Source organism: Lepidothrix coronata, unplaced genomic scaffold (assembly GCF_001604755.1).
Source record: "Lepidothrix coronata isolate B3197 unplaced genomic scaffold, Lepidothrix_coronata-1.0 Scaffold53, whole genome shotgun sequence".
NCBI classification, from domain to species: domain Eukaryota; kingdom Metazoa; phylum Chordata; class Aves; order Passeriformes; family Pipridae; genus Lepidothrix; species Lepidothrix coronata.
In genome coordinates, this window is record NW_016690233.1 from 464,935 (window position 1) to 577,156 (window position 112,222).

Sequence of the window (112,222 nt, forward strand, 5' to 3'; positions counted from 1 at the left end):
TCAATGTGCAGCCCACAAATTTCCTTTGTCACTGGGTCCATATTTCTGCAAATTTCAAAATTTGGATTACGTTAGCTTTTCTGCCTTGCCTTCTGTATGGTTAATAGGGTGTACTGTCTTGGCCCCTTATGTCTCTCCTTTGCAGTTGTGAGAAATATCTCTAATTAAAATTTAGAAGACAGCCAAATACAGTGAAACAAAGAACTTTATTAACAGCACGCTGGGTGCACGAACTCGTGACCTGGTTCGAGAGCACCCCTGGATGGGAGGGACGAGCCCCTTTAAGACCCTTCACTTAGCATAACCACTCCCTCGTTCCTCCCATGCCAGGCCTGGCTCTTTTCTTCCTTAAAAGACGATCTTTGCTTTCTGATGCAGTCCCTTGGTTGTCCTCATCCACCTATCAGGTTGTTTCCCTGCCCCCGGCCGCATGGTTCCCTGGCAGTCTCACCACCTTACCGTCTTCGCACTCTAATAGTAAGCAAAGAGAACAGTAAGTAACAATAAGTAGCAGTAAGCAGGCAGAACTATAAGCAGAGCAATAGGCAACCCCAAGCAGAACTGTATGTAGCAGCAAGTAAGCAGCAGCAATAAGCAACTCCAAGTAGAACCACAAGCAGTCCACTAGTCCTTGACCACAAATTAGTTCTCCAATCCTTTAAATAAAATGGCTCCCAAGTGCACCAGCACGAGGCAGCCACGGAAACCCCAGCTTGTAATAAAACCGTCCTATTTATTTCCTGCACAGTGGTGCCTAGAAGATACTGGAGCAGTGTGCTACTAATAGCCTGTCCCACAGCTGTGTGATCCTTGCTCCTCTTGTCTGTATCCCTATCTCTTTCTACCTTATTTTGTACATTCTCTGAGGCGTGTGCTGTTTCCGTTTGCACAGTGCGAGTGCAGCTGGCTGCTCCTCTTCCGCTGTATTTCATGTAGGGTTTGGTTCCATAGGCTTGTTCCTCACCAGCAAAGGCAGATTGACACTTGTCTTAAACTGCAGATCCTGTCTCTTGGCTATGCTGAAAATTCTGTTTGAGATGGCTTCAAGGAAAAAAATTACATTAGACACAATTTGTAGGAGGAAAGAGGCCTGAGACAGGTAAGATCTCCCCAGCTCAGGGTTATTCCATGGACACATGGGGATATGTACTGAGGGTCCAGGTGGCAGGAGATGGTATTTGAGCCCCTCCTAAGCTTTTGCTTTGCCTAATCTCTCCTAATTTTTGCTGAGTATATTGAAATGTTTATATTAAGCTTTTTTAAGAAGCGACAGCTGAATTATAAACCATCAAGACAGAGAATTCACAGATTGCTGTGCTAGCAAACAGCATTCCAGTTTCTTTCTTCTGGAAAAGCTATTGCATGGTAGGAAATGTTGAAGCAGGATGAAGACTTAGAACAATATGCTGTTCAGAAGAATCTGCCAGGTATTCAGCCTTGAATCCTGCAGTCCATCAACTTATTCGTAGCAGACAAAACAGCTAATCTGAAAAAAAAGATGCAAATATTTAGGTCAAGATCTTTTCTACCAATTTATGTACTCAGAGTAGTTTGAGAGGTACAGGAACAAATCATCTGGAGCTGAGGATAATTCACCCTTGTCTCAGGTACACTGCAGACTTCTTCAAAGGGTCAATGTTTAAGTGAGGATTTGAAGAACACAAGGGTAGTCCGATGGACCTGCAGTAGAAGTACCAGTCTGAATCAGGCCTGGCTGCTGATACGGTGTGCTTCTCTTTAGCCTAAACAGAGCCAGGTCGCTCACCTGTTCATGCTATGACCGAGTCATACTTTGATGCAGAAAAGCTCAAGACAATCCCTGAGCTTCAAGGAGGCTGAATATACCAGCTTTGGTGTTGGGTTATTGTCTTTAGCAGGACAGTCATGCCCTCAGCTCTCTGCATCTCAGGCAAATCATAGAAAGTCAGATTCTCCTAAAATTCTTCTGTGCCAAACGTGTAGGTCACTGAGCTCAAGAGCTGAATTTACAATCCTACATGTCCTTCTCTGCACCCTCACACTCAGAGGCATGATTTCAACACAAGGGGCAGAGCACACTTTTAGATGAAGATGAGTCTTTGAGGCCAAAAGCTTTGAGAAGCTCTTGACATAGAAGTGTGGTCTCCTGTCTCCTCGTATATATTTCTACAGCATCACATTTGGTGAAAACAAAAGTGGACCACACTTCACAGGAGGAGCTTAGTTCTGTGGAGCTGTGTAAGGGGGGTACTTTCGAATTAGATGATCAATGGAGCATAGAGGCATGAGAACGGAATCATATTAGGATGTGAAACCAGCTAGAGTATGGTACAATGTAACTTCATGGCACAAGCTAATTGTAAGGTCCATTGTGCTTTTTAGCAAGTCAGCTTGATATCCCCTATTATCAGAGCTGAGTTCTTCCTTGGTTTTGCTACATATTGCAAGATAGATACATCTACCCTTGAAACACAATGGTAGAGGTCATACATGGGGGTGAGAAAGATGATGATGGGAGGAAGATTATGTGGGCAGGGGTCACTCGCCCCTTGCCCTACAAGTAGGGCATGCGCAGACTGTTGCCATGAGGTAATGATTAGGTGGTGTTTGGCTGCCACTCAGGCATCACCTTATACTACGTACTGGCCCCATGTAGTGTAATGTGGAACTGATAGAAATGGCGTGTCAGGACTGCTGAGGTGAGCGATACTCATCCTGCCACTGAGCCTGTGCTGCTTCACAGGGACACCCGCTAAAGCATGGGTACTGACCAGCTGCTGCAGATCCTGACAGCCCTGGCCTGTCTGTGTGGGTAAGCACAGTTTATTGATAGGAAGCAACAGAGAAAGAAAATATTTAATATCTTTAGTGTTCCTTTAATACCCTTTTATTAGTATCCATAATATTGTCCCTTTAATTTTTCCCTTTTACTAACCAATATCGTTTTAAGAGTTATCCATAATATCATGTTAAGATCCTTTTTTGGTAACCCTTTAACTCCCTTTTTACTAAGCTTATTATACTGTATTGAATGCTGTTCTTAGTATTTGTTTTAATGCCACCCGATAAGGTAGTTATTTTGTATCCTTCTTTAGTTTTTGATTCTCTTTGCTAATTTTATTATTATTATTCTCACCGTAATAAAAGATATTTTGTGTGTTTGAATGTTTGTGGCACTTGTCTTTATTCCGGGCATGTATCCTGACGAACTGTTACAAGCTGTGTTGAGAATGCCTTGAGAAAGGGCTGCCCCCTGAGGCTTGGACACAGCTTTGAAATTTGGATAGGAGGTAGATGAAGAGCTGCTCAGTAATAGCAATACACAAAGCAGGACTGCAAGTACCTTGTGCAGACATTCAGGCCTACAAGGCTATTGCTCATTGCAGTTTTAGGTGTGCTCTATTTTTGGATTTCCATCTTCCCTATTTCCACGGTGCTAGGAATCAAGGTGTATCATGTACTTGCTAACAGGACAGCCTGTCCCTTTCAGGATCAAGTGCCCTTCCCTAGGACCAGCTTTTGTTTTATTTCAGAGTCAGTAGTGGTCAAATACAAGGCCCCAGGCTCTGGAGGAGCTGGGAAGTAAAGGTTTGAGAAGAAAGAGCACATCATATTCAAAATTATCATCAGGGAAGGGCATGGGTATGAGGGCTCTGTGGAGTTGCTTTGCTTTGATGTTTTCTGTTTAAGCAGTGACGAGAAGGAGGACCCACAGGAATGTGCATGGAGAGCTGAACTCTTCTGAGCTCACCAGGGAGCTGCCTGTTCTGCATGGTGCCATGAGGAAAATCCCTTTGCCAGTGCATGCACAGACGGAGATACAGACACATAGCTGTTATTCTTGCAGTGCTTCTGTTTCTGTTTGGAATTGTGTGGTTGAGAGAGACGTTTGCTCTCTCAGCTGTGCAGGGTTGCAATATGACAGTGTGGTGGTTTGACTCTGGCTGGATGCCCAGTGCACTCCAAAGCTGTTCCATCATGCCCCTCCTCAACTGGACAGGGGAGAGAAAATAGAAAGGCTTATGGGTTAAGATAACATCAGGGAGAAGTCACTCACCAATTCCATCATGGGAAAACAGAATAGGAAAATGAAAAGTAAAACTAAATGTTAAAAACACCTTCCCACCACCCCTCCCTTCTTTCTGGGTTTAACTTTATTCTTGATCCTCTGCCTCCTCTCCCCAGTGGCACAGGGGTGCAGGGAATGAAGGTGACAGTCAGTTTATCACATGTTGTTTCTGCTGCTTCTTCCTCCTTAGGGGAGGACTCCTCAGAGTCTTTCCATGTTCCAACATGGGGTCCCTCCCACAAGAGACAGTCCTCCACAGACTTCTCTCACTGTGAGTCCTTCCCACAGGCTAGAGTTCTTCACAAACTGGTCCAGTGTGGGTCCCCTGCAGAGTCACAAGAAAACCTGCCAGAAAACCTGCTCCAGTGTGTGCTCCTCACTCCATGGAGCCACAGGTCCTGCCAGGAGCCTGCTCCAGCATGAACTTCCCCTGGGGGTAACATTTGGACATTACCTACTCCAGCATGGGATCCTCCAGAGACTGCAGGTGGGTCTCTGCTCCCCTGTGGACCTCTGTGGGCTGCAGGGGCAGAGCTGCCTCACCATAGGCTGCACATGGGCTGCAGGGGAACCTCAGCTCTGGTGCCTGGAGCACCTCCTCCTCCTTCACTGACTTCAGTGTCTGCAGGGCTGTTTCTCACACATATTCTCACCCCTCTCTTCTCTACCTGCAATTTGCTTCTGTGCAATAGTTTTTTTTTCCTTCTTGCCTGTGTTACTCCAGAGGCCCTGCTACAGTTGCTGAGGGTCCTTCTTGGAGCCAGCTGGCATTGGTTCTGTTGGACATGGGCAGAGCTTCTGACATCTTCTCACAGAAGTCGCCCCTGTAGCCCCCTGCTACCAAAACCTTGCCATGCAAAAGCAATACAGACAGAAGGGGCAGGACTTGCAGAATTCCTTGTAAATGAAACAGCTTGTAGACAGGGGCTCCATATACAGTCTGTTAGCTCAGTGGTCTGAGAGAGAGACTCAGAGTCAGAAGGACTTGCTCGCAGAATTCTCTCTTTGATTTTCCTAGAATATTCTCTGCTCCCATGGCAGGAAATGTTTGCAAGATTTTCTGCTCTATAGAGACATGTATGTTACTGTGCAGACAGAACCAGCCTGCTCTGCTGGACAAACACTTCCCTCTAATCACTTAAGATTTGGACACAAACACACTATAAAAGCCTGCTTTTACCACAGTCTGCAAACTAGTCTATATTACACAAGGTAAATGCTGAGTTCTTTGTTGTCTTCTCATTTATTCTGGTAATAGCAGGGAGGGTCTGGGGAACACAACACCATAGGGATTCTAATCTCTTTACAAACTGGTTGCATTGTCCTGGCAGCACTACTCTTTATGCAAACGAAACCACTGTCTCTGTTTAAGGGAGGCATTAACTGATGGCCATCGGCTGGCACACAGACCTAGACCCAGGCAAATGGGATAAAACAGAGGGCAAGCAATTTTATTTCAGCTTTCTAGCAGTGGGACAGGAATACCAGAGTTGCCTTGGGAGTAAAATCCAGTCGTAATGGGAGAAACTAATCATAGAAAGATTTGTGTTGGAAGGACCTTCAAAGACCATCTAGTCCAACCCCCTGTCATTGGCAGGGACATCTTTCACTAGATCAGGTTGCTCAAAGCCCCATCCCACCTGATGTTGAGCGACAACTCAGTCTCAGATCAGGAACCACATTTGGTGTACTTTCCCAAACTCAAACCTGAAAGATTTATGTACTCTTAACTTAGAAATATTTACCTCACCCACATAGCTATGGACCACTGGAGTACTCAGTTTTCCTTTTGAGGAAAGAACCACAAAGAACAGTGCTAACTTTTATGGCCCAAATCTTATTTAGGACTTGCTTTGATCTTCACTGAAATAATCTCTTTATTAATCTTTAATAGTCTTTAATTTCTTTAATAATCTTTATAAAAGTGCACCTTTATTTGGTGCACTTTTACCTTTTTGATTTTCCTGACTTTTAATATTTGTTCCTCCTTATAATCCTTGTGGGTCCCTTCCAACTCAGAATACTCTGTGATTCTGTAAAACGTATTCATGCTCGGGGAAACAGTAATGTCCTGCTCTTATGCCAGGATTAGGCATCTTCTGCCCCTCAGAAGCATTATGAATAAGTAACTTCTAGTCCATATAAATACAAATACAGATGTGCTTCATATGCACTGGTCAGATTAAAGTGTGCATCTTGCTGCTACTGGCTTTCGATTGAGAGACTGGATTTCCATCACACTCATGTTGATACTGGATGTAGGGTAACTGAATCATATTTCAGTCTCTTAAGAGTTGTAAGGCAGTGTAGGAAGTCAGGGAGTTGCTTTAATGTATTAAGAGATGGAAAATCAGGGAGATTATAAGAGGTTATAGGGAAGAGCATGGTGAATAGAAACTACAGCTTAATATCAATAGAGCACGACAGCAGAGAGTGGAGACTAATAGTGATCAGTTAAATGCTATGATCCTATTGGAATAATTAAATGTCTATCAGATATTAAATACAGGCTAGAAAAACAGCAATCAGTCTGAGTGATAGTGAGCTGCTGGTGTGCATACAGGATGAAGAGAACTTCTGAAAATTACATGGCAAGTCAGCTGTGTAGGTAAGTCCCTCCTGAGCAGAGCTGAGACATTCTCCATATAAAGTGAATGGCAGGGAGCATGTTTGGGGAACCATGTGCCAGGAATAAATGTCACACAGCTGTCACTGCATACAGCAAATGTTCTGAATTTTACAAACTATTCCCCAACAGTACTGGGTGGATGGAGAGCCATCCCAAACACTTAGATTATGAGAGATTTAGAGTGATAACATTTTCCATACATTACAAAATCGTCAGGTTTACCAGAATATAAAAAATTTTAGTTTCAGAACTCCAGTTCTGTTATGCCTGTAAATATCACAGAAACAGTTTCTGTTTGCAAAGTGAAAGTTATAAAGATCTGTTTAGGAATACTAAAGAAGATTAATAGCTACTGTCTCCAGTTGGCTTTGTTTTGTGTATTCTTCTCACTGCTACAATTACGGATTTCTTGTCATTATCACTTTCTGTGTGTCACTATGGTTTTCTATAATTTATTGGGAAGAAAAGAGGTAAAGACATTTCATTCATCATTGCAAATCTCTTTTATGTTAATGTACTTTATATGAAGTGATTACACTGCCAACATCAGTATTTGGACCCTTATTTCTTATGCAAATAACTTGCTCTGCCTTAACTAATATGTGTCCTCTTGAGGCAGAATCAGAATTGCACTGCTTTGTCCAAATTCTCTGAAAGGCCATACTTGACATCTCAAGTGGCCACAAATGAATCATTTTCCTTCTCTTGCCTGCCTCCTCACCAGATATTTGCTACAGAGATGCTTTTTGAATACAGACAGCTTGTTCCTGTGCCTGATGGTGCTCTTGTTCACAAGCTAGATACAAATTTCTAGGCTGAGCCACTTCAACTAATTGTAAAAATATCTATGTTGACGCCTATATCTCAGGTCAACAGCAAAACTCTGGATACCTTTTATCCATCTGACTTCATTTTGCATAATATCCCTTCTGCATTTGCAGCAAGCCACCACTGGTATGCAAATACTGTAATATTCTTAGAAACTTTTCAATTATTTTAAGCTATTTTAAAGGTGGCCTTGTTTAAATTAGTCTGACCTGTGACTTTGCCATAATATCAAACATACGATACTGTGGATTTGAAGGATAACACAAGAGGATTGCCAGAGACAATCCAGTGGGATTCCTTGTCCTGTCTGTTTCTTTTCCCCTTCATTTCTGGTAAATAAGGTAGTCTAAGCATTTTATTTTAGGACTTTACTGGGAACTGATGGACAGTAGCCCCTCTGCCTTCTGTGAGCTCTGGATCAGGCTCTGAGGTAGGTGGCTTAGCCAGCAGGCTGGATACACCAGGCCTGATGTAGCATGAGAGAGCAGTGGAGGTGCTTGTAGGTCTGCGAGCATGAGGACCTCCCTGTAGGCAGCCCCTCCATATAGGCAGCTTTATGGAGGTCCATCTGGGTACTGACTGGATCAGGGAGCAAGTGCTCTGATGTGAAAATTGTATCTCCACTTAAGCAGGCTATGCCTGTGCTTACCATTACAAAACAGCAACCTCAATGAGAGCAGTACTTTTCCCTTTGATTTTATGAAAGCAAAGGCAGGAAATATCCAATTCACAAGTGAATAAGGTGGAGAGATGTGTCATTGCAGTATCAGTAATTGATTTTCTCCTTTCAATTTAAAAATGCTCTGTATTATCACTTCAACACGATGACAAACTTACTGTTGTTATGAAACTAATGCCCTTTATCTAAAAAAGAAAATCAATCTTCTATCACAATAATCAACTATATAGATGTACTTTTTCTTAGCTGTGTCTTTATCTTCTATTCCTACTGAAATTTAAATTAAAAGGAAAATTATAGAACCAAAGTAGAATAAATTAATGTGAAATATGTATTTTTGTAAATGATTTTGTGCTTCCTTCATGTGATGTTTTATTCAGACTCTAGATCAAAACTGAAACGGTGATTCCAAGGCCTAGAGAGAATTTAGAAATTATTACAATGAAAATAGTTCATAGTCTGTTGCTGAGCCATCCTATCTCCTCAGATAGTTCGTCTTTGATGCTTTGTGCAGAGTAGAAGATGAAGCAACACATTTCTCATCACATTTGACTGCTAAAACACTCATCAGTCCCTAATGTTAGGCTTCTCATACACTTGGATGAGTTCAAGTATAAATTTGTGACCAAAGAACTGCTAAAGCATCCATCTCAGGGAGGCCGAGTCCTTTACAATTTGCTGCAGCTCTCTTTTGGCAATCATTCGAGTTACAATCTGGCAATATCTAAAGCTCTGTTAGAACAATGACAGAGAATCCCGCACTCCTGCTATTGGAAAGCAAATCTCACCTTCAGTTCTAATTTCAAAGCTCCCCAGCCTTTCACACTGCCTTATTCTTCTAGTTAAAGATGGCAAGGATAAGAAACAGAGAAGAAGTTCTTCATTCTTTTTTTCCAATTGCCTCTTGCTTAATTTCCAAAAGCGATTTGCACAGTATAATCTTGATGCATTCTTCTGTTCTCCAAATCTAGCAACACAAATCTGCTGATTTTTTGCCCTTCTTCTTCCTTACCAAATCAATGTTCTGTGCACAACATCCCTTTCTGAGGACTTGTTTTCGTGCACCATCCAGCCTTTCACCTTTATTTATATACATACTCCCTCTCTCTGGTCTCATGACTTCTAAATTCTCACCCACATCAGATGTCCTAATATACCAATACAGAAAAAAATCCCTTGACTGACAAGTAAGTCCATGCTTGAGTTCCTTGAAAATCCTAACACCTTATACTTCCCATTCAAAAAATTTTGTCAGATTATTTGCCTCTGGACCTCTAGAGGCATCTCAAGATGGGAAATTTTGACATAAAGCTCTTTAGTAAACAGCCCGTCTGGTAACTAGACTGATGCTGGTTTTAATTTATCATAAGAACCAGTTTCTAGTAGTTTCTGGCATGACCCTTTTATTGAGGGGTTATGCCCTTCAAGAGAGAACAGTTTCTTTGAGGAATGCTTCCTATCTTATTTTTTTATTATTATTTTTTTATTGCCACTGTAATGATTTCTGCTGCATCTGATTTCTCACTTCACATCTCACTTTCCTCACTTTTCATCCCATATTCTGAGGAAGGTTCAGAGTATGTTTTATTTAGAATTCATCATTGCCTCTCATCAGGCTACCAGAATGAGAGGATATATTTCATTTGGCCCAACAGTTGAGTTCCCCATCTTCCTTCAGATTGCTTCCTCTCAAATTATCTTGCAGTTAAATTACTGCAAAGACACTGGAAACTGGCATCCACATTTAGAGCATAAGAAATAATTTCGAGTCCTCCAGATAGTTCAGGATCTTTTTTAATCAATGAGAAATAAATTGGGCTCTCTTCCAGTATTAGCACTCTCTACTCTGGCCTTTGTGAACTGGGATTTGCAGAGAGGGCCTCAGACAGAACTTTTAATAGAGGTATCTGTTTCTGGGAGGTAGTTTGGTTTAAGGCCTTCTGTGACACTAGCAAGAGAGGCCTATCACTTGTGGCTGGTAACACTCTGTGTGGCCCTAAAGACAAGTGTCTATTGCAAGCCTCCATGGTGGAGGCTAAAGGAAGGCTGGTCACCCCATGAGGTTCCTGTCTGTCTAAACAAGCACTTCTGAGGGTACCTAAGATGACAGAGGCATGCAGGAGTACTGCCTTTGGACTTGGCTTGGTTTCACAATTGTGCAGACCAGAGGTACACTGTTACAGTACTTTCCCCCCTGCTTCCTCACAAAGTAACATAGTCTCCTTATCAAGATTAATTTAAGCCTCAGACAAAGAAACAGTTTCATTTTATTGCATCTGTATTCCCTTAAAAGAAAAGAAACTGAAATGCCTACTAAGAGATCACCTTATTCAACATTGCAACATATTCAGTGAAAGCAGTGATTTACCACGCTGTTCATTAAAGCTGAACCTTTCCTTACCTGAATAGTTTCTAGATCAGTGTATCAGAAGCACATTTTTGAACGTGGGCTCGAGTTTTTTTGATTGTTTTTTATCAGAAATTATCTCTAACCCCTCTTTCTAAGGCATTGGTACTAAAAATACATTAACCCTCCCCCCCATATTTATTTATCATGCACTTTTCTTGGGTCTCTGGCTGTATGTGGCAAAGACGTAAATTAAAAGGTATTCTTCAGTCAAAAACATTTGCATCAATTCCTTTTAATGAAGCAATGCTGCTTACAGAAATAGCTTCTCTGTATGGTTTGAGTTAGAGGAATTACTGAGATTGATCTGACTCTTTTTGTTGATATTGTGCAGATTAAATAAACATAATTCTGCAATCTTCGGCCGTGTTTCTGTTCTTTCTAATTTCTGAAAGACATGGAGCCAGCTTGCAGGCCACAGTTAGATTTATCTCTCCAAGACCCCTAGTAGGAGATTTGTTAGGATGGCCAGAGCTCTTGCCTCAGCTTTGCTCTTCCCAAATAATCCTTTCAGCTGAGTCAATCCACTTGTTCAGGCTGACATGCCAAGTAGTCTCCTCGGAGAACAGACAGGAGAAAATATAGGGTCACAAATCACTTGTTACACATCTGCCCTATCTAAAAAGTGCTAGGCTTCATAAGGAGTAAAGACTTTATAATAAGACCTTATTCCTGTGTGACCAATTGTTTTCTGAATCCACCATCTTTGCAGGACACCCTGCAGGATGAGTATATATCTTGCCTGTGTCAGCAGCACCCTAAGATGCTTCTGACAGGCAAGGTGAGGGCTTGAAACCACATACACTAAGTGGATCTTGACTAAGAAATATACTATGCTTGATCTCTCCCTTTCCGAAATGACTCAGACAGAAGATCCCAAAGAACACACTAGAAGAAATCCAATGCCCTCCCACTGTATGGACTGTTTTCTGACTTGGTGGTATCTATCATGGTGACATAAGCTTGAAGATAAGCTTGCTTGGTGTTGCCTGTGTGTTAGCAACAACAAGGGCTCAGAGGGTCATTTATGCTTCAAAATGAGGTGAGCAGCAAGACAAGCTGGTAGTGCCACACTCCTGAGAGGATTTGCTGTCAAGAACAGTGACAAAGATGGTGACTTGGGATGTCAGGCATATTACTCAGTATTTACAGCTATTTCTGGGTCAAGGGCTGAAACAAGAATTGGATATGAAATTATCCTTCCCTCTTAACACAGTAGTATAATATAAAGAAAAATGAAAAGCAATTTCAGGAATTGTGGGGTGAAAATTGGAGAGGAGTAAATTGTTCAAGTTGCTGCCAAAAGAGACAATTATGGACACTCTCAGTGGTAGTCAAATTCTCTGTACAGTTATCGTTACAGTGCTGTTGTGCCTTGGAGCCCTTTCCATGAAGCAAGACCTCATTCGTCTCAACAATTTTTTTCTGTGAGTGTTCACCATTTCATTAGAGAAAGACATACTGCCCCACTCAGTTGTGTTTGTTTTTTGTTTTGTTTTGTTTTTGTTTTTGTTTTATTCTCTATTGCAGTGAAAGGAGGAGACTCTCCTACAATACATATGGAGACATGTAGTGTCCAGCTGGGAGTGTTACTGCAGCTCCCTTTAGTTAGCTGGGTGCTGCTCCTGTGTGTGTGCATTGGACTGAGCTATGTCACTGCAGGGAAAAAGGGCAAAGGCAGCCCCAAGGTCTTTGGAGCCAAAGGCTGTGGTTACTCTGCACAGTGTCTGCAATATCAGCTTAAGATATTTCTGCTCTTGCAATGAATAGGCTGATACAACTGTCTGTGGGACTACTCTACAAACTGGCTTCTGGAGCTAACCTACCTTTAAAAGGCAAAATTATGTTTTAATCTCACTTAAGCCCAAACCCAATGTCTTTGCACTGCATTGAAATTCTGTCTAAGAATATTTTAGTTACTATTGCACTGGTCTGATGCACAGAGACTGATAAACTAAAGCCCCAGAGTTTTAATTCCTGCCCCAACTGGGTGATCTGAGTCAGTATTTATGTCTCTTTTTCAAAGCAGCTATCTGAAGCTCCCTAACGTGCAGCTCTGGACATCTCCAAGATGAGCAGGCACCACAAAAAGACTTAGCCATTTTTCTCTAAAGGTGTGTTCCCAGACTCAGCAAATCCCTGCTTTGAGCTTCCTGTCTGAGAAAAATATTTTCAATTTCTTGAAGGAAAAAAACCCCAACCCCAAACACATAAAAGCCCCACAAGAAATTAACTGAACGAGTTATCATTTCATATGTACAATAGCTTCCTCACAAAACATTTATTAGTAGAATAATGGAAACATTTAGGGTGGAAAAGACCTCTAAAATCATCAAGTCCAACCACTAACCCAGAACTGCCAAGTTGTCACTAGAGAATTTCTCAGATGAAGGATTCACTTTGTTACAGTCATGAAACTGGGGTGGGGAGAGGGTAAATGGATGTTTCTAAACCCCATTCTCCTGGTCTGCTGAACTACAGCTGAAGTTATCGTCTGTTTTCAAAGAAATTAACAAAATAACTATTGCTCAGGGGCAGACAATATGCAATTTGCTATTGAATATGGAACAATGGGTGAATCATTCTTCGATCCACCACAGCCTCCTCGTTTGTTTTCATTGCAAGCTGAGCTCTTCTTTCCAAGGCAGGCTGTCAGGATTCTCAGCATCACCGGGGCTCTTTTGTTTCTGCCAGGAGCACTTCTTTTGATGGACAGTAGAAAATTGTCTGGTTTTTCAATTCAGGTGCTCACTGCACAATTCAGGCAAGAGCAACTAATAACCCAGGCATTGCTGCTGCATTGATTTTTGGGCAAGGTGTTCTATCATTTTATGGCACTGAATTTAGACAAAGTTGCTTTAATTTTCTCCCAAGGAAATATAATGAAATTTCTATGAAAGAAATACACTTTTCCCCATAATTGCATCATTCTCTGTTGTTCTTTTTCCCCCTGCAATTTCTTCAAGTACTAACATTTTGCTTCTTAGACAAGACAATGGAATTCCCATCATGGTCTATGTAATCCCTCAGAATTGAATGTAAATGACTGCTCAGCAGTACCAATGGCAACTGAAAACCAGGTGGTTTTAAAAATGGACAGAATGAGGATAAACTGAAACTAAGTACATTTTGACTGGGCTATCCTCTTACCAGCATCCTACTGGATAGTGTTCTCCTTAGTATGAAGAATTCAGAATGTGTTGTTATAACTGAGGTAAGAAGCTCTCTCCAGTAGCACTGTGGAAAAACATTTCGTATTCTCAAAGTAAAAGAATCTCTTTTTCCTAGTGAAACATTGCCTCTTGCTTAAAGAAAACTGCACAGGATCACACTGAGTGGAGAGATTTTTTCCTAACCTTTTTCATATAAAAATAAAACATCAAGCTGAGAGCTGAAGGCAAGCAGTGAAGGTTAGCAGTGTGGAGGTTTATAACACAGGTCAGTTGGAGAGTCACCAACTTCTTTCAGAGAAAGTGTAAAATGTACCATGAAATGGAAAATAATAATTCACTCGGCAAGGTCAGCGTCTCTCTGTAGGAGTTCAGCAAAGATCAGTATCTCCAAGGCATTATTACTTTATTAGCATGTTTAATTTTGGCCCTGAAAATGAGAAGACTGAACAGAGGTGCCCAGATGACCATTAAAAGTGGTATACCAAGGACTTCTTCCCTAGGCTCACTGGAGATTTCCAAGCACGTAAGGAGGTCTCAGACATACTAATATCCTTAAAGAAATAAGACTAAATTTTCATTTTACCTGCTTCCTCTGAGATAATGCTTTTCTTGGATGAGGAGAGGAAATGAGATCAAATTATACTATCCTTTCCCTAACTCCTAACTTCAAAATTAAAGGCAGCTCTCAAAAATAGCTTTCTAGGTTTTATTATTCTTCAGTTTTTGAGATTCTAGAGTATACTCGCATCATAGTTTCTTTCCTAAAAACAGGAGTATTAGAAAAATGTTTCTAAATTAATATTTACAGTACCACCTTATTAATGATGTGTGGGGTTACAGATATAAAGAATAACACCAAATACTGCAAGAGCTCACCCCACCCCATGCTTTGTGATCTCTTCTTTGCCTGTAACTTTCTGCTGTTGAAAATACATTCCCTCATCTCACTCCCATGTTGGAGGAAAAAAATTGTCCGCAGCTGTCACCAACCATACCTTACCACAGTTTCCAGGCTTTGTTCTTATTTCCAAATACTTCCTAAACTGATTCAGTCACGAGTAGTCAGCTCAGCTCATGGACTATCAATTTGCTGTTTAGATTGAATATAAATCTATTAAGCCCATATGCCTGCTGTGTGCTGAGTGAATTAGGGAGCACCCACTTGAGATACTCTGCTGGCTGCCTGGAACAAGTGGTAATGGAAAGAAATCAGTTTGTTGGTGAGAAGAGCACATCACACTCAAAAAAGAGGCTTTCCTTACTGGGCCGAACATGTGCTTTTCTTGCTTCTCCTCTCTCAACTAGTGTACTTTGCTGCATCTAGATGAAGAATGAGAGCAGCATCAGTCAATCCAGCTGGAACGTGTTCTGTATCCATCTGTTTGCTTTGTAAATGGCTCCCCAAAGGGGTTCACATGCTGTTTTTCCAAATGGTGCCTATGAAACTCTATCAGTTATTATTCTATACCTAGTGGTGATCTACAACAGGTTTTTCTTGGGATGTCGTTAACTGTCAGCATAAATTGAACAAATATGCAAATGCAATTTACACATTTAATACCACTGTGGAGATGATGATTAAATTACCGTTATCACTTTGAAAACATACTGTCCCATGCAAATAGCTAACAAATTACCCAAGCACTTTGCTCAGACCTTTGCCTAAATAATGTTATTACTTGGCAACTGTGAACACATTTGGTGTCAGACACATTAATAATGCTCTGATCTCATCCCAAAGAAATTATGTCTCAGTTAAACATTTGCTTCACCAGAGGTATAGCAGCCCTGTAGAACACTGTTGACGAACTGCAACTTGTAAGCGCTTGAACGTGTCTATTTTTTAATTTCCCTGCGCTCACACAGGTACATCCCAAGCAGTAGCACCCTGGCATTACAGAGGCCACACCCCAGCACGGATGCACTGAACTGGCAGCAAACAGGGCAGAAAGGGGCTGAGAGGTCGCCTGGAGGTGGGTCTGGAGGTGGGTCATGGCAATGGGGAGCACTGGGTGCTGCGTGGCACTGGAGCACTGAGTGTTGCTTGGGCCACGTTTCCCTTGTTCACTCTCATTAATGCTGGTCCAGGTGAGCAGGCTGGGGTCTGCACGAGGCAGTTTTGGCCCAGTGGGAAGGATGAACCTGGAGGTCAGTATCCCCATTGTGGAGGAATACATTCAGTGCAGATGGTTCTTACATTCAGCTGCAGTGTGAGCTGCAGGTTGAGCTCCTGGGGCGCATGAGCCTGAGCCCAAAGCAAGATGCTGTGGACTGTCAAAGGGTACTGGGACCTGTGGCGGTGGCCATGTGATCGGACACTCAGGGACACAGCAGGAGCCAAGGACTACAGACTTTACTCCACTTGGACTGTGAGGGTATAAAAGCCCAGGGGCTCCTTTCTTTGGGGTCCCTCCTTGCATGCACCAACTCGAGCTGTTATTTTGTTGTTGTACCATGATTAAATTATTATAAGGATTGAGATCTCTGAGGTTCTGCTATGGGAAACCTGCTGGAGTGGCTCCTGAATGGCCAGGCAGGGAAGTTTCCTTAACACCCACCCCAGGACTGTGTGGTCCTGTTGGTCAAGCAGCACAGGGTTCTGCTAAGGTGCTGTGCCACAACACAGTGCTTTCTGAGACCTTCGCCTGAGAGGCTGTGGGAAGCCTTTGGTGAGCTCTGAATGAAGTGGGGGGAATCCACCTGGGCACTTGGATCAGAGCGACCCTGGATGTCCGTACAGACTGGGGAATGAGATGCTGGAAAGCAATGCTGTGAAAAGGGACCTGGAGGTCCTGGTCGACAGCAGGTTGAATATGAGTGAGCAGTGCCCTGGCAGCCAGGAGGGCCAACCCTGTCCTGGGGGGCATCAGGCAAAGCATCGCCAGTTGGTTGAGGGAGGGGATTGTCCCGCTCTGCTCTGCACTGGGGCAGCCTCACCTTGAATACTGTGTGCAGTTTTGGGTGCTACAATATACAAAAGATATTAAGCGAGTAGAGAATGTCCAAAGAAGGGCAACAAAGATGGTGAAGGGCCTTGAGGGGAAGCCATATGAGGAGCAGCTGAGGTCATTTGGTCTGTTCAGTCTGGAGGAGACTGAGAGGAGACCTCATTGTTGACTACAGCTTCCATAGGAGGGCAAGAGGTGGGGCAGGCACTGATCTTTTCTCTGTGTTGATCAGGGACAGGACCTGATGGAATGGCCTGAAGTTGTAGCAGAGGAGGTTTAGGTTGGATATTAGAAAAAGGTTCTTCAAGCACAGGGTGGTTGGGCACTGGAACAGGCTCCCCAGGAAAGTGGTCACAGCACCAAGCCTGACAGAGTTCAAGAAGTGTTTGGACAGTGCTCTCAGGAACATGGTGTGACTCTTGGGATGGTCCTGTGGAGGGCCAGGAGTTGGACTTGATGATCCCTGTGGGTCCCTTCCAACTCAGAATATTCTGTAACCCGGTCATGAGGTGAGCGCCTCACGGCGGAGGCTGCCGAGCACGGCGGGACTGACGCCCGGCGGCACGACAGCTCAGCCCTGGGCAGGCCCCGGCGGGCCGGGGTGGGGGCTGTCCCCGCTGTCCCCGCTGTCCCCGCCCGCTGTTGCCTGGGACGCCGTTCACGACAGTGTCGCGGCGGTGCTGCCGTACGGCTGCCGCACGGTTTCCGGCGGGCCGTGCTGATGGCGTCCGGGCTGGAGAGGGAGCGGAGCCGGGAGCAGCGGGAGCAGGAACAGCGGGAGGCGCTGCTGGCCCAGGTGGGGGGCCCGGCCCGGCCCGGCCTTGCCCTGGTGCTGCTCAGTCCCTTCTGTCACCCAGGCTGGGCCCTGGGTGCTGTGCGGGGTCAGTGCGCTCCCGGCGGCCGCCCTGGGGGGGAACGCCCTGGGAGAGCCCCTTGTGCGCCGAGGGGAGCCGGGATGTGGCACCAGGAGCGGCAGGACGCAGCCGGGAACTGAGTTCGTGCTTTTTGTCGCTTGTAGTATTGATCCGAGTGGTGTTTCACTTCCTACGTGTTTCTGGGCTTACGCCTTTGAAAAGAGCCAGGGCCGGTCGTCTTTACACCCTCTCTTCAGATTTTTATATACATTGATGACACCACCCCCTGTCCCCGGCCTTCTCTTCTCTAGACTAAACAGCCCCAGTCTCAGACCTTCCTTAAATGAGACATGAGGCAACTCCTCCTTGTCTTCCTGGCCTGTATTTCCTAAAGAGTCTGTATCCCTACATTACAGCATTCTGGTCACTGAAGTGAAGTGGTGTGTGTTTGTGTTAAGAAGTGTTTTTGTAGAGTCATGATGTTACTTGCTCGGTTGCTGTAGTGAGAGCCAAGACTTAGGAAGCTCCCACTCACAGGTGCTTTGATGGAGTTGCTGTGACTTGGAGACCTGTGCTGATCCTGATCCATTCTGTTCAAAATCTGCCTATATGCCATGTTAGGCACTTGTGCTGATTCTTGTTTTAACTTGTAGGTAGAGTGAGTGCTGGTGTCATAAACGGCACATCAGTTGGATGACATGATTCATTTTGAAGTTTGAGGAGTAGGAGATAGATAACTACATAGAAGGAAAAGAATATGAGGAAGACAGGCTAAGGAAAAAGTATGAGGTTGGGAGGATGGGCTTTTGACGGAAGGCCAGAGTAAGCAGCAACCAAATCTTACTGGGCAAAGATATTTTCACAAAAAAAAAGTAGTGGGAAAACGGCCTGAATAGCTTGAAGCTTACATGTCAGTGATGTCTTTTCTCAAGGCAAAGCAGAGAGAGGACTTCATGTAATACATCATATGAGCATCTCCCTTGTACAGTTGTGGAACTGTTTCTTGTTTCTAGAAGTTCTCTTCAGTGATTTCCCCCTTTTTGACAAACAGTTGAAGGGAAATTCCTTTAACTTAGTAACAGTGAACCATACTCCCCTGCAAAAGTTTGTTATTGTTGTCTTTTGCTGTATTTGAACTGCTGTATGATGTGCTTAAGAATGCTCCTTTGCTCAGTTCAGCCTCTTGGATGTTCAGAAAATACACTTAACAGGAAGCAAAACTTACGTAGGACACCGTTATCCTGCTTTACCTTTACATTTTCTTCTCCACTGGTGCCACTTGTATTTGCTTAGAATCCTAGAACAGCATTGGTTGAAAAGACTTTGAAAGATCATTTGTCCAACCCCTTGTGGATTAGGGAGTCTAGGTGAGATTATCTAGTGCTCTGTTGAGTCATGTCTTGAAAAACTCCAGTGCTGGGGTTAAGGGAACTTTCCTGTCTGACCATCCAGGAGCCACTCTGGCAGCCACACTCCCACCACCTGAGACTTTTTCTGCCGGGACTGGAGCCCCTTCATAGTGAGTGGCTCCTGTGAGCTGACGGGTGCCCCACTTGACTCACTACACACCCCACTCACACAGTCAGACCTGGTTTCCTTACCAGTTCAACCCCAGGTTTCCCACAGTAGAGTCTCAGATGTCTGGATCCTTAAGACAATTTAATGATGGTGCAAAACACAAAACCAGCTTGAGCTGGTGCTTCAAACAACACAATTCCTGGGCTTTTATACCCTTAAAGTCTATGCAGTCTGATAGTCTGGGGTATTCCTGCTGAGTCCTGGGCTCCTGCTGTGTCTTTCAGTGTCTGTTCTCCTGGCTGGTCCCACAGGGCCCCGTACCCTTTGCCGTGCAAAGGGTTGGCACCAGTTCATGGCCTCTTGCCTGGGGCTCTCACCATTTCCCACCACCTAGGGCACAACCTGGGGCCTCCACTGCAGCTACACTGAGCTACCAGCACTGAATCCGTTCCTCAACAGGGATTCCACCTGCTATGGAAAAGGCAATGAATTTGTGTTTAACCTCTCGTCATATTTAGGTAAGTCTCAATTTATGGAGGCAGGAAGGCTGAAGAGAGAGGTTTGGTTGCTGGAGAAACTACAGCAGTGAGCCAAAATCGCTGGCTCACTGGAAGGGTTGATGCTGGGGATGAGAGCACTTCTTCATGCTGAGTATGTATGGGGAAAAGGGGACAGGTTGGTTTTGGCAGACTTTGAATTGTTCCTAGAAAGCCTGGTATCTTGAGTGTGGCATCTCAAGAAGAACTGAACAGCCTTGGAGAAGGTGGGAAGAAAATATTCAGGGATGGTCATGGTACCGGCTGTTCAAAGACACTAAAGGTTTTGAGATGAGGAAAAATAGGCTGAAAATAAAGTTAATTTGAGAGAGTTCGGTAAAATCATTAGGTGATATGGAGAAGGAAATGGAGAATTGCTGTCTGCTGTTTCTTTTGACTCAAGAACTAGGTTGTATTAAGGGATTTGCAGGTATTTGTCTTAGAGGAGACAAAAGAGTGAACTTTCAGATGATGCACAGAGAAATTGTAGGATCTCTTGTATAGCAAATACTGACACTCCACTTCCATCCAGATGATAATAGCCTAAAAGCAAAACTATATGTTGAAAGTTATTGATTGAAAAGTTGCTGAGCCTCAAATTCCTGGAAGATACAAGAATGTTTTGGAGATGGTTCACTTGGACTTAACCCTGTTTTACACTCTTGTCAGCTTCCGTGTGCATTGCTGGACATTTTTAAGTTGGGATACTAGCTTAGATTCTCAGTTCTGAGAATGTCAGAGCTCTCAGAAGTCTAATACAGGGAAACAGAAGGGATTATGATTTGTGAAATACTAGTCACTATAGTTCTTCAAGTCCATTTTTTGTGGAGTGTAGGAAGGGATCTGGAGACAATGACATTGTTTTCTACAGGATATAACCATTAGAGATTCTTGGTTCCTCTATGACCACTGAGAAACTTCTGTGATGTGACTTCTCAGCTTCCGACTGGAAATGCACATTATAGAGTCTGTGTTATTTTTCCATGGTGTTATCTTTTCACTTCCAAGCAACCTAAAGCTAATTCGGATTCTCTGATTTTCAGGGATTCTCCTGGGTGCATTGGGTAGCACTGAAACATAAATTAATGATCAAATGGTTTTCTTTGCTGCTGCTTGTGGAATTGCTGTGTTCATCATCTTATGTATACCCTTGAACTGTTTCTTTTCCTTGCAGTAAGAACTAAAACTTGTAGTAAGGAGATGACATGTTGAAGGTTGGGAGTTTCCCCCCACCCCCTTTTCTGTACCAGAGTTTTAGAATGTGTTAGCAAAAGTCCTATACAAGTCCATATGGAACAAAGGAGGCTGTAGAGGTTGCTTTATCACTAATTTGACTGTCAGAGAAATTTAGGAATGAAACTTTTTTTTTTACACTTATTGCATGTTTCCTCTTCCCATATATGGACCCAATAACCTAATATTAAGCTATATAAAAGGACAGCATTTTAAGACTTCTCCTGTAGCTACTCTGTTATTTCTGTGAAAAGTCAATTTATCATTTTATAAATGATAAATTTTATTTATCAATTTATAAATGAAAACATGAGGATGTCATAGTTGCCATGTCAGTACTCTGCTGTGTGCAGTTTTGGGTGAACAATATAAGAAAGATATTAATCTCTTAGAGAGTGTCCAAAGGAGGATGACAATGATGGTGAAGCTGTATGAGGAGTGGCTGAGGTCACTTGGTCTGTTCAACCTAGAGAAGAGGAGACTGAGAGGAGACCTCATTGCAGTTACAGCTTCCTCATGAGAGGAAGAGGAGGGGCAGGAACTCATCTGTTCAGTTTCGTGACCAGTGACAGGACTGAGGGAATGGCCTGAAACTGTGTCAGGGGAGGCTGGATATTAAGTAAAGGTTTTTCACCCAGAGGGTGGTTGGGCACTGGAACAGGCTCCCCAGGGAAGTGGTCATGGCTCCAAGCCTGACAGAGTTCAAGAAGTGTTTGGACAATGCTCACATGGTGTGATTCTTGGCGTTGTTCTGTGCATGGCCAGGACTTCGACTTTGATGATCCTTGTGGGTCCCTTCCAACTCAGGATATTCTATGATTCTGTGAACAGAACTGGGGGAAAACAGCAAGGCTTTATCTCAATGTGTTTTGACTGTCTTGCTTGCAAAGGCAGAAAGAGATGTGCATGGACTTTTCACAGCTGGCTAACATAGTAAAGTCAGTTATTTGGTGGTTGCAGTCCTAGAAGCTCCTGCGTTTTACTTTCGGAAAGACATTTGGGAAGCTGCGTAGGTCTTTGCTTCTGATAATCTGAGAAGTTTTCAGTTTTCAGTACAGTTTTACAGTTAACTGTACTTCAGCAGCTCTGTTTCTGCAAAGATGAGATGTTCAACTAGCTCACCTTGAGGAGCTTTTTGTCATGAAATATTGAACTTGCACTTCTTTTGAAGAACCAGCATGTCACTGAATTCATTGATTGAGATTTCTCTTTTAAATTTTGGAATTGTATTCTTTTATTTGTGTAGTCTGTCCTCCCAACTGCATTGGTAAAACCCAGCAACTCGTAATGTTTATGGTAATGATCAGTAATCAAATAATTAAGTGTTGACATGCAAATTGTTATTAACCTTCAGAAATAGCATCTTGTTTTGATGAGTCTGATAGTTCATGACACTGCTGTTTTGGTTTACAAGTTTACAGCAAGAAAATAATCTGATGTGTGTTTTGGTAAGTGCAGGGATGTATACTTTTCCTAGACATGAACACTTCTTCTCTTGGTAAAATCTATCAAGATTTCATTTGTGGGTTATTCTGGTATCTGTGCTATCACATTTCTGTATTTTAGGGTTGCTCTTCTGTTACTTGTTTTTTTTCCATGGACTTTGAGTCTTTCACTCTATGGCCTCTGAGGGTGATGTGATTTGACCATTCCTTGTGCAGAAAAACCTGCGTTTTAGTTGTTAAGGATTACTGACAGATTGCAAGTATCTCTTGATAACAGTATATATTAATTTTTTTAAAAAAACCTGAGTGTAGTATTTGCTGAGATGATGGATTGCTTTGGTAAGATTTTACAGTTCAGTTTTCGGTGGAAAATTACAGAAATTTCTCCTTAGACAGGAATTAGTAGCCAAACGTATATCACTATAAGAGGTTATAGAGCTGTTATTTGTTGGAAGTTGCTTCTGTGCTGTAATACTAAGCGCCTTCTTTTTGTTCTTTCCCTTTTAAATCCTTTATGAAGTGTTACATCCCTGACTCTTTGCTAAAAGAAATAAGCATGTCAGCATTACTGTATTCACTTAAATCTGTGATATTAGGAGAGTAGCAGCACTGAGCAATTAAGCACTGAGCAATTAAGCACTGAGCTGCCTTTTCACAAAAAGTTTTCAGACTTTTGACAAAGCACCTCTCTATGCATTTTTGCAAGCAGCATCTTTGATTTAACAGACAGGTCATTTTAGAAGGTGAGCAATGAAGACAGATGTCTTCATTGTTATATCCTGTAAGGCCTTCCTCTAGAGCTTGCTTTGCCACTGGAGTGGAGAGGTCCTACATTAACATGAAATAGCCATCTACAGTTTCCTAGCAGGAGTAGCTACCCTACTGCTATCTGCTTATCTGTTGTGTCTGTTCCAGCAGAAACAGTTACTGCCTCCCAGATGTTTCTGACCGAAGGCTGACATCTCCTACAGCCAGCTCTTTAAATCACATCTGACTTTTCTCTAATGATTATTGATCGCAAGAAGCTTAAATGATTGAAGTGATGGTTCTCTCAGTGACCTGTCTTCTGTACCTTTTGGCAGGTGAAAATGACAAAGAGTGATGACATTTCCATCTGTCACAGCTGTGTCTGGAGGTGGTGGTGGTACAGGTGCTCTGACTCAGTTGCGATTTGGCAAGTTGGGGTGGAAGTTAAGCTCTTTCTTGTGTTTCCGCTGCTGTCCTCCTTGGGAAAGCTTTGTGGATTTAACAATAATTGGAATATTGAGAGTAGAAAAATAGTCTTAAGTATTTGCAAAAATAAGTGTGTTTTTCACAGAGAGAACTGCAAGGAAGGTATGTTCAGGTTCCCTCAAGGTAAGCACTCGTATAACCAGGGCTCTCTGGCTCTGAGCTTTGGGGTGATGGAAGGTGGGAGGGTAATACATGCTGCAGCAACCTTTCTGATAGCTGATTATCGAAACAATTAATTGAGTGGAGGGGTTTGTATGATAGGATGGGAGGTGGTCCTGAAATTAGAAAGAAAAGCTCACTGTATGTATTTTGGGTTCCTTATGTTGATGTCTGAAGGACTGGGGATTTTTTGAACTTTTCTAACAGAAAGCTGTTGCTGAAAGGAGTTTTTTTCCACACTTCTCCCCAAAGTGCACATTTTTCCCTTCGTTCCTTGTGCTTAACTAATAGCTTTGATGACCTTACCAGAGTGGCAGCTTGTAAGCTTGATCTGCAGGAAGGTACACCCTGCTTTTGGTGGGATTTTGTGTCAGGGTAGTCCTTGAAGTGGCTTCTCCTGAGGCTACAGCGCAAGGATAGGCCTGGGTGGGTAAGGTTGGTGGGATCATGTGAGGGGGAGTGCAGAGAGGAGAGGCATGGGAGTGGAGCCCTCCCCTTTGCTGACAAATAGACAGTAGAGCTGTTGCTCTTTGTGTTGAATGTTTTTATCATGCCGTATTGATCTGATTTGTGCTGTAGAAAAGGTGACTTTTATTCTTTTGGATGGAGAAATTGCCTGTTGAATGGTGGGGGTTATTGTCTGAAGAACTGGAAATTGACCACAGTTAAAGACAGAAAATTGCATGGTCCCTGTAGTGGTCTTGAAAACTTCCTCTGGCCTTGGTGAGAACTGAAATGGTAAATAGAGTTGGGGTCAGAAAAGAGTGTTGGTCAAGGTTTCTGTGAGCTGAGGAGGGAATTTTGTATCCCTAGTTGACATCCCATCATCCCTTCTGGACATCCTTGGGGATTGTTGTGTAACAACCTCCATTTATTGTGTGACCTAAATCTGTTGGCTGTTGGCAGTGTCTTTGATCTTTTCTGCTTCTTCCTGGCATGGCGTGGTGTAATTTTTACAGGTTTTGGTGTTTGTGTCTGCAGTGCATTACAGGCTGTTTTGGAGCAAGCTTTATTCTTTGTTTAGCAGATACTGTTGTCAGCAACCGTGCAGGCTGGCTTTAATGACCTGCTTAATGAAAAACGGAAATCACTTTCTTTGAGCTTGGTTTCCTCCCACATCCAGATGGACCTGTGAAATCCAAAACCCTTTTGCCTGCTTGTGATAAAAACTACAAAGCTTGGCTTTGTTAACCATGGCAAACATTGGTAACATAGTGCTGTAATTATTGTTTTAATAGCACCTTATCAACTAACTGTTCAAAGTGCTTTACCAGCCTTAGGCTTCACCCTGTGTCTGTTGCAAAGGAGACTATGAGCACCTTTATTAGGGTGTCACAGAAGTCCATGATGTAGCTTGATGCTTGCCCTTCTTGACAGGTTGTTGCTTGTAATGGTTCTCTCTGTTCATGTGTATCTTGCACAGTCATTTGCATAATTGTTGCATTACTCTTGAAATAGAGATATTTCAGAAATGTAGCATCCTGTATAAATTATTGGATATTTTTGTGGTATGATAAGTATTAATGAACCTTAATGTGAATTAAATGCTTGAATTCCTGTGGGTTGACCTTCACAAATAGAATAGTAAGTATGACAGGGGATTTAATTAATTTTTCCTTCTTTTCTACATTTTATGAGATGCTAGTAAGCCCTGCATGTTTATAAAAGACAAGTAGAATATAAAGGTAAGTTTTGAAGCTAATGAAGTAATGTAGACAGATTTTCCTCCTCATCCTCACTTGAAATAATTGTGTGTGTGTGAGGGGAAAGCATCACCAAAAATAAAAAATGAATATTGTAATTTGAGGGAGCTAGATAGTTTTTAGAGATAGAAAGATTCAGAGGGTATCACTGCTAACTCTCTAGTCTTAGGTTAAAATGATAATTAATGTGAAAATATGACTTCTTTCATATTTTTAAATCTCTAGGCATCTTTCTTTAATATTATTTTATGTATATATATTGTTAAGAATCTTCTATATTTTGCATCTTCATCTAAGAAAAAACAAACTTTCACCTGATGCTTTTGTTTCTGTCTTTCTCTTAACAGCGTGGTGGTTGATCTGCCACTACAGATTCATCTTGCCCAATTCTGTTTCATTTAGTATTCAGGAGACAACAATCTGTAGTCTGATGATGATTTCTAGTCAATCTGTGTTCTAAATATGTGTTCTTCAGCCAAAATGATGATCCACCTCTTTCATTAGGATCATGTATCTCAATTACCTAAGTGCTTGCCTTTTCTTTTTCTGTTTATTTTAGATATAATAAAAAGTATAAAATCTTCTTTTATACCTTATTTGTAATATTAACCTCATTTTAGGCAATGTTTATTTCTAACTGTGGTAGCATGAAGGAAATAGTACTTTTATTTAAAATATACTTTTTATTATAGAGAAGGATGAGACTAAATCTCCTGTGACAGGCAGAGAGCACACTCAATGAAGATGTGTTGACAAGCTGATCTTGACTGGCCTTTATTTGAGGCCTTTGTAGATTTATATGTCTGAGAATTGTGAAAGGGGTTGAAGGGAACTGTTGACTCCAGCTACAGTTCTTTCTCAACCAAAAGTGAAATGGAATGTTCAAAAAGCCTGTCCTTTTCTCAGTCTGCATCTTGGCAATGTGATTTCTGTTTACTTTTGGAGCAAATGAGCTTGGAGTCTGTTTTTGTTTTTATTTTTTCCCATCTAGAACCATATTCGGGTTCCCTTTATCTCCACTGTTTCGTCTCTGTCCAGTTATAAATTTAAGTTTGGAGTATGTGGCTTGTAGACATTTTGTGAGTTGCATAGCTGAAGTTATTATCCTTCTCTTGTCCATGGATGTGCCATGTTTAGTTACCTTTTTTTTTAGTCAAATGAGTGTATTTTTAAGACAAAAGGGTCAACATCATCTAAGTGGACTAGAACAGAAGCTATCAGTCAGTGATTTCTGCATGAATTTTTAAGGGTGTTGTCCCAGTGCCTTAGGGTGGCCAGGGTTAGTCAGTGCACTCTGAATCATGGAGGGATAGCAGGAAACATGCCTGCATTTTTTTGAGTCCTGGGTGGTTTTGATGACTCTGTGTTATGCTTAACGACTGTTTCATTCTCACTGAATTATAGTCCTGCTTATTCTTTTGTTGTTTTGTTTATTTGTAAACTGGAAAATTATTTTGATATTGAAATAAATTACTCAGTGTGTTCTTAACTCATTCTTTATCTTTGCCTTTTATATTTTAAGAGGTAGCGTTCACCTTTATAGACTGTCAGCTTCATTCTAGAGGTGGAAGTCCAAGATTTGGCCTCTTTATTCGAGCAGATTTATACTATTTTTTGTTTTGCAGTATTCCTTTGTTTAAAATCAAGAAGTGTGGGTACCAGCCTTGCTTTGCTTGCATTTAAGTGCATTAAAAATTTTATCTCCTGGAGTTTCTAAGAAAGTAGACAAGAAAGGTTTTAAAGGGTGCTTTGTTTCGGCACAGATGTGTAGTATTTTGATTTTTTTTTTGCTTTATTTAGTTTTTTGCTCTTTGTGTTCTGCCACTTTCAGTAGTGCTGGCGACAACGTTAAAAAATACAACAGCAGTCCTACCTTGTGAATTAGTGCTTTTTAAAAAAATATCCTCTTAATCTTACCTTTTTTGGCACGTATTTCTGTTCCTTGAACCCTTACAGTATATTGGTCATCCTCCTGCAAGCATTGTTTGCTGTCAGGACAAAAGCTGCAGATTTCCTTCTTGGCTGTATCAGAAAGGGAGAAACTGGCCTGTGATAGGGAGGCTGTGCAGTGCACAAGCGTATATGTAGAGAGCTAATAGCTGACCAGGAGGAACGACTTCAACTAGCTGTCTGATCTCCTGAGATTTTTTGTTTGTTTGTTTTAAATATTGGTCTTTTTAAAACTTGTATGCGTTCTTTTGGCTTATGTTTGACAACACTTTCTGGTGAAAGTTGGTGTTTCAGGATAAAAATTCCAAACTCCACCTTTTGTTTTGATTTTAGTTATTTTAAAAGAAAACCCTCAAACAAATAAAAAACCAAAAGCACTCTCAAACTTGCAAGACTTATCTAACACAAAATCAGGGGTGTAATAATATAAAATAACTTTCCTTCTGTTTAATTAGGATCTGCTGTATTGCACTTTGGGACAAAGAGTTTCCTAATGACTAATTATATTAAGTAAACTTGCTTCTGAAAGTTTCTGCTGGAAGTAATAGAGGGAACTTCATAAGCTGAAAAAAATTAATTCTTTTATTTATGAGGCTTATAAAAATCCTTTCCAGGAACTGAAACTGTCTGCAGTGATGGTTATTTTTTTCGGAAGCAGTAGTGAAAGTATTTCTAGTTTTATCTCCATAACCAGAAAGGGAGGAATATTCTACAGCTCAAAATGCTAATTCTTGTATACTTGTATACTCCTTTAGAATATTTGTGTGGATTTCTGCAGTTTCAAGGTTTATATCTGGCTGAGATATTTTCAAAGTTGAATGTGCTCAGAGATAGGCTTGCTAACAGATGGTGAGCTGTGCTTTGCAATGCAGTAATTGCCCAGAGAATTTTTTGAACTACAAACTCAAAAGTCCACTGTATCATATCATGTATTCAGTTCATGAAGGTTGCAATAGGAGAAGACTTCTCAGAATGCAGAATGGAAGCTGAATGTCTTTGTGTCACACTTATTTGGGATGAATGGGATGAATTTAGTGATAGAGGACCTGCAAGGCTGTAGCTTAAGAAGGCGAGTGTGTAATATGTTCTAGCTGAATGTCCCCTTTGACATGTAATCCAAAAATATTTTTATTGCTGTCCTCTAAAAGGAAATGTTCTCAAGCACAGTTTTCAGCATTGTGTATGGTTGTGTCAGTGTGGCTTGCAGAGGTGTGTTTGTAAGGAAAAGCTACTGAACTCCCACTGGTTATTTTTCTTCTCTGTTCATCTTAGGTCAAAATTAATTATGAAAAGGAGAAGTGCAAGCTGCTAAAACATCCACAAGGTGAAGATATGTGGATGCTTGCTGATGTGAGTGAACGTGTGGAACAACTGGAAAAGGTGATGGAACTGTAAATCATTGAGTTGGATTGTTAGCTTTACAGCATGTTTGTGTGAATAGAAGACTTTGAGGGCTTTAAGATGATCCTTAAAAACTTCATAATTTCTGATTTCTTTATGTTTTGATATTAGCTTTTTTTTAACATGGAAATAATCTTTTACTTGCAAAGACAAAAAATTTCCATCATTCAATTCCATCTTTATTTTCTACAAAATGCAGAAGAGCAAGTGCTACCAGACAAGTCCCATGGGAAGAAATCTGGAGGATCCAAGGCTTCATAGCAGCCTTATTTGTGGTCACTCACAGGAGAAATCTTAATGGAGCCTCTGAATATCACATCCTTTTAGTGTAGCAATCTGTGCAGATATTTCAACAAAGGAAAGATGTGTATTAATGATGTAGTGATACTTGAAGAAATAGATTTGACCAAAATAAATGTAGTGTAGTAGATATTCTATGTCTAGTTATAGTGCCTCAGTGAAAAACATATTGAGAGGGGGAAGAAAAACCAATTATGGATGTGAGGCATGCCCTCCCTGCCTCTACCACCCCACCCCAGCCCACCCCTCCCACCACAGAAGAGAGAAAGGTTAGTGAAATCAAAACATAGCTATGTGTGGTTTACCTTTTTTCAGTGTGGTTTGGTAAGTGGGTTGTGATTATTTTTCTTGTACGTGTGTGATTTGGTTTACTGGATCTCATTTACAAACATTTACTTGTAGGAACATTCTGTGCAGAAAAAAAAGAAAAAGGATAAGCATTCAAAAAAAGCCAAGAAAGAAAAGAAGAAAAGTAAGAAACAAAAATCTGAAAAGAAGGATGACTTATCTGATAGTTCTTCGGTAAGTAAGGAATTTTAAAATACTTCAAATTACAGTCTTAAAACTTGAACCATTTTAGTCGCTGTGGGTAGACATGGTTAGTAAAATTTAGACTAATTCTTACCATTTTCTGTTGGAAAAAACTGTGGCAAAATTTATCGATTTTAATATACTGAGTATTTAATCAATTTAACATAGGCTGTTACGTGGGTGCCTGTGAATTTTATAGTATTGAATTCACTCATTAGGAACTAAAGGATTTATAAAAAATCCTTATTCTGGGATAGAGAGGAAAAATTCGTAGGTACCCTGTTGACCCTGGTGTATGGTGGAACGATGTGTCTGAAAGTACAAATATACTTTGATTTTAAGCATGAGTTACTTCTGCCTTTTTCCATGGATGTTTAACCATGGACACTCCCAGCAACATGGAAATTGTACATGATTCAAGTGCATTTGAGTCTGTAAGCAGATGCCTTCGTATTGAGGGACACTCTGGCAAAACAGCACAGAGACTGCATTAGAAATCTGGTGCTGCTTTCAATGTGTTTTTCCACATTGTGGAAAACATCCTCCCAGCATTTTGGTGTGAGTCAGCTGGCAGTGTGATTTTTAATTTTCAGAGAGTCAGAGAGTCTCTTTTGTTGAGTGAAGGAATGTGCAGCATGATGAGATTTATTTTTTAGGGACTGATACCAGAGATGAACTATGATATCAGTGTGGGAAGTAACCTAAGGCACAAATGTCCTGCATTTTCACATGGGAGTCACCAAAACCACAACAGTGACTCCTGGGATACAACACAGTCCTGGCTGTAACTTCGATCCAAAGTCTGTTTTTCCTATGACAGGTTCATGTAAATAGCAAAGCAACTGTCAATGGAGTCCTATTTACTTCAAGTGCAAAAGTGCAAGTGTAGGAAGCTGGATATGAAAAGAGGAGGCAATAGCATGTACAGTGCTTTATATTGTACTGTGTAGCTGATTTTATTTTTTTAGTGTAAAACATACTTAGTAATGAAGTAATGCATTTTTTATTTTGTTTTTGTAATGTCGTAATCCCAATTGATTTTGATATTGTTTTTATTATGACAGTTTTAGCTTTAGCAGTGTTATGCAAATACCAGTATGAAGTAGTGTTATATAATGTGATGTGCTCATGAAGTATAATGGAGTCTTTTGATCATGAAGGAACAATCTTCTATGGGAATATCAATATTCTGGTTTTATTATCAATATTTTAAAATATTAAAAAGTATTATATTAATAATGCTAATCATGATTAATTTTTGATTATCAATTCAGGATTTTGATTGTCAATATACTTGATTAGTATTGCATTTTATCAACTAATGTGTTAAGGTGTTATTATTATTCTTTACATTAAACTCTCTTTTTAGGATTCTTCAGTTGAATGGGTTGAGTCAAATGTGTCACAGTCAGATGACACAGAAAAGGCTGGGAAGGTCAACAAGCAACCAGATGCTGTGAAAGAACCCTCGCTGCAGGTGAGCAGGCTGATAACTAGTCCAGTGATAAATTCAGCATGACCAACTGTGAAACATGCTTAGGTTTCTTGACAGCTCTTTTGCGGTGTGTTGAACAAAACCTATTTTACAGACAAATGTCTTTGCTTAGCTAGGTGAATGCTACTTTTCATTCACTGGAAGACTTCTCTACCTAATAGCTCTTAGTGTTTAAGAAAGCACTGCTCTTAATGTTGCCCCGCACCAGTTCCTTTTATCATCATTTGTTTTCATCATCTAACAACTTGATATTCTTGAGGAGGTCAGCTTAATGGCCTTGACTAAATATGTTATTTTTTCTTCATAATTTTGGTGGGTGTTCTATAAATGAATGAATTTTTCCTTCTATGGTGCTTAAACAGATATAAGGAAGAGAGGTGTAGAACTTCTCAGCGATAGTTTTTATGGCTTCAGTGCCTCTTCTGATTTTCCTGAGTGAATTCTGTGCCCAGTATTTTGGAAAATGGAGTAATACTGAAATGAACTGCAGTGATTTTAGTAACAAGTATAGTCACATACCACAACATCCTCAGTTGTGTAAAAATGATTTTTAATTTAGTGTCTAAATTTTTTTTCTCCTGAAAAAAGTCCCTGTATCTCATTCGGAATTGGTGCATCTTGTTAAGAGAAATAAAAAGGGACTCTGAATCATATCTATTGTCTTGGAAAAGTATGAAGTAATGCAGTGTGTGTCTTGATAATTTATACTGCAACCACCTTTTTTTAAAGCATTTTTTGGTATACTGTATAGCCTGGGCTTGTCTGGTTTTGGATGAAGAGCGTGCTTTTGACAGGAATTTCCTAGTCATCCCTACTTTTTTATTTTAGCTTATGTTATGAAGAAGTCTTGGAACACATAAATCCATTTCCTGTTGGATTAAACTAAATTAGAAGATGTATTCTCAAAGTGCACCTAAGGTGCTTGATGTGACCAGTCTTGGCCTAGTCCAGAGTGGTTGCTTAAAAAAAAAAAAGACAGAAACAAAAATAAAAATCCTCAAACCACAAATCTGAAGCCTGTATAAGAGTCAGAGTTGGGCACTTTTCAGTGGTGCTCAGAGACAGGACCAGAGGCAATGAGCACAAACTGAAACACAGGAGGTTCCTTCTGCAACATCAGGAAACTTTGTTTTACTGTGAGGGTGTCCAGGCACTGGCACAGGTTACCTGGAGAGGTTGTGGAATCTCCATCCCTGGATGTATTTACAGTCCATCTCTACATGGTCCTGGGCAACTGTCTCTGGGTGTCCCTGCCTGAGCAGGGGTTTAGATCAGATGACTTTCTCCAGAGGTCCCATGCACATCCACGTTTGTTGATTCATGTTGCTGGCTAATATGGGCATAGGTATTACTGAATCACTTGAAGATAGATTATTTTTCAGTTCTTTCTCTTAGAGGAGATCTGAGAAGTGGAATGTTGGGTTTCACCCCTGAAACTCCCTGTTGTGTTGCCTAATATAATTTTTAAGTAACAGTGATAGCGTGACATGTAGCATCTGTTCAGATTGACAGCTCAGACTTGAACCCTATTGAAGATAGCAAGACTCTTCTGCAAGATGTTTCGAAATATAATCTTGTCATTTTGGTTTCTATGCTAGAATCATAGAATTGCTCCAAATACTTCTTTTTATAGAGTAATTGCTTAAAATGTGTATGTCACTGCCTTCTTTTGAGGCTTCTGGATTTGTGTGTATAAACGTAGTCGTTATATCTAGGCTTTTTATATGCCACTTTTCTGTGGAGTAGTCCTCATTTTTAAAATCTCCTTGATCTGGCTTAGGTTTTGTAAATGCAGTTTTCTACCTGATATCTTGGGTACAGTTTACAGGCTTCAGATGTATAATTGTTGAGTTTGAGGGTGCCTAGTTGAGTTAATGCCTAGATATCCAAGGTATAAACTATGCTCAGTTACTGATTGCAGATTTTGTATGCACTAGAAGAGATATAACAGGTCAGGAGGTCAAAATTAACAAGATGAGATGTACAGTGTTTCTGGAAGCAAATAATTAGCAGTCTGTAAAATCTCATGTTTAATAGTGTCTTAAGTATGTTGTGAAGATATATTTCAAATTATGGAAAGACATTTATGCAATTTACTTGTGTATTAAAAAATTGAAAGATTGGGGTTCTTAAAATGGTATTTCCTTTTCATTAAAGTATTTTATATGTGTTTTTAAAGCCTATACTGTTTATTGTCAGAAACATTTGTCAGTAGTTGCGCTAGTTTGGTTTGTACATAAGCCATGTTTCTGTTGGAATTATGAACGCTGATTCTCTGTTTTTATTTTACAGAGAGAAGAATGGATGAATTTAGACTTCATGTCATTGAAAACAACGTCAGTAGCAGCTGTCAAAGGTGAAAGACACAAAGAAAAAGTATTGGAACGACAGAAAGCTCAAGAACTTGAGCAGGTAGGAGGAATTAATATATTACATTTTTTCTGCATTTTACTACTTGGTTCAAATATATAAGTCTTTGTTGTTATTTAAACTAATGCCTGATGGATGAAGTGATAGTTATTTTAATTAAATTGGTCTGTTTGGGATGGTAAGGCTTCATATATCCAAGTTTATCTTGTGGAGAAAGACCTTTAAACTATATTCTAGGTAAGGAGAAAGGCAGTTTTGTTAATACTAAGTTCTGTAATATTTAAAGGGCTCCTGAGGTATTTTACTTAATGAAAATGACAGATTGTTGGTCTGGCCACCTTCTCCATGATGTTTGTGACAGGAGCACCATTGGTTTGTGTGATAAAAGCTTACTTAAGTTACTGTCTTAAAGTCTAGAGTGCTAAGGGTTGTTTTTTCCTGAAGAAAGAATTCAGAGCAGTTGCTGTGCCTTTCATGTCCCCGTTGCTGGTGAACACAGGAGTGATCAGGGTCTCACTGTGCAAGGGGTTGCTGTCATTAAATTAATTCTGTTTACATACAGTTGATGACTGTTTCATTGACAACCTTAAATGCAATTTAGTCTGATCTCAAAACACAGTTACTGATCACCATCTAATATTTACTTGTCCTTACATTTTACAGTAAGTCCTTTGTTGTTGTTAAGTGTTCCAGTTAATTGTGTCTGGGAACCAGATTGACCTGGAGTGCTGTTACTGTGTAGTATGTGGTGCTTTGGTTATTGTCTTTTGAGAAGAGATTAATCTTTTTTTGTTTTTTTTCTCCACATAATTTTTGTACTGAACATTATTTCTGAGCTGTTGAAGGACCATTTAATGTGGAGATCTTAAATCATCAGAATGTCTGCATGTATTATATATGGTTAATGACAATTTATATGTATGCTTAATCCTGGAAGAGTATGATTCTTATAGACTCTTCCACCCAACTCCTTGCTGTCCATGCAGGTTTATACTCTTGTGTTTTCTGCACCAGTGTCTGTTCTTTCTTTGATGCCCAAAACAGTCTGTATAACAGATGCATACAGCATGCCAGTGTTGGGGGTGAACTGATGATATAACATAGACTTCACACACAAGTCTCACAAAATTTAGTAGATATTCTAGAAAATATCTAGAAAATACAAGCCATATGCTATGTACATATTAAAATTATTTCTGTTTTAGGCCATGCTGTCTGAGAGAGAACTTAATCCCTATTGGAAAGACGGTGGTACAGGTTTGCCACCAGAGAAGTATGAAGAAGCTTCAGTCAAGAAAGGTAAACAGCAACTTTTGGTAATATTCTTAAATTTCTGCTGCAGTTTCTGATCTCTATGTTGCTAACAAGTTACTGCTAATGTTTTTGTAAATGCCTTATGAATTATATATATATTATTAATAATAACAATAATAATGTAATAAAGTAAAATTTGGATGGAAATTCAATAGTGAATATTGGGTTCATATTATAGTATGTTGTTTGTTCACTGGTTTTTAATCTTGAGTGGTTTGACCTTCAATATCTTTACCGAAATTCTCCATTTTGAACTAATTAAAGGAAAGCATGATTTAACCAAGACAAGATAAATTGTTGTCGACTCATTTGGTTCCTTTCATTCCATTACACAAATTACTGTTTTAAAATATTCACCCACAGAAGACTGAGTCACATTAAAATGAAATACATTACAGATGCGGTTTATGAAAAATACGACTTCTGTAACCTTTTCACTGCTTTCCTTACCCCAGAGTTATCCTGCCTATTTCCAGCAAGCGCAGTTAGAAAAACGTTTTTCATGATGTCATTAAGCATTTATTATGTGATAGAAGGGGTCCTTGTATTCTGTCAGCAGGGAAGAGTGGGGTCTGTGGCTTTTTGCGAGCCTTTCCCCATAGACAGTCTGTCCTGCAAACCATTAGCCTCGTGCCTGCTTTAGGAGTCGCAGAGATCAGTGACCTGTAAGAGGCGACAGGCATCAGTGAGTGTGTGTTCAGAATGTTAAGACCTCTGCTAGCTTCTCAAATGGAAAGCAATTGGTTACTTATTCATTTTCTGAGAAGGGGAATCCACTTGTTTCTGTATAAGGGGTATGCTAAAGAACGGACACAGAAAGTGGAAACAATGAGAAGGCTCCTTAATGTCATTAAAAAACCCCAGAACTTCTGATATACTAGTCCTGTCTTGGAAACTGCTTGTTGTGTTCTATGATAAAGTAGAGAAGCTTAAATTAAATCTGTGGTATTGCTGAGGTATAACCAGTATTAACTTATGAAAACATGTAACTGTGTTATTATATTAATTATGTTTTTCACTTGCACCCCCTTCAATTTTTACATTAAGTTTAGGTGAAGGTTTGATGTTAAATACAGAGTAAGGTTAAATAGGAATAATTACTTGATATTTAAAACTGTGACCTCTCATTGTTTTCTACTTTAGTTACAGTGGTAGAAGATGCTGGATTAAGTTGGCTGCGAAAATCATACCAAAGGATGAAAGAGCAGGCTGAGAGAGAGAAACGAAATTTTGAGGAAATTGTAGCTGAGAGATATGGGGTGAGGATCTTCAATTAAATTTTCTTCATACTAATAGATGCTTGGAAAAGATTACTTTCATAAAAAGGCACAAGTACTTAATGTGTAGTGTAAGACCTAAGGAAGGAAGCAGGAAAAAACAGCCTCTTGAAGCTTCTCTCAAGTGACGAAGAGTTTAAAGCTACCCAGCCTTTTATGCATTTTGTTTCGTTAATTTTTTTTTTTTATTATATGGGATCCTAGAGCAGATTTAAAATACTTAAACAATACCACATGGTCTTTAAAGTGTCATGACTTTTTTATTCTTTTTTATAGTCCGTGGAGATATTTCAGTCACGATTAGAAGAAGCTGAAAGAGCTGCATCCAGAAAGGAAAATTATCAAAGAAGTGGAAGGTGGAGGAAAACTGACTATTCAGAAAGTGAGAGAGAGAAGAAAGAACAGCATATTGAAAAGGCAACACGAGATGAAGATGATAGAAACAGGAACACGTTTGGGGGCCATACTAGGGAGAAGGATGGCAAGGGATGGGCACAAGAGGACAAAGATTACAAAAGAGGTATGTCAAGAAGAGACCAAGAATGTGGACACAGGAGCGTGGACTCCCTATTAAGGGGCTACAGCTCCAAAGGAGAAAAATACTCCAGTGAAAAACGAAATCAGGAAAAGGGTTCATCTTTAAGCAATATGAAACACAAATTTTTGAAACCCTCTGAAGATGATTCATCGTCTTACAGTGCACCTAGACACTACAAGTCAGAGCAGTCCTCTTCCAAACTGCCTGTTCATAGCTCTTTGAGCAGTCGTTTCCAGAAACCTGAAGAGGATAGTGCTGTGTGGACCAAAACACACCGTGAAGATAGCAATGAGAAATTACTATCTGATCAAAAATCATCAGGTACTAGGGAACAAACTGATGGCAATAGTTGGGAAAGAACTCCAAGTGATGAAAAAGAGAAGTTGCGACAGGAGTACCCAGGCGATATCTCTGAGAAGAAACAGATGTTATCTGACAGTAAAACATCATGCTCTAGGTATTTTATGAACTTTACTTGTTTCTTCTTTGCTGTATTTTTCATGGCAAAGTATACCAGAAACTCTTACCTTCTTCGTGGCAGTATGAGAACTGATCCTATCAGATCTCTTTAGTTTGGAGGAGTCTAGCCTCCAGCTAAGGGCAGCTACAATAGACCACTGCAGAAGTAATGAACACCCATTACTTGTCCTGTCTCCTCAGCTTATTTGAGAATTGCTAATGCTAGATTAGTTTCTGCTTGTTTCTAATGTTAGTTCACACTGCATTAAAATTGGCCTCTTAGGCAAAAAACCTGCAAAACAATATCTTAACTGTCGATGAATTTATAAAAGACAAACTCGAAATGTTACAAAATGCTGTCTAAAACCTGAAATAATTAATACAGCAGGGATAGGTTTTCCACCTGTGAGATGAATTCACATGCTTAAGTAAAGAAAAATAATAGAAGGTATTGATTAGAACATGCATTTTGTGTGGAAAAGAGGAAGGATTAATAGGAGTGGGAAGGTGTAGTGGTTTGAATCTTAAACTAATAGGGAGCAGGAATTTAATTTTTCCTGACTTGCTTTAGTGAAAGACAGCAAAGAGTAGTAAGGAGAAGTGGTCAGAAAAGTAAGTTGTAGAGAACTGACCTTTCGCTCTGCTCAAGGCCTCCTGTTCTCCAGTATTAGCAGCTTGCTGGTTCTCCCAGTGATTTGTCTAGGGTGGTTATTACTGTGAATGCTTTCCTTCAGATCTTTCCAATAATATGTAGGCATGTGCAAAAGTATGTTAGTTTCAGGGTGGTTTTAATTAATTGTTTGGGAAAGCTGGACAAGTAAATAGTCTTGATTGGAGTATGTAAGAAGAATGGTATGATTTAGTTAAAACCAGCATTTGACAGAATGTAATTCCTTCTTTCTTGTATGCTTATGTCAGTTATGTGCAGAAAACTTCTTATAGTGGGGTTATGAATTTACTTTCAATTATTTGTTGGACTCTAATAAGAAGATACCTTAAAATTGTTTATTTTATTTATAATTGTCCCTGTGTGTAGTACTTGCAGATACCTCACTGTGTATTTCCAAAGAAAAAATGTACATAAATGAGTCCTGCATGAGTTACCAGCAGCAGGCATCCTAGTCTACACAGTTCTTTATTTATATATATTGGGTATTTATTCCAGATTTAGCTTGCTATACTTTGATAGAAGCCAATGAAATTTAAATTTTCATTAACAGCCAGAATATAAATTACTTGTGTGATGTTCACTTAATCTAATTTTTTTTTAAAAGCGTGAGCTTGAATATATGTAATGGCAGAAGTAGTTCCAAATTCTGGCATGAATAGTTTTGCACACTATGGGAAATTCCATTCATAAATGTTTGTCATCTCTTGTTTTATTGTGTATTTTAGTGTTTGCCTGGGTGCTATTTTGCTGGAAAATGAGAAATAAATTTTTATACCTGTTTTAGTTACTCTGAAAAAAAAGTCTTGTAGCATTAAACCTGTGATGTATGAGACATTATTAGACATTCAAATTTAGCAATCCTCTTTGTTTTCCTATATATCACCCAAATAGTTATTGCCCTGAAGTGTCTGGGTTTTACCAGTTAAATGTACTTTGTAAACTTCTCATTAGAATGATTCATGGTGTATCTGAACTGAAGTCTGTGAGACTTCCTCTGCTCTTGAGTCCTGATTTGCGCATGATTTTGTTGAGGTATAAGGTCTCCACAATCCACAGTTGTTTTCCACCTGTCTTGAGGGATAGGAATGGGGGTGGGAGGTGAGGGGGAAGGTGTGGAGCTGGTTGTTGCTGGTTGTTGCTTTGTGTGTGTGGTGTGTTGACCCCCAGCAAGCAGCTAAGCAGGTACCCAGCTGCTTGCTTGTTCTCCATTCTGCAGAGGGAATCAGAAGAGCAAAGGGGAGAAAAACTCCTTATTGAATAAAGGCAGCGTAACAAGTGAAGGAATGGGGCAGCAACATGTGATGCAAAGGCAGTCAGTCACTCACCACCTCCCATGAGTAGACTGATGCCCAGCCAGTCTTAGAACAGCAGCTATTTTGTAAAGAATGCACTCTCCAACCATTTTTCCCTGAGTGTGATGGTATGTGGCATGGAATAGCCCTTTGACCGGTTGGGGTTGGCTGTCCTGGCTGTGACCCTCCCAAGCATCTGCTCACCCCATCCTGCTTGCTGGGGGTGCACAGTGAGACCCAGAGAAAGCCTGGAGGCTGAGTAAGCACTGTTCAACAGCAGCCAAAACAGCAGTGTGTTACCAACGCTGTCACCAGTTAAGTCCAAACCACAGCACCATACAGGCTGCTGGTCATGAATGAGTGGTTTAGGGTCGCTCAAAGAATCACCATCAAAGGTATTTGCAAAAATGGTTTTAATATGAATCTACAAAAATGTGACTTAACAAAGTTTAGTGATAAGGTTCACTCTGTTATTTACTACGAGTGAAACATACAAAGGAAAATTGAGAGAAAATTGATTTAGAATGCTTTACACAGAGACTGAAGACACAAAAGGGTAGGGAGACCATCCCATTGTGTCATGAGGTTTTGAATGAACACCCCCTTGCCTTCTAAACTCCTGATGGAGATTGGGTGTGGCTAGGTTCAGTCGTAGTCTCAGACTTGCTGAACGGTTTGTATCTAAAGGATTACATCTGTAATCAGTTAGGATCACCTAAAGAACCAGTGTCCAAGATTTCAGCAAAAGGTGATCCTAGTATGATGTTGTAGAAGTATTAGTTCACCACAGGTGAAATTTTTACACGACTTCTGATACAGCAGCAGTCTGAGCTTTATTCACTGTTTTAAGATGGATCAGAAGATTTTAACAGTACTTAATCATTGACTAATTTAACATTTATGGAGTGAGTCAACATGATTTGCTACAATCACAACAGTGACTTAATTATAGATCTGAGATGACGACATTCATCCTATACTGGCTCTAGGGTATTTAAATCAATTCACACACACATGCATGCAGACAGAAAGAGATATTTTGTAGGGATATATGTGTATAAATATATAAAGATATATGTATATAAATGTATGAAAGTATGTCTTTTAAGGGTTCCTGGAGTTCAGTGAAATCCTTCAAATGTCTTGGAATTCCTCAGTGGGCAAGAGTTGAGCCTCGAGGAGGGGAGGATTTTGTCCCAGGCCCCCTTGTCAGCTTTCCACCATGGTCCTCCAAGCTTTGCAAACTGGAGAGTTGGCAAGTTCACCACCACAATGCTATGGAAAATGTAAATTCCATCCTAGCCAGACCTAGTAGAACATGTAATTTTTGATACCATTGCCTCAGTGTTGTTTTCTTCAAAGAAGCAGCTGCACTATTAGTCTTTTTTTTTTTCCTATGTTCAGTAATGATGATTCACTTTTTTTTTAATTGCAAGTGCAAAAAGCTGTACCTTTTAGCTTTTGGTTGCCGCATGTAGTAAGTGCAATGCTAATTGTAACCGGACAAAGCTGGAGATTTTGGGAAATGAAATTGTGTACGGAAGTGGTTTGCTTATTCAAGTTCAAAAAATTCAATTATTATGATAGAAGTGATAATTCTTTTCCTCACAAAAGAGGAATAAGCATAGGAACTGTTTAGCTGATATTTTCTTTTGCATGTGTTTTCTGTTTTATTAAACAGAATATTCTGTATTATTAAATCTAATTGCACATCTTCTTTGATATTTTAATTGTATTTCTTAGCCAATACAATTACTGAGCTGATGTATTAGTAAAGTGGAGATTACTTAGGCTTGGAAAACCATATAGCCCTTGCTTACTGATTTAACTTATTTCCAAGTTCCTTTAAGCTGACTCTTAACTTCAGAGATTTTGTGTGTTTGAAATATCAAATGACCTGTCTTCCTATTCCATTCAGTGAAAATTGTCTTTTTTTTTTTTCATAGAATGTTGTAGAAAATTCTGGCTTTTGGAACATTTCAGGTTTCAATATGTGCAGTAGTTATCTGTTGGGAATAATTGATAAACTGCTGCTTTCTTTTTTTTACTAGTTTCTACAAGTTTCAAGACTTGTAATACATGTCCTTTTTCAGTGGTGTTGTCAGTCAGTTATAAGAAGTAAATCTTCTTTCAGGTGAAGGCTTGAATTAAAAGGTGTTTCTGGTTCAGTTCTTTATCTCTCATGCTGAAAATATAGCTCTTAAGTTTTATCTCTTCTAAAGCACAGAGGAAGTTTCTTCAGCCTATAAATCAAAGTGTTTTGGACAGTAGTATGACACAGATTAATTAAAAGTGCTGATTGGATGTCCAAGGGATCTCCCTAGAGGAAAAGTCCATCAGCTAGTGTTTGCTGGAAGTCACACTTAATAATGGGACTGCTTCGAAGTTTAATTTGAGACAAGATAAAAAGCAAATCAAAACAATTTCTCAAGTCTCAAAAAGTTCAGACAATGACTCAAGCTCTAGCACCTTAAAAAAAGCATATATGAAGTAATAAACACCTGTTCTTCCCTTTATTTAAATAGTCTCCTCGGTATTGAAAAATATAGGCTAAGGAAAAGTGAGAAGATAAACTTTGAGGGTTTTGTTTCTGGTGAAGTTAAGGTATGTTTTGCTGAGTTTTTGGGTTCTGAATTAGGGGTCTTGAAAACAAAGAAAAGCAACTTTGGTAATTTTCTCAGGACTGGGGAGACCTGGCAGTTAAAGATGACACCATCTTCAAGTTTTCCCATTCTTCAACTCTGACAGGGTTTAACCATATCAAGTAGTGGGTGAATTCTCTTTCTGATAGCAGGAACAAATATAATAACTGTATTCTTATGTCTCTTTTGTGTTAGATATTTTACTTTTAGAATTAGTTGGTTTTAGTCTTTCCTAGAGTTAGAGAACAAGAACCAAACTTGTTTGATGCCTCTTTGCAATATTTCTTAGAGACTTTATTTATTATTATAAGAACTCCTATGCTGACCTTTTAATATTAAAATTAAAATACAATACTGTTTATTACTAGCTGTGGCTTCCTGAGAGATACTTCTTATTTTTAAAATGCTACCAGTTAATTTTCTGTGGAAACTCTGCTGTATCAGCCATAACATGTTCAGAAGCAGAGATTGTACTGAGAGCAGATAAGTAGGGGAAAATAAGTAGTTTTCAAGAGATGGAAGGCCACTTTGGCTAACAGGAAAACAACTCAGAAAAGGGCAGTTTTGCTGAGAAGTAAAAGCATGGCCAAAGCCAGAAAAGAGAATTAGAATGGGTTGAAATAACTTTCTGTTCTTCTTTCCCTTACTTTTTGCCTGCTTATACCTGCTACTGTCTCTTTGACTGTTTTTTCGTGCTGGGAAAATGTTCATAGATAGTTCTTTTCATTTTAATTGATCTCAAAAGTAAAAGGAAACAAGCTTCATAAAAATTTTATTCAAGCTCTTTGGCTTCAGAGTCCTTGGCAACTTCTGACTGCAAATACATTTTTATATGTTGTTTTCAATTATTTTGACAGTAGGAGCATATGTACCAGTACAGTAGGCAAATAATACTTAATTACAGGGGTGAATACTGCAGTGTTTTTCTATGGGTTTAGTGCAGCTGCTGTTTTACAGATCATCAAAGGATGAGCCGCCTCGGGTCCTTAGTGAAGAGGAGATGAACAGACTGGGAGCGAAGATCGTGAAAGCAGAACTCATGGGAGACATGGTAATGTCTTTGCAAACTGTCATGATTTACTGCAATTTTTCTTTAGAGCTCACAGTGATTTAATTGGTTTGGTTTCTTTTCTTTTTTTTTAAAGGGTATTGATTCGAGCTAATAAAGACCTGCAGAATTTGGTAGGGTTTGAAGATACTGCTTTTACAGTAACTTTTGCTTTAAATGCAATGGTTCATAGACTAGAGGAGAGGATTCAGATCCCTAGGCTTTGTAGGATAAGCAGCATACCCAAAACCAATTGTTCTCTGCCTTTTTTATAGTATTTTATATCTTTTTATTAGAAAGGGAGCAGGTGAAAACTACAGAGCTCCCTGTCTATGTTACAAGGTAGACAGTTTCTGGAGCTTTTCTTGTTTCATCAGCTTTGTCACAAGTAGGTCCTTGTGGTTCATGGCTCTGCTCTATAAGCATTATATTATTAATTATGGTATGGAGATATAAAACTGAAAGGAACTGCATAGGCCATTGCATCCAGCTGAGCATTGAGAACAACTGTAGTTGTTTCAAACAATGTTTTGTGGTCAGCTCCACAAAATGCCTGCCCTGAATGAGACCGAGTCTCATGTTTAGTGTTGCTTTAGGAGGTTTGTTTCATTCAGCAAGCTGATCCTGAAGGATCAAGAATTTCACTCATTCGGAACACTCTAAACTCTGGAAGTATATATATATATATTTTTTATTACTCTAAGCATGGCTATAATGAGTTAATTCCATTCAGTAGTACTGTCTGGAAGTTTCAGTTATAAAAAGGTAGTAGTCTGTTAGTTTTTAAGCTGTGTTTTTAAGTGCTTGCTCTGAATAGCTGCTCCTAAGAAACTTTTTTCTTAGTTTTTAGAAGCAAATCCTATCACTGTGGGCCTTTGTATCTTTTTTTTTAAGATTAATTTTTACTGCACCTGTTTAGTTTGCCTCCATGTCGCAATATTTGCACCAAATCTGCATCACGAAGAAGTAATAAATAAGTATGACTTCAACAGCTAAATTAGTATTCCCTGAGAGCTATTGATTCTTTGATTTGTGGGAAGTTTTAGGATGTTTTGGCATTATTGCTGGATTAGGACATGCTGTCCATATTTTATAAACATTTTCTTTTCAAACCAGTTTTGTATTATGAATTCTTTTCCCACAGACTTTAGGCATAGACGTGTGTATGTAGCTTTACAATATTTCAACAGCTATACCTTTTCTAGAAATCCTGTCCATTTGAAATCTTATTAGCTTCAAACATGAATTAAAAGTAACTTCAAGCAATGTATTTCCTACTAAGATATAATGAGTGTTAATGATTTAAATAGATGTCTCCATGTTTTAATCTGTAGTTTTCCTAGTTAATATTAAAAAAATACAGTACTGAAGAAAAATGTATTTATGAATGTAATTATATGATAGGTTTGTGAGGTACTGGTGTAGTCACTTAAGATATTACTTTATTATGTAAGACATTTTCCTACAAGGGAAAATGGTTGAAGCTATCTATACACTAGTTGCAAAAGTGCTGGGGAGGGGAAAGTTTTCCAAAGACCTTCATGGAGATCAGCAAAATTTGTAGACTTTTTTTCTCCCCCTTAGCTTCAATAGTATTGCCCAAACAGAAGCTTGGGTGCAAATGTTGGGGGAGGGGTTGTCCCACCTGACAGTAACCGAATATGAGTAATTTGACAAAAAATATATGGGTGTTCTGCAGGGAGAGTATAGCAACAGTATAAATAATAAAAAAACTAATCCTTGCCTTGTTTTGTTTTAAATATTGTTCATGGTCTTCCTCTGATCAGATTGAAAATGCAGCTTGTTTAAACAAGTTTGTCCCCACACACCAGAACAAGTGGTTATGTAACAGCATGGCTGGAGCTCAAGTTTGGCCATGTGTGACAAATGAATTCTGAATCTGTTTTTGTACTGACTTGCTGCTTAGTGTTGACCAAATGACTTAATTTTGGGGCAACAAGTATGGGCATGCTTGTTGGAGTCCAATCAATGGGACTGGCAAAGGGGTCAGAGTATAAGTGGTTCTATTTCATGTAGGTTGATAGGTTGCCACCTGGCAATTCTAAGCAGTCCAAGATATTCTAAAATACTTGCATTTATTTAATAAATAAATAGTTGATGGAGCAGGACCATCAGAAACAATTTACACAAGATTGTAAACGGTTCTCATATTTCACCTTTTGTACATTTTAATACTCAAAATAAGGTCTTAAGTGCAAAGGTGGGACATGCAGTGTGGGGAGATGTGAAACTGCATTGCAAAAATGTCTGAGAGATATTTCCCTAGACCCATTGCTTGCATGTGTGTGTATAAATGTGTATGTGTGTATATATAAAAAAAATAAAAGGATATGTAGGATAAGCTGGAAAGGTTATACACCTGATGTGTTCGAGCTTCTGTATTTAGCTTTCTATACATAAAGTAATATTTATGCTTAGCATTTATTAGTAAAAAAAAAAAGAATTTCTTAGTATAAGGTACTAATGTTTAAGGATACTTTTTCTGCTCTTTTTATGGCAATTCATGTTTCTATACTTCAGATACTTTTATTCTGAACATTTTTTTAAAATTTTTTATCCAGTAAAGAATTGTGTAAATTGTATTGACATGTCTTATTTAGTCTTTTATGTCATTAGAGTTTAAAAAATAATTTCAAAACACAAAAAAATGGAATGAATAGTTAATTCCGATATAAAGGTCTCTTAAAAGTTTCAGATGGTTAAACTAATGGAGTATAATCACTTTCTTTGAAGGAATTGGCTTCAAAACTTCAGGCAGAACTTGACAATGCTCGCAAGTTGAGAGAGACTCAAAAACAGATTCCAGCAAAGGCTGGCAAAGAGGTAAGGGAGAAAATACTCTTCTTTTTTTTTTTTTTTTTTTGCACTAAAACAGTGGTACGATACAGGTAGCAATTGAATTAGAGAAGATCAGATGTACTTAGGAAAATTAGAAAATGTGACTTCAGGTGAGTTACTGTTCAAATTAAATTGTGCCTTTTGTTGGCAAACAAAACTATCTCCATTGTACCTTAGCCACTTCTATGGGATTTTTTTACTGGTAATAATTTTCTCAGCAAGGATATGTATCTTCCATTAAAAATGAAACTGCTATGTGTTGTGTTGTTGACTGTACTGGCTGTTAAATAACTGTAATGTCTCTGAAGAAGCTGGCATTTTACATGTAACTCCTTTTGAAGGATGGTATTCAAGAAACAGATAGTAAGCACCTTCCATACCAACACTGATACAGCTACAAGGAAATATGGTTAATATCTCAAGTTATGAGTTCTGTCTTCATGAGGGAGACAAAATTTTAGGCAAGAACTAATGTTCTTGTTTAATTTGACCCCAGTCCCACAATGAAAATTCATTGCAAGTGATCTGAGTTTGAAAAGCCACTAATTTTTTTCTTTTCTAAAAGGCTTCATGTCAGACCTCATACATTGACTAGTATTTCTCCAGTCTTTAGAAGGCAGACTGAACTGGAAGTTAATGTGTGGCCTCTTGCTGACTGCCTTGTGGCAATAGGATTAAAGTCTCAGACTTTGAATTCACAAGATACAAAAACTCTGTGTAGATAGACTACTTCATTGCAGTGCAATTCTTGGGCATGTTTTTCGTGTATATATATAAAAAAACTTGCACAAAGCAGATTGGAGTTGTGTAATTACATAGGAAAAATCCATTCAGATTTTAAAATTGGAAAGTAGAGAGAGTGTTATGGGTGGGCCTCAAAAATTGGTGGACACCTGTTTCTTAGAAACTGAGTCAAGAATAACAGTTTTGGTCAGCCTTGGTCTTAACCACAGTCTGATTTTTATCTCAATTAAATTAAAGCATATTTAAAACTAATAGTATGTAGTCATTTCAAAAGTACCAAATCTAAATATTTTTGAATATGCCTTACCTGGGCCTGTTTCCTGGCTTCTTCTGGCCTATATTACGTGGCTTTTGAGGATGAGCAGTCCAGCAGAGCTGTCAGTTACTCTGTCCTAAGTCCTGTCTTTGTGATAGTGCCAGGGTAGTCTTACTGGTTTTACAGCTTCCAACTTTTGGACTGCTGGATCACAAGCAGAATGTACTTGGTACTCCTGTGTATCAAGGGCCAGCTATATCACACTGTGTGTCTAAACAGCCCAGATGTTCAGAAACCATCTCATAACAGAAGAGAAGCTGATTTGTGAAGGACTGTTTGATTCTGTACGAATCAGCCTTTCCATAGCATTGGCCACCCAACTGACAGACTCAGCCAGTTCAGACAGATGTATTACAAGTGGGATACCTGAAGCAGTTTTCACAGAAATGGTTTTCCAAATGGATGTCCCATAGATCCCAAAGTCTGATAGCTTTGCCTCCACTACCAATAACAAACATGTTTCAGGCAGGTCTCTCTCTGCTTCCTTGGAGCTGCACGGCCAATGTCATGCTAGGAGGTCCTGAAATGTGGCTTTGCCTTATTTTAATTTCTGTTGAGAGAACTGGGAAGATAAATCAGGAAGCGGTGAAGGCAATTTTGAATGCATCTCCCTAGGAAGGTTTTTTCTTTTTGATTAATTGGACATGGATCAATTTCCCAATTCAGTTCACTGTGGGACTGAGTGAAGGCACATGTAGGGGGGTGTATGAGTGGCTGGAGTTGGTACAGAGGACAGGATCAATTCTTTTGGCAGTGGTGCTGGTTTATTCTGCCTCAAGGTGATCAAGAAACTATAGACTTAAGGGACTGTGAAGTGTTAGCTTAAATCCTGGTTTTATTTATTTATTTTTGTTTGTAAGTGAAACTAAAGGCAAATCTAGCTTTTACAGTTTGACTTAGTGACTAGTTTTGTAGTTTTTTTGACTTAGACTGGAATTTTACCCCAAGCAACCCCAAAAATATGGTTTTGAAGTACAGTTTTCAAAAACGAGTAAAGTATCTATTAATGAAATTAGGGGTCTTGATGGGTGTTGTACTTAAATACTTCAGTCATTTGTATACATATGCAATGAGTACACATGCAAAGATTCTTCTAAAATGATTAATTAAAATGTAGATTGTGTTTGTTTTTAAGTTGGAGCAGGAGGTAACCTGCAGAGTCTATGGAAATGAAAAAACTTTTGATTTCATTTGTTATAGAATGATGCTTATTTGGAGATGCTTATGTCTACTTTATCATGGACATTTTGTTTGAGCCCTAGTGAAACTGCGTAAAGAGAAGGCTGCTGTGTTTCTGATAGGTGATGAAAATGAGTACTTATTGAATGTAAGGACACAGCAGAAAATTGTGGAGACTTCAGCATTTAGAAAATAACTTTCATGTGTTCATAGTTTACCTCTCAAGTACAGTTTATATTTCTGTTACCTGAGAGTGCTACACAACTCTAGATTTGAATACATTAGTTATGAGGATGCCACCTCTGCCATATATCAGTACTAATCACAACTGGTGTAATTTGTGCTTTTATTCAGTCTTTTTATTTAACAAAATATATCTGAAACATTAGCACTCCTTCAAGGCACATAATTTGCAGTGGGTTTTGGTAGTACAAAGATTGGGAGGTAAAAACTTAAATGAGGAAGAAGCAGAATATAGAATATATCAGTTGGAAGGGACTTACAGTGTTCACCTAGTCCAACAGCATGATGGTGAATGAATATAGTATATAAGAGTATGCATCTTTTAAAACTGTTTTCAGTCCCAAATGAAGTATGGTTTAGAAAAAAGCTTCTCAACCCTAAGTCTGTTTCTGTGTTCCATAGCACTTAATTAGTATGCAGGAAACAGAAAGCAGTCTCTGCTGAGCAAATGCTAGAGACAGCTCTCAATAATGATGAATTGCATTCAAAATACAAAATCAATACAAAATTAAATGAAAGCTAGAAGGTGGTACTTTAAGCAAAATAGCATGGTAGAGAATATACTATCATGGTATCATGGAGTATTTAAAAGAAGAGAATTCTGAAAAATGGAAACAAATACTGGCTTTTCTGTCATGCTTTTGAGAATATGTAGGGAAAATATGAATTATTTCAGCATAGCAAATCTTCGTTTGAATAACTGAGTTTTCTATGGAAGTCTGTCACCCCTTGGTCTAGTATGATTGATTTAATAAATATATTTAAAGCATAGGGAATAAAACAGTGATTGAAAGATATATATGTATATATATATGTATACACTCTCTCTCAAATGTATTCCTCAGGATAGAGGAAAAAAATCAGAAAAAAATTTAAAGTTTTTCTACTGAAGAGTATGTAGTGTTTCTGATATGCCTCTTGGGCATAGAAGAGATCTGTAGGCAATAGTCTTGAATTTTGGCAGGCACAGCATTTCACTTTACAGTGGGCATCTCACTGATATGATGCTTCTTTAATAGAGAAAACTCTTTCTAGGCTACCTGTTGCATCTGTAAGAGTAACAGTCTCCAGTCCATTGCTTGTGCATCTCAGGTGGAAAAAATTTATAGTGCAAGGAAAAGTTAATTTAGCAAGTTTTATGGCATAAGTAGGGCTCGTCTTTTAGTGAAAGCCATCATAATATTAAGAGCTTCACATACTTCAAATGCTTCTGCTATTTTTATTTATTATGCTTCTTGAGTACAAAGATGATTAGGTTTCCAACACGTCTTATCTGAACACAAATTTTGATGTATTGAAGGTCTAATATTTAATTTGGATCCCTGAGATGCATTAGAGTCCAGACTGAGGGAGAATTCTAAGGAAGCTAGCTCAGTATATATGATTTTTTAAAAATTCTTTTTGAAGAGCTAACACTATTTTTCAAAAAGGAAACTGAATACAACAGTTTGGCTTATATCTCAAATCCTATTTATAATAAAAATTACATCTGTTGCATACCATTACGTACAGTTCTTCATTAGGAGACACAGGATGGAACATGCTGGATCTTTATCCGGAGAAACTAATTGCAGCGCAGATAATGTCCTTGTTTTCAAGAATAACCTTTTCACAAATAGCTTAAAGATGACAATGATTCCTTGGAAAAAGAGAGAGTTATCTATAAGTACAGTGGGGTGTGTGTGTGTACATGTGTGTTTGTATATATGTAGGTATACATGTAAAGTTTAAATGGTGATTAATACTTTGGAATAGGAGGTGAAAGAAAGAAGGAAACTAATCAGTGCTCTTGTTGCAAGAGTTTTTTTTAATTTTAAAAAATCCCTAACCAAAGCTAAACAAACACAAAAAAAAGGCAAAACCAAATCACCCTGAAAATTAACATTCAAAATTGCAGGTGTGCCAGGATGTTTAATTTTAGGTTTAGGAATTGTGACTATAAACACAGATGTTTTTCTGCAATAAAAATATTTGGTTGTCAAAATTTACCTGTAATATACTTTAATAACACATGGTCGAGTGGCTTTTCATTCTGACTTAACCAATGCAAAACTTAAATACAGTTGAAGTAATGCTTATAGACTTACAATATATAAAGAATCCTTTAAAAACTATTTAAAACTGCTTTGCAAGAAAGTATAGTTAGATCGTTCTATAACAACTAGAAAGATGGGAATTAATGACCCTCACTAAATGCACAATAGAAATCTCTGATTTTATTTGGAACTTCGGGTGGTGGGGAGATGCAGCAACAGATGGCTCATGGTCTGTTTACTCTCAGATATTTTTAGCTCATAATGTCTGATTCCTGGTGTTCCATCACGCTTGAATCTTGTGTGCAAGATGGCTGCGCCATTCTTTCTTCAGCAAAAGTTTGTGTTTTCCATGTGGAGTTGACTAGCTCTAACTGGAACAGGGGATAATGACGTGGGTATACTGCTGCAGAACAGCTTTAATATCATTAGTGCATACTTTTTAAAAATAGTAGGTATATGCAGTTATTGGTGAGTGTATTTCCTGGACACTCTTGTTGATGTCAGTAAGAGAAGATTACACAATTATTCGTAAGACAAAAACATATTAAGACAAAGTGGTTTAGCTTCCTGAATGTAATTTATAGGAAATTGGCTTTTGCAATTAAAAGGTATTGGAGAAATTCTATCAATAAATGATGTAAAACAGCTTATGGTTTCAGTACACGTAAAAAGTATGAAAGGGCAGGGTGGATAAAACTTTGTAGAGTTCAAACTGATAATACAAAAGCTTGGAAATATGCTTTGACACCGGAGGCAGCAGCCATATCCAAGTTCCATGCAGCACTTGTAGCTGATGGCATAATTTTTTCTGGCTCTGTTTTTCTCCTAACACCATGTTAAATTTCTGTATATTTTTACTGCTGTCTAGAGCCATCTAGTCATTACTTTTTTTTCCCCCAAGTTTTCTTGCATCTCATACCTACAGTGGCTCATTGATGGTATGGCTAAGTGTCTAACCATTTCAAAGTGTAGCTAACAATTTCAAATATCAAACTTCGTCTTTAGATGGTTTTTTTGAAGTTGTATTTGCAAGGTTATGTTGCTTCCTGATATCCAGTATTACTGTTAAGTTAGACTTAATTGCTTTAGTTTTCCCCATTACTGGAGGCATCACTGGACAGGCTCATTACAAGCTGCTGTAAGTTATGTATTATTGGTTCCAGCCTTACTTCTCCAGGCTGGCAGGATGAGTCCTACTGAATTCGGTTTGAGGTTTGTGTGTGTGTCCATTCTACTCACAAGATATTATTCTGATCACCCTATCGTAGAGATGCTCTAGGAAAATAAATACTCAATGCAAATAAAAAGATTTTTGAATGCAGGGATGATTGGACACATTTTATAAAGAGGAGATTAATAAGAAGGTCATGTTGTTTATTTTGAGTAATACACAGTTTTGCTAAAATACCCTTTTTATAATATAAGAACAAAGAATTGGCGGGCAACTGATTTTATATCAGTAAGAAAAAATTAAGTTTTTTTGCATAATATGTTATTAACGTGTCACTCACTGACTGGGGGAGAGAAAGGATAAAGACTTAATCCTTTTCCATGGTTTGGAGTTTTTGGAGTTTTTTTAGTTGTATGTTTTATACGCAAGTGAAGCACTACCTGATAAAGATACTCTTCTGTGGAATAGTTCACTTCTGTGTTACAGCCTGCATTAGATTTTCTAATGCTTCTCTCCACTGTATTAAGAACAAGATCCTGAATATGGCAGATGGACTTCCTGATCTTCTAAAACCTTTTTAAAATCCCATTTCTGTGTTAGCTTAATACCTTTTGAAGTTGTAATAGTGATTCTTATTAATATGTTCGTTGAGTCTTTCTGGAAATACTAAATTTTTAACCTAGTTAGAAGTTTGCTCTTGCTTTCCTTCCTCTTATAGCTTTTTTTCTGCTATAAGAAACTCAGATGAAAGACACAACTTTTATACAATGGACTGCTATTAAAGACTTTGGACTGTTTTAATTTCATCTTGCTGTGAGATTCAAACCTCAATCTTGCTATGGATTATGGTCTACCTACTGGTTTTGTAAGCATTACCTTGAAGGTCATGGTGCCATTATTCACAACAAATGTCAGAGCCTGAAGGGTAACTTAAATGCTTTGAAACCTGGTACATGGGGACTCCAGGTAGTGACTACATCAACTCCTCAGTGATGAGACCTGGTGCCCTTACGAATAGCCAGCACTGAAGGAGGCAGACTGCTCCTTCTGGATGGATCATCCTTCTGATAACTGTGGTGATCATGTGTGAATGCAACCCAAGAACCTAACAGAGGGGTAATTGAAATGGGAGGGGAAGGAACAATGGAAAAGAACAGGAGACAGTGGATGGAAGAAATAGCTGCGTCCATTACTCTGAGAAGTGCTAGATGCCTTCTAGACGCTTAGTTAATATTATAACATAAGGACAGACTTTTCCAGAGAGGAATAAGACAATATTCAAATAATTTCCAGTGGCCATAGACTGTAAGAGAAAGGAGACAGGTGGCGTACTTAGTGCAGCATCTGATTTTTCCCTATAAAGTGTTTGGTTGTTTGTTGTTAAGTTTGTTCCTTGCTGAAGATTATTGCTGAACTTTGTTATTCCTTCATTACACTGTACTTGTATACCACTTGAGTGTAGCTCCTGGTAAACATTTGCAGACAGCTCTCAGTTCATGCAGCATCCAGCTTTTCGTTGGCTCAGTAATTAAAAAAAAAGTTTGTTTTTTTCTGGCTCTGGTTGTTCCCTATCCCACAATATACTGACTCTTAAAATGTATTTTATTCCCTTCAGCTAACAGCATTAAAAAGCAGTTCTAATTGAGTAGATCCTATCTGAGATGTTTGGCCTGATTACTCCCTTTGTTCATCTACTCCAGTGTCTCAAATTAAGCTATGCACCTAGTGTGGCAGAGCTTTTCTACTTTGTCCTGCTGATTATGGAACAGGCAGCATCTCTGGAGAGTTCAAAAATCTTTTTCAGAACTGCATTTTATTTATTTATGTATTTAGTTTAAAGCTTTTATCTTTCAAAACCAGACTTGCTGTCTTTGTTTTGTTCAGTTGGGTGTTAATCGCTCTATAGTGGTTTGTACATTTGGTGAGAACAACTGTGTACTTTGCATATTTAATTGGCCTGAAGTAAAAATTCGTGTTCCTTAATTAATGGCAACAAACAATTCCTCACTCACTCTGGAAAAACACACTATTTTTGTTCATTTCAGACTGTAAATTATATTGTTAGTTTAGCAGTCATCACAAGATTCAGGGATAGCGACTGAGCCTCTTCTCCAGTTTCAACTTTAACATTTAACAATACGTATCATATTTCAAGTACTTTAATATATATTTTTAAAGCTATGTTATATTTATATTAATAGAGGTATTATTTATCTGATGATAATTATTAAAGAGTAATTATTATATCACAATCACCATATAGGTGTTGGTTACCATATGCCATGTCATATACTCATAGGAATGCAAATATATAAATGTGTAAAGAAAATATCAACAGATAAAATGAGAGCAGTAAGTAACTTTTGCAGTTAGATTGGTATCCACACTCCTTTGCATCCTTCAGAAAAGTCTGTTACTTCTGTGAGTCATGGCTTTTTTCCTGCAAAGGCTCTGTCACAGTATGCCGTATTTGTTCAAGTGTAGAGGAATTTGGGTTTTTATTATACTTGTGTGAACTTGTCCATTACATTGCCCTGGAATTTCCCAAATCAGCCTTTGGCACATTTTTAAGGTTTTATATCGTATTTGCAATTTTCCATTATTTTTATACTGAGACCTATTTAAAGGATATAATGCATGTGGAAGAATGTGGACATTATATATTGGAACTTATTTATGGGAGCCCTAGTGAAAATCATTGCTTCATGGTAGCTTGCTTGAGAACTCCTTTTACTGATATTTCAGTTTAAAGATGATTTATAAAGTTTATTCTGTTTATTCTTTTTTTTTAAAGGTTGTTGAATAGAAAAGCCTTATGTTTAAAATGCAAATAATTATTATTCAAATTTCATCTGATAATGCTATAACTATTTGAACGTCTTTTGTTTTCTATCAGAAAGCTTTCTGCTTCTGATGTGTTTAGAAATAGCTTTAGTAATTATTGTTAGTAAGATCCTCCTAAAAATCAACGTTTGCCTTACCTTTTTATGTTAATATAATTAGTGTCTGTTGTTATGTTGTGTTTTTAATTCAGTTCTATTTAGACAGGGTTCTGACTTCTGAAGGATGTCTTTACCTCTAATAACATCTTTAATTTTCTGAATAATCATGCCTGTCATGGATCCATTGGGTTCATCTCAGTTCCTAGTATGCTAAACTATTAGTCTCTAATAAGACTGCACTTTGTTTTCATTCTGTCCATAATTAGTTGATCCTTTTGTCTGCTCCTTTTAATTTCTCTTTGATGGACAACTTCTATTTTTTCGTACTTTGTATTCTAAAGCTAAAAATTAATTTTTTGCCTTTTCCTTTTCTCTGGAAAATTAAATCTAAATGTGTTATGGTCAGTATTACATGCTTTGTGTCAGGACTCAGGAGTCTTTGAAATTAGGGGGAAAAAAACCCCAAGCCCTATAAAATACAAAATACCTTGCCAGCTGTAGAGTTCTGACGCAAAGAATTCAGTATGTGCTATATCTACTGCCCCCTACCCCACTCCTGTCTCTGCCTCCACTCGTTCTGTGGTTCAGATCCAGAAAATACTCTTCTACTGCCTTTATGTTAGTGTGTTGGCATGTAGAAATGAGAAGAAAAAAAAGAAAATCAGATATTGTTAGGATCTAATGTTTTGGAGCCCGTCTTCAAAGGCAGATAAAAAACTCCAACATGTAGAACACCTTGTGAATTCCATTGATTTTTGGAAACTAACAGCTTGCACAGTCCTTTTTGAAACGTCTGTATTTTAAGAATTTTAGTTACCTGCTGCCCCGTGTGTGGATTTGACCAGTCCTCTTGGGAGAGCTGCTGGATCCCTCTTTGGCCACGGTGGGCATTGTAGGTTTGGGACAAGGTGGTGTTTTTCCTCTAGAGAGATCTGTTTTATTTCAAACTAATTAGCAATGCTCTGGGTTTTTGAGTTTTCACTGCAATATCTGTGGTTGTGTCTTCAGCTTCCAACCTGAAGAGAGAACTTTGGCTTACCTAGGCAGCTTTTTGGTCCATAACTTCTACCTTCTTCAGCTTGGAAAGATAGATTTTTCTTGGAAATGTAATTAAGGCACTGAAACTGTCATACTTCAGTATCTACAGATTTTTCAGACTTTATTTGGGTTTCTGGGATAAGCTTTGCTTAGTCAAAGATGGCAGGTATAAAGCAGTCTGGTAGAAAATAGCTTCAAATTGAGATTAATACAGTTGTTTATAAGAGTTGACAAAGGCTGTCCAAATATCATCAGATTTAGTAGTGACCCCATTATGTGCTCTAATTTGACCATCTGATTTAACTAAACAGCTTTGGAGAGTAATCAGGAAGTTCTCAGGCTTTAAAAATAATTTTTTAATTATTCTTAATATTTTAGAAAATTAAATACTTTTCTGGTGCAGAATTTCTGCCTTTTCTTCATATGTGTGTGTATATGTATATCTTTAGGTAAGTTTGAGAACACCCCTGTGAAGTGGGGGCCCTATGAAGGGCCTTCCATGAGAACTGGTTCTGTAATATTTTGTGGGACTGGGGTGAAGGTGGTCATTCTGTTCCCCAGGTGTTTCTTCTTTACCTTTCTGAAGATGACTGTATACATTCACCTTTTTCCAAGAGCATCCAGTGCTACTCCTCAGATGTGATTGGGAGAGACCTCTTTTCCCATGTGATGTATGCATCTCATCTAGCTCCCTAAGCTGGCATATTTCAAGTTGCTTACCTGGGCCTCAAGTTATCAGGTATACTTCTGTCCTCCAAGCTCTACTGGTAGGCACTGGGGCCTGAGAAGCCCAAGGGCAGACTTTGCTGCTAAGGACTGGCAAAGATACTGAGTGTCTTAACCTCTTTCATGGCCTTTCCTCTCTCAACAGCAGACCTCTGTTGTCCTTACTTGTAGGTGAATATCCAGTATGCTCGTAGAATCCCTTTTTGTTTTTTTCCATCTCTTGCTAGTTTCGTCTTCAGCTGTGGTTTTCTATTCTATGCCAGTATGCCTGGAAAGTGCTTCTGGGGTCCTCCTGGGTAACTTCTCAGATTTCACCTTCTGTACGCTTCCTTATTGCTTTCTGAGTTTTGTTTGAAGTTCCCCATTTAGCCAAGTGGGGTTAGCAGATGAAATGGTCCCTTCTCATCCTCTGCGGGGGTTTTCCTTGAAGATCAACCAGCTTTCTTTGACACCTTGACATTCATGACCATCGCTCATGAAATCCAGCCAAGCAGATCCCTGAATAAGTTGAAGTCTGTTTTTCTATAATCCAGGATTATTTTTCCTTTGTTCCGTTTCTTGCCTTACTCACTTTCCTTAGAATCTTAAGCTCCACTATCTTGTTGCTGTAGCCAAGGGAGTGACTGACTTCCATATCCCTGATTAGGCTATTTTTTTTAAATTTATGAGTAGAAAATTCAGAAGAGCACTCTTAGTTAATTTGTTTGGCATTTGTCCTTAGTGCTTTTGAAATCTGTATTGCTTGTGCCCTACTGAGTTGCTCTTCCAGCAGATGAACTGGTAGTTCTATTCCACCCTGAGGATCAAGGGTAAGTGTGTGAAAGCTTCCCTTGTAGCCCTGTCTTATCTGTGCCTCTTACCTCACATCTCCAGCACCTCAAGAGTTTGGTTTAAGTTTAGAAGCTACCCTGCTCATGATTTCCAAGTTTCTTTTGGTATGTAGAAGCTGTAATTAAATACATGTGCAATTTATGTGAGATTGAATGAGTTTACCATCCAAAAGCAAATGACTTATTTGACATAGGTCAGGTGAATGCTTGTTATTGTTTCCATATATTTTGGCACACAAACAGATGATTTAAATGTTGTCATTTCTGCCTCAGTCTACAATTTAACTTGACCTAAATAATAAATGTACATCTATTTATCTGTTTCTTCATCACCATAGAGACACTTATGTTGAGCTCTTTGTATTTCCTATTTTGCATATCCTACAATCAAGATTTAAAAAATCTCAGTATTACAGCGTGTTAAAAATGACAGGAAACAAAAGTTTGATCTGATGGAATGTGTTGAAAACCAGTAGCTAAGGTTTTGGCTAGTTTATTAGCCAAGTTTTGAAATGAAAAAAAAACATTAAACCAGAAAAACTACTTTTCAGATGGTTTTTGGGAATACACTCTTATAAAGATGGTGTGGTATATCAATTCAATATTATCTGTTTCAGTCTTCATATGCATTGTATTTCTTCTGGGGATGAAGTGTAAGAGAAAAAACTAAAGAATACAAACTTGGTTCTTTGGAAAGTATTTATTAACTCTGCACTTAACTAACTGAATATATTTTTAATATTCTGTACTTTTCGAATGTGAAAAAGAATACCTTGTTAAGGTAATGCTGTCTGCTTTGAATTACAGTGAACACACGAAATGTGAAGAATCTGTTATTTAGTATTTTAAACATTTATTTAATGTGGTTTGTCTGCGCCATCTGTTTTAAAATATGCCTTAAAACCTGACACAGGCTTCAAGCCGTCAAGAAGATGAACAAGTGGTCCTTGTCAGAACAGATGAGAGTGGAATGGCATGGCCTGTAACTGGACCAGCTGAACCACAAGAGGCAAAAGGAGGACGGAGAAAGCGACAGATGGTAAGTTTTACAAGTGTGAGTATTAAAGTGTAATTATTAAATAATTTTGTAGCTTTACTTTGGTGATGCCATAATTAATGAGTGTCTTATCAGAATGTCAATAGGTAGCTAAAATGTTTCTTTCAGAAGATGATTGTAATTAAGTGCTAGAGTGCATATTTATTAAGCATATATTAAGTTTATTTTCAGATTGTATTTCCCTAGGGATCACTTTACAGCTTACTTAAATGCACATTCATGGAAAAGTAGGTTTTTCAAGTTATCACGGTCTCTTAGCCAAGTAGTTTATATTCCATAAAGTTATGTAAATAATGAAGATTAGCAGAGATGAGTATTGCCAAAATAAGAAAGATTTTACCAAGATACTCAGGTCTCAGGGGCTAATTTTACTTTTCTTCTAATAAAAAAATATGGCTACTGCTGGTAATAGTAATCATGACCCAATCTTTGTAAGAAAGTGCTTTGGGGAACAAGAAGTTTGTTCTTGATTAGCAGGACAGATCATTTTGCAGCAGTGCTATGGAGGAGCAAAAGGCATAAGAGACCAAGGAATTTGTTGTCATCCTCCTGTTGTTTCCATTTTAGAAAATGCCATCTTGCTGTGTGTTAATGACCATTCCCTGTGCTCCTTCAGAATTTAGTTAAGTCGTAAGCTAAAGGACATCTGTTCTCTTGTGCACTCTGTCTAAGATGGCAACATTTCCCAGCAGAGGTAGCATATTCATACAAGTTTTCAGTACACTCTGTGATTACTGTGTTTCAGTAGTATCTGTGACTTTACAAAAACTTTTGAATTGTCAATAATAAAAATTACTTTTTAGAATATTTCATTTTTGTGAGCTTATTAACTGTTTCAGTTAATAACTCTACATCTTCCCTGAGTGATAATGTTGTAGCTCTGATACCTGAAGGATGTAAAGGATATAGTGATTGTGGAAAGAGGCTACATTTTTATTTATACATACTGATGCAGTTGAAGAAGGGGAAGATATTATTTTCCTTAGATAAAATGAAGCAGTCAGCCCAGTTGTTTCAGATGTGCTTAGCTTGATTCATGATTCTTTAAACTTGTTGAAATTATTAGGATCTGAATTTTATAGCTGATCTTTCTCATTAGGTAAATATTTATTTTTAATATGTTTGTTTCCAGGTCCCTACTCATGTAGATAAAGAGAGAGTACGGTATTTTCAGGATGATGATAATACGGACCTGAAGGATTTGGTCAAAAACGAGAAGATGAGGACAGCAGAGGATCAAAACTCACTGTTCATGCGTATGGCATCAAAGGTAACGTGTCGCGTGTGTGTATTTCTAATTAAACATGTCATTATTAGAAATATCAAGGAGAATATGAGGCCTGAGTGCTCTAGGTATGTTGCTTTTGGTTGAGAATTCTTACTGTCTTGAGTAGTATTCAAGTCTGTTGTAATATGGTCCTTGAGATGTCATAAAAGTGATGGAAACCTGCACACATGCAGGAAATGTGGTGTATTCAGTTCCTTCATAGATGTGTTTGCATTGTTCCTTTGCCTGTAGAATTTGACATGGTTGAGGTGAACACTTTTAAAGTGCATTGTATATTAATAACTTATGCCCAACAAAGCAGATTTTCCCCAGATTAGTGACAGAGAAAAGCACAATTTTCTTTGTGTTTAGAATGTCACTTATATCTAGAAGTTAAAAGAGTCAATGAGATTTGAAGCAAACTACGTGAATTTCCATCAGGATGACTTGGATAATGAGATAATTCATGCTTACAGGCTACACAGATTTATGCAGTATGGTTCCACGAGTGATTCCACTTTTAAGAGCAACCAGCTCACAGACAGATTCTGCAGCCCAAATGGAATGATTATTTTCTGTCATCCAAATTGAGTAATAAGGCATACTTTTTGCACTTGATATGCAAGTGTTTGACAGGGACGATTTCCAATACCTACAACATACGGTTTCTCTAGCATACTTCAATTTTTACTATGTTACTGCCCCAGTATTTTATGCATCACCAAACAGTTTCTGAAAAAGATTGTTTGCATGGAATTAAGTATCCTCACAGACAGAATTTTATTTTTCCATTTATCTGAGGCAGACAAGATCCCAGAGAGTAGGTTTTGGTTTGTTGCTTTGTTTTTGTTTTTGGGTTTTTTTTGGTTTTTTTTGTTTCTTTTTTTTTTTAAATTTTTGAAAATTAGGGTTCATCAGATGGAACTTAAAATAATTGCAAAAGACATGATAGTGCCAGTAGAAAATATTTAGCTTGATGCCTACCTTCTGGCAGGAAGTTGTTCTGGAGAGATTATCTGAACTTAGTGTGGTTTATGCATCTTCTCATTCAGCTGCCTCTGGTAGAAGTTCTCATTCTATGCCACTGACATACTCAAAAAAAATTATACCCTTCGGGTCCAGTTAAACAAACATGACTTGTTGCCAGTATTTAATTTCTTTCTTTACCTTCTTGTCTAAAAAAAAACCCAAACACCCAAACATTTTCTTCATGACTTGTGCAGTGGTGCAAACTGTTAGCATTTATTAATCAGCATATCTGTCAAATGGAAGTAAATGGAAGTTTAAGGACACAATCAAACTTTGTACTGTCCACATCTAATGATAAAAAGCATAACAGAGAGAAATGCCATTTTCTCAAGGACCTTCTTCATCTTGTGTTGTTTTGTCTCCATTAAGTATTCTCGTTATGAGAGAAAACTTTCATGATAAATGGTGCTTGGGGGGCGTGTGTATGAATGTCTATATTAAAACATAAGTGGGATGGATTTTAAAGAAATTCTTTAACTCACATATGGGCATTGAAGGTGAGTCTGTAAATCCATATCAGCATGTCATTCTGAAATTACTATTAACGTGCTCAGTTTGTTCTCTGTTTAGTGCTTTCGTGTGGCTGGTTCCACTGAACAGTTTAGAGGGTTGTTTTTTGTGCTCTTGACTCTTTTCAGGGATGTGTAAATAAAACCAGGCTAATTTGAGCTTCCTGAGTTTTGGTAATAGCAAACGTTTGCAGTGCCCCTATGAAGACGTAGTAGGAAGTGCTTTCAAAAAGAGAAATTTTTTTTTGCATGTATTTTTCCAAATGCAAATAAAAGACCATTCAGACTTTTCTTCTGAGAAATGTGTGTATTTATCCAGTAATTTGCTTGTCTTGCCTTTGGACTTTCTAAACTTTTTAAAAAATATTGTTTCTCTATTGGTGTGTTTATGGATTCCAAGTTTCTTCACTTCAAAATGGAAAATTACTTTTGACTCTTAGAGCCCTGAACTGTTGTTCAGCTGCCCTTGGTTTTGTTTTTGTAATTTTGACATTAATAATGCAAGAAAGACTACCAAACTTGAAGGGAGATCAAAGATTTCTATATTATTTAGTTTTGTAAGTCTTCAAAGGCAAAAATTCTGATAATTTTTCTTCGTAATTTTTTGTTCTGTTGGCTTTTTTTGCTATTCAATTTTGAAATGCTGATAATTTTTGAAGTTCTTGATGACTGAGACACGTAATGCAAGAGCAGCTATATGAGAGATTCACTCAGCCCAGTATTCTCTGTGCAACAGTGACTGCATAGGAGAAAGAGAATAAGAACAGGTCACACTTCCAGTGATGCAGCTTGTACTTTCCTGGCATTTAGCAATTTGGAGGTTTTAATGCTACCTCCTTACCTGATATCTTTCTCTGGTTTATGAATAGTTATGTGAATTGGGGATTAGACTGAATATCCCCTGTTACTTCCTTTTGGTGGCTCCTCATCTTCCATTTTATCACCTGTACCTGTTGATAAAAGGCATGAGCTATAATTGAATTTAAAGAAAACAGAAAACCACATCCTGTATGTGTAACATCTTGGGTTAGCATTCTTGTACCTGTAGCCAGCTCCTCTAGGAACTAGTTACTTGCACTGTAAGGATTTCTGGGGCAGTGGTAAAACTTGATCAGTCTAGGAGTGGTACAGAAATGGCCTGGTACAGTATGTAGCTGTTTTAAAAATACAAATTTGGTACAAATGAGGGTAAACTTTGGGAACTGAACTTCTTTATCCATGTAGTAGAATAAAATGAAATGCAACATTTAACTTCTATAAAGAAGCAATTATGAAGAAACGTAGAGTCTCTTTAGTGGGAGTTTAAAATGAGTACATAAAGGGAAAATGCTTGCAGATGTATGTCACTGGTGAAAACCTTCTAAGGGAGTGAACACCCTCTCAAAACAGGATAAAACTTTGTTTGATTGTTTTTATTTAAAAGTAATCCAGTGGTGGGAGAACAGAAGAAGAAAGAGCTTCTGGAGGTTGACGGAAAAGTCAAAATAAGAACCCAACCATTATTTTAAAAGTACTTCTCATGTCCAAGTAAGGAGAATGAAAAAGAGAGTGAGCCTAGCAGGCTTAGAAGGCAGTTTTGATGAGAATGGGGAAAAAATTATCTTGAGGGAATTTAAGTAATTATTTTGCGTTCACTAAAAAGTAAAAAACTAGGAGTTAGATTCATTGAAAGCAAGAAACCAGCAGGAATGTGGTGTTTAAAAACGCGATCAAGGGTTAATTAGAGCATTTAGAAAAGATAAATGCATGCTGGAAAGACTAATGAACTATTTGCATTAATACTCTCTATAAATGAGGTCAGAGCGATTGTTTTGCATGAACCGTTATTTACATGAAATAAGTGGAAAAACTGTCTCAAGTTAAATGTCAGTAAAATTAATTTTAGTTCAAATTTATAGAAATCCAATCTTTTAAAATGAAAGTCGAATTTGAGATGAATAATAATCAGTGACTAAAACTGAATAATCCTCACTTAAGTGAGGAAGTGAGAGAAGTCAGGTGTGACATGCTCAGCTGTGAACTTATGAGTGTTATCTTTATTCACCCTGAGGAACAGAAGATGGCAGGAGTAAATAGTAATTTTTTTTAATTAAAGGAGGTTACCAGTGGATTTGTCAGGAATTTCTTCTGTTCAACACATACATAAACCATCTAGATCTGAGAATTAGTTATCGTTATGTAAATATGCACGACTGTCAAAAATAGAGGTCACTGTAAATTGTAGAATTTCAAACTACAAAGCTGGAATTTTTCTAACATTGTGAAACATATTTGAACTGATTCTTAAGATTCACGTTAGAGAGTTTCTTGAGACGTACATATTTTAGTGATGTGAGTTCTATTTTAAATGCTGTTGGAAAGACATTATGGGTATAAAAGGAATTAAAATGTCTAGCTCAGACACAGGAGATTATGCTATAGACAGAAAGAGATCCCATCTTAGGTATTGAGGCAATAAATTCAGATGAAAGTCAGGGTTGATGAATGCAAAATTATGGTAATTGTTGAAGCTGCGTGAAGCCATGACTGTGCATATACCACGAGAGGCTGTTGATGCTTGATTTGAGAGTCATTGTGAGTCTGCAAACATCATCTCCGTGCTGGTGGGATTAAAAAGAGAAACAGAATTTTGGAGGTTGTGAAAAGGGAGAATTTAGGACCAATTTAAAGTGTATAAGGCTACTGTAGTGCACCCATGGTGCACCCATATCTTGAATGCTACCCACTCTGGTAATGCATACTTTGTGGTCAGAGGCACAGAATGGTGGCCATTTGAAGAAAACCTAAGTAAACAAAATTTCTTCAGCCCGGGGGGTGGGTAGGTGAGTAGGGGAAGGCAGTGGCTAGACTAGAACAATTGGCATAAGAGTTTAATAGAAAACAACATGTTTTGTTTGTCATGTGGGAAGTGGTCACAGAACAGAGTTTGACTTGAATTGGGACTTCTTTTTCAGCGAAGAAGGACATTGTAGAATCTGTGCTGTAGAGCATGAGATGCTGTGGAGGCCTTAATTATGAGTGGGAGCAAAAAAAAGGTATAGCAACTTTGTGAAATACAGTTTCATTGGTAAATATTAAACAGGGAGATCTAGATAGGCTTTTGGCTCAGGATTTCCACAATGGTATGCTGAGCTGCAAATACATAGCAGAAGAGTCAGCTCTATGAGCTTCATTTATGCTTTCCCCCGTATGTTTTAACCCTTGCTGGAGATTGATTTTGCAACATAAAGCAATCACAATGGGTAAACTAGCAACTGAGTTTAGTATGTTCCATTCTAAAGGCTTTTTTCTTTTTTTTTTCTTTCTTGTTTTGTTTGGTTTTTTAAGGATAAAATTTCTTAATAATTTTACATGAATGTATTGTGTTTCCTGGCTTATGCAACTGCTTTATTTTAGTTTTAGAAGGCTCTGAAGTTCCTGTGGACTTCAGTGAGCTTTGGGTCAGATGCTATGTAATGTGGGGTTTTTTTATTACTAGGCAAAGATGTACTATATCACATTATTTTATTAGAACAAGCTTCTTGAATGGATACCTAGCTCTTGAATAATCTTTTAAGATTGAGCTGTATTACTTATTTACTAGCTAAGTGTACTGGAGAATCTGCTCTAAGTAGATGTTTTGTCAATTACTGTTGCAATGTCCAAATTCTAATTCATGGTAGGGTAGTCCTTCCGTCCCATGCAATGTCACATTTAGGTTTTGAAGGTATTTTTGTGTGCCTTTCATAAAAAGAAGCATCATAGATGCCAGTTGTTCTTCTCTGTTAAGATCTGAAATGCTTTTGGTAGTTTCTGTACAGGTGATTCCCAGCTCTTGTCACCACAAAATACGATGGTCTTCCCCAGATGGTGATTGTTTCTTGATCTTAAATTAAGAAATAAACTCCTAGGCATCCTGAGGTTTCCATGTCTTTCCATGTCTGTAGAATACATTCTTATTCACGGCATAACAAGATCAGTGTTGGCATTGAAGTGTTGGCAGCAGTCTGAAAAATTTGAGTGTGATCACAGATATTCTAGATGCTTTATTTATGTACTTTATAAGCCTTTACTACATAGAGTATCTGCATTAAGATCTGGGGCTCAGTGAGGTAGTCTTCAAAATTCTTCCATCTCTGCTCAGTGGATTCAGCAAGGTATTTTATGTCCAGCAGGAAGTCTAGCAACCAAATCTCTTCTGTCAGTTTTAGTTTGATAACATAGTACACAAATTTGACACATATGAATTAATTGCTCTTTGTGCCTTCATCTGAGAAGTGGAAAAATCCACAAAAATTGATCTGTCATGTTTCAGAAGAGTGGTGGGAGGAAACTGCTGCAAGTCTATAGGAGATCCTATCGGATGGGAGAAGGGAGATCCTGTCCCTTATATTCTGTTCAATAATTTCATTCATCTTCTCAGTCTGAACTGACTGCAGCACTATTATTTCCTTCATGGATTTTCCCAGGGCTTTTATCACTTTCCCAGACTATGCCAAAAAGATAATTCCAGCCACGGGGCTGTTGAGTATGGGGTAAATAGGCACTGCTCTCAGAAATGGGAATGGAATAAGAAAGTCACACCGGCATGTTTTATGGCTTTTACACATGCTCTGCTCTAGATGAGTGTTACTTTCCTGATATTTAGTGTTTTAATGGTATTTCAAATGAGATACAGGCTAGTTGTTATGAATCTCTGAAGATAATGACATAACTGCAGTTTTATAAAGGGAGATGGGGATGTTGAAATAGAAGGATATAATTCATGAAAGGATTTACTTTCTTAGATGGGACTTGGAAGAAATGTCAGTACACAGACTCAAAATCTCTATCCATAAAATCTCTGTCTAATCCCATTGGCATGTGAAGGTCTATATAATGTTGTCTCATACCTGACTCCCACTCAGATTCACAGACTAAGCGTCTGTTGTGGTCAAGCCATATTTGTTCTCATTAAGTCTTTTTCCCACCTGTAAGGTTTTCGTTTCTCAAGAGCTCCACAAAATCAGATGGAGAGAATATGCCATCTCCTTGCTATTTGTTTACCTGTTGAGTCTTCATTTAAAATTTATATTCCGATTTATGATTCCCCTCTTGTCCATTCTTCTTTTTTTAGTCATGGTTATAATACAGCCCAATTGTGCTTGAGGCTGTTACCTCCTGTTACCTTTTGGCTTCTGTTCAGAGGAGGCTGATTTGGACATCAGTTACCTCAGACGGTTTGAAATACAGCCTCTCCCACAGCCACCCCATGCATGCTATTATGTCACATTTATTAAGCTAATGAAAAAGGCCCTGTCACGTGAAAGGTGGGAGTTTAGATTTTCAGTCGTCGGTCCCTCAGGAAAGTTGAGACCCTGGTGTCTGACAGTCTGTCAGCATCTCGTAAGGAGACCCTTTGCCAGCAGATTCACAAGATCGGAGGTTACCAAAACCTCCCTTGTTAGTGGGAGCTCAGCAGAGCCAGGACACCACAGCGGGTCCTGCCGAGGTGTTTGCCACTGCCGGCAACTGCAAGGACTTGCTTTAACAGTTTACGGGAAAACACTTTTCATTAATACAAATTGTGACAAATTAATAAGGTTTGAAGGTTGTCGATGGTAGGGTCTGCAAAAATATGTTTTAAAGCAATCTACGTATATTAAGCAAGCACAAGCTCTGATATGAAGCAATCTAACTAATATGCTATGGGGTGAGCACAAACAAAAGCTCTACTCCTAAAAGCAGCATTTTACATTTAACACGCATAGAGTATATTTCTCACGCAGGGCATCCCTCTGGGGGAGGAGAAGATGGACTCAGCCCATTGACTGATCCCAGCAGTTTCGGTGGAGGTCTTCTCCCACTTTCTCCCTATCCCCAACTTACTTTTATACTATTTTCTTTATATTTGGGAGGAGTTTGAGTGTCTCTAGTCATAAATACCTTTTATTTCTGATTGTTGTATTTAATGGGAGGGGGAGCGGTGGTTGTGGTTTGGCACCTGAGGAGGAGTTTGACACGGTTGTTGCTTTCAGCAGCAGAACATCTTGATTCTCCCTTATCAGACAGATACTGTATGGTCTCAGTACCACAATGTTCTCCCATTCTGTTGGGATTAGAATGGAGGGGGGCCACATAGACTCCACTTTGTTCCACACTCCGTTCTGTTTCTGTGAGCAGATGTTTATCGTTGTACTGGGGAGCATGTCAACCTCAGTCCATCAGGGAGCTGCAGTTGCTTTTTACCTTAAAATTCTGAATCCCCTCTAGGTTTAACTCTATCCATCATCCTACAGGCCCAAATCTTTAATTTACAGTGGTGAAAAAAGCTTTCTTCAAACAAAAATTTAAACTCCAACACTAATCTTTTTGATATATGGAAAAAAAGCAGGCCTTAAAGTTTGATTCTTTCATGTTTCACTGTTATGTCTAAAGGAAAAAAAATCCACCTGTTTGAAGTTACAGTTTTTTTACTTTTAACTTTATTCAGCTTGGAAAGCGGTTTGGGTTCTTACTATTATAGAAGGATGACAGTAGGATTAAAAAAAGTCAGCAAAACATTTGAAAACTGTTGTGGTTTTTTTTTTTTTTTACATTACAGTTTTAGAGTACAGAATATGTGTGAAGTCTTAGGTTTTCACTACTGATAGCTTTAAGTACCCTGTAGTTCCTTCAGCTCTTGACTGTTGTAAGTAGTTCAATTTTCCCAAATTCATGCTGTTAAGACTTATATAATTCTTTCACTTATGTCAGTAGATGCTTGTGGGTGTATAGAGACTGATTTCCAGAACATTACCTCAATAGCAATTACCTTCTATTTGTATGTATAAATTCTACTAAGGCATTTCTGTTCTTTTTGATTATGTTTTACTAAAAGAAAGTGAGAATGATTATTTTGTGTTGCTCATCAGGCCATGTTAATTTTGACCATAAACTCCTTTTATTTAAAAGTCTCTGCAGCAATCCCTAACATGAATTTCAGCAGTGAAAAATACAAAACTTTATTAATAATGCTGACCTTCCTTTATGGATTTAGCCAAGAGACATGCTGGTATTACAGGTTTGCAAAAAGGGGTTGCATGTTACCTTTCATTGGTTCTGTAAAATGGAAAATTGCTTTCAGCCTTATCATTTTTACTTGCTGTGCAAACCTACCTGTTGCACAGCTTTGCATTTCCATCACCATGAACCAAAATAACAGTCTAGAAAAAAAATTTAGAAGCTAAAGTGAAAAATGCAGAACACTTGCTGCTACTATTGTTATGTAATAAACCTTTTTCTCCTCTTTCTTCACATAGTGAAGCCATTCTGGTACACTAATAGACATGATAAAACTCTAACAGAGCTCTAGTGCACTGTTGTTTTTTACATTTACTTAGAGATCATGTTCATGGTTTGCTGCAAAAAAATTAATATGAAAACCCAAGAGAAAATAATTTCAAACACCTTGTTCTTTGACTGCTACATTTCAGTTCAATGCAGTAAACAGTTTTCTGTGAATATTGAGTGGACACAAAGTTAAAGCTGTTCCTGCATTTGGAAACAAATCAGCAGCAGTCACAGCTGGATTAGGAAAGAAAACCTGGGAACAGTAAGAACTGTGTAGTTGCAGCCCATATTAAATGAGTGCATAAGCATTTTTCTGGAATTATGTTAGAATTACAAGATGTGTTGCAAATGAAGACTTGTGCAAAACAGTCTTTTCTAGACATTAAAATTATGGCCAGGGTTAACTGTAAAGTTAAATGCTAATAACACTTTTAATAGCAGAATTCTATGTCTGAAGGTATTTTGTTTGGTTGACACTTCATTTTGTTGACTTGCATATAAAGTTTGATCTGTCCTATTAGCTAATTATAACAAAATCTGCAGTTTTAATTTCAAATAACAGAAACAAACCATTGAGCAGTACTCTGTTGTCTCTGTATTGCTTGACCTCTGCTGCTCAAAGGTAGTCCTGAACTACCTTGCTCATCGACATGGCTGATAACCTTTTCCTGTCAGTGACATAGGCCTTGAAAGCACTCTATGCATTGATATGTTAAAATCTTTTGATACTATGTATTTAGAATATTGTTTATTTCCCTGGGATGATAGGTGTTGGAAGTGCCTGTTTCCTGAATTATATGTTGAATTAAACCTACAAATTTAGATGTCTGTGCTTGCAGGGAGATCAGAGTTATAGTAAAGTTTACATTATAATGTTCTGCCTTGATTTGGCTTAAGCAAATGCTATTTGAAATCAGAAAGACTTTTCAGAGGTGATCTTGTTGTTAACAATAGGTGCCAAATGCTGAATAAATTTAAATGTAATGAGATGTATTCTTATGTCTCTGAGGTTTGTATTCTAAAATAATGGTTTATTCTCCTTTATCGCAGCTTCCCAAAATATATTATGATACAATATTCCACAAATATTAACTCTGTCATTTAAAGTTGAAGACGTCAGTGTTGCCATGACAATTTAAACCCAAACTGATACATTTTATACAATCTATAGCCCTTTTTTTCCCCACAAATTTCCCAAGCAGATGCACTTTTATTAGCTTATATGGAAGTAACTCCAGCTATGATTGCGTTAGCAAGAAGACAGGAAAAGCAAAAGTTCAATAGTTGCATACAAAATGGAACAAGCAAATAAACAGAAAAATAACTGTACAAAAAAAGCTGAAAATAGCCAACACTGGAACCATGCACGTGTCTTTTGTTGCCGTGCTAATTGTGTTTAATAGAATTTCCTGGTTTATCCACAAATTTGCAGAAGGGAAAAAAATTGCACTTGAGGTATTACATAGGTATAATCTCTGATGATTAGGAGTTCTGTCTCTTAGCATTTCCTTTCAGTATCACAATGATATTAAATTCTTAAGTAGGGCTTTTTTTTCCGAAGGGCCACCCAAAGAGCAAGTGAAAGCAGCAGAGGGAGCGATAAGAGACACAACGCCCAGCACACTTCAAATGTAGCGTGTAGGCAGCCAGCAGTGTATAAGACTCCAGGGGTTTTACTGTGGAATAAAAAAAGCAGAATTGGTTTAAAATTAAACTGTGAGATACAGTTCCAGTGGTCTGAACGTATGTTGGCAGAAAAACGAGACTGACCCTGCAGTCTACCATGTACAAATCTGCAAGAGTTACTTTAGGAAGTAGCCCAGTGCCCAGGTGCCTGATGGCTTCACTAACATAACAAATTAAAAAGGACGTAAATTATTTTATAAACAGAATGTTATATAATGAAATTATTCATGTAATATAATCATATTGTTTGTGGTAATTATCATGTTGAGGTTTTAATCAGCAAATAACAACACTGTAATTTTTCCCTCTCTCAAATCATTTTCCTGTATGCATAGTCAGATGCTAATTTCTTTCTAAAGCCCTATGCTGAATGGTTAGAGATCTCTCTCCTTTTTCTTGGGTTTTGGCCACATTTGCACTGTATTTGAGCTGTCCAAATGAGATCCCAGAGGGCTTCTGAGAGAAGTTTGGATGCCTTCCCTGACTGCTGTTTAAATGTTTGTGTATTACAGGCCTTTCTTGGCCAGGGCAAGCAAAATTGTGATGCTGTTCTGTTGATTAAACCAAAAGTGCATCCTGGTTGTGGAAAATGGACCATTCTTTATTGGATGTGGAGGAAATATAGTTACCAAAGATAAGGGAAAGGCTGAGGTACTTAACACCTTCTTTGCCTCAGTTTTCAACAATAAGACAGATCATCCTCAGGATAACTGACCTCCTGAGCTGGTAGACAGGGATGGGGAGCAGAATAGCCCTCCTGTAATCCAGGAGGAAGCAGTTAGTGACCTGCTGAGCCACTTGGATCTTCACTTGGTCCCACAAGTCTATGGGACCAGATGGGATCCATCCTAGGGTGATGAGGGAGCTGGGGAAGAAGTTTGCCAAGCTGCTTTTCCATCATTTGTCATCAGTCCTGGCTCACTGGGGAGATCCCAGATGACTGGAAATTGGCCAATGTGATGGCCATCCGTAAGAAAGGCTGGAAAGAGCATCCGGGAAACTACAGGCCTGTCAGCCTGACCTCAGTGCCCAGCAAGGTGATGGAGCAGATCATCTTGAGTGCAATCACACAGCACCTACAGGACAGTCAGGGGATCAGACCCAGCCAGCATGGGTTTAGGAGGGGCAGGTCCTGCCTGACCAACCTGATCTCCTTTTATGACCAGGTGACCCGCCTGGTGGATGAGGGGAAGGCTGTGAATGTGTCTACCTGGACTTCAGCAAAGCCTTTGACACTGTCTCCCACAGAACACTCCTGAAAAAGCTGGCAGCCCACAGCTTGGACAGGGGCCCTCTGTGCTGGGTTAGGAACTGGCTGGAGGGCCGAGCCCAGAGTGGTGCTGAATGGTGCTGCATCAAGTTGGCGGCCGGTCACCAATGGTGTCCCCCAGGGATCAATGTTGGGCCCAGTCCTGTTTAATATCTTTATTGATGATCTGCATGAGGGGATTGAGTCCATCATTAGCAAATTTGCAGATGACAAAGTTGGAGGCGAGTGTCAAGCTGCTGGAGGGTAGGAGGGCTCTGCAGAGGCACCTGGGCAGGCTGGATAAATGGGCTTAATCCAGCGATACGAGGTTCAACAAGGCCAAGTGCCAGGTCCTGCACTTTGGTCACAACAACCCCCTGCAGCGCTACAGGCTGGGCACAGAGTGGCTGGAGAGCAGCCAGGCAGAAAGGGACCTGGGAGTTTGGATTGACAGGAAGCTGAACGGGAGCCAGCAGTGTGCCCAGGTGGCCAAGAAGGCCAATGGCATCCTGGCCTGGATCAGGAACAGTGTGGCCAGCAGGACCAGGGAAGTGATTCTTCCCCTGGACTCAGCACTGGTGAGGCCACACCTTGAGTACTGTGTCCACTTCTGGGCCCCTCAGTTTAGGAAGGATATTGAGGTGCTTGAGTGTGTCCAAAGAAAGGCAATGGGGTTGGTGAAGGGACTGGAGCAGAAGTCCTATGAGGAGGGGCTGAGGGAGCTGGGGTTGTTTAGCCTAGAGAAGAGAAGGCTAAGGGGAGACCTCATCACTCTACAACTACCTGAAAGAAGTCGGTCTCTTCTCCCAGGCAAAGTAGGAAAAGAAGGCACAGTCTTAAGCTGCATCTGGGAGATTTAGGTTAGACATTTTGTTCACAGAAGGAGTGATTTGGCATTGGAATGGGCTGCCCAGGAAAGTGGTGGATTCTCTGTCCCTGGAGGTGTTTAAGAAAAGACTGAACGCAGCCAGTCTCAAGTGCCATGGTCTAGTTGACAAGGTGGTGTTCGGTCATAGGTTGGACTCATGATCTCAGAGGTGTTTTCCAACCTAGTTGATTCTGTGATTCTGTTGGATGGTAGAAAGGATGCGGTTGCACAATTACGCTGTGAGACGTGGGAGGCAGTGTCATTTTGTCTGGTGCTAAGAGTCCTAAAGCCTGTGTGTTAATCAGTGCTTGCCAAAAGAGAAGGGAAAGCTGGAAAAACGAGGGTGCATAGGAAGGAAGAACATGGCAGATAAGCCCAGAACAAAGTAAATGAAATAGGAAAAAGAAGACGGGGGACCGTAGAGGTGATCTGTCTAAGCATGTCAGCTTAGCTCAGCTCTCAGCTTTGGCCAGTGTCTGATAGAAAAAGGGACTTCAGATGCATTGCCTTTATAGATATCTGAATTTCCTGTTTTAGGAATTTTAGACAATTCAGTGATGTTTTGTAGGACATCCTGACTTTAAACTGATATATCAAAGCAACTTCCTTCTTCTTTCTGATCTCTGTACAGCACCTGAGCAGGAAGGACAATACTAAGCAACGTAAGTACAGTGAGGGAACTAAATGCACAACTTCATGCACTGCCTTTCATGTTTAGCAGGTGTGGTGCTGCATCTGTGATGCAGGACAGCAAATTTCCAGCAACTCTAATACATCAGCATAATTCCTTCTTTGGATGTGTACTAACTCTGTCTTTTGAATGGAAGAAGATATGTGTGAAAGAAATCAGTTTTTAAATTATTACTTGCTTTCCTAATGGCATTTTGGAGAACACTTTCTTCTTGTTCTTTCAATTCTCCTTTAACTTTTTTGGAGAGATTTAGTTATAGCCCAATAATGCAATTGGCAGAACACATTGGGCGCCTTATTGTTCAAATTGGAGTATAAATGTTTTAAAAGAGAATTTCCATTTTCTTCCCGAATAACTTTTTTTAAAAGGCCAGTATTTAGAGTAGCAGTTGAAGAGTACTCTGTAATCTGCCATGGTAGCAGCTACATTGTATTTTATTTCACTTTTGACACTGATATTTGGCATTTGTAGGACTTGAGAGGTAATCGTATTTAAGGAATTCTAGCTTTTAAAATTTTAAATTTTTTTTTATTGGTACTGACCAGGAATATGTTAGTCATGTTCATTGCTACTTTTGCAGTATTGCAGAGTTAAGTGTCATTAGTGTTTGTTTGGTTGTTTGTTTTTAAGACAAAACATTTCTGAATAGATTTTCCCACTTATATATCTTATTTCAGTAGAAGTATGAATTCTTGCTGGATGATATTTTTGCCTGATTTTCATTTTCTGTACTTCCTGAACTGTTTTGAGGTACGTTGGAAGGACACTGTGGTAATAGGAAAGTTGCAAAAAAATTCTTATTCCTTTCATGGCTGCTATTAAAAGTGAAAATATATCTTATTTTAACACTCTTTTAAAGTAATCTAAAGCATGTGATAAAACACATCAAGAAATGAGGATTCACAGGAGCAGGGTGGCCATCTGTAACTTGGTCTCTTTGTCTCAGAAGTGCAATTTAATGGCACTGTGAATTAATGTGCTAGACTTACGACCTGAATAAAAGTCTTATAAACATCTCTTTAAAGGTATGAAAAAGGGAAAAAAAGTAGCCTGTTGCTTTTACACTTTGTCCTTGTCTGTTTTTATTCACCAAGGGAAGGGGATAGTTCTTGAAGAGCATCCAAGTGGGCCTGAATTATTAATGACTAGGCTTTTTTTATTGCATGAGTAGGTTGAACTTTTTTCTAAGACCCTGCTTACTTCAAGCACTTACTTAATTCTTTGAAGCTGGGGTGTTGGTTTCTTGAACTGCATTGCATTCTTATTATCTTATGTTATTGATTAATATTGCAGTAGGATCTATAATTTTGTTCCTGGTAGACTCTGTGGTAGAGGTAATCTGAACCTGATCTGTGAATATACCTTCTCTGAATATCCCTTTACTATGTCTTTTCTCCCCAGAATTCTACATTTTGGCCTACCATTTCTTGTTTTTTTACTTCTCCAAAATAAACTCGGGTTTATTTTACTTCCTTCCCCAATGTGCTTCATCTAGGTCTGTTGACCAATATATATTACATCTTAAACCAAAAGTGCAGTGTTGTCTGGGTCTCATGGCCTCTAGCTGTATGAAGAACACTTCTACACATCTTATTATTTCCAGGAAAAATCCAAAATTTTTTTTAAGACTCTCCACTGATTTGCTCTAGCCTGATACACATACCTTGGGTGGGATCCAGGCTGCACTAGGAGCTTACACTGAATTTGTTGTGGAGACACTTGTACCATTTCTTTAGCAATTCTTGGAGCAGAACTACTCATACATAAAAATGCCAAGACTGAAGAACCAGCACCTCCAATATCAAGAAATCTGTATAGCATAGTGGTTTTTTTCTTCCTGTCATTTTGATAGGCAGATGACTGAAACTATCCAAGATAAAAAAATCAAATATAACATGAAAATATTGCAGCACTGGGATTTCATTTAAAGTGAAAAATTTGAAAAAATTCTTCTGAGTGCTCTTTACATTTGCTTTAGCTGTAAGTTTTGACTGTTTAGGGTATTAATGGTACATAATTTTAAAGTTGTGTAGAATGGTCGAAGCAGAAAATGGAGAAGTACTTTCCCAAGTCATTTAAAAAGTTAATCTTTGCAGTCAAGATTTGCTAAGTCTTGATTTAGGCAAGATGTCATGGGATTTGTTTGTAATCCCCCAAAATATTTATAAAGCCTAATTTTATATATATATGTGTATGAGTATTCTGTGAGTTATGAAGCTTAGTGAATCTACTGCCATTTGGGTTTGAGTCCCATGATCCCCATAATTTCCTTTTCATTCATTGTCTCACTTCTTACTATGTCCTCTGTCTCCTTGTGTCTCCTTCAGTTCCTCCAGTTTATGTCTACAGACTCCATCCCTTTCAAATATTATTTAGGTGAGAGGTGAGACATATTCAGTATGTGTAGGTTTCTACTGTTAAGATCCTGTAAGATACCACTTATCCTGAAGATTGTCTTCACATCAAATTTGGTATTTTCAGAGTTTCCTTTGACATGTGGCACATTTAACTAAAATACAGCAATGAATGAGCAAACACAAAACCTACAAATCATTCAGCCTTGTTTCTGGTGATGTGCTAGTTGTGTTTGTTATTTGTATTTAGAAACAGGTGCACTCAGAAAAACTTAGTATTGAAGGGAAAGACTGTTTCCTTCACAAAGTGGCTTAGTACTGTTCATTTGATAAGAAAAACTGTTGGCATATTTTCACAGAATGTGAATATGAGTTGCAGAGTCATGGTCTAGTTATTTCACAAAAGGTGATTTAATGGTAGTTGTAATAGGAGAGGAGGAGCAGAAAGGAGAGGGAAAGATATATGATAATATATGATATAAAAAATTGAGCACGTATTTAAAGATAGCTGAAGTCATGTAGAAATAATATTGAAATACCTAACCCTTAAGTTGAAATGGAATATAGTAATATGCTGTTCTCGCTGCTGTCACGCATCTACATTTTAATATCTGTGCTGCCTGAGATTGTGTATGACTGCTCTCAGGAGATGCACCTGATGATTGCATCTACTGCAGATGCTATATGAGGGGAAGAATTGCTGCTGCTTACATCCTTTATGCTTTTCTCAGTAGAAGGTACTACAAAGAGCTAGGTATTTTTTATTGCTTGTTTATATATATTTGCAATTTTTCTTTGTATTCTTTCAGCTCATGGAAAAAACTGACAGAGACTACTACACTCTGGATGACATGTTTGTTTCCAAAGCAGCCAAAAGAGCACGTAGTGGGGAAGAGGAAGAAATCCAAAGAAGAAAAGCAATACAGGAGCACCAGCAGCTTGCTGCACGCATGGAAAAGTGCCCATATTGTTTTGATAGCAGTGCACTTTCTAAACATCTTATTATTGCAATTGGCACCAAGGTAAGAAAATAGCAATTAACAAAATGTAGAAATAAAAAAGAAATTATGTTAGAGGGCTTTAAGAATGAAATTGCTTCTAGGGAATTATTTGTGGTTGTCTGTCTTATTTTCTTTGCCCTTCCAATTGCTTCCACAAATTTGTCAAGGGTGAGGAAGAAAAAGATATAAATCTCTTATGAATTTTAAAGCTAATCTTTGCTATCAGAACTTGTGGAAAACAGGAGCAATAATGAAAGATCTCAGTGCAGAGATTAGACTGTAGGTGGATTTGTGGAAGACTAAATCACACTTCACTAGAGGAAATTTGAACTGGTCAAGAATTGTATCTTGATATCAAAGAAAATTAAGTGCAGAATTCCATTTTTAAGCTTAAAATCCTTTGAAATAGACAGAAGTTTGGTTTGGAAACCTTCCTGTTTCTCTAAGTGCTTTAAAGAGTTGCATAAATATTTGTATTTATAACATCTGAAATGCCTCAGTATAGCCTTTTCTGTCATTTTTTTCTCCAAAGTTTCCATTTATTATTGATGTTTTTATTTGATTGGCAACTCTTTATAGACCAAGGAATTAAATGCATTGTGTTTTTTGTTTTTAGTAGAGAGTATAAATTCATACAGATCTGTGTGTATATGTGTGTATATAATCTGTGTTTATATATATGTTTATATATCTAATAGGTAGGTAAGTGTAGAGAGTGTCCTGGTTTTGCCTGGGATGGTTAGTTTTCTTCCCAATAGCTGGTACAGTGCTGCGGTTTGGATTTAGGATGAGTATAATATTGGTAACACACTAATGTTTTGAGTTGTTGTTAAGTAGTGGTCAGGGATTCTTCAACTTCTCATACTGTCCTGCCAGCGAGAAGGCTGGAGGGGCACAAGAAGTTGAGAGGGAACACAACTGGGACAGGTGACCAAAACTGACCAAAGGAATATTCTTTATCATATGACACCATGTTCAGTGTGTAAACTAGAGGGAAAGCTGGCCAGGGGCCACTGCTTGGAAAATGGCTGGGAATCGCTTGGTAGGTGGTGAGCAATTGCACTGTGCATCACTTGCTTTCTAGGTTATTGTTATTGTTGGTGTTATTTTGATTATGCAGTTTCCTGTCCTTTGAAACTGTCTTTATCTCAACCCAAAAATTTAAGGTTTTTTTCTGATTCTCTCCCCTGTCCTGCTGGGGGCAGGGAGTGAGTGAACAGTTAGGTGATGCAGCCAGGATAAACCATGACACAGAGTATGCATTTCACATATATATATATTAAATACTTTATTGAATATTTATCTATATTACAAATATTGGAATTGCCTAAACAGTGTACTTTCATAATAGTTATGATACCACTTGGTTTATAAAGCTGATATTACTGCCTTGTTGGTGGAACTACTGTTTGGATAATACTAATTCATTTGAGCTACTGATGGATAACGGGATCTTTCAAAAAACACTAGAATTACTAATACCTTGCTGTGATTAGTAGATAATGGCTTCTGTTGGTTTGAATTTAGCAAATGATGAATTTCTTAGCTTCACCAATGGAAGGTTTTTAACACTTGAAAAATGGGTACCTCAGTTTTTCTTTGCTTTTCGTAGGTGTACTTGTCTCTACCAAGCAACCAGTCCCTTACTGAAGGTCACTGCCTGATAGCCCCTCTACAGCACCATACTGCAGCCACTCTTTTGGATGAAGACATCTGGGAAGAAATCCAGGTCAGCTGAGAAACTGTCTCCTGTCTTCTGACAGTTCTGTAAAACAATTTTTTTTTTAATAATAATATACTTGTCATAAGTACCTATTTTCATAATTTGCAGTCTGGCAGCTATTCTCTGATTCCACTAAGGGGCAGAACGTTCTCACATTATGGATGAAAATTAGTGGTCAAATATTAAAAGAGAAGCAGGGTAAATACCGAGGAAAATTTCCCATTCATAAGCTTTAGAAGAAGTTTCTTGGAATGTTGCAAAACATGCATCGTTGGAGGTCTTTGAAAAGGAACATCTTTTGGGGATGAATTAGGTACAGCTAATTCCTGACAGAAAGTGGAATAACTGGCTTCACAGGATCTTCTTGGGAGTGCCAAGTAAAAGCAAGGATTGTCAGAGCAGGCAGATCACTTAAAATTAAATACAAGCTGAAAATATATTGTTTATGTATCATCAGTTTTTTAAGCTAATGTGGGGTTTGGGTGGATATCACTTGAAAGAGAACGATCTTACTCTTAAAATCAGTGTTCTTATCCAGTTTTCTACCTTCCTTGAAAAGAATTATTAGAATAAAGTGCCAAGCATGATGACCTGTGCTTTCCAATTGTCTTATGAAGACATTTTGAAGATTTGGAGTTCTGTTTTCTTTGGAGATGGAAAATCAAGGAAGGGATATAACAAGCTTCTGCCTAAGATATTCACAGTGGTTGTCAATCCCCCACTGCCTGCCATCAGGATTATTACAAGGGGAAAACAACTTGCAACCTCTTATATTGAAATATTGGAGACTATTTCAGACTAGAGAATAGCTTCATTGTTACAGTTGCTGAGATTTAAAACTGGCATGATTCATAAGTTTGAAATAGTTTAAGTAATGTTGATCTTACCTCAAGCCTGGCAGGTAGATTCTCTGACTTTCCAAATTTGCTCCCCACATTGATTCTCATGGCTGATTGTAATTTTTATACAGTTTTTCCTAGTAAATTATGCTCCCCTTCAACCCCCTCTTCAACCTAGAGGTAGGAAAAGGAGTTCTGTTGTGTATGACAGAAAGACCTAAGAAAGTTGGATAAGAAGCAAATAAATGCAAAAAAAAGGAGGAACAAAAGAGCACGGGGGAAGTGATAAATATGTTTATCCTAGAACTTCTCTTTATCCTAACCTCTTAACTAAATAATTATAATTTTTCTAAATTTGTATGAGAAGGAAAATAGAATAAATGCAGTTCCTGTATTTAACACTAGACTTTTACTTGCTAGAAAAGGCAACTAGTTGCTAAATTGTTATCCTTTGACCCTGTGAATGTATTCATAAACAGCTTAAACATTTCTTTAAAATAAAGTACTTTGGAAAGTGATGGACACAGATGAATTATTTTTTTTCCCCAGCTTCTATGTAATTCTGTAGGAGGAGTCTGGAAGGCTTTAGCAAAAGTATGAGCAGACAGTCAGTGACTAAATTTTCTGATGCCAAAATGTATTTCATATTGATGTTGAAGGGAAAAAATTATCACACTTCAAATATTCAAAAAATGTTGGATGGAGCACATGTTTTAGCTAACTATTTTTGCTGAGATTTTTTTTAAGATATGTTGGAGTAAAGCAAAAAAGGGTTCCTTTTACACTGTATGCCTTCAAGCACTTGAATTTAACATATTGTGTAGTTTAGACTGATGTGCTCACTTGCAAAGTAAATATGCATGTAATACTTTTAATATGAAAAGATATAAATCTTTACACGTTCTGTATTGACTGAACTGTTACATGCATTAATGGCATGTGCATCTGAGCATAAGTCAAGCCTTCTTATTTGCCCTTATGAATGGTTTTCTCCTTTCCAGTGCAAATTATCCTTGGTGGTTTGGCCTGCTCAGAATTTGGAGGAAAAATGCATTTAAAAACAAGAAAATGCAGTTGGGGAAATATTAGCTAACATCTGCTGATATTCTAGGCTTTTGGTGGATTTGTATTTCAGTTGATATTGCAGGGTAGCAACAGTAAGTGATAGTCTTTCTCAGCCTTTGGTTTAGTATGTCCCTTACCTCACCACAGTTGCTTGTCTCACTGTATTTCAGAAGGTCTGGGGGTCGGAGTGAAGAGAAAGCCACAAGCTATTAATTCAGAGTAGCCTGTTGCTCTGTGCTGTAAAGTTCCCTATCAACCATGGAACACTGGGCAGTATTTTTTAACTCTGTTTCGTCAGCTGTGTTAGGGGAATGATGGTAGTGTTTTCCTGTCACAGTATGGAGCAGCTCATTATTGAGGAAAGATTCAGGACACTAGGCTTGCTTTGAAGTGCTTAAATACCTAGTTAAGATATATATTTGACCAAATTTCTTAGCCTTTTAGTTTGATTCATACTGTGCAAGATGGCAAGAGAGCGGGGAGAAGAGAGCTCAATTTCTAGACCTGTTTCATTGAAAACCTGATAGTGATTTGTTTTCCCTCTGTTTTACTTCAATACATGCTGATGTTGGTGAATATAAGTTTTTGCTTAAGCTAGTTTGATTCATCAGCTCTCCATTTACATTAGGATAGGGATGGGATTAACCTTTAGATGGGATTAATCCTTTAGATGGGATTAACCTTTTAATGGTGTTGTTTGTATTTCTGAGAATTGTTAGTTGAAAAAGAAAACAGTGCAAAAGGGACAACCTATGAATTATGTGAGTCGTAGACCTATCGTACCTCTGGTCTACAAGGCTCCTACAGTTTCTGTGGTTTCTTGGCTTACACTGTGGAAATGGTATAAGGGAGCATGTATAATAAAAAAAATCTTCATCTTTAAAAGCAGTTTTCAAGATCTTGAGAAACTTTCAGAAACATTCACCCTGTCAGAAAGTCAGATCTTTTGTGCATTTGAAAATAAGTCTAAATGACTCTCAGAAATCATCCCTTGTGCTTTACAGTTTAGTTCAGCATCTACACTGTAAGCTACAGAATGATGCTCTTGCATATCTTGGATGCAAATACCAGCTGTCAAGAGTCCTGGAGCAGCAAAAGCGAGTTGCCTTCAGGAAGGCAAGTCAGGGGTGGATGACAGGCAAAGCAGGTGGGGAGGTCATCTCACTGACAAGGCACAGTCTCATGGTACCCAGGCCAAGAGAAGAAAGCAGTTCCCATGATGATAGACAGGGTCAGACATGGCCCAGGGGTGGCCAGACAAGTCTACAATGATGACTTAAGTTCAAGGGGAAGTCAGGGCCAAGAACTGCCAGGTATCTGGCTGGGCACAGCCATCTCTGAAACTTAGCTTAGGCAAGGAACAAAAGTGAGGACCTGAACTTAACTGCAGCTCCTGAATGATAGAGGCTAGGCCCACACTTCTCACCACATGCCAACATGCCAGATGTATTAAGTATTGCATTTGTTTTACTTACATACAGTGAAGATGTTGATTACAGCCATGGCTTTCTTTTGAGGCAGTGTTAATGTTTTACTTGAAGATCAAGCATGCCTAGTGAAAATATCTTCCTTTTTTTTTTTATATTAAACTGTATAATTGGAAAGAGTAGTGAAAGGATAATGGTAACTATAGTCAGTACAAGCCAAGACATCACCTTCTTAGAAATCACAAGCTTGGGACCTACTTTTAAAGCTGTGTTGTTTTATGGAGCGCTACAGTTATGAAGGTAACACAGTTTTAATTTATATTTGTGCCATAGGAAATATAGTTCATATTAAATTTCTGAATAATACAGAATTTTCCTTATATGATTGTTACAGTTTTCCATTTTATTGTGAGTTTATTACAAATATAATACATTAGTTAAATAATATAATGTGTCTGAAAGCTTTGAAAAGTTAATTTAAATTGCACATTTTTTTTTTCTTTAAACAGATGTTCCGAAATGCATTGGTGAAAATGTTTGAAGCTAAAGACTTGGACTGTGTGTTCCTAGAAACAAACATGAGTATGAAGAAACGGTATCATATGGTATATGAATGCATTCCTCTTCCAAAAGAAGTAGGAGATATGGCTCCAATCTACTTTAAGGTACACAAAAATGTTTTTTTTCTTAAGTCATTTGAATGTATGTATCATAAGTCACCTATTTCTGGAAAACATTTTTATATTCCAGTGCTATTTTTGAAAAGATGTGTTCTTTGATCCTACTTCTTGATCTATTCTTTGATCATATTCCTTGATCTTAAAACAAGCCCTGTGAGGTAATTCAGTTTTTCAAGTTGTCAGTGGAAGATCTGTATGTGACTGAGCACTTGTCGCAAGTCTGACTGCACTGACAAATACTGGAAGAAGGTGAGAGAATTGTAGTCTCTTGAATTGCTTTAAGGATTGCAATACTTCTCACTTAAGTCCTGTGGTATAAACTTAAAACACCATATATGTGCCTTGGCAAGCATAAAATGGGAAAATAATGTCAATTGTTTTAAGAAATACCAATGTATATATTGTTTAATCCCCATTTTATTTCAGTAAGTCCAAATTTTACATGTCTTAGGTCTCTGATGAATGTTAAGACAGCATGATAGATACTTCTATCGCCAGCTTTTCTGGTTTCTTTCCCCTGACCCTGTAAGAAAAGGTACATTGAAACTTTTGTCTGGAATTGAGGCCTTTCAGCAACTGGATCATGTTTCACCTTTTATCAGTAATTTCTTTATTTGTTCTTTGAAATATTAGTTTTACTTTCTGGAAATAATGTGATTGGTTTTTGATGAAGTGGAGCAGCAGTATGATGAACAACAATGCAGTAACTTTTACCACATCTGAAACTTTCCACCTGTTAGATATGACTACTATGCTTCAGGTTCTTGTAAAACTTGTGTTTTGTCTGAATACTCAAGGAAGGAGGGAGAACAAGATTTAATGCAATGTTGTTTGCCTAAAACTTGTCTTTCAGAAGTTTGTACCATGAAAATACACAGCAAATGTAATTGAAAAGACACCTACACTGCACAATACCCAGTTCTGTACTATGGAGAATACAGAGTCAGCTTTAAAGGTTTTTAAGGGCAGTCAGCCTTCTAAGCTGGATTCTCCTCTTAGTGTTTAAAAAAAACCAAAACAGGTTAATATAGTGTAATGAATTCATAAGAGGGTTTGTATGGGACGAATAAAAAGAGAATGAGACTTCGTAGTTGAAACTTGTTAGAGATGATTTGTGTAAAGCAAAAGTTAAATCTAAAAAAAAAAAGAAATAGAGGAAGTGAATAGAGTGAGTCTGAAGATACATGATGTCTTTGTAAAGTAAGTAAGTTGTGGAAGTCAGAAAAGTTACCAAAAATAAAGTTACTTTTTTAAGAAGTAATTGTTACTTGCTGTACAATGTACTTCACTACAGTTAGTTCTTTGCTTGCTGCATGTAGGACTGTTTTCACATTTAGATAAAATGATTTTACAGAAAGCTATAATGGAGTCTGATGAAGAGTGGTCTATGAACAAGAAGTTAATTGATCTTTCTTCAAAAGACATTCGGAAATCTGTAAGTAATGAAATGTATTAAACACTGAATTTCTCAGCAAATTCTTCTCATTTTTTTTCATTACTAACTGTTTCAAAGAGAGAAGAAAGGGAACACAATTGGATTAGTGCATGAGAAGATGGCATAGGTATGGTGAGAATTAACAGTCTGACTGAACTCCTAACTGACATTAGGGAAAAGATTCTCATTTATTTCAACAGTTGATGGACTGAGCTGCAAGCATTTGTTGAGAACAAAGCTGACACTTTGAGGACGTGTACCAGCACATTTCTAGATTAACTTTAAGAATTAAGGTAGATCAAAGATTTGCAAATTACTTTCCTGGAGAAATTATGATATTTCTTTTTCATTGACCTACAACAACCATTTGCGTTGCTAAGTTTGTGAAGTGAAAATATAAATAGCATTATGTTTCTTTCTTTCTAAAACAAGGGAACAGTGCTCTTTCGGTCTCCTGGATACTGAGCTGAAACCTCTTTGTATAAACAAATCTTAAAGGAGCAATGCTGGATCTGTTAGATTCAAAGATTGTTCCATCTTTTTAATATTGAAGTGGAAGATGTGTGTTATATAGACTTTACCACAAGTAGTTTACTACTATGTAGTAATAACACTCAATTTTTAATAGTGTCTTTTGGTAAATATCGCACCTTTTCACTAAAAGATCATAGTTTAGGAGAAAGAGGAGATGAGTTTTAACAACAAGACATGAAGCCACATACTACAAAAAGGGAGATGGAGTGCAGATGGGCAAGGGATGCAATTAATTTGCAGCAAGGGTTTAGGAAAGACTATAAACTTAAGGTGGATGTAAACAGAAGACAAAATAAGTATGTTTGGGATTTCTTCTGCTCATTGTTGTTTCAGAATAGGAAAAACCAACAGTATAATTTTCTTGACACATTGTAAGGCATTAGGACACCAGAGTTCTTGAAGAATCTTCCTAGCCATACATTTTTGTGACTATTATATGCTCATTTGAAGGTACGCCAGTTTTCAGATTAAGTCAAGACAGTTCTTTAAATTAATACAATGTGTCTGAGTGTAAATTGTTACACAGTTGTGAGATTTTAATATTATTTTAGGGTAATGGAAATTCAGAAAGATTGGAGAGTATAGCTTAGAGACAGAGCTGAGGTTTGGGAAGTTGGAGAGTCATATTGAGAGAGGGTGGTACCTGGAAGGAGGGTCAGACACGGCTGAGACATCACCTAATGGGTGGATTGTGTGCCAAACTTGTGTCCAGAGGTAGAGCTGGAGCATCCAGCCCTTGCACAGCATCAAGGCCTTCTCTTCTTCTCCTTCTGCTCCTTGCAGCAAGGGTGCTGGGGGTAGCAGTGGGCTGGGAGGGTACACAACCAGGAGAGTTGACCCAGCAGTCAGCACTGTTCAGCAATAGCCAAAACACTGGCATGCTGTCAACACTGGTTTAGGCACCAGTCTGAAACTCAGCACTATATGGGCTGCTTTGATGCAGATTCACTCCATCCCAGTCAGACCTGATGCTTTGCTGGACACAAGTGAGATAAAGCTGACCTTTTTCTTAAGGTGTCACCTGCCAACCCATTTTTCCTTATTTAATAATTTTTTTTAGTCCATTTAAAATGTTTTATGTTTCTTGCTATGCTACATTGCTCCTCTGTATTAAATCTTAATTATTTTTAGAGTCAATTTTTAAGCAATATATGGAACATGCCTCATGAAAATTGTGTAGCTATTTGGATTGTAGCAGAGAAAATGCTTATGAATTGGAGGCTTTGTAAATCTTATCAGTACAGGGACATCCTCAACAATTAAAAGAGTGGAAAATAAGTTATTGCAGTGAAACAGCAAAAATTACTTGCAATACTGTAGCAATAAATGGATCCACTTCTCTCTGTCAGGCTGAAAGGTCTATGTTGTGGCAGGATATCCAGCTTCTTCTCTGTAGTCTGACTGAATTACTAACTTACCTGATTTGGCAAGTTATTGATAACTTCCAGTCATGTAGAGGGGGTTTCTCGTAATGTATTTTCCATAAAGGTGTTTCCCTTTCTCCCTGAGTGTCAGTGTTTTCACTGGGTAAATATTTGCTGTTACCACTCAACACCTTACCTTTGATAAATGCAACTTGCTAGTGGTTTTCTTAAAGTTTCTGCTAAACCCATGTACTTCAGAGATGTGAAGTCAGGAAGGCATTTGCTCAGTGTGCCCACTGCTGCCTGGTCCATCCCCAGTGTCTTGCCTGGTGCAGCACAGTGGCCTCTGAAGGTTCTGCCACCCAGTAGTCATCTCTTCTGTGTCTTTTTATCTAGTTGCTGTGTGTTCTTCTTTCCCCTTACCTGTTGGCTTTACTGTTTCTCTCTTGCATTTTTATGCTGCATGTAGTTGGTTTGAGAGGTGGTTTAAAATAAAATGTTATAATATCAACTGCAAAACCGTGTTGAAATTCATTCAGTTGTGGGGAGGTTGACTAAATGCCAACACTTTGTTAAACATCTGAAAATGTGGTTTTGCACATACAGGTTCCTAAAGGATTACCATATTTTTCTGTGGACTTTGGCCTTCAAGGAGGATTTGCTCATGTGATTGAAGATCAACACAATTTCCCTCATTACTTTGGGAAGGTATTGTTACGTAAAAGATTAATTTACCAATTATACTTTGTTTTGGAGAATTTAAGTAATTAAAACAAATGCTGTCAGAACAGTTACTTTGATATACCCTATTGTCTATCTTTTCTTGATGAGTCATTGTAACTTGGCTTGTTGAATAAAGGATCAGTTGATTTTTTCATTAGCTGATACGCAGATTGTGGTTCTAGAATTGTGTTTCTTTTGAATTAGTAGGAAGTGTTAATATTTGACATTTTAGATATTTAATCTTACAGGTGGAAAATACTTGCATCTATTTAAGAGTTTTCATGGCCATAGTATTGACATATAGGTGCACTGATTCCTACTTGTATAAATTAGGATGCATACACATACAGACTCACAGACAACTCCCATGAAAATCCTCATGTGGTTAGATTACTCCCCATGGTAACACAGTGTACTGTTTATACAGGAAGAGCTGTACTATGGGAAGAGTCAGTGTGACAAAAACACTAAGAGTGACTGGGGAGAAATATAACACCAGAAACAGCAAAGTGGGCAACTTTCTTTTTCTGAGCTTACCTTAGTCACAAAGGTACTGATACATTAACAATCTTGCAATGTTAGGATGTTTAAGCAGTACATCGATATGCTGTGCTTAAAAGAATTTTGCTGGGGCAGCCATCTAACAGCTGCAGTTCTGTTTTTTAAATTGTCTTATTTTTTAAATTGGTATATTTTTCAGAATTTCAAGTTTTAATTAGCACTTTAAGAAAACTGACAATCTCGTAATTTGAAAATACATATTTCTTTATTTTATTGTAAAATAGCGTTAATTAATATGGTAATTTTGCATTTACCATTATCTGTCTTTCTTCTACTCGCAAAGGAAATTATTGGTGGCATGCTGGACTTGGAACCGCGGCTCTGGAGAAAAGGAATCAGACAGAACTTTGAAGAACAGAGGAAGAAGGTGTTGCAGTTCGCACAGTGGTGGAAACCATATGACTTTACCAAAAAGAAAGAATGAGAACAACCCTGCAGTCAAGAACTATATAAGCCATAAATTACCTTAATGGATACTTCGTATGTTAAGAATAACATCAATGTGTTGTGTATTGCTAATATATTTTAAAACATAGGATAATGTTTAATTGCTGATTATCTGTTTCTGGTTTGGACACTGTGGATCACATGAACCTGCAAGCCTGACAAACCAGAATTGTACAGTGGATTTAGTTTTTCCTTTTTCAGCTGAGACACAAGAATAATATCCTTGTGGCCATTGGAGTTCTTAAAAATGTAACTTTTACTTTTGGAGTTTTTACAATCTTTGAGACAACTGATATTTTTTTATATTGTATTTAGCCAGTGCTGAATTATCATGGTGACCTTCTGTAGAAAATGGTGTACATTTTAAGAACATTTTGATTAAAACAAATACATTGTTGTGGAAGAAAACTGTACACAAAATGATTTTCTGATTCTGAGTCCTTGTGGTCTTTAAGTTGCAGTCATTGCAGTATCATAAACATTCACAAAGGATGTGATTGATAAACCTGGTGCTGCCTCCCTGCACAAGAATTATGGCAATTTTTTGTACGTTCTTTCAAGCACAAAGGATGATGAGACAGTCCATAGCTGGTGACAAATGACAACTTTAATGGTAACAGTTACTTTTGATAACAATTAAAAAAACCAAAAAACAAATGAGAAGGGTGGAAGAATCTTAAGGGAAAACACTCTGCACTGACCAGCAAAGAAAACCATCATAGGGATCGTCCCAGGTGACTCTTCTTTCCCTAGGCATCCCATCTAGTGCTACAGATGGTTTGCAATAGTAGTTTGCCATAGTAGTTTTCATCAGGACCTGCTTAAACTCCCTGCTGGTTTTCCTACTTGTGATGCTGTTAGTGCTGATTGGAGCACACTCTGATGAGAGGCAAGAGTTGCACTTTAATTGATTGTTAAGCATGGATGTCACTAGGAAATGCCTGTCTACTAGTTAAAGGACCACTGTCCACCGTTTTATTTGCTGGGTTTTGTTTTTTCTTTTGCGTAAACGTTATGAAATGGGGTAGGGAAGTGTGAGGGGGAAGAAGAATGATTCTTGCATGACTGTCCACCATTTTCCATGGGAACCCTGACATAGCACACTTGGGCTTTGCAGGTGCAGAGTTGGGAGAACAAAGAGAACAGGAGACAAGGACAGAAGGCCATGGATAGAAACATTGCCACAGTGTCCTCCCAGTGCACCAGGGAAAGGGTGCAGACTTGTGAACAAAAGGCTGCAGTGCTGTGGGGAAAGACTTCAACCAGCAGGTGGAAGGCCCTTGGCATAGGAGAGCTTAAAGCATTGTGCAAGTGTCTCAACGTGCTTCCTATTCTTTTCCTACTGAACTATTGCTCTCTACAGCTCTCTTAACTATTGTGAGATGGTGAGCTGCTCAGATTAATAAATGAATCACTAACTGTTAAAGGGTTGAATAAGTGTTCATTTCTAGTGGTCTTTTGCAGCTTTCCTGAAGAGCTTGTACTTGCCCTGTTCCCTCACCTGCCACCGCATTTTGGCAAGTAAGTCTGGTAGAGATAGAAATCTGCTGTGTTGTGAATTATTTTCTGGAGGATCTTTGTAAATTGGTGTCAACTGCAAGAAAAATAACTTAAAAATAAGCTTTCATGATAATTTTAGTGATTTAATGTTTATTTATATTGTGTCCACCAGGAACCCATGGACAAAAGGGACAGTTCTAACTGTTCTCCAGTAAGTTTTGATCTTCCTTAGGCTACTGGGGAGATTGCATAGTAAATAGGATATGAAATAGCAGCTGCTGGTAGTTGCTTAGAATGTGATAATGCTGAACCAGTCTTTGGTTGTGTAAAGCATGACTAAAAATAGTTTTCTCTGAAAGTGTATATTGCCTTCAGTCTCATCTGCCCCCCAGGAGGATAGCTGGAAAAAGCAGAGGTGACTGTTTTTAAGGCCACGGAGAAGTCTTTATCCAATGCTGTGCTGGAAATGCAATTTTTCTAACTGATATTACTTCTCTGAGAATTCGTGTTCCTCAAGGGAAGCACTGTGTTTCACAAAGGATATCTGACTTGTACGTAGGAAAGTCCTCTGACTCATAGTCTGTGCATATTATTCTGGTTTCAGCAAAACTACAGGTTTTCTTTGGACAGAAAGGACTCTGAAATACGGAATAAGGGTAACTCAAGCTAGTGATATGGGAAAACGTTTTTTACCCTATTAGAAGTTTTCGGAATGAGAGAATGTGCTTACCACATACACTGAGAATAGTATCTTCTTGTAATTGGTCACAGACCAAACATGCATATTTTTAGGGTAAGCTGTTCTTCTTCATAATTATCTCTAAATATTCATGAGGCCATGACAGTCAACACAGCTTGTTAGGGCATTTGTGGAAGGCCTGGTATGCTTAGACTTCAGTCCTTACTCTTATAAATATTAAAATATTTTAAATAAATCTCCTTCATCCAGAAGAACACTCACTACCTAAATTCTTTGGCACTAAGAGGTGGAAAATGTAAATTCAGGTGTCTTCAGGGAGAACAGGGATTGGAAGCTGGATTTCTTACATTGTTGTAAACATGCATCCATGTACTCTTTTGTGTAATCAGGGAGGAAAAGGATCTTCTCCCTTCAAGCAAATCTGTGTGTGTGATTTAACAGGTGTTAGAACATATCTGTATCCTGCCCTGTCTTACAGGGACATCATGTAATATGTGCTGCTACTCTTCTGCATAGTGCCTGGCATAAAATGCAATGTATCAAGTCAGCTTTTTCCAACTCTGAGGACTCCGCTCCTTTGCATTCCCTGGCTATGCTGAAGGAATTGTGTCCTTTCACTTTCATTCCAGGTCTTTCAGCAGTTTCAGGGAAGGGTGCTGCACCAGCACAGTGCTATTACTGCTGTTTGGTCAAGCACTGATTGGGGCCTGAGCAGGAACTGACACTCCAGAGTCTTTATTCAATTATGTTTGCCACAAAATTCTCTAAGAGAGAACTAGAATGGATGCTGTAATTAGGCAGATCTCCCTCAAGCCTTGATACCCTGAGGATTTGCTGCCTAGTCTGTCTTGGGGTAAAAGAGCTAAACAGGCTCCATTGAGATGTTCACTTTGTTTGCTTTTTCTCAGGCTGTGCTGTTCAACCTGGGTACTGCCCAGGCCCATGTAGTTGTAGAAATGTTGCCTGAAGCACGTGTCTTCTTGTTCAGGAGCCACATTTGGACGTTATTATTTTTGCTCAAATTGAAGGAAGGCACTGTGAATTTGTACCGCACCATTAGCTACAAAATGAAGTGCAAAAGCTGCCGTGGTGTCATTATTCTTATCCATAGCCAGTGTTGCTTGATGTCAGTGTGATTGCCTGAAGTCATCTGTGGATGTAAACTGAAGTAATGAAAAATGAGATTGTTGTAAGCTAGGTGAACTCAGTGGAACTAAAGTGGAAAGCAAGACCTTCTGCTGATTATTAGTGTTTTTCCAAGTAGGTAGTTATCATTTAAGCCCATATTCCACTTGCTTTTCACTTCTCCTTATGTGTTTCCTTTTGGAGTAAGGCTGTGAGATGCTGTGTTTAGTGCAGTTTTAGTGTAACAGTGGTGGATTGTTGCTTTGTACGTGTTAAAAGACCTGGAAGAGAACAACGTAGATTTTTGTTGCTTTGGTAGAAAAACAATATAGCAACATTCAATCTTAGGTCTGTTTGGGCTGATTTTTTTTTCGTTTCAGTTGGTTCATGAACCCAAAGAGTGGGTTATTCTCAGAGTCATAATCAAATGTGAGTTAGTGAGATTTTACATACTGAATTCAACTAACTTGTTTTAAATTTCATATGAGTTCTGAATGGAAAACAACATGTTAAAATTAATAGTAACTCTCATGGCAGAAGTTCATCAATCTCTTGAAATCTATGAAAGAAGAAAAATTTTGATGAGTCCCTTGAGAATTCTGTCTTTGGTTGAAATTTCTTGAGCATTTCCTGTTTTCTGCATTTGTCTTTTTATCATTGCAGCATGTTTTCTCTTCCTAATCCCAACTGGACTGTGGATGAAAATTCATACAGGGGCTGCTATACTCTTACTTAAAGTGTAGCTGTTTTTGAAACAAGATCCTTAATATCCTATCTAAAAGTGCCATTTTCAGTTCTCACAAATCAAGACAAGCTAATCCAATCAGAAGAAACAGACATTAGACATCCAGTCTTGCAAACATCATAATTCTCATGTGCACACTGATGTATCTGTATGGTAATGTTACTTTTCTAGATGTTGCACTTGTTTATATTGTTAAAAGTGAGAAGGGAAGATAACATACTTCAAGGAAGTTATGCTGCTACACCCTTTACAGGGAAGTTGGTGTAAATTTTACCCCCCAAGTTAAGAACCACTGGAAGTTAGTTCTAAATGAATATTTAAGATTTTCTTGGGATCCGGATTTCGAAACTAATAATAGAATCCCGGGATTGTCCCAGGGAAATCTTTGGCAAAGAGTTATCTGTCATTGTCAAAGTTGATGCATTTGACATGCTATCCTGCTTGGTGATTAATCTTGCACAACTGCCCTGCTATCTCTGTTTATTCTGAGACTTATAAAAATCGGTGAAGTACTAGAACTATATTTTAAAAGGAATGCAAAGGAATGCATAATTGCAGGACATCTTTACCTACAAGCATCTTTACCATCCCTGGTGTCTTGGCTCCTATGTATGACCTAAGCACTATACACAGAGAGCCCAGAGGCACATCATGCAACACAAAAGGAGTGTGTTGGTTACATTAGAGAAAGCAGAGTCTGAGCTCGTGATGTGTGAGTAGTTGTAAAAAGTTCATTTCTTGATGCCCAAGCTTCATGTACCCTTGTACATGTGGTCTGAGGACAGCTGGCAGTCTGAAATGGCTCTGATGAGCCTGCTTTAAGTTCTATATTAGAACTGAAAATGCATCAATTCATTATTTTTAAATGTCTAGCTTTTGTAAAGCGAGTACTATAGAGCATACATGCAGTAAAACCAATTTTAGCAAAAACCCGCAAGCGTAATTAACCTTTTAGAATAAAGTTGAAGGCATTCTTCATGAACCACTGTCTTTGAGGGTAATATTTTTATTATTCTTTGTTTTGTGATTTCTGGCCGTTGATGCACAACTCTTGGTCACCCACCAGCCTGGAATGAGAGATAGGTACAGTTTGGTTTTTGGATCAGGCAAGATGACTTTTCAAAGTCTCTCCCAGCTTTTTCTGCTGTGATTTTAAGATCTTATTTAATTCTGATATTTTATGTGAAAATGTCTTGGACCAGCAACTGTAAGACAAGATATGAGCAGCTAACAACTGGTAAGTATTTAATGGGGCAAAAATACATAGTTACCACTGTACAGCTTCCCCATTACTGTTGTCACAGGTTTGCAGGGCTTCAATTGGGAATGCCAGCAGATCTCTGATGTCTCTCTCCAGGTTTGTGTTGTACAGTTGTTTGAAAGCATTTCAGTTCTTCCAGCTCTTCCAGTGTTCTGCCTTTTAGTGCAGAACAACTCTGTTTGACCACAGTTCAATAGGTCTGAGAACTTGCCTGCGAGGTCGAAGACAATGACTAACAGTCCTAGTGGCTTTATGGATGATGGCATATCCAACTGGGACTGAGTATGTAGGCTTTTAGTTTAATGTGGGCAAATGGAATCAGAAATGGTGACCTTGTACTCTTTCCGTCAGTTTCTCTTCTTTCCTGGCTGCTATTGCAGGACTTAGATCTGCAAAATTAAGCAGCAATGCTGTATTGTGGCAACTGGAAACTGTGCACATCCTGCAGTATTTGTGTTCACTGGCTAAACTGTTTCCCTGCTATCACTTTTATTATTGCTGATGGACTTGCTTCAACTTCTGATCCTGTTATTCTTGCTGTGGATGTGGGTGCTGTGGGCATCTCAAGTAGTGAATGCAATAGGAAGGGTCGCTTTAGTAGAGACAGAAACTAATATCATCTGGAAAAGGTGAGATGGAAATGAACTGCAGAATTATACTCTGGTTTTCCATGGGGGAAAAATGGCCTGAAAATCAGACATTGCTGTGATACTATTCCTATTCAGGTCATCTGCCTGGCTGTGCCCCCTGCCAACCTTTTGCACATTTTCAGCACTAGGGGGGCAAAAGGAGAAACAGGGAACTGCTCAGCAAAGTCTGAAACCAACGTGTCCTATCAGCATTGTTTTGGTCACAGATCTAAATCACAGAACCTTAAAAGCTTTGCCCTTTGCTATTGGCAGATAGCAAGAGGGCTGCCACCCAGCAGGAATTTTGAGTGACTTAGTTGAAATTATGTGCCATGAGTTCATTTATAGACAGTTTGGTTGAACTTAAAAGTATATACTACTGGCCATTCCTGGAAACTCTGCAGAAAATGTTGTCTATAATTAAAACATAGATTCAGGATTTTAAAAGCCTTAAACAACTTAATATGGTTTAGAAGGTAGACAGAGAATTTGGCTATTATCTCTTTTTACAAACAGCACATGAGATCATCATCAACATCAAGAAGTTTCTGTCCACCAGTTCCCCACTTTTACTGAAGTGTAGTCTTCTGTGGGAAGCTTTTAGGTTATTTTCTCTTTAAAGCAAAATTATTTTGGCCAGTATTAGAACAGAAACAGATGATAGGGAATTCATCTCACATCTGTGTGAGTAGTTCTTGACTCTCTGTATAGCTTTCTGGAAAACTGTGGATAAATAGCATTTTATATTTTCTACCAAATATGAAACCTTTTAAAAACCTAGTTATAACTGAAAGCAAAAAAAAGCTTTCTCCAAGGAAATCTTAATCCTCAGGACTTTGATCTTCACAGCTCTTTGCAAACATTAACTTTGTATGTGTGAAAGCTTTGACAAACACAGCTTCCTCTGCCAGCTGCGAATCTGCTGTCCCTTTGGATCAAGTGAATTTGCCCCCATGCCTCTGCACATGCCCTGCCCCAACCCAGCACTTGGGATTTGGGTTGCTTAGAGCACCTAGAAAGTCCTCTTAGATCCCAGCTCCTTGTGCACTCCTGAGATCCCATTCACTTCAGTTGAACACGTAATCCCTGAGTGTTTCTTGTCTATGAAAGCCGTTTTAAATGATTTATGACTGCACAGTCTTGTATTTTTAGCTTCTGTGCAAAGCTTCCAAATCAAATCTTGATGGGAACTGCTGTCTGAGATAATTTTGTTGTCTTCCTCTCCACTAATGAAAAACAAGTAGTGTCTTGCAGTTAAACAGTATGATTGTCTTCCTTAGTATATTTTTTATACAAAAGAAACAGGAATACAGGTAGATGAGAACCGTAATATGATTCTAGTGTATTAAATAATTAAAAAAGATCAGTGAGTCCTTGTCTGACAAAACAGCAGTGCTAGAAAGCTTGGATTGTCTTTAAATGATGGGAAGTGAAGACATGCAAGAGGGTTGTGAGCTGGGTGGTGCAGCTGACACAACAGAAGGACAGAATGCCATCCAGAGGGGCTGGACAAACTTGAGAAGTGGACTCATGAGAAGCTCATGAAGTTCAAGAAGTCCAAGTGCAAGGTGCTGCACCTGGGTTAGGGCAATCCCAGACATGAACATAGACTGGGGGAATAAGTCACTGAGAGCAACCCTTTGGAGAAGGACTCGGAGTGCTGGTGGATGAGAGACTGGACATGACCCAGCAATGTGCACTTGCAGCCCAGAAAGCCAATCACATCCTAGGCTGCATCAAAACCATGTGCCCAGCAGGTCAAGGAAGGGGATTCTGCCCCTATACTGCACTCTTGTGAGACCCCACCTGGAGTGCTGTGTCCAGATCTGGGGTCCTCAGCACAGGAAGGACATGGACCTGTTAAAGTGGCTCCAGAGGAGGCCATGAAGATGATCAGAGGGCTGGAGCACCTCTCTTATGAAGACAGGCTGAGAGAGCTGTTGTTCAGCCTGTAGAAGGCTCCAGGGAGATGTTATAGCATATTCCAGAACCTAAAGGGAGCCTATGAGAGAGCTGAAGAGGGATTTTATACAAGGGCATGTAGACAGGACAAGGAGGGATGGCTTCAAACTGAAAGAGAGTTCAGATTATTAGGACAAAATTATTTACTGTACAGGTTTCCCAGGGAAGTTGTGAATGCCCCATCCATGGAAGTGTTCAAAGCCAGGTTTGATGGGGCCTCGAGCAATATAGTCTGGTGGGTGGTATCCCTGCTCATGGTAAAGGGGTTGGAACTAGATGATCTTTAAGGTTGCTTCCAACCCAAACCATTCTATGATTCCAATTCACCATTTTCTTGCTCTGGGTTCAAAGAAGAATTGCACAGTATGCGAATGTGCTGTACCATGAGGGTGCTCACTTTTTCCATCCATCTTCAAACCTTTTATCACACTTCATTTCTGTGAATTGCTGTGATTCAAACATTAATATTTCTTTTTAAGGTATCAGAGATGTCAAAACTTAGGATAGTGATAAGGATTTCATCTAAACTAAAAGGAAGGGGCTAATTTGCAAGGTGTTTGGCCATCTGGTGGCAAAACTGGGCTTTATTTACGCTGGAGGCCGGATATCAGCAGCAACATTGCCTTCCCACCTTCATCTGCAATGGTCTGCAGGGAAAAGCACAAAAGGCAGAAGCAGAATGAAATTATCAGGAGTCACATTTGCATCCAAGGAGATTCAAGGCTCTGAAAAAACCAATTTTTTCCTTTGGAAAATAAAATTGGAAGGTCTGGAATCAAGATGCTGAAGGATGAGCAAAGTTGCAAATACATGACCTTTTACAACCCACACAGGTAGCAATAACAATAGTTGCAGCATCCTTAATTTTTTTAGTGAATGTTATACCAGCATATCTGAATGTCTGTGACATCTTCTCCAGCCAGTTATGGAGTGTCTGAGGTGCAGTAGCATACCCTGCTCTGGGCTCCACAGCTCTGGCATCCAGAGCTTTAGAGAACTGGCTGAAGAGTGTTTTTGGGGAACTGCACAGGTGGGGTGATTCTGTTTTGGAGCAATGGAGTGCACTAAGTCACCCTCAGAGTCCCTCATTGACCTGTGTTTTCTAGGAAATTTGCACACCTCTTTGCTTGACAGTACAGTTATTTTGTCACAGGAGTGTAAGATTAGGAAAGGGATATTTTTGTCACCGATTCCAGGGGACCAATCTGCAAGTATTGGTCTTGACTGTACATATTACAAACCAATTACACAGCAAGTCTAAACAAAAAGTGATTTGCAGAGATTCAGAAAAACTATAAACAATTACAATTTTGCAGGAAAAAAAGTAAGAGAAAATAAAAATGACTTTTTTTTTTTTTTGTTTCAGAATGGATGCTGCTTGGGAATGGAGCATGAGTCATGATACAAAGAGGCAAGAAGTCAGGCAACTGCTAGCCATGAGTGTGGGTGAAAAAAAGTGTCTGCACTTTCCAGTGTCACTTACAAATGCGGAACATCCTATATTTCTATAACCTTGTTCTGGTGTTTCACAGGAAAGTAAAGAATCCAGGAATCAGTTTCACACAAAAAGAGACCAAATTCAGTGTGATTACTTTGGAAAAAAAAATTGTCAGCAATGTAAAACATCCAGAAATTAATTTCTTCTAACTGGAAAATTCTACCTTAAAGTCCCCTGCACAAAGGACAGTCCTATTAACAAGTATTTTGCTAATAACAATACAACTCCTCCTAATAAATGCTTTTGTTAAAAGAAATTTTTGTTTCTCTGCTGCTCATATAATTTCCTTTGCTTTTATCATCAGGTGATTCCTCAGTTCTGATGCTCCCAGTCCTGTGGTGTTTCACACATGTGACTGCATTAGTCAGGGCAATAAAACTGTGATCTTTCATTTCTTAAATTAGCCTATACACTACATTACTTGGGTTACTCATCTTTGTGCAATTTCAGGTTGATGTGTTTTAGACAATTTCTGGCTATGTAGGTTTCATTGCATGTCTTTGTTGTTGGTTTTCTTATTTTCCCCCTGTAACATGTTGCCTGCAGTGTGTCTGCAAATATGAGGGTGCCAATAAGAGTGCCTCTCCTGTGTGGTGTCATGCTCAGCTTCTCTGTTAGGTAGACTGGCACTGCCTGATCCTGGGCATTTCTCAGAGACCCGTACTGTTCCCTTTCCTAAAAGATGGGGTCTTGGGGACAGGATCTGTTTATTAGAGATGGGGTTATTGATTGTCTCCTTCTTCTGAAGAGAGACCATTGTGCAAGATGACAGATCTTGGGGAATAATCTAAAAACTATCGCTCACCTCTCAGGGAGCATGTTTCACATCTGGATCAGCTTATTAAGGACATTTACTAATGAAACCCCAGTATGGTGACACAGCAGCCAATTATTTTTTGCACTGGGTTCTCACTTGTTTGATGACTGACAGCAGGACCTTTTAAAACTGCAGGCCTGACAACTTTGTGTTAAATCTGTTATTTCAGTTTAGTCTTTAACAGCATGTCTAAACCCCAACCTGAATCCCCAAATATAATCACATTACAGACCAATTATTCTCCTTGCTGAGTCACTTTGTCAGTTTGACAGCATGCCTAGCAGAAAATTTCAATTCCTTTCAATTCTTTGATTAAAGAAATGAATTAATTTAGAGTTTTATTTTGTCTGGAGATGTGAAAGTCTGACTTTCCACTGATTCATAGTCACCATTTCAAGCTGGAGAGTTCTCTTTTGTGGTAAACATAGTGAGCAGTCACAATGCTGGGCAAAATACTTCTTATTGCCATGCTGGGGCACAGATCTCTGGTCTCCCTATATTTGAAGGCCAACTCCCAGCTTATTGCCTGCATTGGCCAGAGGTTAGACTGTATTTCACTCTAGCAACCATGAGTGGCCAATGCCACAAGTAATCATGAAGAGGGAGTTGATCCTTGTGTAGCACATCTTCCCGATGGATTATTATTTAAAACAAATATGCAAAGAATACAAAGATGTGTAGACAGAGTTGGGAGCTGGGAAAGAATATTTTAGACTTGAAGTTATCAAATATTCATAGTGTTTGACCTTCTGAAGATTTGGTTGCTTAGAAAAGCTGGGTATCTGCAGCTTGCAGTGAAGACAGAACTGTTAACAAAGTAGTACTGTCATAGTCTCTGATACATTTTTCAAGTCATTATAATGGGAAAGGAACAGGATTAGCATTGGCATTTTGAAACTCTTTCTCAAATACAACAAATACATTATGATTTAGAATCTATGAATATTGCATTGTTATCAGCATGCTACAGACTGAATTGGCTGTTGTGCTGGCTCTTGCCTAGTCACATAATTAGGTGACACATGCCATAAGGAGTTAAAAAAATGAACAAACAAACAAACAAACAAACATAAAAATCAGAGGAAAACTCATACTTTTCACTCCCATTTTGCTAATGAGGAACAACCCACAGGGAGAGTAGAGCTGAGGGGGCTTCCACTTAACACTGTGCAGTCCCTCCTGTGCAGATGTGGTCAACACAGGGAAATATGTGATGGGAGGGATGATAATCCACTCAAAATTAAGGAAAGTAAAATTATTGGAGATCTATGTAACGACATAATAGGAATGTGTAGGGATAAAATTAGAAGGGCTAAGATGTGAAGTGGGTTTAATGACTTGTAGGGTCATAAAAAGGCAAGGGAAGAACCTTCTGCACCTCTGCTAATAGGAAGGCAATGAAACCATGGCATCATTGCTGAGTTAGGAAGAACATCAAATAATGGTGCAAATAAGATATGAAGTAATTTTGGCTTCTAACTTTATAAAAAAAAAATTATTTTGAACAGACTCTAAACACAATTAAGTTTTCAAAGGAGAAAATTATTGTCATGAATAAGAAAAGAAGAGGTAGAACGAAATGTTCAATAATGTACACGCATGTCAATCTCTGAAAAATCAGCAAGAAACTATCTGGATGCTGTAGAATATTTGTGGGAGATGTGAAAATACTATTACTGCAGGACAATAAATACTTACAGATACATTCAGATATAGTATGTATAAAATTGCCTCAACCTGTTGCCCGTAATTTTGTTCCTGCTTTCAAGGACCTTTAAAAAAATAAAATAAAGCAATCAAACTTTCAAAGAGAATTCATTTTTTTGTGTTCTCTTCATGGGAATCTTCACACTTGCTCAAAAAGATGCCTTTCTCTCTAAGCAAAGCTTGCAGTAATTCTACTTTGGGTTTTCTGTCATTATGCAGTCCAAAAAAAATTCATCTGTGAAAAAATTCTTTCAGATGTAGCTTTACTGCCAAGAAAGAAAGTATAATTTTCACTATCCTTTTGGGGATTTGCACAGCAGAAAGGTTGTTTTGAAGTGCAAAAAACCTGCTCTTTGTGCTGGGTAATTTTGCACCCTCCTGTGACCGTGAGGCTCCTTTTTTAGTCCCAGATTCCCAGAAGTAGATAAAACACATTGCTGCAGGAAGCAAAATGTTCAGACTCAGAAAGCTGTCTGTGTGCTCTCTTCTTATAATCAAGTAATCCACAGCTGTTTCCAAAACGATATATTCCAATAACTTTGCAATTTTATGAACATTTTTGTCCTTCTTTCCACTGTACTCTACCACTGCTGGGGGAAAAAAAAATCTAACCTGTGACATTTCAGTTTATGCTTAATAACTACCATAGGCAGGAAGGAGTCCTGCAGCATTTTCTTGTCACCTTTGACAAGTTTTGTAGTATCACAGAAAAATGATCCTTGGGAATTAAAAAACCCAAGCTGTGGTTCTGTGTCTGCATGTCCAAACATCTCTCTTCCTTCTGTTCGGACAAGCTCTCTGAGAGGAGAAACTGCTTTGGTGCTGACACAACTTATGTATTCTTTCCAAGGCAGGCATCAGCAAGAGGTAGCGAAGTTCTGAGTACCTCAGTGGTTGCCTATGTTTGTTCCCAACTAAATCACAGAACTGCTTGATATTTTGTCCATATGTGGAAAGAAATATCTTTCAAATGTCCATCAGCATCCTCTGGAAGAGAACCTGATATGCGATTGTGGATTGTAGATGTATTTCAAGCAAGACCCCTTATATCTCTCTTGAATTCAGTTTTTACATTGACCAATTTGCCTTTCCTCCTCTGAGAAGCCATCAAAGTCAGTATTACCTGTGCTGACATGTAATCCTCAGCCTTTGATTCTTCTATAACCATCATAATTTGCTTGGAAATTAATTCTGCAGTTTCACTAAGAAATGTATCAAAAAGTGTAGGCTTTTCACTACTCCGTGGTGACATACAAGGACTAGAATATATCCCACCTTAAATTTAAGGTGGTGATTTAGCACCAGTATGGGAAAGACATCTAAACTCCTTTTACAGTCAGTATAGTGAGAGAAACTGAAAGTGATTCAGTCTACTGAGTGTGGGTGGTGGGTTTTGGATAAGTCAGTGGACTCCAAGCTATGTCCTGCCTGGCCCTAAGGCATCTAAGGGTGATAACCTGGCTAAGAAAAAACAAAGAAGGAAGGATTTTAAAAATTCCTCAAGTTTGTTTTTTTCTTCTTGCTTTGAATTGCCTACAGAGAAAGCAATACATATGATATATGTAGAATTTTCATGATTCTGTAAGTCATGTGTGTACTTCCTATGAGGATAATGAAACCCTGAAAATGCTGGTAGATTCCACACATTTTTGGTCTCATGTGGCACTGGGATCCAGATGATCAGTATGATGCTATGAAATGTCACACAATTGTTAGGTTTAGAATGTATATATAATCATATATATATATACATACATATATATATATACATATGATTTGTAAAGCCTTAGCACAACCCTGAAAATATGAAGAACAGCAAGGAGGTAATTTTGGTGGAACAGAAATTATTTTTAGCTTGTATTCAAATACCCAGTAAAGATGAAGGACCTCAAAAGACCATTTTCGTCAAGATGGGATGAGGCATTGTGTGTAGCAACATGTGATGCTTCTGGAGTGTAGTTTTTCTACCTTTCACATAAAAACTAGATGGTAACACACTAGAGGTGATAGAAAATAAAGAATGGTGTAAATTGGACAAGAGCAGTCACATCCCTCTTCCCCTTGTTCCCCTGCCCTTAGTGAAAAGAACATGGGAAGAGCAGCATACCTGATTTTTTCTTTTCTTTTCCCCAATTAAGTAAAATTTAAACATGTCAATTGTGTTCCACTGAGTTCCAGCTCTCATGCTTTTCTTGCACAAATGCTGCTATGTATTCCCTAAGTCACAGCAATAGCCTCTCCCTCTGACCAGTTAAGCCCCGTCTTTAATTCTTGCTGACTTTTATGAACCATTCTATTTAATGACTCAAGGTGGAATGTTTTTGCTTTCCCTGGTACAGGCCCCTGAACAAGTGACATCTCTTGCTTCACACCATTGTGGGTAATAAATACAACATGACTTGACATTTTCAGTCAAGTCATCAGAAATCCCAGGGGCAGGGTAGCTCCATTCTCCATATTCATGCTGAGCACAGCCAAAAAGAGGAGCTGCTGACATGGAGTTCTGGACTCTTGTGCTGACAGTGAACCTATTATTTAAGATAGGATATGTATCTTTGGAGGATCTAATATTCCTTGTGGCTCATATTTCTGGATGCACTGCAAGAGCATCAGGAAATAGAAGATTTAATAAAAATAACATACAACTGTAAAGGCCAAGATTCTGGTTATGAATTCATGGCAGCTTACATTTGAAAAAAATCTCTGTTTTTCTAAACTGTTGCTCAAAGGACTGAGAAGAGCCCCTGGCTCCTGACAGAACAGCTCACAATGTGGCATCTGTCCTCCAAAATTCCCTGAACAGAAAGTAGCACAGATATTTCCCTAAGCTTGAGAAGATTATGTGATTGTAATATGAATCTTGACTGCTACTGCAATTGCAATTATAGCAGAAGAATCTTTCTGTATCCTTGTGTTTTGTTGTTTTGGTTTGGTTTTTGTTTTGTTTTATTTTTCTTTTAAATAACTTTATTCTGGTGGAATGGCTCAGGACTCTGTGAATGATATACAGTGATGTTTCCATCTTAGATTGCTTATTCCTGATTATATTGATTTCAGACTACTAAGTCACTTTTCTATTAGCATGATGATTTTATTGTCTAATAGTTATTTCTTTCATGAAACAAAAGTGATTTTGAATAACAAAGAAAAAAATACATTATTTTGTTACTACTTGAGTCTCCAAGAGGATCAGACAAGAAATGCTGTGCATATACTGAACAAGAGCAGTTTCTGTCCCAAATACATTGTAAGAGAAAGGAAAGACTATCAGCTTTTTATTTAGAGATGGGAAACAGAGATACAAAAAGATACTTTTTCCTGTGCTACAGCTGTGGTTATGGGTACTTGTATTCAAGATGATTGTTGTGTGTTTTCAATCCTTTCAGATTTGGGCATGAGAAGTGTTAGCATGTACCTAACAACTTTCAACTACCTGTAAAAAGCTTTATTCTTAGACATTATGTTCCCTTCTTTGGTGAGACAATTGGAACTCAAGCCAATGCAATCCAGTTAAGACAAAAAATCTTTGGTTGCAGATAAATGGGCCAGTAAAGGACCTACTCAGGCACAACCTTGAAGGCATCAGCCTCAGTGTTGTAACTGATAGAGAGGAGAACATGATTATTGCAAGTGTTGTTCAGTATTTGAGGGGGATTTTGGGCCTATGCAAAGCCTATTATGGGATATCAGAAGACATTTGTGGGATTATGTGAACTATATTATGGGAAGTTTAGGGGAAGGGGATGGATCAAGGTAAATGGATGAGGAACAAACATGAGACAATGAGAAGGAGGGATAGAAATGGTTCACTGTACTGAGACCTGACCCTGGCCAGCATTCCTGTCCTATTTTTGTATTAAATCCTTTCTCAAACTATTCTTTCTTTATAGTCTTGCTATGCTGTTTGTGAGAGCTGTGAGTCCAAGTGCCAGCATCTGGAGAAGGACTGAGGAGGTCTAGCTGTCAGCAACTGCATATGAGAGACCTAAATGCCAGTAACTGGAAAAATCTAAGTGTGTGAATATTTCTGTGGTGAATTTAATCCTGTGTGCATATGTTCATATGTTTTTCAGCAAACTTTGAACTGGACTAGCTGGAGGAGATCTGCCTCCAGCAAGACTTGAGTCTGAGTTGGTGTCTGGGTAAGGGTCCTGTCTTGCATGGATGTTAAGAAGATTGAGATTGTGCTCATATTTGAGAGGCCAGCAGGTGTGGGATGTCTGTGAGATGAGTGTGTGTGTGCATATCTTTTGCTGGTGTGCATCAAGCTGGGTCAGCCAGTGGGTAGGAAGAGAGAGACTTTGGAAGAGGAAGAGATGTGGGGTAAGGGGGCTCAGGTTTGGGCATGGATGTTGACGGGGGCTCTGCTGACATCTGAGAATTTTGTGAACATGGACATGCCTGTGAACCTGGAGAGCAAAGGCATATGTGTTCTTACTACTGAGTTTCAGTCCCGACCAGCTGGAGAAGAGGGATGGGACTGAGCCATCAGTGCCTGTATATGAACATTGCTGATGTTTGTGGGGATGCTGGCAAAGGCCATACTGTCTGTGGTAGCCTTTCTGGCAGCCCACATCGCGTCCTTTGTGTGCTTGTGTGTGTGTGTGTGTGTGCGCGCAAGAAGGACACTCAACCCCACTACTGGCCAAACCTGCAAACATCTGAGATATTTGAAGACTACTTTGTAGCTTACTGGCATTCCTGAAGGCTCTAAGTATATGGCATCAAAGGCATGGACTTAATTAAATTGCTCTCTTAAAACAGTGGCCATATGGTATCCTGCTTCCTCTGACTGCTAACAACAAAAGAAAAAATAAAAGTCATGTCAAAGGTCGTGTGTTATTTCCAAGAGTTACCAAAACCATGCTTTCCTAAAACTCCCACAGCACTGAATGTAATGACTCATTGCCTCTGTTTATTCCTTAATTACTAAGTTTCTGTGTGGGGATCTCAATTTTATGACAACAGATCTCACTGGCATCACTTTCACAATGATTCTGTTCAATGGCATGTTTGAGCTCAAGCATTGAATTAGGCTGGGGGCAAAATGCTGCCAGTGGGGTTTCCAGTGATGGAAACCTCCATGATTCCTAGCTCCAGCACCTACTGACTCAGAGCTGAAGAAAAAATGGCTGGAAAATTCTGGTGAAACTACTGTACATGCTAAGCAAATGAACGAAGAAAACTGTAAGACTTAAGGCAGAAATCAGTGATGCATGTGGTGGTACAGGCAGAACCACATAAAGAGAACGACCGCTTCCAGATACATATTCCATCACTGTCCTCTTCCCACAATGCTGCTGGATCCAGACTCTCGAAAGTAATGCTGTTTTACTCTGAAATTTTGAAGCCAGAAGGAATTGTAGTTATCCAGTTGACTGATGTCCAGCCTTTATCTGAAATTTGCTAATACAATAACCTTGTTTTTCTGACTGCCTCTAGTTACAACCTAATGTCTGCTCCTACCTGTTGCAGAGCCTTGATTAATAGCTTTGATGGGCATACTGCTTCTGTGATAGGAGGTCCTACCAACATGTAGAAAAGCTAATCCCAAAAGAGAGACAAGGCACAAAAAGGGAAGCTGCTCTAGGACTGCTGGGAAAGCTGATCAGAGAGGACAAGGAGAAACTGATTGCCCTGAAAATATGCTGTGTGAGCTTGCTGAGGGTGCTCGGAGAAAGTATGAAAATGGGTTTTGAAAATAAGAAGGAAAATGAGACATTGGAAGAGCAGTTGAGAGAAGGAGCTGGGAGTGAATGCTTTCCCTCTTACTTTCACCCCTGATTGGCATGAAGATCAGGAGAGACAAAAGAGTTTTGAAGAGGTCTGAGTCATCTCTTCTAATCAGGGGGAAAAATATTCTGCAGAGTCCCCCTCTCCTCTTCAGGGTGTGTTTCTGGGAATCAGTCTGCTTAACTGAGGTGGCTTAGGTCTTGCAGAAAAAATTGCAATTGCATTAAGTCTACTTGCTGCCTCAAAAAAACCCATAAGAAAATAAGTTTGAGGTAGTTGCTGAGCTTGCATGCATCTACTTTTGATGATTTTGGTTTCAAAGGTGGCATGTATTACCATTGGATAATTAAAGTGTTCTCCTAATTAATCTGGACCTACAGATCATAATGTCTCTGAAATACATTTTCTCCATTAATTAGTGATTTTAACAGTGTGTTTAGGTACAACAAAATCTGCCTTTTCCTGGCAGGGAATTTGCTCTAGCTTCTTTCTTCCAAAAGAAAATCAAATCTCATTTTCTTTTAAAAAACCTTCATTTGGACAATCATTCTTTGTGAAACTGTGATAAAAGAAGGGTCTTCAGACACTTATGTAGGGAATGCAGAAAGAAATAACTGACACACATTCAACCTGAGGAGCTGGAGATGACTTTTTTCACCAGCCTTTTAACCAAACAGGTGTAGGTTGCAGCCTAGCAAAAAAGATTTCCTAGCAAGTCCAAGGACAATACTAGCTCTTGACTTGCTTTTTCTGCTGTTCAAGACAACATCACTTAACAAGGACTTGTGCTAATTGATAGATTATGTTTTTATATTAAGAAGCCTCAGCACATTTTGATCCCTAGCATAATTACTTCCTCCTGTGCAAAGCAATGACAAAGTTCTTGTAGCTGTTGTGGCTGACTGAAAGTACATTACTCACTTTGTATGAAAAATAATGCTGAAGACACATGACTCCATAATAGCTGCTTTGTGGCCATTTTGTGGTCTTTGTCTCTCTCCCATTATAAATCATGTATTTTTGAGGTATTTCCAACTCACTCACTGAAATTTGCATCAACCTAATGTTCAGCTTTCAACATGATGCCTAGAAAAATTATCCAGGAATATAAAAGGTCATAGATTCCTTAGTCAAAGGTAGGTTCTCCTAAATCATAACATTTCTTTCTCTCCACATTTTCTGAGTTCAAATGAAAAGCCTTGAGGAGGGAGGCAAACCCCCTTGTTTGAAGGTCAAAGTATCCTCTTACACTAGACACCTTATACATATAATAAGATTGTACCTGGCCTGAACAGCTTAAAACCCATAGAAAAAAGGCACAAACTTGATGAAAGAAGTTTGGGAAAACTGACTTTTATCGATAACAAGAGAAACACTCCCTGTCCAACTATAGTACCATTCTTGATAACATGATTCTAGCATACAAGCAAGCAGGTGTTTGTATCTTTTTGCCATCATTCTGTTGGTGACATAGTAAACTAATGGCCCTTAAACCCCATTACAAGAAAGATTTTGGCATAAATGATCTTAACTGGTTTAAACAGGACTTGCACAATCATGATCACATTCTACTTAGTGCTTGTCAGGCCACACCTGGAATACCGTGCTCAGTTTTGGAACGGTTTTATGTTTTTTCTCCCTGTTGTGGTTAGTGGGAGATGATTATCTGAAACTGCTAGAATGAGCAGAAAGAAAGAGGTCTAATAGAGGTATCAGTTTAGGTTTAAACATGTTCTGTACCTAAGTGGAAAGCATAAAATGATCTGATTTTTAGGCCTATTACCTTACTACAGATGACAGAGGTGCATTTTGGCAAATCTGTATAAGGAGACAAGCGATATCTAGAGAAGAAGAGGAAGTGGGTACTTAGTAGTTGGTTTTTGATAGGCCTTTCTGATGAACTGGGAAAAAATATCTGCGTAATGAGACTTTGGTATATGTACTACAGCTGCAATCAAGACACAGATTTTAGCAAGATGATGAAATTGTTGCTCCTTCTTGGTGTCTTGTTCTTGTAAAACCAAATGTTTCATGTATTTGAGGCTTGAAAGCACCATGAGAACAGCAAATGGTGCTGTCCGCTTTCTTCATATAATCAAATTTATTTTTTTTTTTAATATATAGTTGAAAATCATGCCAGAGAGGAGAATAATTAGAGGAGATTTTTTTCCTCTACTGTTAAGACACTGTCCCAACAGTATTACCAACAGTATCACCATTGCAGGTTGGTAGTGGTAAGCTTTCAAAAAATGTCCTTATCCCCTGAAATACTGAGAAGAAACTCCATCCTCCCCCAACAAAATTAGGTGCATAGGCATCATAGCTTAGACAGAAAAACTGTAACCTCCTTTGATAAAATGTTCTGGTTAAAGTGCATTACTGAAATGGATATGAAAGGTCCAGGTGGCTGTGAAGAGCAGCAGTGCTGGAGCTGGTCCCCTTGCACGCCAGTGGGTGGGTAGCCTCCCTTGAAATGTGTACTTTCCTCTTCTTCAGCAAGGCCACCTCCAGCCCTTGGCAGATGATCAGCTTCTTCATAGACATGCAAAGGAATCTGCTCTAGGTATCGGCAGACTGGCGTGGGTGGGGTAGTGCCCCTCCACTCCTCCTTCCCAGTGACAGCAGCATTTGAAAGCTACACAACAAACTGATTATTCCTACATTATCTTCTGAATCCTGCACAAGAAAGGCAGCTGCTTTCCATGGAAATGTCCCTTCAAACACTGTGGTGAAGCTGGGCAAAAGAAGGAAATCCCCATTACAGCAATGAGTGTTAGAAAGCATGTATCTGAAGTTATGGCTGAGGCAGAACTCTATTTTTTGCTAGAAAATCAAAGAGAATATATAAAATGTCAAGGGATAGAAAAGAAAAAAGGAGAAAATGCTCAGACCAAAAGAAAAAGGAGAAAACATTCAGACCAAGAGAAATGACAGCTGACACTGGTTAGCATCAGTAGAGATTACAGTCCTTCTTTTACTAATGGACTTTCCTGAGGTAAAGGATTGCATCAATTTGTCTTGAAATTACACTTGACGAGGGGTAAAATGTCTATTACAATCCCATTTAATAAACTATTAGGCCATTTAAATATGCTTTCTTTCTCATTTATCCACTGGAAACATGTGCTTTAGCAATTCATTAACCTCCCTTCTAATTATATGGATACCGGCAGTACTCTGTTATGGCCCTGCAGAACCATAGCACAAGAAATTTTGTTATTTTGCTCAAAGTACATGTTTGTTTCTGAAAAAGGGCAAAGAAAGGTTAGAGGGATGTAGTTGTTTGTACCCTCCCTTGGATTTACTGGAATAATTACTTACTTGTTGAAACTTAGCCATTACTTCAGTACAGATTTTATTACAGGTCAAAGACACGTTTGTGGAAGCAAAACCAAATCTCCTACTAAAATGAAAAACAGCAGATAAAATCAGATACAGTACTTCTACTTCAAGGAAAATATAAATAAGTACTTCATTAAGGATCTTCTCAGAGGCAATAAGCTGGCTTGGAAGAGTTCTGAACTTCAAGGACATTCTCTCTACATGGAGCCAAGTTCAAACTTTGCAGTGTTGGAGATATATTATAGTTTTTCTGAAGGGAATATGGCAGGCTCAGAGGATGAGAATGCTGATAAGCACAAGAGAGCTTCTGGGCTGCAATGTCTCCCAGTGCAGTTTATTTTCCAGTTTAGAGTGAAGTCCAACACTTGCTGCTTTTAAGGAGGAAACAAACTTTCCAGGACAGTTTTGGGTCTGATGGCTGTTACAGAGGTAGTATGCTTGAAATGCCCAGTGCCTAGGGATGAGTTCATGATATCTGACATGAGCACTTTGCAAAGCTTTGGAGTGCTACTTCCCAACTTTAGTATTCATTATTTCAGCTTACATGATCTATAGGAGGATTTAAACCCACCCATTTGAGAATCTGCAAAGGGGCTTGTACTGCCTGGATTACATGGCAGTGATCTCCGGAGGCTGCTAATGCACCAGGGGAACCAACCTTAGAATGAAAACAGGGAAGATCAAAATGTTCTGTCTTCCTTCAGTACTCTTGAGAGAAACACTAGGAAGATTTCCAAGGCATTTTTTATCCTGCTCTATTTTATTCCTCATATTTATTCTCTCACTCCAGAAGGGGTGTCACAGGTGTTGTCACAGCTGGGGGACAGGCCTGTGACTTCTAAGAAGTGCACTGTCACCTCACTTAGCATGTGAAGAGGATGCTTGCTAATGTGTATGCTCAAATTGCAACAAAGATTAGACCATCCTTCTGTTCCCTGGTTGCACAGTGTCAAGTGCCACACAGACCCTGGTCCATGACTGGGGTTTTTATGTACTGAGTCTGTCACTGGAATAGACAGTAAAAATGAGACAGAGCTCCTCCAATAGTACACAGCCTATCAGGTGCAAATAATAAAATGTGAATGCTGCTTTAAGCAGCTGTCAAAGCAATGCTCCTGTTCTTCTCCCGTCTCTGTCTTTTGTGAGAGAGTTGAGAGGTTTGGGGGAAAGCAGGCATTACCCTGCATCTAGCACAAAAGGAAGAACAAGTACAAAGTTCTAAGTAAAAATTCAGTGTAGAAGAGTGTGTGGGAGCAGTGGGAAAGCAGTGCCGAACCCTGGAGAGAGAAGGCTAAGGACAAAAGTAGGCCTATCGGTTTGTAGATGTGCTCTGAACAGATATGAGCATAGTGCTGCCTCTGTTCTGAACTGGATGCTGGATAGCTATTTTGAGCAGTGCTACCAGTCCCACATGGTATTGCATTCAATTGCCTTTACTACCTGCTTCCTTAACAAAGGTTTTAGTTTGAGGATATCTCCTGATGCACCTCTTTATTGTAGTGGAACTCCATTGGCACTCTGAATCAGTTTGTATTGGACAAGTAACCAGGACTTTCTGGGGAGGAAAGCTGGTTGTTTGGGTAGAACAAGACCACTGTCTCTCCACATATACAACAAAGATGTTGAACGTGAACCCTGGGTGTTATTTTAGAGCTAGTCTCCATTCCCCAGATGCTCAAATCCATACATTTCTGAATAACTGATGTTACTTCATTAACAGTTGTTGCTGCACATAAATTACTTATTTTGAGGAAGTGTGTCTGTGAATATCTTTCCATACAGTAAATGGGGGAAGAGTAGATGCTGCTGGCTACTTTTTATCAAAGGTGTCTAAGGCAAAACACACATGAAATGAGGAATGTAAGATTAAACATCTCAACCAGCCCTTGCTGTGCATCAAGGTGAGTAACTGCACAAGAAGCAGGATTATTATTGAACAGCCTTGTGTTCCCATCTGGTAGTTCATTCAGGTTTTCTTGAGAGGAGAGGGCCATATGCTGCTGTGAATGGACAGAAAGCAACTGCTCAACATGAGCCTTGTAACTTTGCAGTGGACTGTGGCAAGCCCTGGGGTTTGCTGTTGTAGAGTAGTGACATACACAATATAAAATCTGACATTAGTCAAATAATGAATTTGAAGGAGTAATGGACAGCTATCTATCTTCCAGCATTTCACTGTTAAATCTGCTCTGCCCAGAAGCTGGGATATTTATTATTCAAGAGGATCTGCCATGGCATTTGGATTCAGCTTAATCAAATGTTTTTGTTATAATGGGGAGGACTAAGAGCTGAGCAGAAAGACCATGAAATTATTTTTAAGACCAGTTTTCTTGCAGGAACTGCCTGTGTAGACACAAACACTTTCATGTTTAATGCCATGTAAAGTGCTGTGTACAACAACTTGCTTAACTGAATGAGTAATGAGTCATATGAATGTGATATAATAATACAAAGATAACATAAAAACTCTTGAGACATTCATGACAAGAATCCCATCTTTTTGTCTCAGTGAATTTCAGAGTGCCCTAAGGGAACCTTTTTTCCAGAAGAAAAGCTGACTTATGAATTTTCCTATTATATCTAATTGTAACCAGAGATTCCCATAACAGAGCTGACTTGAGAGTGCCTTCATCTCTTAAAATTGGATATCCACCCATGAGGATGTGTGACCTTGTTGCCAGATCATGTATTCATTATTCTCGTTTGATTTTTAAATCTGGTGCTCTCCTGGGATAATAGATGGCTCTGTGTGGCTTACCAGTAAAGGAAGGAATAAGAAAATTATGTGGTAACCAAGCAAACAGGCAATAAAGATATGACTGCTTAGAGTTTCAAAACCCAGTTTTCAAAATCTTGGTGGAAAGAGTTAAATAGGCTTGTAAATATACCTGTTTTAAGGTTTCTCCTGGCATCATGCCAAGTGCAAGCAGTCTGTTTGGATGCATAAGGGCACAAATCTGTAGAACATCTGGAATCCCGACAGAGATTAAACAATGATAACATTGTCTGCGTGTCAGCTGTGCGCACAGAAACTTCTGGCTCACAGGTGTGTTACTGAGGGCCATTCACAATCTTCCTAAGGAAGAATTACTTATCAGAGAGAATACCATAGCAAACAAATTTCAAATACATGAGTATGGGAAAAGTCTATGAAATTTACAGAGCTGAGGATATTCTCCTTCCCTCTCCCTTTCTCAGATTTCTACCTCCTCTTTGTAGTCCTGGGACTGAGGAAAGGGTTTGTTGTTGAAATCTTTGCATTTCACTGTGGAACTCTCCCCATCCTTGAAGCCTTCTTGCACACATGCACCACAACAGTCTCCAACCAACTTCTTCCTACATAATACCCTGTGAGACTTGGGTTTGTGGCTACTGCCTGTACCATACTTGTTATTATGGTCAGAGTCCTTACACAGAAGGTATTGCCTATAGCCTCAGAAATGGGAACAAAATATGAAGTCCAGAGAAGTGCTGAGCAGGAGGTTTTGATGCTGAAGGAGATGGTGGTGAATTCAGGAAGGGTACCTATACAATGGTACATTTCTGACTTCATCACATGTGAATTACTGCAGTCTTCAGAACAAAAGTCCTCAGGATGCGTCTTTTACACCGGACACCTGGAGAGGTTGAGACACTGAGATGCTGTGCTGAGCAGGCTGAAAGGAGAGGCGTGGAGCTGGGGCCACGAGCTGCATGGTATATTTGAACTTATTTGTGGATGAATAACTGTATGATAGTCATCCTTCCTCATCTTAAGCATTATAATGGAGATATGATAAAGAGTTCCCTTTCCTCTCCTTTGAAACCATGGTTTCTGCCAGGGCAGATGAACCCTCTTCTACTTCACTGTTCAGCTCTTACAGTTTTGCCTCCTACCTTACTGACAGGTGTGGGAATCCCCTGTGCTCCTGCACAGGAATTGGGTAGGTTATAAAACACCTACACAAAGACCCAGCAGGAATCAATGGCAACACCAGGCAAAGAAACCAGTAAGCTCAGCAGTGCCTACAGAGCTCCAGACCTGCTCCCTCTGATTGTTGGAGGAGAGCCATCAGCCACAGGCACCTGGTGAACTCCACTGAAGAGTTAGAGGGGCCACTCCCCCCAGAAGGACCTGCAGACTGTGGGGGTGAGCATCCACAGGGGCATGAGACTCATGAGGGCTGCAGAGGAATAGCATTTGTGGATGTTGTTCCAGTTATGAAGTGTATTAAGGGAGTTGTGGCAATGTGAAAGAATTAGTATGGGATATTTAGGGGAAGGATCAGAGGAGGTTCTGCTGCGGGAACTAATGTGAGAAAAAACGGGGATCAAAGATGCTGGTCTGGGTGACATCTGCCAGTCAGTATGTTCTGAGGACCGAGACCTGCACCTCATCACCACAGCCTACAATCTTACTAAATATTCCTGCATAATAATAACTATTTTTTACTACTGACACTAATTACTCTGACATTCTCTACACTGACTTTCTATGTGGGCACACCCTCTATTCTGAGCACATGTGAGAGACCACCAGCAACCTTCAATCTGGATGAGTGGGCAGCAGCACTTGAGCCCAGTGCAGGCAACTGGAATGGAATCCCAAACCTCAGAGGCTGGAGGGTGCCAGTGCCACCACCTGGGGAAACTGGGGCCTG

At 38.8% G+C, this 112,222-nt stretch overlaps 1 protein-coding gene across 2 annotated transcripts; it reads left to right on the forward strand.

Annotated features, from left to right (window-relative positions):
* Positions 1 to 17,407: 17,407 nt before the first annotated feature.
* On the forward strand, positions 17,408 to 87,068 carry CWF19L2 (CWF19-like 2, cell cycle control (S. pombe)). 2 transcript variants are annotated; one of them, XM_017816018.1, is made up of 18 exons: positions 17,408 to 17,508; positions 28,616 to 28,723; positions 29,447 to 29,566; positions 30,945 to 31,052; positions 33,363 to 33,482; positions 34,646 to 34,739; positions 35,898 to 36,013; positions 36,308 to 37,026; positions 42,590 to 42,683; positions 45,435 to 45,524; positions 57,678 to 57,803; positions 58,954 to 59,091; positions 75,574 to 75,786; positions 77,378 to 77,494; positions 81,329 to 81,484; positions 82,854 to 82,934; positions 85,439 to 85,540; positions 86,400 to 87,068. In XM_017816018.1, the coding sequence occupies exons 1-18, from the start codon at positions 17,434 to 17,436 to the stop codon at positions 86,538 to 86,540; spliced, it is 2,718 nt and encodes a 905-aa protein (XP_017671507.1). In that variant the 5' UTR covers positions 17,408 to 17,433; the 3' UTR covers positions 86,541 to 87,068. The 2 variants fall into 2 exon arrangements, with proteins under 2 accessions (XP_017671507.1, XP_017671508.1); XM_017816019.1 differs by lacking the exon at positions 17,408 to 17,508 and adding an exon at positions 21,734 to 21,743 and having other exon boundaries at positions 28,614 to 28,723.
* Positions 87,069 to 112,222: the final 25,154 nt, after the last annotated feature.

What these genes read in the sequence shown, in the direction of transcription:
- CWF19L2 (XM_017816018.1), top strand. Translation starts at nt 17,434, where the DNA reads ATGGCGTCCGGGCTGGAGAGGGAGCGGAGCCGGGAGCAGCGGGAGCAG. An exon ending in TGAAAGAACCCTCGCTGCAG is followed by an intron (nt 31,053 to 33,362) that starts GTGAGCAGGCTG and finishes TTTATTTTACAG; the next exon opens with AGAGAAGAATGGATGAATTT. An exon ending in AGTAAAACATCATGCTCTAG is followed by an intron (nt 37,027 to 42,589) that starts GTATTTTATGAA and finishes GCTGTTTTACAG; the next exon opens with ATCATCAAAGGATGAGCCGC.